Consider the following 144,179-nt stretch of genomic DNA (forward strand, 5'->3'; position numbering starts at 1 on the left):
GCTTGGTCCCATGCTGACATGACATGGATACCACCAAATGTGATGACTCACAAACTCAATGAGGACCCTTTTTTCACACCAGTAAAGCAAAAGAAACGGAAACAAGGTGCTTTCAAGAACCAGGTGATTCAGGATGAAGTCCAAAAATTATTAAAAATCGGATCAATCCGTGAGGTAAAATATCCTACTTGGTTAGCTAATACGGTGGTCGTACCCAAGAAAAATGGTAAGTGGCGTGTTTGTGTAGATTATACCGATTTAAATAAAGCCTGTCCAAAAGATTCCTTTCCCTTACCGCATATAGACCAACTAATTGATGCAACCGCAGGTCATGAACTTTTAAGTTTTTTAGATGCATACTCAGGATATAATCAAATTAAAATGGATCCTGGTGATGAAGAAAAAACTTCTTTCATCACAGACAGGGGGACTTACTGTTATAAAGTAATGCCCTTTGGCCTCAAAAATGCTGGGGCAACCTATCAAAGGTTGGTCACCAAAATGTTCCAAGAACATTTAGGGAAAACAATGGAGGTATATATAGAAGATATGCTCGTCAAAACCCAGCAATCTCACGATCATATTTCTGATCTATCTGTTACTTTTGAAATTTTGCGAAAATTTAATATGAAACTCAACCCAGAAAAATGTGCATTTGGAGTTGCATCAGGTAAGTTTTTGGGTTTTCTTGTTTCTAATCGTGGTATTGAAGTGAATCCTTCTCAGATCAAAGCAATAGAAGAAATCCCGGATATACATACCAATAAAAAGGAAGTACAAAGATTAACGGGAAGAATTGCAGCTTTGGGGAGATTTATTTCCAAATCCTCGGAAAGGTGTTATAAGTTTTTCTCTGCACTTAAAAAGCAAGATCATTTTGAATGGAATGAAGATTGTCAACAAGCCCTTAGAAATTTGAAAGCTTATTTGTCAAAACCACCGTTGTTGGCAAAACCGAAGGTGGGGGAAAAACTTCTCATTTATCTGGCCGTATATGAAGTCGCAGTAAGTGTTGTTTTAGTCCACGAGGACCAAGGTAAACAATCTCCTATTTATTATGTAAGTAAGTCCTTATTGGAAGCTGAGACACGATACCCACAGCTAGAAAAATTAGCATTAGCTTTGATCATGGCATCTAGAAAGTTAAGACCTTATTTTCAATGTCATCCCATTATAGTAGTTACTGCTTTTCCACTTCGAAATATTTTGCATAAACACGAACTTTCAGGAAGATTAGCAAAATGGGCTATAGAACTAAGTGAGTATGAAGTTATTTATCAACCTAGGACCGCTATAAAGTCTCAAGTACTAGCTGATTTCGTGGCTGATTTTAGCCAGGGGATGCATTTAGAAGCAGAAAAAGAATTACTAGTTTTTAATGGTGTGAACCCGGGGACTTGGGTTTTATACACTGACGGGTCATCTAATGTAAAATGGGCAGGCCTAGGAATAGTCCTCGTACCACCTGCGGGTGAGACCATTAGACAGGCTATAAAATGTCATTCTATAACTAACAATGAAGCAGAGTATGAGGCAGTAATTGCAGGTTTAGAATTGGCACGAGAACTCGGCATAACACAGATTATAATCAAGAGTGATTCTCAACTCGTGGTTAATCAGATGCTGGGGACTTATACAGCCAGAGAGTCACGAATGCGAGAATACCTCGCAAAGGTACGGGAGTTAATAAAGCAATTCCAAACTTGGAAAGTAGTGCAGATCCCAAGAGATGAGAATGTAGAGGCAGATGCTTTAGCAAACCTTGCATCCGCAGCAGACATGGCAAACAATACAGATGCTTCAGTCATACATCTATTTCATTCCGTTCTTGAATCTGATAAAAACGAGGTAAATTTTAATCATCTAACATGAGATTGGAGAAATGAAATTGTTGCCTTTTTACAGCACGGAACCGTGCCTAATGATAAAGGAAAGGCTTACGCGCTTCGCAAAAAAGCTGCACGATATTGATTATATCAAAGAAATCTTTATCGAAAGATGTTCGACGGACCACTAGCAAGGTGTCTCGGACCCTCTCAAACCGAATATGTCATGAGAGAAGTACATGAAGGACATTGTGGGAATCACGCAGGATGACGGTCACTGGTATGAACGTTAATTCGCACAGGATATTATTGGCCTAAGATGGAAGAAGAGGCAACCAGTTTCGTGTCCAAATGTGATAAATGTCAAAGGTACGCTAATAATATGCACAGACCAGCTGAGTTACTACATCCTGTTTTAGCCCCATGGCCCTTTATGAAATGGGGAATGGATATCGTAGGTCCACTTCCACAAGCAAAAGGTCAGGTAAAATTTCTACTTGTACTTACAGATTATTTCACTAAATGGGTAGAAGCAGGGACATTTAAACAGGTACGATAAAAAGAAGTTAAAGACTTCATATGGCAAAATATAATATGCCGCTTTGGAGTACCAAAGGAGATCGTGTGTGACAATGGACCACAATTCATTGGAGCACAAGTTACAGAATTTCTTCGAAGTTGGCAGATCAAAAGAATAATGTCTACGCCATATCATCCAGTGGGGAATGGACAAGCAGAATCAACTAACAAAGTTATTATCAATAACTTGAAAAAGTGGTTACAAGATTCAAAAGGTAATTGGCCTGAGGTGTTAATGCACTGGAGAAACACCATTTTCGATGGTTTATGGTACGGAAGCCTTAATTCTAGTTGAAATGGGTGAGCCAAGCACACGATACGATCAGGCAACGGAGGAATCTAATAATGAAGAGATGCGGGTTAGCCTAGATTTACTTGAAGGAAGAAGAGAAGCTGCTTTGATAAGGATGGCAGCACAAAAGCAAGTAATAGAACGATATTGCTATAGGAAAGCACGCCTCAGATTTTTCAAAATTGGGGACTTCGTGCTTAAAAAGGTGTTCCAATCTGCAAAAGCTGCTAACTTAGGAAAGCTAAGTCCAACATGGGAAGGACCATACAAAGTCCGTGGCATTGCGGGAAAAGGAGCATACCAGTTGGAAACAATGGATGGTAAAGTTTTACCCTCACATTGGAATGCTGTCCACTTAAAAAGATATTACTTTTAAGAAAGTACCTACGGTCAGGTATCATCATGTTAAAATTTCTCTCTTGGTTTATTAATATTTTACTAACGATTTTAGATGTTAGGCAAAATATCCTAACTCGTGCCAAATGATGAGTCACAACCTGCAAGGCAAAATGGAGTATTCTTAAATTCCTAGCCCAGGGTTACAATTAATCTGATGGAAATACACACGAGTTAGGCAGTCTTCATCTATAATCGCACCGTCGAGTCCCGTATATCTTTCTGTTTCAGGAAAGGGGCCAAAGTAAAAGAAATAAACATGTGCTCGAGGCTTCATACTTCACCGCTCAAACACTTGAGGGACTACATATTATACACAGATATGTGTAGAGAAACAGATATGAGTATCGAACAAAAATCGGCCACAAAGAAGCAAGTGTTGAGAAAAAGTTACGAAGTCTTCAGCATTCATGAGAACAACAAAGTCATCTCTCAAACTCATAAACAAAGTCACCTCTCAAACCCTTCTTAATATGTAAAGATAGGGTCATGACTATGTACTGAAACAGGTTATGAAGAAAAACCTTGTTTATTTTATGTTATTTACAAATCTGTTACAAGAAAAACAGTTACGAGAAAGTTGTAGATGTATTGTAATACATGTAACAGTCAAACACTTGTTAAAAGTTTATGAATAAAAACTTGCCAAAGTTGTTTCATACAAAACGTGTGTTTTCCTATTTCTTTCATCGTATTATAACACCATTATGAAGTTGAGACGTCTTCTTCATTAAGTGTCGATAAAATAAAAGGGCCCTCTTTTATAAGCCTCATGTTAATAAGTCATGAGAAGAATCATAAAGCATTTTCAAAGGATAAAAATGCTAAACTACTCTATAAGTCCTAAATAAGTAAGGAAAAGGCAAGAATAGAACACATTGAAGTACTAACAAAACTTCTTAATATAATTAAAAAGACTAAGTAGAAACTTAGTCAATAAAAGTTTATACAAGTGCCCCATTATGATAACTGGGGACTTTCACCAAAAAATCCCTTAAAAACTAAGGGATAAAACCATCATCCAATTGAAGGGGTTAGCACATCAGAAGTTGCAATATTAATTTCACTTTCAGCCACAGGCACGGTGGCAACTTCTGAAGAAGCAGCAACAGGAACGGTTTCAGCTGAGCTTGAAATGTTAGGATCAATGAGGGAAGCAAGAGTCACGAAATCTTCAACTTCCACAGACTGAGTCATAGAAGTTTCACCCTCTGAAGCTGGAATTGCAACATTTTCAGTTGAAGCAGGAATTGTAATCCCAATTGCTGCAGTATTCACTTCTTCATTTAAAAGTTCTTCTGTTCCAGGAACTTCAAGTGCAGGAGAAGGAGTATCAGTAGACTGTTGGCTTTTCTCGATGGTATCTACGACTTTGGCCAGTTCATACTGCAAGTCAAAACCTTCTTGAGCAGCTTCCGTCAAAGCATCACGACGAGATTTCAGGAAAGCCCAACTCACCTCTATGTTAAAATTTTCCTCTAGGAGTCCATATTCCTTTTCCCACATAGCAAGATCGTTTTTTAAGATTTGATATTCAGCTAAATGGGAATCAAGGGAAGCTTCAAGAGAAGCATGATAACTCTTCAAGGCATGAATCTCGTCAGAAGAAGTCTGTAAGTCAGCCTGAGCTTGAGTCAAGCTTTGCACTAACTCTCCTGCATATTCTTCCTTCCTAGCCAAAAGTGCCTTCAGCTCCCTAACTTCTTCACTAGCCCTGGATAATTGTTCTGACAAAGAGCATTCCAAAAGCTCTTTGTCTCTTTTCAATTGGCTTGAAGAGGCTTTGACAGTTGCCAGTTCAGAAGTTAAACCACAGTTTTGCTGCTCCAGGAGATTTTTATCTTTTTGCAACTCCTCTATGGTCCCTTAAGCATTCTCGAACTGCTCCTTCCAATTGGTTGCTTCAAGCTGGGCTCCCCTAGCTATTTCTTCGGCCTCGTGGACAGTCTTTTCAGACTCACGAGCTTTTCTTTCCAGTAGGGAAATTCTTTCCATTAATTCCGTGCCAATAAGGTTAGCCTACAGAGATAAGTCATAGAAATGAGAGATTGAAGATAATTAAAAAAAAACTTGTTGGTAAAAAAACCTTCAAAGTAGAATGAACTACGTCATTCATCAGAGTTAAGCATCTATGGCTCTCCATCTTCTTCTTCTCGATATCTCCAATTAGAGGTTCGAGCCAAACATCGGCTCTACCGGTCTTCCTCAAGAGGCTATGATTGGCAGGAACCTCCAAAGTAACACTTCTCATAGTCATATTTCCACTGCTAGGACCTGTCTCTGTATGATGAACAGAGGGAAGAGGAGCAGTGGAAGGAATGGAAGGAAAAGATGTAGAAACCAACACAGGAGCGGAAGCAGGTGCGGTAGAAATAGCCAAGGGAACGGATATAGGAGCGGTAGAAACTGGCAAAAGAACGGAAGTCGTCAAAACTGGTAAAGAAATACTTACGGTTGGCAGAGGAATGGAGGAAATAGGAACAAATGAGGAAAGAGGAGCTTCATCAAAAACAGGGTCGAGCTCTCCACTCCCGAAACCACTGTCAAAAAAATGCTGAATTGACTCATTATTATCTCTTGGTTCGGCGTCCTCGTCAGATTGAATCAAAACAGGCTCGGTGGTGGAGGTTCGAGCAGGAGTGTTTTCAATTTCATCATCAATGATTATTCGTCTCTTGACCCTTGGCCTGGTAATTAGGGAGGTACCCTCCTCTTCTTCTTCAGAACTTTCCTTTGTAGCTTTCCTTTTAGGCAACAAAGCTCGAGCCTTATCCAAATCAAGAGCATCATTCGCAGACATGCGAATGGCCACAGCTACTTCAGCCGTCATTCCTCTAATGCCAAATCCTGATTAAAGGATGGATATACATGATTAAAGTTGAGGAAAAAGTGCTTAACATGTAAAAAAAAAATTATAAAAAGGGGGATACCATGTGTTTTGACCTTCCAGCCATGTAAGGAAGAAATTGATTTCCAAGTTCTCTGCTCCCTAGAAGCAATCTTCAAAAGTGAGTCTACCCAACCACGGAAGTTGGGAATAGGTTCCACATCTCCCATGGTTGCTACAAAAACCAAAAAGGGACGAGGTTAAAAACAACTTTCTTTTGAAATTCTCAAAAGTAGGTACGGTAAATAAAAGGAAACCTACGTTCAAAATTCCACTTCTCAGGGAAGGGAATATTTGTTTCGCCAATCAAGTCCACCGTACGAACAGCAACGTAACGGATATACCATCCACGATCTTTGTCATCCTCAGGATTTACCAAAACTTTTTTGCTCCTTGCAGTTAAGGTAAAAACTCCATGGCGTATTAAGTTAGGATGGTATAGATGAATGAGGTGAGAAAAGGTGAAATTGACATTGGCCTTGGAGGATAAATATCTCAAACAAGCCACTGTTCTCCACACTAATTTACCGATTTGGGCTAAACAAATTGTAAAGAAACGACAAAAATCGAGGATAACTGGGTCAATCGGAGGATTAAAACCTAAAGTGAAGGGGTAAGTGTAAACAGAAGAATACCCACTTCTAAAAGAGGAAATTCTTTGATTTGGGGAAGGAAGTGACATTCGGAGACTATCCTTCTAGTTACAATCTCTTCTTATGGTGGGGATTGTAAGCTCGGTTACTATTGTTGGGTAAGTATCGACTCTTTCTAAATTTTTAATTTGTTTTTGAAGAGACGTTTTGTCACTTTCAAAAGACAAATCGCTGGGAACTATATCATCAACTGAGGGTTCTTGAGAAGAATAAAGAATTTCCCTACTTTTAGAAGAAGGGGCTTTTGGGATAGAACTCCTTGAAGAAGAACCAGAGGAGCCGCCTCGCGTAGATTCTAACCATGTTCGAAGCCTACCTCCTCCGCCTCTTCTGTGTCTAACAGGGGCGTTGGGGAATTGATCTAGAATTGGAACTTTTTTACGGATAGGGTTTGAAGAAGACATTGTTAAGAAGGAAGTATGTGCTGAAGATTTTTGAAGAAGACAAAGGAAGAAGAAGTTATGTGTAAAATGGGAACCGTCAACTTTGGAAGTGTAATGATGAAAAGCCTATAATAAAGGCAGCTATCACTTCGTAAATAGTGAGAATGAAGAAGTCTCGAAAAAGGGTATGAATAGCGGAATCAATTAGATAATGACACATGGACAGAACATTAAATGGAAAAGACTGCTGAGGCGTTAATACTGTCATGAGCATTAATTGTGGCAAAAGTTCCTTTTACATGAAGATCCACTTCCCAATTATTTAATTGATAAAAAAAATGGAAAGTGGGGGGACTGTCTGTATTGGGAAAAAACTGAGTTTATATTAAAGATGATGTGGCATGACACGTGGATTGGTTAAATGGTCAAAGCGCAGCAATTGACTAAAGAGGCACGGATGGAGACAGCCACGGGAAGAATAATTTAAATAGGCACGAGACGACGTATAGATACGAGTCTCGTACCACTTTAAATTATTTACAGCCAACGGATTAGAAGGCGTTGAAGGCAAAGATCTGATGACAGAAAGGAGTCCAAATTCATTATTAAATACTTGATACGTTACAAAATTGGTATTTAATAGGAATGATTGTATAACGGCTTATTAAATGTCATTTATTACTCATGATTATATCATTAAAGCTAAGGCTTCATTCCTTTACCTAGAATTATCTATAAAAGGAAGAAGTATCATCATTTGTAAGGACACGGAATACTATTGAGAATTTATTGAAATACACATCTATTTGTTTTTACCATCGTTCTCAAAAGTATTTTATTTTTGTTTCCTGATTATCAGTAACCCGAATTTCTTTTTAGCTTTGACCAAAGACTCAGATTTTTGGTTGAACAGTCGCAACTCAAAACATTGGTGCATGACATCCCTTATCAATTCTCTTTAAATACAGGGATAACAAATAAGTCTTTCCATTGGTATTTGCTACCACATATAACTTTGTTTGTTCTTTGTGGTGTCTCTCAATTTTCAGCCACTATTTTGCTTACCCATCCTCGTGGGATGAGTATACTTTCTACCTTTTACCATTAAAAATTAAAGTATAAAAGCATCCACAAACAGTATGTACAAGAAGTAAATTTTTAATCATAAGAAAAAATAGTACTTGTTGGTTAAGCCCCAAAAAACTTTCACGTTGACAAGCTTTAAGTTTGACATTTAAGACATACAGAGATATAACTGACAGAATTCAAAGAAAGCAACCCCAGAATGGTAAAAGACATCATATAAGAAGTATAAGTAGATTTAACCAATGAAATTAGAAGCTGGCACAAAAGCAATGTTTACTGATAATAAAATTAAGAAATCTTTAGCTGTATATGTAGAACATCCTTCATTTGTATCACTAAATTCTAATTTAATGAAATGTAAGATTCTACTTTGACGCATTTGCACATTATCATTCTTTAAATTGGAACATATAAATAAATTAAAATATAGATGTTCACAGAGCCATCACTTGCACCTTGTTACTGATAGCTAATTTTTTATTTTACTCTTTAAAGCACACCAGACATATAAAGAACATAAGAAAGACCCTGTAAGTGATGGATAATTTTTTTATTTTCCCTCTTTAAAGCATATCGACCAAAAAAAATAAAATAACATGTTAATTCCTCTGAAATCTTTAGACAGAAAAGGATTAGTTTAATAATATAGCAAAGCTCATATAATATAGGAGTAGTTTGTTCTCCTGTTATAGTGATCTCCATCTTTAAATTAAACCACCTTAATGTATATGTTCCAATGCATCTAAGTTATTAATAAAGGAAATCTATTAAATTATAGGCTCAATACTGCTCAGTGTAAACCATCAAATAAGAAGACCTCATGCTCTGCTCTGCCTTTACCAGCAAACTTTGGACCATCTAACCAATGCAAATTCAATAAAGCTTATGCAGTATACAAAAAAAAAGTTGGTGATATTCCATGAGAAAATTCTAAAACCAGTGAAAAATAATTGCAAAGGAGTCATTCGTTCGGTTATCACATAGTCAGTTGATTAGTAAGAAAGTTATCCAACTAACAATTTCAACAACCTGATTCATCAGTTGATTTGCACTCGTTGCTGGCTCTTAACGGTAGTTGGAAAATGTTTCTTTTGGTCTTCATTAAACTATTTTCTTCCCGCTCAACTGCTTGATCATATATATTTGGACAAATTTTTTGACCTGGAAATATGCTTGAACAATTTAAGCTAAAATATCAATTAAGAGTATGCAAATAGCCCCCCCAAAAAAGGACTGCAGTCAGATATAAATACATCCAGTAACACATATTAGTAAGAACACCAGCAACTCATTAATTTTTGACAATTTGTAAATCCTAATTTTATTGCCCTGATGACCTTATCTTACAACAATATGCAAGGAATCAGTCCAAGAAAATGAACTATGTGCAGTCCCTTTGGCAAGAAAGAGCAGGAAAGACACTATTGAAAAATGATCGTCTAGGCTTCTATTTAATATGAATTCATATACAGGTAGCCTCTGAATAACGCTTTCCCTTTTAATGCCACAATATCCAATTAGTTGATGTGATTTGGGTGATCTATCAGACTGTCACTCCCAGAAATTGCATTTCCCCTACTACATGTTTCAATAACATATAACTTAAATTGTTTAGCTTCTTAAACACAAAACTCATGCTTTAACTTTGCAAGCACACACTAATTATCTACAGAAGCAAAATGTGTCACTCATACCTTGTTGCAAAGTAAATCCTGAAAACCAGAATGTTAAATCAAAGGGGAGAAAAGTGGAACAAAATTCCAATGTCGTCAGTCAAAGTCGGCCATGAAAACTTTGAGTGAGCCATGGTTGCTAACACATCAATTCTGACAGAGCATACCAAAAACTCCCCAATGCCTCCAACTCTACCCGTAGCCATAGAACATCATTTGCACCTTCTTTCACATATCTCCTACTTATCCAAATGTAGTAAATAAAATAATAATAAAGAGTAAAGTATTACCTCCCATCATCAACATCAATATTTCAAGTAACAAATGAAAGCATCAAGACCCTTATCCTGAACTGCTCTGAACTGCTGGTGCATTTGAATCTACTACAGTCTTCCTACAAGATGGCCCTAAAATTTTCCAAAAAATAAAAGTCTATCAACTAACATACCAACATACAGATTGCCACAAAGGAGATTGCAAATGGATTCAAACCTGAACTGAAGTAAACACTTACCGAATTCACGTAGGCACGGGCCCATAGTATTAATAATGACTGCAGATGGCTGCGATGTTACTGTTATTGTCATTTCCTGTTGCAATTTTCTCGCTTCTTTCAACAACTTCTCATCTTTCAACATTGTAAAATTTTTACTTCATTTAAATTTCATATTATAATGTTTCAATTTCCCCCACTTGTGCAAGGACAACTTCCCTGTAAGTTTCTATTTTGCAAAATCAAGTTTAGAGATCAATCTTTGTAAGGCAAGTTTGACTTAAAATTTATGCTTGAGCCATCCATTTATTGACTCGAGATGAAATTTACTCCCTTTCTTAATAAGTTTTTCGGACTTTTATCATCCAACTTTAGAAGAAGACAACTATTTTCGCTTTTTAGATTCACATTTCATGTACAAAGAAGCCGAGTTAAGTTCACATAATTATATTATGCAAGTTACACTTTTCAATGGCTGCTATTTACTTGCAAACAAGGTCAAAGAATTTGAAAATTGATCTAAAAGCTATCACAGCTAAAAAAAAAAAAAAAAAAGACGAGTACGTGCTTAAATCGTGAAATTGCCTGTCCGCACGTCGTTGCCTATAACGCTCCGGCCGGTCGTTTCATGAGTTACCACTATGTTTCCCCCATTATTGCTTCTTATTATCTTGTTCAGCTGTATTATGTGATTTCGGGTTGGTTGGTTCGGGTTCGGAGAGGTTGTGGAAAGGAATGAGACACTTAGTCTCTTTTGAGTAAGCTTGGGTTGGAAAAGTCAACCGGATGTTGACTTATGTGAAAAAAGGGCTCAGATGTAAATTTTGATAGTTCGGATAGCTTCGGGAGGTGATTTGGGACTTAGGAGTGTCACACCTCCTTTTTCTACCTGCACCCCGCAAAGGGCGTAAAGGAGTTTTTCCATTTAAAGGACAATCGGAACAGGATTTAATTATTAATTATTCAAAGTCGCCACTTGGGAGATTAATGGTGTCCCAAGTCACCGGTTGAATCCCGAACCGAGGAAATTTATGACTCTGTTAACAGTCCGCGAACCAGAAATCCGAGTAAGGAATTCTGTTAACCCGGGAGAAAGTATTAGGCATTCCCGGGCTCCGTGGTTCTAGCATGGTCGCTTAACTGTTGTATTGGATTTTTATCTGATTTTAATACTTGTTAGCTTATATGCCTTTTATTCGTAAACTGCTTTTTATCATTATTTATTTTAAAAGAATTGCAACGTCTTGAAAATGCGTTTCGAACCACGTCGCAATCAATGCACCCGTGGTTGTCAACACATTTCGACTTCGTCGAGATTTGGATTTGGGTCGCATCAATGCGCACCCGAGTTTAAGAAGGTATTTTAATTAAAATCGCGCCTAAAGATTCTAACGTAATATTATTTTGGGGAAGACCGTGGAGTTCGCTAAATGGCCATCCCAAATTCTAATAAATTTTAATAACCAATTATTGAGGGCCCCGCAATTTTGCAGTTTCATTTGGCGAGGCTCGTCTCTTTATTTTATTGAAAGGCCAACCTAAGAGCGACTATATTTTCTATTTTTGTTTTTGTTTCTAAAAGAAAAAGGAAAGGTCCTCATTGGTTAACATCAAAGTCCGGGTCTCGAGTTCAAGTCCGGGTCCAAATAAAAGGACACACCTTTTAGCTTGAACCAGCTACCTAACTCAAAACTCAGATTTTATCATTCGGACCTTGAATTATTGTTTTTGAAACGGGCTCAAATTGATAAACCCCATGGGCCAAAGGTTGGCCCAAACGGAAAACATCCACTTAAGTGGAACCACGAGCCTGCTTTTAATCAAGGACTTAGGTTCGAGTCCCCAGCCGGCGTAGATAGCCCATGCCATTGTGATGCTCAGAATAGCATCGAATCCCAAACAACACCTGCAGGGCGTCCCATTTGAATTTAACAGGTAGATTATCAAAGACATTTCCTTCAGGTTGCTCAACATGATCGCAGTAGAGCATTGACCACTCAACCTCCAATTTGATACTAAATTATCTTACTAAATTCATTGAGTAATTGAAAGCACTGAATTTGTTATGTAAAAAAATTGAATTAAGTTTTCTATGACACTACGAATAACAAAAAGTAGACAGTCACAAGTCTGAGTGTATTGAGAAAGTTTAAACTAATACCAATGACTCGAACATTCATACAGTCCAACCACTAGTTCATCTATAATTAACAGAACCTGTATACTGTCCAACTAGGCATAATGAACACACCGAAAGCAAAATCAAATGATATTTAAACAATTATTGACTACTTTTGCTAAAATAATCAAGCATATACTTCTGATGGCAAATGGAAGGCCAGTTCTATTTCAATATCTCAATTTCCAAGCTGGGCCAATACAGTGATCGAGTGTGTACCTAAGAATGGAGTTTCAACAGAGGAAATGAAGGCCAGCAGCGGTAGTGACAACACCAAACCAACAAATATGCAATGCACAACCCCAGCGATGTAAGTTTCAAACCAGAGTAGTTTGAAATCAAACAAAAAATGAAAGAGCAATACTCAAATAAATCTCAAAACCAGACCAAAATCTCTAACAATTAACCAGCAGATGTCTACCAATTTGCAGTCAACATTCGAAATCCAATCTAACTGGATAAAACCATTCAAATCAGTAATGGTAGCTAACAGACTTGGAACTTAAGAATTACTGGAAATAGGCTAGTGGTAGGGAACTGTTTTTGAGTCCAAGAATGGCTGAGAAAGAAGACCCTTCCTCAAGGCACTTGATGCCCTTCTTATAGGTGACACCAGAAGGGGAATCAAATTTTAGGCTTCTCTTTTAGCCCCTCCCTTATTTTCAGTTTGATCCCTTTATTTGTGACTTGCCAAACAAGCAAGTCCCTCTATTATGCCAACATCTGCACTAAAGTACCATTCTAGAAGGCCCTAGGATGCTCTTCTACCCACCAATTACCTATACTACCTTTACCCTTACTTTGAAATTACTATTCCTAAAGAAACTACCCCTTTCTATCCCTAAAATGCCCTTCTACCAGTCTGGAATTTACAGACTAAGGTTAACTGATCCCAATCCCTTTAACCCCAGCTAAAATCTAACTAAAGTTAACTAAAACAAAAGATTTGCTCAGCTACAACCAACCAGGTCCAACTCTAAGGCAGAATATCAAAATTGAATCAAAATACAACTTATCCTACTGCATATTCTAACAATCCATTAATCAAACGAGAGTAATCGTCAACATAACACTAATATCTAAACTCAGAATCATTAAACAACCAGAAAGAGACAAACATGGCAATCAAAACAGTGTATCAGCATGAACTAACGTTAATACTAGCTAATTAAACTAACAACTATTATTATCTATGAACGACATTAAAATGTGATCGATAAACAAACAATCCAACTAACCAAATAAGGGAGTATGAGACTATTAAAAACGACTCAGAGAGTTAAAGAAAACTTACCCACAGAGCTAAATCTCCGACTAGGCACTACCTTTCGAATCTCTCGAGATTTTTGACATGCAACATCTCTAACCATGTGTTCTTACAAGAGAACACATGGTTAAGGATATTACGGTTCGAAATCATAAAGATTTTGGTTTAGGGTTTTGGCCAGAAATTTTAGATCTGAAATTCGAGCCACTTCTCAGAGATTTGAAGGAAGATGGTCATGGATTTGGGTTGAGGGAAGTCTGGGGATTGTGTGGTATGATTTTGGGCTGGTTTGGATAAACTTGCGACCTGGCCGGAAACTTCAATCGAAGATTCGACGAGCTCCGGCAACATTCGAGGGAAACCAATAACGGGAATGGAAAGAGGGATTCATGGGGGATCTATGGTGTTAATTTGGGTTTGAACGGTGTAAGTTGCACTCGCCGCCGGCGAGGATTTTTGGGCGACTGGGATTAGGGTATGCACAGAGAGGTAGGATGAGGAAGGTGAAGGACCGGGGCGGGGGTAAAGTTTGGACAGTTATATAGTGTGGGAGTGGGGCTTCCTGGCCGTTAGATCATGGGACCTCGACGACTTGGATTAATCGACGCCAAACGACGTCGCTTTGAATCTAACGCCTTGGACCGGAGGGTTCTGGGCTGCTTGGGCGTGATTGGGCTGAGGTTTTGCACGAGAGTGGCCCAAAATTGGCCAGCCCTTTGCTTTTCATTTCAATTTTCTTTTTTATTTCATTTTATCTATTTTGTTTTCCACTTTGTAATTTTGTAATTATTTTTCTGATTTTATAGAATTGCAACAATTAAAATAAAGTCCTAATATATTTCAAAACTAAAACTAATTAATGCCTAAAATTGTTTAAAAACTATTTCATGACAAATTCATAATAAAAATCATTAAAATGCAAAAGTGAACTAATTTTTGTGATTTTCATGTTTTGTTCTAAACAAATTAACCCTTAATTGATACTAAAACCTAAATGCACAATGCATATATTTGTATTTTATATAAATTAACATGCGCAAATAAAATGCGACAATTATCAAAAAAAAATGACACCGAAGTGCACAAAAATTGTAAAAGTAAAGAAAAATTATTTTGTTGGAATTTTGTGGGAATTATTCATATATAGGGCAAAAATCACGTGCTCACAGCTACCCCTCTTTGCTCGGAAACACGAAAGGTTTTCGGGCAAAGATAAGTGAGCAAATTCGAGCGATTTTTGCCCATTCAAATATTCCGTTGTGAAGCATTTTTGAAAAGTTTGACCGCATCCTGCTTCAGAGGTTGCCTACATATCCTGGGCTAAACAGGAATCAGGTCAGTGTAGTTCGGGAATGTCTGGTAGCTGGGACTACCGGGAGCTGTGATTTCACTGTGATTGCTGTTGCTGCTGCTTGCTGACTTCCCTTATTACACCGTGTAAAAATAAAAGAAGTTAGACTAAGCTATTGAACTATGAATTACAAAAGTCCTATCTAGATTCTTCAAACTTGCTCTTGTACTTCCTTGTTGCCTTGTTGTCTTGTGTTGCCTTGTTGTCTTGTGTTTTCTCGCTAAAATTCCTTGTTGCTATTTCATCTGGTTAACTGAGATGTTATTCCCTCTCTCCAACTGCTGAACTTGAGTAATCTTGAACTCTAATGTATTCCTCTGTTATCCAGGCGGGCTCTTGACTTTGACTACTTGAAAATTTAACATCTCCATTCTTCAGGCGGGCACCTGACTTTGACTACTTAAAAATTTAACACCTCCATTCTTCAGGCGGGCACCTGACTTTGACTACTTAAAAACTTAACACCTCCATTCTCCAGGCGGGCACCTGATTGCTAAAATTCAAAATACGTGTCTCTGTTCTCCAGGCGGACTCCTGACTTTTAAAATGTAACCTGTATGTCTCCGTTCTTCAGGCGGACTCCTGACTTCCGAAACTTGAACTGTATGTCTCTATTCTCCAAGCGGACTCCTTCTTTCAAATTAGATAAAGAGATTTGATTAAAAAACAAAATTCGAATTGTATCACCTCTGTTCTTCAAGCGGGCTCTTGATTGTATGTCTCTGTTCTCCAGGCGGATTCCTGACTTCTGAATTTTGAATTCTGGACCTCTGTTCTTCAGGCGGGTTCCTGACTTCAAAATAAACAAAGAGATTGATGGGAAGCTAAAAACTTGAATTGTATCACCTCCGTTCTTCAGGCGGGCTTGTGATTGCTTAAAATTTGAATGGTATGTCTCTATTCTCCAGGCGGACTCCTAATTTCTGAATTTGAAATTGAATGTCTCTATTCTCCAGGCGGACTCCTGACTTTTAAAATTTAAACTGTATGTCTCCGTTCTTCAGGCAGACTCCTGATTTCTGAATTTGAAATTGAATGTATTCCTCTATTATCCAGGTGGGCTCCTGACAATTTGCATTTATTCTAATCATGCAAACTTTGAAACCAAATTATATTCCCCTATGCTATTCAGGATTATCTTGTATTTAGTAAAACCGCACTTTGCGGTCAAACCTGATTACTGCTTGTTTTTCCCTCCTGGAGAATTCCTCCTCAACGACTAACTTTTCTGCCCCTGTTTCAATAAAAGAAAATTTTGTCAGTTTACAACGGTGGTTAGTTGATGGCATTCTTACTGAAAAATCCTTCCATTGCCTTGCTTTGTGTTGACTGCCTTCCACGCACTGACCCTGAACCGCTTGACTTTCTGACCAACTTTTAAATTTCCCAACATCTGGCGACCTAAATGTTTTACACCCATGCTGTTATTTCACTTTCTGACCTTTTTGTTTGAGCTTTTGCCTTTCCCACGACATTCCCCAATCATTTCACCGATGAAACTTCTGTTAATTCCCTGTATTCCACTTGACATCAAGTTGTTTTTGACATGCTCTGACCACGTTGTGCTTTACAATTCTGGAAGCTAGTAGTGAGCTTTGAAGTCCTTTCTGCTTGCATTGACCAAAACTAGCACTGAAACATCTCAGCTAGATAAAACCCTCAAAAGAAAATGAAATGCGATGATTTTTTGAGTTAAGGATAAGAAGAATCTAAAACCAGATGACTGTTTTAAAAAGAGAAGGAAAAGAAACTTATCTGAGTGAGACAGCTGGTACCAATGGTCATGACATGCATTTTGGATTAATTGGCCCAATCTGTCCAAATAAACAGCTTTCAATTGCCATACTTTGTTGCCCAGAACTTCCATCAATTGTTTGAATTACCCAGACCTTACCCTTGCTTTCCTGCGGTACCTCGAAACATTTTTCCACCCACAGACCTTTTACCATTTAACCATCTTTCAACTCACTTTCGGCTCAAGGTGCCTGCGAGGGTTTTCAACAATAAGACTCTCTCATTTATTTCTCTCTCAGCTCCCGTCGCCTTACGGTGCCCGAGAGGGTTTTCACCCATAAGACTCTCTCATTTTTATCTTTTGTTCTTCTTGCTTGAACCAAAGTGTTGCCACTGCCACGAATTACCGTTACCTGCTCGACTTGGCATTTCCTAAAAATTGATCAGAAGGTCTTTCTTTGGACCATAATGTAGGCTTTTGGATTGGGTTAGAAAGAAAGGTATAAAAAGGCTCAAATAACTCAAATGGGCTTAAATTACAACTTTTGGAATCCAAATTTTTACAACAATCATAAACTCTACCCCAGTTTCTTGCTTGGGGATTTTTTGATTCCTATTTTGGTATGACTGAACCTCGGAGTAAGGCTGCCTACGTACCCTTTCGGGATCAAGTCGAACGTAGTTCACTGTATCATAATTAACTTTGTTGTTGTGTTTTTCTTTCTTCCTTTTTCTTTCTTTTTCTTTTCTTCTCTTTCTCTTTTCCTTCGCTTTCATTTTTCCTTCCTCTTTTTTCTTCTTCTTTTTTTCTTTTTTTTTTCTTTCTTTTTCTTTATCCTTTGTTTTTCTCTTCTTTCTTTTATGTTCGACACATGTGTTCCCTGATAATGCCATTGATTCCGAAAGAGGGGTATGAAAAATAAGTAAGGCTCAAAAGGGGATGACAAGGGATAAAAGTGTTTGGATAGTAGGACAAAACGCCTTCATCATTTCAATCTTTAAGATATGCCAAAAACAAACAGATACATTCAGAACTAAAGAAATCATACATAATATCTCTTGACCGCATCGGAATTGATGGCCATTTCTATACATTTTCCTTCCATATCTGTCAAATACAATGCTCCGTTAGACAACACTCTGGTTACTACAAATGGTCCCTGCCAGTTTGGGGCAAATTTTCCTTTTGCTTCAGCCCCATGAGGCAAAATCCGCCTAAGTACTAACTGTCCGACTTCGAATTTCCTTGGACGCACTTTCTTGTTGTATGCTCTTGCCATTCTTCGTTGGTACAGTTGGTCATGACACACTGATGCCAATCTCTTCTTGTCAATCAAAGTCAACTGCTCAAGACGGCTTTTCACCCATTCATCATCATCGATCTCAGCCTCCGCAATGATTCGCAGAGACGGGATTTCCACCTCTGCGGGTATTACTGCCTCGGTGCCATATACCAATGAATAAGGAGTCGCCCCCACCGAGGTATGAACGGTGGTGCGATATCCTAACAATGCAAAAAGTAATTTCTCATGCCACTGTCTAGATCCTTCAGCCATCTTCCAGAGTATTTTCTTTATATTCTTATTGGCTGCTTCAACCGCACCATTTGCCTTGGGACGATATGGAGTAGTATGCCTATGGGTAATCTTAAACTGCTCAAATGTCTCCTTCATCAAATTACTATTAAGATTAGCCCCATTATCCGTGACGATTACCTTCGGAATCCCAAATCGACAGATGATATTTGAATGCACGAAGTCGACTACAAATTTCTTAGTCACAGACTTGAACGTCTTAGCTTCCACCCATTTGGTAAAATAGTCTATAGCTACCAGAATAAACCTGTGCCCATTTGACGTTGCTGGATCAATTGGCCCAATAACATCCATGCCCCATGCAACAAAAGGCCATGGTGCGGACATCGTATGTAATTCTGATGGTGGAGAATGAATCAAATCTCCATGCACTTGGCACTGATGACACTTACGCACAAAACTGATACAATCCCGCTCCATCGTGAGCCAATAATAACCTGCTCGGAGAATCTTTTTTGCTAGAACGTACCCACTCATATGCGGTCCACAAACTCCGGAATGTACCTCAGTCATGATAGATGTGGCCTGTCTTGCATCCATGCATCTCAACAACCCGAGGTCTGGAGTTCTTTTGTACAACACTCCTCCACTAAAGAAAAACCCGCTTGCCAATCGCCGAATTGTTCTTTTCTGATCCCTAGTGGCCTGTATCGGATATACTCCCGCCCTAATATACTCTTTGATATCATGGAACCACGGCTCACCGTCAATTTCCTCTTCTATCACATTATAGTAAGCATGATGATCACGGACCTGAATCTGTAATGGATCAACATAAGCCTTATCTGGATGATGCAACATCGACGCCAAAGTAGCCAAAGCGTCGGCAAACTCATTATGAATCCTTGGAATGTGCCTGAATTCTATGGCCTGAAAACATTGACAAAGCTCATGCAGACACTGCCGATACGGTATAAGCTTCAAATCCCGTGTTTCCCATTCTCCTTGAATCTGGTGTACCAGTAGGTCCGAGTCACCCATGACTAAGACTTCCCGTACACCCATATCCACAGCTAATCTCAATCCCAATATACACGCCTCATATTCTGCCATGTTGTTCGTACAGTAGAAACGAAGCCGAGTTGTAACAGGGTAATGCTGACCTGTTTCAGAAATAAGTACCGCTCCTATTCCCACGCCTTTCATATTTGTAGCCCCATCAAAGAAAAGTTTCCATCCTGGCTTCTCAGCTTGTTCCAATTCATCAATGTGCATCACCTCTTCATCAGGGAAATAAGTTTTCCAAGGTTCATAATCTTCATCGACGGGGTTTTCAGCCAAATGATCTGCTAGTGCCTATGATTTCATTGCAGTCCGTGTCACATAGATAATGTCGAACTCTGTAAGCAGGATCTGCCACTTTGCAAGCCTCCCTATGGGCATGGGTTTCTAAAAAATATACTTCAACGGGTCCAAGCGAGATATAAGGTAAGTAGTGTAAGATGACAATAATGTTTCAACTTCTGTGCCACCCAAGTTAGGGCACAACATGTCCTTTCCAGATGAGTATACTTAACCTCGTAAGATGTGAACTTCTTGCTGAGATAGTAGATAGCCTGCTCCTTTCTACCCGTAACATCGTGCTGCCCCAGTACACAGCCGAATGAACTATCCAAAACTGTCAGATATAGAATCAAAGGCCTCCCTGGTTCTGGCGGGACCAACACGGGTGGGTTCGACAAATACCCCTTTATCTTATCAAAAGCCTCTTGACATTCATCAGTACATTTGACCGCGGCATCTTTCTTCAAGAATTTGAAAATTGACTCACAAGTTGCCGTGAGCTGAGCAATGAACCTGCTGATATAGTTCAATCTTCCCAACAAACTCATCACCTCGGTTTTATTTCTTGGAGGTGGCAATTCCTGAATAGCTTTGATCTTCAACGGGTCTAATTCAATACCCTGCCGGCTGACTATAAACCCCAACAACTTCCCAGATGGCACCCCGAAAGCACACTTTGCAGGATTGAGCTTAAGATTGTACCTGCTAACCCTTTGAAAGAACTTTCTCAAATATCTGACATGGTCGGACTGCCGTCTAGACTTCACGATCACATCATCCACGTACACCTCGATTTTCTTATGTATTATATCATGGAATATGGTTGTCATGGCCCTCATATAAGTTGCCCCAGTGTTTTTCAAACCAAACGGCATGACCCGATAACAATACGTTCCCTATGGCGTGATGAAAGCCGTCTTTTCTGCATCTTCCTCGTCCCTTAGAATCTGATGATAACCCGCGTAACAATCCACAAAAGAGCCAATATCATGTTTGGCACAATTGTCAATCACTATATGGATGTTGGGCAGTGGGAAATTATCTTTTGGACTTGCCTTGTTAAGATCTCGATAATCGACACATACCCTGGTCTTGCCATCTTTCTTCGGCACAGGCACGACATTAGCTAACCAAGTGGGGTATCATGTAACCTGAATGACCTTTGCCTCAAACTGCTTGGTAATTTCTTCTTTGATTTTCACACTTATGTCCGTTTTGAACTTTCTCAACTTCTGCTTGACAGGGAGGAGTGCCGGATCAGTGGGTAATTTTATGAACCACCAAATCGGTACTTAGACCTAGCATATCATCATATGACCATGCAAAAACATCTTTGTACTCATGCAATACTTTATTATCTCCTCCTTGAGTTGTGGCTCCAGATGAACACTTACTTTAGTTTCCCACACATTGTCTTGGTCCCCTAGATTAACTGCTTCTGTGTCATTTAGGTTAGGTTTGGGTTTTTCTTCAAAATGACTTAATTCTTTACTAATTTCCTCATAAGCTTCATCGTTGTTACAATCCACCTCATAATCACACTCGATTTCTTGTATTATTACTTCCGAGCTAGATTGGCTTTTAAAACTGGGCCGAAGATTCCTCATGCATGTCATATCATTGATATCAGCATAAAAAGAACTGTACAAATGAAAATAAATGGAAAGAAAATTAGGAACGAAGAAACTTGCATTTCATTGAATGTAAAGATAACAAGGTTTTAACTCATCCAAACGGACGGAACATAACAACTGGATTACAAACCCTAGAATAATCCAGGTGACAAAAGGAAAACAAAACCCACTACCACGACTCCCTCCGAATTGGAAGAGGAGTAGCTTCCCAATTGTTGATGTTAGCATGTAGTCCGATGTACTGTATATCTGCTCCGCTTGACCCTTCCCCGGCCTCAACCATGTTCGCTACAGCAAATAGTCTCTCAAACACCTTATCCAAATTCTCTTCTGCCCCAATCAGTGGACCCGACACCTTTGCCAATGATTGCTTCTTGCTACCCGGCCTGACGAAAGACCTGGACAAGTGTGGAACCGGTTTGGGGAGAACCCAAGCTTTCTTTTTCAATTTACGTACCCTTCTAACATCTGCTGCTGTTGGTTTGAACCCCAATCCGAAGGTGTCCAGATTTTTGGGCAGAGAAACAGGTTGAATAATGCCCTGAAGTTCAGCCCCCAGACCTTTCCCTGGCACGAACCCGTTACTCAGCATTTTTGATACTACCATGACGGTCGCAGCTGCCACCCTGGGACATGGAATGCTTTTACCCTCGGGCACTCTACTCACCGGGACCGTGTCGAAGACCTGATAAACCCATGGTCCCTTATCATCTTCAGTTTCTATAAAGGGCACAATGGCATCATTCATGGCGCATGTGGGATCTTCCCCATATAACACAATTTCTTGTCTGTCCCACTCGAACTTGACCATTTGGTGCAGCATGGAAGGCACGACTTTGGCCGCGTGGATCCATGGTCGACCCAACAAAAGATTGTAGGACATTGCAGCATCCAACACCTGAAATTCCATAGTGAACTCGACCGGGCCAATAGTCAATTCGAGTACAATATCCCCTACTGTGTTTGTTCCTCCTCCGTCGAACCCTCGAACACAAATGCTATTTTTGAGGATTCTATCATCATCAATATTCAACTTGTTCAATGTGGACAACGTACAAATATTAGCACTTGACCCGTTATCAATCAATGCCCGAGTAACCATTGAACCTTCACACTTGACCGTCAAGTAGAGAGCTTTATTGTGTTATGTGCCTTCCACAGGCAATTCATCATCAGAAAATACTACCCTGTTCACTTCAAAGATCTTGTTGGCAATTGTCTCGAGATGGTTCACTGAAATTTTGTCGGGCACATGAGCTTCATTCAATATCTTCATCAAGGCTCGGCAATGCTCGTCAGAATGGATCAATAACGACAACAACGAGATTTGGGCCGGTGTTTTTCTCAATTGTTAAACAATGGAATAATCTTGCACTTTCATCTTTTTCAGAAACTCTTCTGCCTCTTCTTCCGTCACAGCTTATTTGACTAGCACTGGATTGTCTTTAGCGCCCTTAGCCTTTCTCAACTCTTCGGGAGCAAAACAACGCCCCGACCGAGTTAGTCCTTGTGCTTCACAACTCTCTTACTCAATTTCCTTTCCTTTGTATGTCACCACTACCTTGTCATATTTCCACGGTACGGCTTTGCTATCAACTACGGGTAACTGGACTATCGGTTTTATGACAACTGGTTCTACGTATGCCCCTTTCACAACAACCACGGGTGCAGATGATGACCCTGGTACCACTAACTTGACTGGCTCTGGCTTTTTTGCAGCAACAAATGGTCCTTTTCCCATTACCAACACTGGCTTATCTTTTATTGCTTTTAACTGAACCACTGGCCTTGCGCTCACTGTCTTTTCTTTGACCTTGGCTTCCGTAGAACGAATCACCATAACCACCTGCGAGGGTTTTTTAGGATCTGTCCCCTTATGTATCAGTTCGATCATATTGGCTTCATAATGCGCTGGCAACGGATTTTGATTGATGTTTAGGGCCTCTGGAGCCTGTACTTCAATACGACGATTATCAATGAGCTCTTGTATCGTGTTTTTCAACTTCCAACATTTTTCAGTATCATGCCCCGGCATACCTGAGCAATACTCGCAGCTAACAGAATGGTCCGAGTTTTTGGGAAGGGGGTTTGGTGTTTTGGACTCAATTGGGGTCAACATTCCCAACTGTTTCAATCTATGGAAGAGAGAAGTGTAAGATTCTCCCAGCGGAGTAAATGTTTTTCTGTTTGGGGCCTTTTCACTTCTAAAATCTTGGTTTGGGCGGAAGCTGGTTCCTGGTCTGTTTGCCTTGGGAGGTGGATAGATGTTTTGTGGGGGTGGATGCATGTTTTGGGGATTTGGTGCACGCCATTGCGAGTGCACCGGAGGCTGAGTGTAGGTCTGGGCGTGGTGGATAGAAAAGTGTGGTTCTGGTGGTGGATAGTAGTGTTGCGGTAGGCCATATGGGGTATATTGGTAGTTTTGGTGGTGGGGTCTGGGTTGGTTGTAGTAGAGTGGAGGGTTATTGGGCCTGGACCAAGCACTAGCTTCAACCGTAGCAACTTCTTCCTTCTTCTTCTTTCCAAGCACACCACCAGTGCCGCTTTGGATGGCCTGGGTGGTTGCTTTCAACGCCGAGTAGCTCAAGATCTTGTTAGATTTCAATCCTTCTTCAATCATGGCTCCCATCTTTACCACTTCATTAAACGACTTCCCGACAGATGTCACTAGATGACCAAAATAGATAGGTTCCAATGTTTGCAAGAAGTAGTCTACCATCTCACTCTCCCTCATCGGAGGATCAACCATTGCTGTTTGTTCCCTCCAGCGGACACCAAACTCTCTAAAACTTTCCCCAGGCTTCTTTTCCAGTTTCAACAATGACAGACGGTCGGGGACTATCTCAAGATTATATTGAAAATGGCCAATGAATGCCTGTGCCAAATCATCCCATGTATACCATCGGCCGGGGTCCTGTCTCGTGTACCATTCTAGTGCGGATCCGCTCAGCTTTGACCGAAATATGCTATCAACAATTCATCCTTTCCCCGAGCACCTCTCATTTTGCTACAAAAGCCATGCAGATGGGCTACTGGGTCACCGTGCCCCTCATACAAGTCAAACTTTGGCATTTTAAACCCCGCAGGCAACGAACATTAGGGAAAGGGCACAAATCTTTGTATGCGATGCTGACTTGGTTACCTAGAACCATGCATGTTCCTGAAGGATTGCTCCAGGCTTTTGACTTTACGAATCACTTCCTCCTGTTCTGTATTCTTGACCAGTTTCTCAACCTCTCCCGGGATTTCAAAATGGGGAGAATAGGTATATGGCTCCGGTGCTTTGAAAGTGGGTTCGGGAGGGTAATATTGGGTGTCGTGAGCTTGGAGTAGCGGCTCACTGGACGATCTATGTAATGGGGCTGGGGGAGGTGCCACAAAGACTGAAACCATGGGTGGGGGAGGGTTCTATTTGGGGGGTGGAGCTGGGGGAGCGTATGAAGTGGTACCATAGCCCTGGGCGTGATAGGGGAAGGCTGAAGATACGTGGGGAGTGGTGGGATCCTGAGCTTGAGCCAGGTGTGGGATGTAAGATGGATTAGCGGGATATATTGGTGTCGGATGTCCCTGAGACCATGCCCGATGCATTTCAGCCATTTGTGCTTTTAATTTCCTCATCTCTTCTTTCATAGCACCCACATCTGTTAGCTCAACTTCATTTGAAGGGTCCACGATGCTGATTTCCGAATCCTGCCCTATCATTTTTACTTGATCTTTCGACCGGGTGTTGTACGGGTGAGTTGCCAGAATTGCCAATCAACTAACCACCTGCCTGAGCTCACACATTTAGACAGCCACTTTGTTAGCGATTAAGTTTTAACAGATTTACCAACCGCACGTTGGCATGAATGCACTTATACAGTTAATCATTTCTATTATGCGTTTGCTCGATTGCATGCGTCATACCGGCACTTCATTCCTTGTTTCTTTTTACCCTTCTTTCAAATTTCTTCACCTCATCCCTCTCTTGTGCTCTTCTCTTTTCTTTTGTTTCTTTCTCTTTTGTGTTCCCGCTCATTTCTCTTTTGTTTTTCCGCTCTTTTCTTTCTTTCTCTCTTTCTTTGGTTTTTCTTCTTTTCTTCTTTTTTATTCTTTATTTTTTTTTCTTACGATTACGGTGGAATCCTATGGAGATTGCCTACGTATCGTGACCCCTCACGAATTAGACCAAGCGTAGTTCATGAAAATAAATGGAAAAATAAAGGGTGGAAATAAGAATTTTTTTTTGAAATTTTCAATTTTCATTACTAAAACAAACTATTACAAACTCAACACTTTTCGGAATGAAACTAACAGACGCAAATTAAAAGCAAATACAGACTCTAAGACTGCAGACATACTTGACCTGGAAAGATAACGGACATACGAAATACTGACTCAAAATGGTAGAAAATTATAGACACGGACTATGCATACTCTAGTGCTTCAAACTTAGGTGTCCGCGGGGCGTTGTTCGGCCTCGCTGCGGGCCTAGGATCCAAATCCCTTTCAAGCTGCTCTAATTCATTCATGGTTCGCTTCACATAGATCATTACTACCAAGACAAAATTAGTATAGGTCATGTCTTCACAAACCCGGCATCTCCTGAAAATGGAATGAGCAATGGCTCTAATCCTGTCTTTTGTTTGCTTCTTTTCTATAAGCAAGCGTCTTATCTGATCGCTGCACGTCTTTAAAGCTCGAGAGTCCTACAGGTGTTGATCTTGCAACTGCTGTACTTCTACTTCCATTTGGGCCAACAAGTCGTAGAAGTGTCCACTTTCAATTCCAAAATCTCTAGCCTGCCTAACCGCTTTACCCTCAAGGGCAACCACTTTTCTCTTTAAATTGACAACAATTTTCTCATGGTCCCTTTTCAACTGATTCAAGTACTGGAGACGCTCCTCTGTTCTTGTAGCCCACTGCATTTTAAGCTCTACCATGATATTCTCAAATTTTTCTAATTCATCCCGCCATTCCCTGACTTCGTTTTCCAGCTTTTTTATCAATTGCTCATCTGATCGGCTCCTTGGTTGCTTATCGACGGTTATCCTCAATTGCCTGTTTTGGGCCCTAAGTGCCTCGTTTTCTCGAGCCAGTCTGTTCTTTTCACCTTGATCTGTGGCAACATGTACACTGTTCTCGAATTTCAGACTCTCAACTTGCTGCTTCAGTTTACCAATCTCAATTCAATAACCTTCTTCCTTTGCTAACCAGTCCCACTGCTCTTGGGATGACTTGGCGAAATCTTCGAGATGAGTTCTTTTAGCCGGTCTCCCACATGCCATGTCACCTATAAACCAATCATGATACCCTGGGGCAACTTCCCCTTTGACCCTATCTGACACACAAGTGTTCGCCATCAAATGTTGACACTCACTCCAGATTTGGCGAACCTCTTCCTCGGGGTACCGACCGTCAGGACTAATTTCGACCACTTGGGTACTCAGATCTTCATCTCTCGGTACTACTTGATACCTCCCGAGTTGCCTGAGAACCCTATATGGTGCATAGGGCTGGATGCTTTTGAGTCCCATCAACAAAAAATATGACCGGGCTGCTGGCATATATATGACTTCTTCGACAGGCAACCATCCAAGAACCCACTGTATCTGGCTGGCATTGAGGTTCCGAAATAATGATGTCCAGGTCGTGACTCCTTCAGGTAGACTAGCCCCTTTGATTCTTGTGTAAAATTCTCCTATACAAGTTTTCACAACCGAACCATAACTCAATAGCTAAGAGCGAGGGCACAAATGCTCAGTCATCCACATTTGTAACAACAAGTTACATCCCTCAAAAAATTTGCCCCCAGCTTTGCACGCAGTGAGAGCCCGGAAGATGTCAGCCACGATCATAGGTGCTAAAGTGCTTTTCCCCATGGTTTGCAAGGTACTGACGACCCCCGCTACTTTCAAATCAATATTACCATCTTTCCTCCCATTTTTGTCGGTTACTTCAACTGCATAGCTTAAAGTCTGGATTGTTGAACCCACCCACGTGGCCATATCTATCATATATGAAGCGGAAACTGCAGAAACCCTTTGCAAAATCTGGATGATGAACTGTTCGGGGTATTTTCAAGGAATCCAAGAACCGGTGTATGGTAATGACCCTAGGAGCAATCAAGTATTTGAACCTCAATGGAGCTTGATCACTTCCAATATACCCCGCTATTTCTTCCAATGTTGGTGTGATCTCAAAGTCTGAGAAATAAAATACATTATGTGCCGAATCCCAATAGGTGACCAATGCCCTGATAATATCCCCCCGGGGCTGAATGTTTAATAAATCTGGAAGGTCTTTCAAATATTTTTTCACTTCGTCTTGCCCTTCTTTGCCTAAATCATTCCACCATAATTGCAGCTCAAAAGGGATTTTGGTCATTATTGCAAAGGGCTCATTTATCATAGTGCTCATCCTGCACATTTATTAAAGCGTTTGAGCAAAAAAAAAAAGAAAAAAACTTTATTCAAAAAAACTTATCTATAGCTTGACTCCAAAATTACCTATATATTTTCAAATTTTACAAATGTTCCGTTTGGGAACATTTGGCTATTTTTGACAAAACAGCATCACCCAATTTGTTAAAAAAAATTGACATTTTTTGGCTATTTTTGCAAAGGAAGGGTTGGACCCGATGAGGGTTGCCTACGTATCCCACACCCTGTGAGAATCAAACCGGCGTAGTTCAGGTAAATTAACCGAACTATTTTAAAACATGACTCTTTTCCATTTTTATTTTTAGCATAAGCGAATAAAACTATTTTAGAAACAAGACTCTTTTTTTTTCTTTTTCTTTTCAACAAATAAAACAACCTATTTTTCCAAGCTAAAAATAACAGACTCTTTTTTCTTTCCTTTTTCAACAAATAATGAAACAACTTATGTTTTTCAAACTAAAACAAAGACTCCTTTTCTATAAACATTTTCCTTTTTTCATTTTCTCAGAGTTTCGCCAGTAATTGGTCATTGATTTTTATTTCAAAAATAATCAATTAACTCCCTAACTGATATTTCTTTTCTTCTTTTTTTCTTTTCTTCTTTTTTTTCAATTTTCCAACATTCCCGATATTCAGAAACCGGTCAACATGCAGGTTCGAAACAAATATATGTATAGAGCAAGTAGGATGTATCAGGATGGTCTTTTCATTTCAGGTTGCTAGTCCTAGACGGACCCAACCCCTGTGTTGAGTCCCCTAAGTCAAATGCAACATGATGCAAATAAGAGTTCCTACTAGGGATCCGGCATGAAGTCACGTTATTCTATGTTCAAAACCTGGGTCAATGTTCTAGACTGTGTACCCGAGCGGACAACTCGAGTCGAGGAGGGGGCAACTTACCGGGAACCAAAAGGCCATCCGGCTTTGTAACTTGTCTGGCCTCTTTCTTGTTTCAATGTATGACACTAACAGAATAGGGAGTCTCAACCAGTATGCACATCCCCGGAGGTGAAGAGAGAAGGGTGTCGGCACAGTTTATATACAGTTCAGATAATATCAAAGCGGTAACATTTAGCACATTCAGCACAAAACATGTAGGAAAATCAGATACAATTAAATACAACAATTTATCTAAGCTCGAATTCTGAACCCTGAACCAGAGATTCTGGGTTCGGTCCCCAGCAGAGTCGCCAGAGCTGTCACACCTCCTTTTTCTACCTACACCCCGCAAAGGGCGTAAAGGAGTTTTTCCATTTAAAGGACAATCGGAACGGGATTTAATTATTAATTATTCAGAGTCGCCACTTGGGAGATTAATGGTGTCCCAAGTCACCGGTTGAATCCCGAACGGAGGAAATTTATGACTCTGTTAACAGTCCGCGAACCAGAAATCCGAGTAAGGAATTCTGTTAACCTGGGAGAAGGTATTAGGCATTCCCGGGCTCCGTGGTTCTAGCATGGTCGCATAACTGTTGTATTGGATTTTTATCTGATTTTAATACCTGTTAGCTTATATGCCTTTTATTCGTAAACCGCTTTTTATCATTATTTATTTTAGAAGAATTGCAACATCGTGAAAACGTGTTTCGAACCACGTCGCAATCAATGCACCCGTGGTTGTCAACACATTTCGACTTCGTCGAGATTTGGATTTGGGTCGCATCAATGCGCACCCGAGTTTAAGAAGGTATTTTAATTAAAATCGCGCCTAAAGATTCTAACGTAATATTATTTTGGGGAAGACCGTGGAGTTCGCTAAATGGACATCCCAAATTCTAATCAATTTTAATAACCAATTATTGAGGGCCCCGCAATTTTGCAGTTTCATTTAGCGAGGCTCGTCTCTTTATTTTATTGAAAGGTCAACCTAAGAGAGACTATATTTTCTATTTTTGTTTTTGTTTCTAAAAGAAAAAGGAAAGGTCCTAATTGGTTAACATCAAAGTACGGGTCTCGAGTTCAAGTCCGGGTCCAAATAAAAGGACACACCTTTTAGCTTGAACCAGCTACCTAACTCAAAACCCAGATTTTATCATTCGAACCTTAAATTGTTGTTTTTGAAACGGGCTCAAATTGATAAACCCCATGGGCCAAAGGTTGGCCCAAACGGAAAACATCCACTTAAGTGGAACCACGAGCCTGCTTTTAATCAAGGACTTAGGTTCGAGTCCCCAGCCGGCGTAGATAGCCCATGCCATTGTGATGCTCAGAATAGCATCAAATCCCAAATAACACCTGCAGGGCGTCCCATTTGAATTTAACAGGTAGATTATCAAAGACATTTCCTTCAGGTTGCTCAACATGATCGCAGTAGAGCATTGACCACTCAACCTCCAATTTGATACTAAATTATCTTACTAAATTCATTGAGTAATTGAAAGCACTGAATTTGTTATGTAAAAAAAATTGAATTAAGTTTTCTATGACACTACGAATAACAAAAAGGTGATAGTCACAAGTCTGAGTGTATTGAGAAAGTTTAAACTAATACCAATGACTCGAACATTCATACAGTCCAACCACTAGTTAATCTATAATTAACAGAACCTGTATACAGTCCAACTAGGCATAATGAACACACCCAAAGCAAAATCAAATGATATTTAAACAATTATTGACTACTTTTGCTAAAATAATCAAGCATATAGACTTCTAATGGCAAATGGAAGGCTAGTTCTATTTCAATATCTCAATTTCCAAGCTGGCCAATACACTGATCGAGTGTGTACCTAAGAATGGAGTTTCAATAGAGGAAATGAAGGTCAGCAGCGGCAGTGACAATACCAAACCAACAAATATGCAATACACAACCCCAGCAATGTAAGTTTCAAACCAGAGTAGTTTGAAATCAAACAAAAAATGAAAGAGCAATACTCAAATAAATCTCAAAACCAGACCAAAATCTCTAACAATTAACCAGCAGATGTCTACCAATTTGCAGTCAACATTCGAAATCCAATCTAACTGGATAAAACCATTCAAATCAGTAATGGTAGCTAACAGACTTGGAACTTAAGAATTACTGGAAATAGGCTAGTGGTAGGGAACTGTTTTTGAGTCCAAGAATGGCTGAGAAAGAAGACCCTTCCTCAAGGCACTTGATGCCCTTCTTATAGGTGACACCAGAAGGGGAATCAAATTTTAGGCTTCTCTTTTAGCCCCTCCCTTATTTTCAGTTTGATCCCTTTATTTGTGACTTGCCAAACAAGCAAGTCCCTCTATTATGCCAACATCTGCACTAAAGTACCATTCTAGAAGGCCCTAGGATGCTCTTCTACCCACCAATTACCTATACTACCTTTACCCTTACTTTGAAATTACTATTCCTAAAGAAACTACCCCTTTCTATCCCTAAAATGCCCTTCTACTAGTCTGGAATTTACAGACTAAGGTTAACTGATCCCAATCCCTTTAACCCCAGCTAAAATCTAACTAAAGTTAACTAAAACAAAAGATTTGCTCAGCTACAACCAACCAGGTCCAACTCTAAGGCAGAATATCAAAATTGAATCAAAATACAACTTATCCTACTGCATATTCTAACAATCCATTAATCAAACGAGAGTAATCGTCAACATAACACTAATATCTAAACTCAGAATCATTAAACAACCAGAAAGAGACAAACATGGCAATCAAAACAGTGTATCAGCATGAACTAACGTTAATACTAGCTAATTAAACTAACAACTATTATTATCTATGAACGACATTAAAATGTGATCGATAAACAAACAATCCAACTAACCAAATAAGGGAGTATGAGACTATTAAAAACGACTCAGAGAGTTAAAGAAAACTTACCCACAGAGCTAAATCTCCGACTAGGCACTGCCTTTCGAATCTCTCGAGATTTTTGACACGCAACATCCCTAACCATGTGTTCTTACAAGAGAACACATGGTTAAGGATATTACGGTTCGAAATCATAAAGATTTTGGTTTAGGGTTTTGGCCAGAAATTTTAGATCTGAAATTCGAGCCACTTCTCAGAGATTTGAAGGAAAATGGTCATGGATTTGGGTTGAGGAAAGTCTGGGGATTGTGTGGTATGATTTTGGGCTGGTTTGGATAAACTTGCGACCTGGCCGGAAACTTCAATAGAAGATTCGACGAGCTCCGACAACATTCGAGGGAAACCAATAACGGGAATGGAAAGAGGGATTCATGGGGGATCTATGGTGTTAATTTGGGTTTGAACGGTGTAAGTTGCACTCGCCGCCGGCGAGGATTTTTGGGCGACTGGGATTAGGGTATGCACAGAGAGGTAGGATGAGGAAGGTGAAGGACCGGGGCGGGGGTAAAGTTTGGACAGTTATATAGTGTGGGAGTGGGGCTTCCTGGCCGTTAGATCATGGGACCTCGACGACTTGGATTAATCGACACCAAACGACATCGTTTTGAATCTAACGCCTTGGACCGGAGGGTTCTGGGCTGCTTGGGCGTGATTGGGCTGAGGTTTTGCACGAGAGTGGCCCAAAATTTGCCAGCCCTTTGCTTTTCATTTCAATTTCCTTTTTTATTTCATTTTATCTATTTTGTTTTCCACTTTGTAATTTTGTAATTATTTTTCTGATTTTATAGAATTGCAACAATTAAAATAAAATCCTAATATATTTCAAAACTAAAACTAATTAATGCCTAAAATTGTTTAAAAACTATTTCATGACAAATTCATAATAAAAATCATTAAAATGCAAAAGTGAACTAATTTTTGTGATTTTCATGTTTTGTTCTAAATAAATTAACCCTTAATTGATACTAAAACCTAAATGCACAATGCATATATTTGTATTTTATATAAATTAACATGTGCAAATAAAATGCGATAATTATCAAATAAAATGACACTGAAGTGCACAAAAATTGTAAAAGTAAAGAAAAATTATTTTGTTGGAATTTTGTGGGAATTATTCATATATAGGGCAAAAATCACGTGCTCACAAGGAGCGTGATCGGAATGTGTTTTGGAGATCCGGAGTAGATTTAGGATTCAATTGGCAAAATTGGAATTTTGGCGTTTTCCGGTTAATAGGGGAGATTTTGATATAGGGGTCGGAATGGAATTTCGAAAGTTGGAGTAGGTCTGTTGTGTCATTTGTGACGTGTGTGCAAATTTTAGGTCATTCGGACGAGGTTTGGAAGACTTTTTGATCGAAAGCGGAAATTGGAAGTTTTTGGAATTCTTAGGCTTGAATCCGAGGGTGTTTTGGTGATTCGATATTGTTTTGGGTGTTCCGAAGGTTGATATAAGTTTGTATGTTGTTATATGACTTGTTCGTACTTTTGGTTGACGTCCCGGGGGCCTCGGGAGGAATTCGGAAGATTTTCGGAAAGTTTGGCTTGGGAAATGAGCAGCTGAAGTTGCTGCCCCTGTCATAACCGCACCTGGGGATTGGGGGCCCCTCAAGTCATAACTGCACATGCGGATTGGGGATTTGAGGGACCATTTGAGGTCCGATTTCGATGCTTTTGGTATGAATAGACTCGTGGGAGGATACTTTCCAAAATCGGTTCCCAATCCGCAAGTGCGGTTATGACAGGGGCAGCAACTTCAGCTGCTCATTTCCAAAGCCAAACTTTCTGAAAATTTTCTGAATCTGCCCGAGGCCCCCGGGACCTCAACCAAAAGTGCAAACAAGTCATATAACAACATACAAACTTATACCAACCTTCAGAATACCCAAAACAATATCGAATCACCAAAACACCCTCGGATTCAAGCCTAAGGATTCCAAAACTTCCAAATTCCATTTTCGATCAAAAAGTCTATCAAACCTTGTCCGAATGATCTGAAATTTTGCACACACGTCACAAATGACACAACGGACCTACTCCAACTTCCGGAATTCCATTCCGACCTCTATATCAAAATCTTACCTATCAACCGGAAAATGCCAAAATTCCAATTTCGCCAATCCAAGCCTAAATCTACTCCGGACCTCCAAATTACATTTCGATCATGCTCTTAAGTCCCAAATCACCTCCCGAAGCTATCCAATCCATCGGAATTTACATCTGAGCCTTTTTTCACATAAGTCAACATCCGGTTGACTTTTCCAACTTAAGCTTACTCAAAAAAGACTAAGTGTCTCAAACCTTACCCAAAACCTCTCCGAACCCGAGCCAACCAACCTGATAACACATAATACAGCTGACCAAAGGCAATAATAAGTAGAAATGGAGGAAGCGGTGCGGTAAATCATGAAACGACCAGCCAGGTCGTTACATCTTCCCCCTCTTAAACAAACGTTCGTCCTCGAATGAGTCAAAAAACATACTTGAAGCCTCAAATAAGTGAGGATATCTTCTACGCATCTTCTGCTCGATCTCCTAGGTAGCCTCCTCCACGGACCGACCTCCCCACTGCACTTTCACTGAAGTTATATCCTTTGATCTCAACTTCCGAACCTAACGCTCCAAAATAGCCACTGGCTCCACATCATAAGTCAAATTATAATCTAACTGAACCGTGCTGAAATCCAAACATGAGATGGATTGCCAATATACTTTCGGAGCATAGAAACATGAAATACCGGATGCACACTCGACAAGCTGGGTGGAAACGCAAGCTCATAAGCTACCTCCCCAATCCTCCGAAGCATATCAAAAGGCGCAGTGAACCGAGGACAATTTACCCTTCTTCCCAAATATCATAGCACCCTTCATGGGTGAAACCTTCAATAGAACCTTCTCACCAACCATGTAGGACACATCTCGAACTTTCCTGTCAGCATAACTCTTGTCTCGATTGTGCTGTATGAAGCCTCTCCTGGATCACCTTCACCTTGTCTAAAGCATCCTGCACCAAGTATGTACCTAATAGCCTAGCCTCATCGAGCTCAAACCAACCGACCGGGGATCTACACCGTCTTCCATACAAAACCTCATATTGAGCCATATGAATACTCAACTGATAACTGTTGTTATAAGCAAACTCTATGAGCGGTAGAAACTGATCCGATGACCCTCCAAAATCACTGACGCAAGCACGTAACATGTCCTCCAAAATTTGAATAGTGTGCTCGGACTGCCCGTCCATCTGAGGATGAAAAGATGTGCTCAACTAAACCTGAGTACCCAACTCTAGTTGTACAGACCTCCAAAACTATAAAGTAAACTGAGTGCCCCTATCTAAGATGATGGAAACTAGGCCACCATGCAAACGAACAATCTCTCAAATATAGATCTCTACCAACTGCTTTGAAGAATAGGTAGCACACACAGGAATGAAGTGCGCAGACTTGGTCAGCGGATCCACAATCACCCAAATAGCATCAAACTTCTTCATAGTTCGTGGGAGCCCAACTACAAAGTCCATGGTGATTCGCTCCCATTTCCAATCTAGAATATCCATCTGCTGAAGCAAGCCACCCGGTCTCTGATGCTCATATTTCACTTGCTGACAATTAAGAAACCGAGCTACAAATCCCACAATGTCCTTCTTCATTCTCCTCCATCAATAATGATGTCTCAGATCCTGATACATCTTCGCGGCACCCGGATGAATGGAACACCGTGAGCTACGGGCCTCCTTCAGAATCAACTCCCGAAGTCCATCTATATTGGGCAGACATATCCGGCCATGCATTCTCAACACCCCATCATCACCAATAGTCACATCTCTGGCATCATCGTGCTGAACTATGTCCTTAAGGACAAGAAAATGAAAATCATCATACTGGAGCTCTCTGATGTGATCAAATAAGGAAGACCGAGAAATCACACAAGTGTCGTGCCCCCCTTTTCCCCTCTTATGCATCGACAGTTCGGGTTTATGACATTTTAGGACAACTCATTCCTTTTGATAACTGGGTTTGCATTTGAAGATCGCCACCTAATGATTTAAGGTGCATTAGGACACCTATAAGGGTTCACTTCTAAGTTTGTTTGACAACTAGAGATTGGGTAAGGGATCGAAATTATCCTAAGGGGAAGGTGTTAGGCACCCCTTAGGATCCACTAGTGTGGTTCCCAGCCAGACAGTTTCTTGTGAATTTGTGCAATTTAGTAAATAGACAAGTATAGGCTCAAATAATAGGGGATTTAAATTTAAACACATAATAGTTTGAAAGAACAATTAAAGATGAATTTTGAAAAGAAGTTAAAGTTATACAAATACTTGAGAATATATAAAAGAAGGGGGTCCCAGGTTTAAATATAATATGGATCATATCAATGCGATACCCGGTATGATACTCCTCAGAAGAGGGGATACACGTGGTATTAGCGTACCGGTTATCATATCCATATCTACCCTCCCTACCCCATTAAGGTATTAAAGCGCGGATTGGTCTCGATCACTATTATGTGTTATTACCCATCCTATTCCTATCAGTCCTGGAGGAACTTAGGATTACTATTCCTAAAGGGGAGGGGTATTAGGCTGTTAAGTTTTGAAAGGTGAAAAAAGCTAAGGCGACATACAAAACACATAGGACTGCACGTTAGGGGAAACAAGTAAACAAATAAGGGGGCTCATATATACCTCCTTAAGCACATAAATAGCACGACTTAAACCAATCAGGGTCTGAATTTTAAAATACTGGGGCAAGGGGAGTTTTAATCGTTGAGGCAGACCAGTTTATTACATAACTTAGATAAGAAGTCCGAATCAGGCCTGCCTGCTGGTTGTAGCAATTACTACTTAACAAAAACGGATTCCATTTTTACTGTTGTTATCACCTAAGGCTTGCCTAAATGTTTGGGTGAGCTCCTATGAACATGGTATCTACTATTGATCCAGAACGTGACAAAGCAATAACAATTTTAAACAAATGATTTGGATCATATAGGCAGGATATCTAGTATTGCTTATTTTAATTCCTATAGACATGATATCTAGCTTGATCGTAAAATGAAGCAGACAGGATTTACTTCCTATAGGCATGATTTCTATAAAAGGGAACTGATTCTTAACCTTATGGACGTAATGTCCTATTTTAGCCGTTTAGATCCTAAGAACATGATGTCTAAGGGTGGCTATAACATGCAAAATTTTGAAACAAGTCCTATGGGCATGTTTTCTAAATGCTGGATTAAATATGCAGAATTTAACAAGTCCTATAGACAGGTTTTCTAAATGCAAAGTTAAACATGCAGAAAACATATCCTATAGCCATAGCATCTAAGAGTGGTAATAAACATACAGAAATTTAAACAAGTCCTATAGGCATGTCTTCTACCCTTCTACAGCTAAACAAGCATAATTACCCATCCCTTTTCACTAGCCAACCCCAACGTATATTACAACTTATTATAGACCAAATAATGAATTGCATCAGAGAAAGTATAAAGAAGAAGTTACAACCAGAGGAAGCCTGATTCTTGACTTCCTCTCTAAGTTATGGAATAAACTACCTCAAACATCATTGTTTCAAAGCCTTTCTTAGACTTGAGTGTGTCAAAGTTCCCTAAGGGTCTCAAGGGGACCCCGGGGAATGCTCACACCCAAGTTTGCATAACCAGATAGGTATGAGTGCAGTGTGGAAGGGTCAGCCCTTATGTGTCCAAGTTCAGAGAGAGCTCATGGGTCCCAAGGCAAGGCTCACATAAGAGGGGCAGAACCTAAGTCTACGAGTATAGTGGAAGTGCAGAAGCAGAGATTTGTTTAAAATTGGGTTGAGAATAGCAAGGGGCTAAGGGTAGTTTGGAAAATAATAGTAGTAAAGCTAAAATTATACAGCATCAGTAATTGCTCAAAGGGGAAGGGGTTTGGGAATACATTGTAGGTAGCATATGACCCTATGAGGGGTCAAATCTGGACATGCACACCAATAAGTTATGCTGGCATGCCCATAAACCAGCCAGAGGACACAACACAGAGAGAGGATATGAAGCATATGATCCAGGGAGGGTCAAGTTTGGGTCATACACAGCAATGTTTAATGCTGACATGCCCTCAAACCAACTAGGGAATACAAACACATAGGGGATATGGTGGTTTGGGATTAATAAGTCATCATAGGTGATTGACAGAGTTCAAAAATTAGAAAAAAAACGTTAATTCAGAAGGGAAAAGGGTAGATCACAACATGCTTAATAATGGAACTCGATTAAACACAAGCATAAAACAGGCAAGAGTGCAAGAAATAGTAAAGAAACATGTTGTTGTTGATGTTGAAGATTAATTAAAACATACCAGTAAAGAAGCAAAAGTAGAAATAAAGTAAACAAATATTCCACAGTCTAGCCTTGGCTTTCAGCCGGCTAGGTAAGGCAACAACACAAGTAGTAACAAAGAAAAGAGAGAAAGTTTTAATTGAAGTGTGTGTTCTGAACTCAAGTGTTCGTGTCTTGAAAAAAGAGGGGTGCAGGGTATTTATAGTTTTTGAAAACGAGTGAAGGAAAAGTAATAAGATACAAACATGGAAACAATCATAGGTCAGAATCAATTACACAAGTGATTCCCTTTAATTAAGGAATCACTGTTTAACGGTAGTGACATATTCAAAATAAGAAAAGAAAATTAGTTTGCAAGCAGACTGATTATTGCCATAAAAGGAGTAGTAAAGCCATTAAGTAAGCAATCAAGTCTCGGTACAGAGATATGCTTATTTTGGGAAAGAAATCAGCAAGGTAAATATTACAGTAAAAGAATCAATCATCTTTGAACAGGCGAGTAAAATTAGGGTTCATAAAGGAAAAACTTTAGAAATCAATCATAAGATGAAGATCAATCAAGGAAGAAACTCCAGCATATAAACAGACTGACCAAGACATCAGACATGTGTGGCTAAACCTATTGGCAAAAGAAACAGCATACAATAGCAGCAGGAATAAGCATACGGTTCAGTAGATAGTCAAGGCTCACACATATAGCCAAAGCAAAGAAGAGAGTCAAAAGCGAGTAAAGGTCTCACAGTAACAAGTGAGGAAACCTCTTGAAAAAGTTAGGGTTTCAACAATAGTTGAGTTTAAAGGATAGTAAAACTTAGAATCAAATAACCTCATAAAGAAAGGAGCCAGAAACAAAGAACATTAATCGCATCACGTGCATGCTCAACAAATAGTTCCAGGCCAAGAAGACCTAGGGTTTTCAGCAATAATTGAGTTTAAAAGATGGTAAATAGACAAGTCGAGCAAGAGTTCAAACAAACAAGCACACATCTAACAAACATCTTCAGGACTCGATTGAGACCCAAAAGAAATTAGGGTTTTCAGCATGCTAACTTAGATAGAAGAACAACACGAGCAAAACATAGCAGAATCACAAATATGTTAAAATCAGAGAAGAGATTTTGAAATAACTTAAAAGAAAAACCCTAATCGGAAAAGATGATAAGTCATTTTGAAAGCAAAGTTAAAGAAACTTCGAGAAAATGTTTAAAAGTTCAAGGTAATCACAGATCTAAAGCAGATCGGAAAGAAAGTTAAAAAATCTTAAATATTAGGGTTTTTAAAAACCCAGAAAAGGTGAGAAAGGCCCTGAAAGTTACCGATCTAACCAGGAGAGTCAAGGTTCAGACTCGAAAGGCCATGGTTGGCCGGAGAAAAGGTCAAGGATGACCGGAGGAGAGCCATGAACTGGAATCGAACAAGGACTGGACTAGGCTACTTCAAGGTCTGGCCGTGAAACCATAAGAACAACATATAGAAGCCATGGAAGGCTGGTACAGGTCTCAAATGACCCTGGAAGGTCATGGATTAGGCAAATATCAGGGTGGGGTGAGAGGGCGGCGGCTAGGGTTCATAAGAGTTTCAGAGAGAGTTGAGAGAGAAGGGGATTCAAGGGTGGCAGTAGGTGAGAAATGAGATAGGTTTAGGGGTCGTTTGGGGTTTAAAAATGAAAGGGGAATGGTGGCCGTTGATCTAAATGATCAACGGCCAAGATTAAAGGGGTTAGGTGGGAAACCGGGTTGGGTCGTGTAAATTGAGTTAGGGGGTCGGATTTGAGTGGGAATTGGGCCGAAAAAATTGGGTTCAAATTGGGGTCAAATTAGGCTATAATTGAAATGAAATTGGGTTATCATTTAAATAGCCAGTTTTCCCTTTTTAAAATTATAAAAATAGTAAATTAATTTTTGGAAATAAATTAAAAGTACTAAAATATTTTATAAAATATAATTATCAATTTATAAATACTGGACTTAATTTGTTTTATAAATGTAAACACAACTAAATCTTAAAAGAGGCTAATATTGCAATTATATGCAAATTGGCTTTAAAAATATTAAATAAATTTGTAAAAATATGCAAAAATTATCTTAGCTATATTTTGGCATAAATATGAGAATTCAATAAATAAATCACCAAAATGATAATTTTGGGAATTATTATTGGATTTTTTTATGAAGAAAATAGGGAAATAAATTGGTTAAAAAATCTTTAAAAATTAAGAAAAAATAATAAAGCATTTGGACATACTTATATATGCACACATATGCTATTTTGAAGGTATTTACATATTGAAAAATATATAGGAAAAAATTGGGTATCAACAGCTGCCCCTCTTTACCCGGGAAGGATGAAAGAGTTGTCGAGTAAAGATATGATGACCAATTTTGACCGAACAAAATAGTTCGAAGAAGTTAGGCCTCACCCTGGCTTCTGAGCTGCCTACATATCCCTAGTTTTATAGGAATCAGTCATATATAGTTCAGGAACCGTCGACGGAGTATGCCGATGGAGACTCTTCAAGAACGGACGCAAACGGTTTGTGGGAATGGTTAAGGTTTGGTATGACTGCGGGAACTAGAGCGGACTTGATCCTGCCGGGATGGCCATTATTCGCCAGTGTACCTGCAATTATAAACAATACAAGCGTATACTGTGCATGAATTTAAACGTGATGCAAGTTCCCGTCGGACCATGAATGCTATCTTTGGACGGTTAGGATGACGTCCTTAGACCATGATGTCCTGGGCCATGAAGCGTGCAATAAAGGATTCGTAGGCCATGAAATGATGCTCTCGGTCTATGAGGATGGTGCCTCCGAACCATGACTCCTTTGAATAATAATATGCAAAAGATTAAAAAGGGATCCTCGGGCCATGACATGGTGTTCTTGGGCTATGAAAATGGTGCCTCCGAACGATGACACCATTGGATAATATGGCGATCTTTCAGCCCATGAGATGCAGTATGTGGCGATCTTTTATCCCATGAGATATAATATGTGGAGATCTTTCAGCCCATGAAATGTAGTATGTGGCGATCTTTCAGCCCATGAAATGCAGTATCTGGCGATCTTTCGGCCCATGAGATGCAGTATGCGGCGATCTTTTAGCTATGCAAATGCAGTATGCGGCGATATTTCAGCCATGCGGATACAGTATGAGGCGATTTTTCAACCATGCAATGTAGCATGAGGCGATCTTTCAGCCATGCAATGCAGTATGAGGCTATCTTTCAGCCATGCAGATGCAGCGTGAGGCGATCTTTCAGCCTATGCGGATGCAATATCAGGCGATCTTTCAGCCATGCAGATGTAGTATGAGGCGATCATTCAGCCTATGAGATGTAGATGGAGGTAGAGCTTAACCTCAAAAGGCAGAATGGTAGCCTTATGCAATGCAGAAATGCAGATGGAGATAGTGTTTAGTCTCGGAAGGCAGAATAGTATCCTTATGCAATGCAGAAATGCAGATGGAGATAGCTTTTAGTCTCGGAAGGTAGAATGGTAGCCTTATGCAATGCAGAAATGCATATGGAGACAACGTTTAGTCTCGGAAGGCAGAATGACAGCCTTATGCAATGCAAAAATGCAGATGGAGACAACGTTTAGTCTCGGAAGGCAGAATGGTAGCCTTATGCAATAAATAAAATGGCAAGTGGTAATAGAGCTTTCTTAGCTGATAGCAAGTTGTGATATTGTGACTGCTAGGGACATTGTGACACATGAAAAGTCACTAGTGTGTATGATAGAAATGGGGATAAGTGCAATGGTTCTAAGAGTTGTATTCCTGAACAATGTTCGTATCGTGAGTGTATAGTATGTTTGATGATTCTGCAATCCAAATGTCTGCATCCAAATAAAAATCGTGAGTTTTGTAAAGGGGGAAGGTTAGTTTGTATCCCTGCTGGCCCTGTTTGACTTGCTCGGCTTTGATTTGGTGATATTGTATATATCATTGGGGTAGCGTTGCTAAACAAAGCAATTTCAGTAATATGCATAATTTTGTAAAAATATGACATAATAATAATTTTTTTAGATGAATCGATGACTGTGATGCGGTTCGGGACATTGCAACCTCTCTTGCTACGGAATTTTGAGGGTCCTCCTCAAAATTCTGCCCCAGTTTAATGGGTTGATGCTTCTGGCTGTTGCTTGCGACGATTGGCTGAAATTACTCCGGAATTTTTAGGGTCCTCCTCAAAATTCTGCCCCAGTTTCCAATTGCGGGGGAAATGAGAATTTTATTGAATTGTGACCGAACCATAGGGCTGCCTACGTATCTCCTCTTAAATGGGAATCAGGTCAGGCGTAGTTCAAATTACATCATATACGTAAAGCATAACGATTACACATAGTAGCGCTTGACCACATCTGAATTGATCGGTTTTGGCCAGACTTCTCCGTCCATTTCTGTAAGTATGAGGGCTCCTCCTATCAGAACCCAGTGAACCATGTATGGACCCTGCCAGTTGGGAGAGAACTTCCCCTTGGCCTCGTCTTGATGTGGAAAATTTTTCTTTAACACCAGCTGCCCCAGTGTGAATTGTCTTGGTTTGACTTTCTTGTTGAAGGCTCTAGACATTCTGTTCTGATAGAGTTGACCATGTCAAACTGCATTCATTCTCTTTCCGTTTATAAGAGCTAGTTGTTCATAATGACTTTTTACCCATTCTGTGTCGTCGAGCTCGGCTTCTTGTATGATCCTTAGGGAAGGGATTTCTACCTCAGTGGGAATGACAACCTCTTTACCATAAACCAGTATATAGGGGGTTGCCCCGGTTGATGTACGGACTGTGGTGCGATACCTCAATAGAGCAAATGATAACTTCTCGTGCCACTATTTGTACTTCTCTATCATTTTCCTCTGAATCCATGTCTGTTTGTTGTGTTGTCTCATTGCATGTCACAGTCATTGGTTCATCAAGATAAGTAATAGTAATGTTGTATAAGTAAAGTAATGAGATAAAACAATAATGAGTGTTGATTTATAAGAAAAGTCAAAATGCTTTGATAAATTGCATAACTGTTTTGAACATTTGGAGATCTTATTGTAGTAATTGAAAGAATACGAAAAGAAAATCATTTAGTAAATAAAATAGTGCATGATGCTTGTTTAGCCTTGCTACCCCGAGGCTCGTCGGGCTCTGGTTGTCCTGATGGTCCAGTTATTGAGGCGTGCCCCTCTACTTACAGTTTGTATGGAAGGGCCTTCCTCCCTCTCCTCCTCGAGAACAACACAACAGTCTATGTCATTGTCTTCTAGGAACAAGTTCTTCACCGCTGCTAGTGCTTCTTCTTTGTCTGATCCATAAACGATGTCAGCCTGTTGGAAGGTCTGCTCCAAATGCGGTATTGGCTGCTCCAGTGGATAGTAAGGACCGCGCCATAGTGGTGACTAGTTGTTGAATTCTTCCCAGGTGTACTCATATCCCAGACCAAAAGTAGTGCCATGTTTCTTGAGCTTTATGGGCTTAGCGATTCCTTAGAGGTTCTTGCCGAGCCCCTTGCCAGGTTCGTACCCACTCCAATTCAGTATACCCTCGATCTTGTTATCCCACCTTTTGTCTTTGTCAACAACATTTACCCGTTCAATGTGATGGTAAGTCTTTCCACCTAGTTGTCTTCTTCCTTTGATTGCTGGAATGGTCTGGGGACTGTATATAGGGTTGCTACCATCACCGTGAATGATCACTTTCTGGTGATTCCATTCGAACTTTATAGCCTGATGTAGGGTTGATGCTACGACCCCTGCAGCATGAATCCATGGCCGTCCCAACAATAGATTATAGGATGCTGGCACATCTATCAATTGGAAATCAACATCGAACCAGGTTGGCCCCATTTGCAAGCATAGACTAATCTCCCCAATGGTGGACCTTTAGGAACCATCGAAAGCTTTCACATTGATAGCTCCATCTTTTACCTCGTGCATTCCTTTACCCAACTTCTTGAGTGTTACCAGTGGACAAATGTTGAGGCTAGAACCCCCGTCGATCAGGATCCTGGTGATGAAACAGTCCTCGCATTGCACGGTGATGTGCAGTGCCTTGTTGTGCCCTAGCCCCTCGGGCGGCAGCTCATCCTCATGAAAAGTGATCTTATGGCTCTCCAACACCTGTCCTACCATGTTAGCCATTTCTCCTCCAGTGATGTTGCTTGGCACGTATGCTTCACTTAGCACCCTTAGTAGAGCGCTCTTGTGTGCCTCGGAATTTTGTAGCAAAGCAAGAATGGAGATTTGCGCTGATGTCTTGTTTAACTTGTTGATGACCGAGTATTCCTTGGCCTGTATCTTTCTCCAAAGATCATCTGGACCTGTCTCAATGATGGGTGACCGATTGGAGGCCTGCTTGCTTGACTCAGCTCGATGTTCTGGGGTATAGACTCTAACAGTTCTTGTCATACCCTGTGCTGCAACAGTCTCTTCGAACCTAACTTTGCCTTTCCTTCTTGTCTCGGCTGTATAGTCCCATGGTACAGCCTTTGTATAGAATGGTACCATGGTCGACATCACCACTGGGATCGGTGTGGCTATCCTTACTCCAAACGAAGCACGTGCCTTGGGTGGTAAAACCGCAACTTCAAACGGTGCGGGTGCATTTGCCGGAGACATGAATTCGACCTCAATTGTCGCTGGTGTCTTTGCAAATGACGTTGCTTCAAACTCAAGTGTCACAGACATATTTACCTCGGCGTCCCCAGATGGCTGGATCTGGACTATGATTGGATTAAGAGTAACTATTGCTTCTTTGGGTCATCGCCTTCTGCGATCAACCCGATTAATCCCTTGGGATCCCAATCATCCTCTATTTCAATCATGTGGATGCCTCCAACCTTATGATTGGGCAGAGGGTTATTGCGGACAATTGGAGCGGGTTCCTTTGCCACAATAATCTTGTTATCAATTAAAGTCTGGATCTTGTCTTTCAAGGAACGACATTCGTCAATGGTGTGCCCTTTCATGCCGGAGTGGTATTCACAGGATTTGTTTAGGTTAACCCACTAAGAAGGGTTCTCAGGAGTTGCAACAGGGATGGGGGTGACATAACCAACAACTTTGAGTGTCTTGTACAACTTGTGTATAGGTTCAGCAATGGTTATATATTGTTTTGGAGGTCTGCGATCAAAATTTGGTCGAGGTTTAGGGAAGTTTTGACGTGCAAGGGGTGATTGATAGTGGGATGGTTGAGCATTGTAAGTTTGGTAGACATGTGCGGGTTGGGAATATCTGGGTGAAGTAGGCTGATATGTGGGAGGTGGAGGTGATTGATAAGTAGGTGGTGGAGCTTGATAGGAGGGTGATAGTGCTTGGTAGTTTAGAGTTGGTTGATATGTGAGTGGAGGTGTTGGGTAAGTTTGGTATTTGATGGGAGATTTGGTTCTCTGTGCAACCATTACGGCCCCCACATCCCTTTTCTTGGACACACTACAGGACTGTAAGGCCTTATTTGTAGCTTGCAAGCCTCGAAGTTTGTAACCATACCGCTTTTGATGCCCTCTTAAATACTTTCACCCAGCTTGATAATGTCAGAAATTTGTGGCTCTCAATCATCATCGATCGTTCATAATACTGCGGGTCCTGAGCCCGGACAAAGAATTTGTTCATTTGTTCCTCTTCTAAGGCAGGTCTAACCTTAGCAGCTTCGAACCTCCAGCGAGTAGCATACTCACGAAATATTTTTGTGGGCTTCTTATTTAGATTCTGAATATAGAACACGTCCAGCGCATTCTCTGTGTTAAACATACACCTGTCCATAAAGTCAGACGCCATGCCTACCAGTTTGACCACTTCTTTGGATCTTGGCTAATGTACCAAGACAAAGCATCTCCCTTAAAACTCCTCATCAACAGCTTCATGTGGATTCTCTCATCTTTGCTTACTCCAACCAGCTTGCCATAGTACATTCTCAAATGGACCCTTGGATCCCCTGTACCATTAAACATCTCAAACTTAGGAGATTTGTACTCCTCGGGCAGTTCGACATCGGGTTGTATGCAAAGATCTTCATAGTTCAACCCCTCAATTCACTTGCTTCCTTCAACGCCTTGAATCTGGCTAGTCAATTTCTTAAGTTCCTCAGCCAGGTTCCTGATGAGTAAGTCTTTATCATCAGACTCGGGTGTGCTTGATATGGGTTGGGTAGAGTGTGGCATGGTCTCCACGTAGATGGGGGTGTTATGGTGGGTGTGAAAGTGGTCATTTGTGGAGTTTTGGGGTTCTGGGATGAGTAGTGGAGTATTGTTTGGGAGATGGCAGGTGTTGCAATGATGGTGAGGAATGGGATAGTTCCGCGGCTTTGGGATATTCTGCGGAGGTGTGGGGTTTTGAGCATTCGAGAAATTCATATCTGGAGAGGTGAGGGAAAATGACAGGTTTGCCAAGTTCCGAACCTGATCAAGCTCTTCTTGGAATTTCAGCAGTTTTTGTTCAAGTTGAGATGCATTTTCCTTAGGAACCTGAGCACCATGACCATTAGTGGACTCTACCCGTTCAGTTGAATTCTCCTTTCTGACGTTGTTCAAATCTTCCATCTTGCCTTTGTTCTTGTTTTTGACAGGACTAAAAGGAGGAGTGGGTGGAGGGCCCCTGGATCTCGTGGAATAGGATGATGTTGCCAGAGTGTGCGAACTAACCTTTGGGGAGGGGAATAATAAAAACAAAAGCAAAGAATAAAACAAAAGGTAGCCAAGTTAGTGAGGATCATAAAAAGTATTGCGGTATTTAAACACATAGTGCGGGAATTTAAATTGTGTCCTAATTTGGGGACCTCTTTGTGCCCGAGGTAGGCCTAGCGATAAATTTATTTGGAGAACTTAGGATGCGAAATTCCTCATTTTATTGATAAAAAGTAGACGAATCCCAAATTGACACTAAATAAACAGGACATGAAAAATCACTAATGGCCATTGGCCTTATTACATTTTATAAAGCGAAAAGAAAAACTCCTATCTATTTGATCCCAGAAGGACCTTCCTCAGGTTGAATGCTCTCGTTGATCAAATCCTTCAGTTCGCATAGGTTCACCAGTAAAAATGCCTTTGCCAGGTGTTCTACTTCGTTAACCTCGGTGTTCTGGTAGTCGGTGACTCTCTTCCTCACTTTCCTTCCAATTCCAGTAGATTGTACTCCAGATATTCCAACTTTTCATTAGCTTTGGCGGCTCTCTCTTTCCATTCGTTGATTTAGTCATTTGATGGAAGACTCCTTCACTAGTCTAGCAAGAGTGGGGGCGTGCTAATCATACCAAAACTGGGGACCTCGTGCCTCATTTTCTACAAAACAAAAGGGTTATGCCCTTACCCCCACCAGATTCGACTATTTAATATCAACAATTAGCATAAAGCATTTAGTTCTCCAAATAAATGCACAAAATGTGGTGATGTCCTTTTGGGTTCAGGGAAACCCGACGGACTTTGGACAAGGCTATCTTAAAGGATCATTACGTGGACAACATAACTGACCCGGCTAGGTTTGACTTGAGCGGACAACTCAAGGGGGAAGGCACGAAACCGTTGTAAGCACGTGATTTTTGCCCTATATGAGAAATACTCCCAAAAAATACAAAATGAAATGATTTTCCTTGGTGTGCAATTTTGAGTATTTTTGTGATATTTTTGGATAATTATTTGTATTTGTTTGTGTTTGTTTATTTGATAAATTAATAAAAAATACAAAAATATGTCGCATTTTTGCATGTAGGATTTAATTCTATAGTTGTTAGTAATTAAATTTGTTTTACAAAAATTAAAAAATTACAAAAATAAGCATCGTTTGCATTTTTAGCATTTAATGTCCAAATATATAATTTTATGCTAAATTAATACTTAATTGTGCGTTAATTGTTATTGGGAGTTAATTTGCGCTTTTATAACTTAATTTAATTCTTAATAATAGTTTAAGTATTTTTATAATTTAGTTTTAGAGAAATAAAAGAAGAAAAGAAAGCAAAAATATAAAGAAAGTCGGAATTAGGCCTCTTCTTCAATTTCAAGCCACAGGCCCAAATATTGGCCCAATCTTCCCTACGACCCAGTCCATTTCGAACTGGGTCGACCCAGTCCATAACCCAAAAGACTCAAACCCCATTTGTCTTTCATTTTTACAAAACAAAAACAAAAAAAAAAAATAGAAGAGAAAACCTTAAAATTACTAAGTCACCCGCCCCCCTCCATCTTCTTTCTCTCCCAAAACATTCATCCCAAGCTATTCATGGCTGCTATCCATGGCTACCTCCACCTCCAAGCTCCTCATCGACACACACATAGCCGCGTCAACACATTCACACGAGCACATCTTCCCCATCACCCTCCCATCGTGAAACCACCATCAAAAACCCATCGTCCCCCACGAACCCGTCACTGCCTGACGTCCAGTCCCCCCCCCCAGCTGCTGCTTCTTCACCTCCAAACAGACCTCGTCAACCATTTTTGCTGCGTCGATTGCATCCCCGTCGTCGATCGCTGCTCAAACGTCCCTCCACAGTTGCTCCGTCCTCAAACAAACCCAACTCCATCGCTGCTGCCACTGTTTCATCATCTCCAACCAGCCACAGCTGCCTTCTCATCGTCGTCGACCTCCAGCTGCTACTGTCCGTCGACCTCCAGTCCCCCACGCGTGCACAGTTTCTATGCTACTGCTGTCCTCCATAGCCTTCCTCCTCGACGAGCAGCTGCTCAACATCCTTAAACCAAGTAGACCCATCGAGCTGCTTCTACTGTTTCATCTTCTCCGCCTCACGACCCTAAGAACCTAGGTTGCCACTGCTTCATCTCCCAGTTCCTCCGAGCTGCTGCTGCCACTGGTTTCATTTTTAAACGATGCCAAATGACCATCTTCTTTGGTCGTCTGCTCGTGCTCGTCATTGTTGGTTCGACCTTTGTTCGAGGCTCGTCAAGTTCGTTGTTTGTTTGGTCGTTGTTCGTCGTTTCGATCCGGTTAGTAGTTTTTGAATTTTTATTTTTGTCCGTATTTTGTTTTGATATTTTTCGAATCTAAAATCGGCGAATGTTTGTTTTATTCATGTCTATGGTTAGATATTTGATTTTTGGTTTTGTTCATGTTCATGTTGTTTGTTAAATTAATTTTCAGATTTCAAAATAGAAGTTTAATTAGTTGTTTTCATGTTTATTTCATGTTTGTATTATTGTTTAAGTATGTATTTGTTAGTTTGATGTTTGTTAGATTCAAATTGAAATTTAATCAACTATTTCTTCAATTTGTTTCATGTGTTTATGTATTGTTAGAAATTGTTAATATTGTTAAGTTCAAATTTAAGTTCATAATTGTTTCTTCGTCGATCTTGTTATTTGTTTAAAGAATTTAATTGTATTAAAGGAATATATTGTTTTAATCGTTTAATCCGTCATGTTTGTTGTCTTAAAATAGATTCATTCATGTTCATACTTTGTTTGGAGGATCTTGAATCCGAATTTTTGTATAGTTTGATTTCTTGTTTACCATTTATGATTATTGCTTGAATTGTTCTCATAATCTTGTTTAAAGTTTAATATAAACATTGTTTGTTGTAATGTTGTTAGAGTTGATTTTAAGTTCAATATGATTGAATTTAGAAATCTTCATACTTTGTTTGTTGTTGTTGTTGAATCCGAAAATAGGATTGTTTGTTGCTAAAATATTGTTTAATCAAATTTTAGTTGTTCTTTGTTGTTCAATTCGTGTTCATGTGATTTGTTGTTGAAATGTTGTTAAAATCGTGTTCATGTGATATTGTTGTTATGATGTTCATCCATGTTCATATTGTTGTTTGAACATTGTTAGAAATTGATCACATTGTCTATATTTTGGTTAAGTTTGATTAATTGATGTGTTATGGCTGATGGGTAGTTTGGTAAATTTGTAATACGTTCAGGGGTAGTTTGGTAATTTCAGTAAGGTCGGAAGGGGTAGTTTAGGAATTGTACATTTTGAAATTGTTTATTTGAAGCATGGGGGACAAAATGAAATGGGGTGGGTTGTGATATGATTATTTAATATAAAGGGGGACAAGATTTAAATTAAAGGGGAATCTTGCATTATTTTAAATAAAGCATGGGGGACAAAATATAATGGGGTGGTGTGATATATTTATTTAATGTAATGGGGATGAGTGGGAAGATAATGGGTTTGGTAGAGAAAGGGATTGATTTTAATTGATTTATGGGATGGGATATATATATGTGAAGTCTTGAACACAAGGGAGGACAAGAGAAATACACAGACAGGAAAAAAACGGGAGAGAGAAACAAATCTGAAAATAAGAGAGAGAAAAGGGCTGAACATTTAAGAGATAGAAAATTCCGAAAAATATTTAAGCTTTCAAATATAAAAAAAAACTAAAAAAAATATTCTGTTTTCTTTTGTTGTTTGAAATCAGAATTAATTGTTGTTTCATAAAAGCTGGAAGCTTTTTTTTTTTTGGATTACTACTCCACCGGTCTGTTACTGGGTTGTTACTGTTGCTGGGCTATTGTTGTTGTGTTGTACTGATTTTACTGCTGTTGCTGATTCTCATATTCATTTTCTTTGCTTCCAATATCAGGTACACAACTGAAAAGCTGTTTATTGTAATCCGAAATATGAAGCGTGAATACATATGAAGAATGAAAATTTGAAGTTTTAATTTCGTTTTTATTTCTTTGTTCCTTTTGTTGATTGTATTTAAGCTATTTCATGAATTACTAAATAATAACTGGAATAAGAAAATAATATCATAAGTTAGTCTGTAATAAATCAGTTCGGCAAAATAGGTTAATTCACTAGTTATCAAGGCTTCAAGATTATAGGTTGATCATGAACAAGTAGCTAAATTTAGCTAAGACACGAATTTAAATTAAACATCGTAAATTAGGCATTAAGGCATGATTTGAGCTTAAGCAAGATTAAGAGAACGTTTAAGTCTAATAAACTTTCTAATAAGCTTTAGTAATTATGGTTAAATCTAGTTTCAAATGATTGTGAATAATTAATCTCAATAATTTTTTTTTAAAAAAAATAACAATGCTGAGTTTTAATCTAGATATATTTGTTTATTTTGAATATTAGTTGTTGAATTTTTATTTTATTTATAATTTCGAAATTAAGAGTGAAATTCCTTTTTCATCAATATTTGTATTAATCAAGCAATTAGCATGTCATGTCTTCTTAAAATAATAAAAGCTAGTAATAAATTAGGATTTTCTTTCTTTATTTTAGAGACTCATTTTTATAGAAAAATGTAGTCGTTTTAAGATTTGTCCAAATAAATGAGATGAGCCTCGCTTAATGAAATGTATAGATGGCGGGGCCCTCAATAAATGTACATTTAATCGCTTAGAATTAGGGAGGAGCCGTTTTAGCAAATTTCACGGCCCTACCCAAAATAATGATACGCTAGACTCTTTAGGCGCGATTTAATTAATTTTACCTTCTTAAACTCGGATGCGCATTTCATGCGACCCAAATCTAAATCCTAAAACATTGAATAAAAATGTGTTCCGGATTGCGGGTGCATTTCATGTGACGTAATCCAAAGACATGTTTTAAACGATGTTCACAATTTTTTTAAAAATAATAATAATAATATTAAAGTGGTAAAGAGTTAAAATTGGCACATCGGTTCATAATTGTATTAAAATCAGATAAATAAGCCAAATATGACAATTGAGCGACCGTGCTAGAACCACGGAACTCGGGAATGCCTAACACCTTCTCCCGGGTTAACAGAATTCCTTATCCGGATTTCTGGTTCGCGGACTGTAATATGGAGTCATTCTTTTCCTCGATTCGGGATTAAACTGGTGACTTGGGACACCCTAAATCTCCCAAGTGGCGACTCTGAAATAAATAAACAAATCCCGTTTCGACTGTCCTTTAATTGGAAAAAACTCCTTCGCCCTTCGCGGGGTTGGAAAAAGGAGGTGTGACAGCTCTGGCGACTCTGCTGGGGACTAGCCCAGAACCAGTGGTTCAGGGTTAGAAATTCGAGCTCATATAAATTGTTATATTTGGTTTTATCTGATTTTTACATGTTTGAGCCTAATGTGCTAAATGCTGCTTTTTACCGCTTTGATATTACGTGAACTGTGTATAAACTGTGCCGAAACCCATCTCCTCTCTGAGTCTTCTAAATCATGAAGAAGGGCGTACTTCGTACGACTTCTTTTCTGTATAGTGTCAAATCCCAATTTAGAACGAGGTTCGGATAAGTTGCTAAGCCGGTGAAGCTTCTGTATTCCCGGTACGCTACCCCCCCTCGGCTCGAGCTGTCCGCTCGGGTAAGCCAGGTCTAGAACAAACACCCAGGTTCTGAACCTAGTATAACAAAGCCACATGCCGGATCCCTAGTAGGAACGTTTGTTTGCATCACGTGCATCTGACTTTGGAGGCTCAACACAGGGGGTTGGGTCTGTCTAGGATAGGTGCACCAAAAATGAAAATGACCCTCCTGATGCATCTTACTTGTTACTACTTGCGCATTAATTTGATTCGGACTTGTGTGTTGACTAACTTGTGAATATTAGGAATAATATTTTGAAATTGAAAAAAAAGAAATAGCGGTTAGGGAATTGATTGTTTATTTTGAAAAGAAAACAAATGCCCAAATACTGTCAAAACTCTGCCGAAATTTTGAGAAAATGAAAAAAAATGTCTTATTAGTTTGTTTTATTAAAAGCTAAGAAAAGAAAAAAAAGAGTCGTTGTTCTGTTGTGTTTTTCAAAAAAAAAATAGAAAAAATATATAGTTTGTCTTGCCATGAAAATGAAAATGAAAAGAGTCTTATTTTCAAAATGGTTTTTTTTTTATTATTTATTTGCTTATGAAAATGCAAAAAAAAAAAAAAAAAAAGTCTTTCATTATTTGTCGCAAATATATATATAAATCTGAAAAGTTTTTTTATTTCCAAAAAATATATATATCTTTATTTGTTGCAAAGAGTATTTGTTTTGCCAAGAAAATTCAAAGTAAAATTCCAAAAAAAATATATCTTGCAAAAAATAATATAAATATCTTTATTTTCCATTGTTGATAAAACAAAAATAATAAAAATGTTTTTTAAAAAAAAAAATCCGAAAATATTTTGATACTTCTTTCAAAATTGAAAAGAAAGTTCAAAATTCAAAAAATATTTTTTAGAAGCATTTCTTTTATCAAAAGTAAAATTCCAAAAATATTTTTTTTTCTTTAGAATAAGAAAAAAAAACAAATGGAAATTCAAAAAAAAAAAAAAATTCCTTTTACTTTTGAAATTCTCAAAGTTCAAATCAAAAGAAAAGGAATTTTTACAAGTCTTTCTTTCAAAAAGAAATCAATCAAAAAAAATATATATATATACTTCCTTTCTTCTTTTGAAGCAGTTCTTTCACAGTTCCAATTAAAAAAAAATAATATATTAGTTCATTTACTTATTCGCGAGACCCGAACTACGCGGGTTTGATTCTCACCGGATGTGAGATACGTAGGCAACCCTCATCGGGTCCAACCCCACCTTTTGCTAAAAAGCCAAAAACAAATAAATAATAATAAAAGAATAATATGTCAAATTTTAATTTTGTCATAAAGAAGTCGGGTGACGTTGTTTTATCAAGACATAGCCGAATGTTCCCGAGAGGGACGCCGGAAGGCTGACTTTGCATAAACAGCCACTTTTGGGTCATATTTAAGATTTGGTCCAGTTGACCCACACAGCCTTAAAAATCTTCGTCCCTGAGACGTTGAAAGGCCGTGTTTGCAGTATTGAGTTTTCTAATTTGAAAATCGATAAAAAGAGTCATAAATAAGTCAGGTGATGCTGTTTTGTCATAAATAGCCTAATATTCCCGAAAGGGACGCCGGAAGGCTGACTTTGCATAAACAGCCACCTTTTGGGTCATGTTTAGGAGTTTGGTCCAGTTGACCCGCACAGCCTTAAAAATCTTCGTCCCCGAGGCGCTGAAGGGCCGTGTTTGCAACTCCACGTTTTCATTGTAATTTGAAAAAAAAAAGAGTCAGCAGTTAGGTGAATACCGTTCGGATTTTTGGTCAAAATAAGCCGACCCAGCTTCGGCCGCGTCTTAAATCGTTCTTGCCGAAATAGCCTTAGAGTATCTTTCAGTTGTCGAAAGGTTATTTTCGTAAAAGAACGGACAAGTTTGTAAAAGTGTCATAAAATAATCCTCTTCGGCCTCGAATTCATATGGAATTTGGAAGGGGCCACACGTTTGCAAAAATAACCGTTCGGTTGCATTTGTCAAACAGAGAAAGGGGGTTAGCCTTTTGTTTTTGAGTTTGTAAATCTTTTGATTAGAATATGCGATTTGTTTGATTTTCAAGTTTGCAGGTCATCTTCAAACCTTTGAAACCTAGTTTGTTTTTAAATTGAAAAATGTGTATTATTGTTTAGCTTTTATTGGTCCGAACTACGCAAGGTCTTATTCATGCGCGGTCATGATACGTAGGCAATCCCCATAAGATTCGACTGCTTTTAATAAAGAAAGAAAGAAAAAAAAAGAAAAAGAAAATACAAAATAAAATAAAATACAGGGTTTCCCAAAGTGCTTTAAAAGGGGACAAATGAGCAAGCCGGGATGACACATGTTGTTTGAAGCAAAGCATGTAGAAACGGTTAACTGCCTAGGAACATTACATCCTCTATGTGTTGTGATCAAATCTGTTAAAATCTAACGCTAACAAAGCTTGTTGTTGTCTGAAACCAGACAAGTTAGTTGTTAAAGAACTCTGGCAACACACTCCTATCAAACCAGATCCAAAGGACCGGTAGCAACAAGCATGACTACTTCAGAGAATAGTAATGAGGAAGAAAGGCCGATGAGCCAGTTGTTAAAAGAAGCGATGGAAAAGATTGAAAGGATGGGACTAGAGATGAATGCAATGCAGCTAGCCCTAGCCAAAACACAAAAGAGCCCTGAGACACTGGGGCACATGCCGGAATACCCTCACTCCGGCCCTTCAACAAGCCATCCGAATCCCCGTTATCATCAAGAAAGAAGCCCTCATGATTCCCAAGCTCCACCGCCCCATCAACCTCTCCCAATACCATGCCATAAATCCTATTGTATTCATTGAGATCTGTTGATTCCCCCTCAAACCTGACCCTGGAGGATTTCTATAGGCCCTCGGAAGTGGATATATGTTTGGTGGAGGTGGGTATGTATTTTGGGGAGCCAGTGCACGCCATTGTGCGTGTGCTGGAGAGTGGGTATAGGTTTGTGCATGATGAACGGAAAAATGGGGATCTGGCAGTGAGTAATACTGTCGCCACATCAGCCACCCTGCAAAGATCAAACAGCGAGCCATTACTTCAGGCTCCCGATACGCAATACTATCCCCCTGAGCCTACATTCCATGCCCCCGAACCACATGCCTACAATCCACATTTGGAGGCATCGACCGAAATTGAAAAGCCGGTTAAAGCCCCAGAACAAGATGAGGTATTGAGGAAATTCAAAAGCCTGGAGCAGTCCTTCAGGAACCTGCATGGATTGGGCAACCAGGTCAGCATGGCCTACAAAGATCTATGCCCTTTCCCGGATGTCCAACTCCCGGCTGGGTTCAAGATGCCTAAGTTTGATTTATATGAAGGGCACGGTGATCCCATGGCACATTTGTGGGGATTCTGTAGTAAAATGAGAGGGGCAGGCGGTAAAGATGAACTGTTGATAGCCTATTTTGGCCAAAGTCTGAGCGGATCGGCACTAGAATGGTATACCAGGCAAGATTCCAGCAAATGGTACACCTGGGATGATCTGGCACAGGCTTTCGCGGGTCATTTTCAATCTATAGAAATCCTCCAGGGTCAGGTTTCCGGGGGAATCAAGCTTTTAAGAATGAGAGGAAGCAGAAATATACTCCGCTGGGAGAATCCTATACCACCGTGTTCCACAAATTGAGGCAGTTAGGCCTATTGAATCCTATTGAGCCCAAATTACCAAATCCCCTTCCTGAAAATCTTGACCCTTTAGCAAGTTGTGAATATTGTTCGGGGGCTCCCGGACACGATACCGAGAGATGTTGGAAGTTGAAGAATGCCGTGCAAGAGCTCATCAACACAAATAGGATCGAGGTTCAGGTTCCAGAGCCGCCAAACATTAATGACGATCCGTGCCGGTGAAAATAGTTCCAAAAAAAAAAAAAACAACAACAACAATTGGACGGCTACTCCTCTTCCTATCCGAAGGGAGTCTTGGTAGTGGGCTCTGATTTTTCTTTCTTGTTTTGGATTATTGCAGAGTTGTAATCCAGTTTTGTTTTAGTGTGAAACTCTGTTATCCCGTATTTTTGTAAAGCTTCTCTTCTTATTTTGTTTTGAGTTTATTTTTTTTCCTCTTTTCTTTCTAAACAATGCTCTTTATACTGATTCCAATGACATGACATGCATAACGGATCTTCAACTTAGTCTAAAAATCAATCTGGTTTCGAACTGGTTATACAAAAGGTCAATCACGATGACGAATTGGGATACGATGATAATAAAGCCTTCAAAGAGACAAACAGAGAGTTAAGCTAGTTGGAAGAGAAATCCAAGCCCAACTTAAATGACGCATAAGACATCAATTTAGGGGATGCAGACGATATCAGGAAATTTAAAGATGGACAGCAAGTGTTGAAACGGATCCTCCCACATCAGGCCAAAGCAAAAATGGAAAATTTGTCCCGAATTGGCAGTGGCCATCTATTGTGACCAAGATGTTATCCAGTTGCGCTTTATGTCAGAGAGATGTCGAGGGAAGATGCATCGACATTGCTATTAATTGTTGTTTGTTTGTTTATACTTGGCATTCATCGGAGAATGAAATGACGGAGGCAATTTTTTCTTCTATCCAAACATTTTAACCTTTGCTTCCCCTTTTGAGCCTTATCTATTCTTTCATACCCCTCTTTTGGAATCAGTAATGAAAATGAGAAGAAAAAAAAAAGAGAAGAAAGAAAAAAAGAGAAAAAAAAAAGAAAAAAAGAGTTGTGAACTACGTTTGACCTGATTCCTCAAAGAAGGATACGTAGGCGCCTCACGGCTCGGTCATAGTGTAACCAAAAAATAAGAATCCCCAAGCAAGAAACTGGGGCAGAAGTTATGTTTGTAATGTTGGGAAAGAAGTTCGATTCCAAGAGTTGTAATGGTTTTTACCCATCAGAATTATTTTGAACCCTTTTTGATGCCTCTTTTTCTTTTAGCCATAAACAAAAAAAAAACCATGCTGATGTCCAAAAAAGACCTCCCGATCAGAATCCGAGGAAAGCCAAGTTAAGCAAATATAAGCAGAGAAAGTCGGCAACGAATTGATAACCTAAAGAATCCCCAGCAAAGAGTCATATTGGCACCATAAGGCGACGAGAATTGAGAGAAATGAGAGAGTCTCATCAGTGAAAACCCCTCGAAGGGCACTATGAGGCGACAAGGATATAAAGGGGGCTAGCAAGATAAGATCCGCATCCGGCGAAAGTTGGGCTTCTGCACATCCCCAGCAAAGTAAGGCCGTCAAAAAAAAATTGATCGATATGAATAGACTGAGTTGGTTAATCCAGAAGTGCATGACATGATCATTGGGATTGATTGTACCATTCAGATAAGTTCTTTTTTTTTTCTCCAACATTTGTTCAGAAAGACTTTTTCTTTCATCTTTTTAAAGTCATCACTTTTTATTTTTTGGTTTATAGTGTTTTTCTCCAGTATTTTGTTTTTTAGAAGGATTTTGTTTTTCAGAGCTTACTACTAATTGCCAAATGCTGCGAAGCAAAAGGCGAACAGGACATGCCAAAGATAATGCAATGAAACGGAAAAGACATTTGTTGCAAGACCGAATGATGAGTTGGCCTAAATGTCAAGAGGGTATAGTGAAAAAGGGGTCGAGATGCAAGAGCATCCTTGGCCGATCATCGACCAAATTCCAAAAAGGTCGGACAATGTGGACCAAGGAAAGAAGAGGAAAAATCACCTCCAACGGGAATGTGTTCACCAGTAGGGACATGATCCCCAACAGTAATATCATCCCCAATAAATAGTATCATCCCCAGCAAGTTCTGATAGTGTAATGGAACGCCGAAAAAAAAAGAAAAAAAAAGGGAAAGCAACCATGTTTTTTTTCTTTTAAAACTAACAAAATCTTTCTTTGATTTGAAGCAGGGAAAAGAAATGTTACAGATGGCGGAAGAACATGCCATAAAGAAGATCATCAAACCGGGGCAGAAAATTTTCTCATCGCGAAAATTTTCTCAAAAAGACAGGCGCCCACCTGAATAACGAGAGGAATACTTTTTGTCTATGCATTTATATTTCAGGCACCCATCTGTATAACAAGGGAATACATCTCATGTCTTTACCATCAGGCGCCCACCTGTATAATAAGGGAATACATTCCATGCCTTTACCAATAGGAGATACACTTCCTAGGTCTAGTTTTGCCAATAGGAGACGCACTTCCTAAGTTTTACCCATAGGAGACGCATTTCCTCCTAAGTTTAATTTTACCCATAGGAGACGCATTTCCTCCTAAGTTTAATTTTACCTATAGGAGACGCATTTCCTCTTAAGTTTAGTTTTACCAGTCCTAAGTTGTTGTTGAAATCAGGAGCCCGCCTGAAGAGAGGAATGGCGTTTATTTTAAAAGTTGAAGTTGGGAGCCCGCCCGAATAACAGAGGCATACATTTCAGTCTTTACATTTCCAGTATTGAAGTTGGGAGCCCGCCCATATAACAGAGGAATACATTCAGTCTTTTCATTTCAGGTGTTGAAATTGGGAGCCCGCCCATAATAACAGAGGAATACATTCCAGTCTTTATTTTCAAGTGTTGAAGTTGGGAGCCCGCCCATAATAACAGAGGCATATATTTCAGTCTTTATATTTTCAGAGTTGAAGTTGGGAGCCCGCCCAGATAACAGAGGCATACATTCAGTCTTTATTTTCAAGTGTTGAAGTTGGGAGCCCGCCCATAATAACAGAGGCATACATTCAGTCTTTACTTTTCAAGAGTTGAAGTTGGGAGACCGCCCATAATAACAGAGGAATACATTCCAGTCTTTATTTTCAAGTGTTGAAATTGGGAGCCCGCCCATAATAACAAAGGAATACATTCCAGTCTTTATTTTCAAGTGTTGAAGTTGGGAGCCCGCCCATAATAACAGAGGCATATATTTCAGTCTTTATATTTCCAGAGTTGAAGTTGGGAGCCCGCCCAGATAACAGAGGCATACATTCAGTCTTTATTTTCAAGTGTTGAAGTTGGGAGCCCGCCCATAATAACAGAGGCATACATTCAGTCTTTACTTTTCAAGAGTTGAAGTTGGGAGCCCGCCCATAATAACAGAGGAATACATTCAGTCTTTACTTTCAAGCGTTGAAGTTGGGAGCCCGCCCAGATAACAGAGGCATAAATTCAGTCTTTCATTTCAAGTGTTGAAATTGGGAGCCCGCCCATAATAACAGAGGAATACATTCAGTCTTTATTTTCGAGCATTGAAGTTGGGAGCCCGCCCATAATAACAGAGGAATACATTCAGTCTTTACTTTCAAGCATTGAAGTTGGGAGCCCGCCCAGATAACAGAGGCATAAATTCAGTCTTTATCTTCAAGTGTTGAAGTTGGGAGCCCGCCCATAATAACAGAGGCATACATTCAGTCTTTATATTTCAAGCGTTGAAGTTGGGAGCCCGCCCAGATAACAGAGGCATACATTCAGCATTAATTTTCAAGTATTAAAGTTGGGTGCCCGCCCATACAACAGAGGCATAGGTTTCAAGATCAAGTCAGAGGACAATAAAACAGAGGGTTACAGCAGGAATCCCCTACAGGAAACAATAAAAATCCCCAGCACCGGGAAGCAGAAGGTTGCAACAAAAGATCCCAGCACAAATTCAGGCGCATGAGTCAAAAGGAAGAAAAGAGGCGTTTTGAAAGAAGCAGCTGGTGAACATTAAATCATGCCCAGCATAACAAGTCTGATGAAGAAAGCCGTACCCACCAGAGGAACCGCCAAAAAGCTTAATGAAGAAAGCCATGTAGACCGAGCAAAATGATGAAAACTGATATTCAGAAAAGCAAATGGCCAGTATCATTCCAAAATTCAAGGAAGAAAAGCACCGGATGAAACACAAGCCGACAAGAAAGCAAGGCAACAAGAACAAATTTCAATCTAGCCTGGCTTCTTGTTTTATTTTAAAGCACGGTGTAATAAGGAGATCGGTAAGCAGTGATAACAGCATGCAACAGCAGTAACATTGCAGTCCCACGGTAGTCCCAGCTACCAAAACTTCCCGAACTACATTAACCTGATTCCCCTTTAGCCAGGGATATGTAGGAAACCTTTGAAGCAAAGGTTCGGTTAAATCTTTTTCAAAAAATGCTTCACACGGAGTACTCGGACGGGCAAAAATCGCTCGCTTTATCTTTGCACGAAAACCCTTCGTGTCTCCGGGCAAAGAGGGGCAGCTGTAAGCACGTGATTTTTGCCCTATATGAGAAATACTCCCAAAAAATACAAAATGAAATGATTTTCCTTGGTGTGCAATTTTGAGTATTTTTGTGATATTTTTGGATAATTATTTGTATTTGTTTGTGTTTGTTTATTTGATAAATTAATAAAAAATACAAAAATATGTCGCATTTTTGCATGTAGGATTTAATTCTATAGTTGTTAGTAATTAAATTTGTTTTACAAAAATTAAAAAATTACAAAAATAAGCATCGTTTGCATTTTTAGCATTTAATGTCCAAATATACAATTTTATGCTAAATTAATACTTAATTGTGCGTTAATTGTTATTGGGAGTTAATTTGCGCTTTTATAACTTAATTTAATTCTTAATAATAGTTTAAGTATTTTTATAATTTAGTTTTAGAGAAATAAAAGAAGAAAAGAAAGCACAAATATAAAGAAAGTCGGAATTAGGCCTCTTCTTCAATTTCAAGCCACAGGCCCAAATATTGGCCCAATCTTCCCTACGACCCAGTCCATTTCGAACTGGGTCGACCCAGTCCATAACCCAAAAGACTCAAACCCCATTTGTCTTTCATTTTTACAAAACAAAAACAAAAAAAAAATTAGAAGAGAAAACCCTAAAATTACTAAGTCACCCGCCCCCCTCCATCTTCTTTCTCTCCCAAAACATTCATCCCAAGCTATTCATGGCTGCTATCCATGGCTACCTCCACCTCCAAGCTCCTCATCGACACACACATAGCTGCGTCAACACATTCACACGAGCACATCTTCCCCATCACCCTCCCATCGTGAAACCACCATCAAAAACCCATCGTCCCCCACGAACCCGTCACTGCCCGACGTCCAGTCCCCCCCAGCTGCTGCTTCTTCACCTCCAAACAGACCTCGTCAACCATTTTTGCTGCGTCGATTGCATCCCCGTCGTCGATCGCTGCTCAAACGTCCCTCCACAGTTGCTCCGTCCTCAAACAAACCCAACTCCATCGCTGCTGCCACTGTTTCATCATCTCCAACCAGCCACAGCTTCCTTCTCATCGTCGTCGACCTCCAGCTGCTACTATCCGTCGACCTCCAGTCCCCCACGCGTGCACAGTTTCTATGCTACTGCTGTCCGCCATAGCCTTCCTCCTCGACGAGCAGCTGCTCAACATCCTTAAACCAAGTAGACCCATCGAGCTGCTTCTACTGTTTCATCTTCTCCGCCTCACGACCCTAAGAACCTAGGTTGCCACTGCTTCATCTCCCAGTTCCTCCGAGCTGCTGCTGCCACTGGTTTCGTTTTTAAACGATGCCAAATGACCATCTTCTTTGGTCGTCTGCTCGTGCTCGTCATTGTTGGTTCGACCTTTGTTCGAGGCTCGTCTAGTTCGTTGTTTGTTAGGTCGTTGTTCGTCGTTTCGATCCGGTTAGTAGTTTTTGAATTTTTATTTTTGTCCGTATTTTGTTTTGATATTTTTCGAATCTAAAATCGGCGAATGTTTGTTTTATTCATGTCTATGGTTAGATATTTGATTTTTGGTTTTGTTCATGTTCATGTTGTTTGTTAAATTAATTTTCAGATTTCAAAATAGAAGTTTAATTAGTTGTTTTCATGTTTATTTCATGTTTGTATTATTGTTTAAGTATGTATTTGTTAGTTTGATGTTTGTTAGATTCAAATTGAAATTTAATCAACTATTTCTTCAATTTGTTTCATGTGTTTATGTATTGTTAGAAATTGTTAATATTGTTAAGTTCAAATTTAAGTTCATAATTGTTTCTTCGTCGATCTTGTTATTTGTTTAAAGAATTTAGTTGTATTAAAGGAATATATTGTTTTAATTGTTTAATCCGTCATGTTTGTTGTCTTAAAATAGATTCATTCATGTTCATACTTTGTTTGGAGGATCTTGAATCCGAATTTTTGTATAGTTTGATTTCTTGTTTACCATTTATGATTATTGCTTGAATTGTTCTCATAATCTTGTTTAAAGTTTAATATAAACATTGTTTGTTGTAATGTTGTTAGAGTTGATTTTAAGTTCAATATGATTGAATTTAGAAATCTTCATACTTTGTTTGTTGTTGTTGTTGAATCCGAAAATAGGATTGTTTGTTGATAAAATATTGTTTAATCAAATTTTAGTTGTTCTTTGTTGTTCAATTCGTGTTCATGTGATTTGTTGTTGAAATGTTGTTAAAATCGTGTTCATGTGATATTGTTGTTATGATGTTCATCCATGTTCATATTGTTGTTTGAACATTGTTAGAAATTGATCACATTGTCTATATTTTGGTTAAGTTTGATTAATTGATGTGTTATGGCTGATGGGTAGTTTGGTAAATTTGTAATACGTTCAGGGGTAGTTTGGTAATTTCAGTAAGGTCGCAAGGGGTAGTTTAGGAATTGTACATTTTGAAATTGTTTATTTGAAGCATGGGGGACAAAATGAAATGGGGTGGGTTGTGATATGATTATTTAATATAAAGGGGGGACAAGATTTAAATTAAAGGTGAATCTTGCATTATTTTAAATAAAGCATGGAGGACAAAATATAATGGGGTGGTGTGATATATTTATTTAATGTAATGGGGATGAGTGGGAAGATAATGGGTTTGGTAGAGAAAGGGATTGATTTTAATTGATTTATGGGATGGGATATATATATGTGAAGTCTTGAACACAAGGGAGGACAAGAGAAATACACAGACAGGAAAAAAACGGGAGAGAGAAACAAATCTGAAAATAAGAGAGAGAAAAGGGCTGAACATTTAAGAGATAGAAAATTCCGAAAAATATTTAAGCTTTCAAATATTAAAAAAAAAACTAAAAAAAATATTCTGTTTTCTTTTGTTGTTTGAAATCAGAATTAATTGTTGTTTCATAAAAGCTGGAAGCTTTTGTTTTTTTTTTTGGATTACTACTCCACCGGTCTGTTACTGGGTTGTTACTGTTGCTGGGCTATTGTTGCTGTGTTGTACTGATTTTACTGCTGTTGCTGATTCTCATATTCATTTTCTTTGCTTCTAATATCAGGTACACAACTGAAAAGCTGTTTATTGTAATCCGAAATATGAAGCGTGAATACATATGAAGAATGAAAATTTGAAGTTTTAATTTCGTTTTTATTTCTTTGTTCCTTTTGTTGATTGTATTTAAGCTATTTCATGAATTACTAAATAATAACTGGAATAAGAAAATAATATCATAAGTTAGTCTGTAATAAATCAGTTCGGCAAAATAGGTTAATTCACTAGTTATCAAGGCTTCAAGATTATAGGTTGATCATGAACAAGTAGCTAAATTTAGCTAAGACACGAATTTAAATTAAACATCGTAAATTAGGCATTAAGGCATGATTTGAGCTTAAGCAAGATTAAGAGAACGTTTAAGTCTAATAAACTTTCTAATAAGCTTTAGTAATTATGGTTAAATCTAGTTTCAAATGATTGTGAATAATTAATCTCAATAATTTTTTTTAAAAAAAAATAACAATGCTGAGTTTTAATCTAGCTATATTTGTTTATTTTGAATATTAGTTGTTGAATTTTTATTTTATTTATAATTTCGAAATTAAGAGTGAAATTCCTTTTTCATCAATATTTGTATTAATCAAGCAATTAGCATGTCATGTCTTCTTAAAATAATAAAAGCTAGTAATAAATTAGGATTTTCTTTCTTTATTTTAGAGACTCATTTTTATAGAAAAATGTAGTCGTTTTAAGATTTGTCCAAATAAATGAGATGAGTCTCGCTTAATGAAATGTATAGATGGCGGGGCCCTCAATAAATGTACATTTAATCGCTTAGAATTAGGGAGGAGCCGTTTTAGCAAATTTCACGGCCCTACCCAAAATAATGATACGCTAGACTCTTTAGGCGCGATTTAATTAATTTTACCTTCTTAAACTCGGATGCGCATTTCATGCGACCCAAATCTAAATCCTAAAACATTGAATAAAAATGTGTTCCGGATTGCGGGTGTATTTCATGTGACGTAATCCAAAGACATGTTTTAAACGATGTTCACAATTTTTTTTTAAAAACAAATAATAATAATAATAAAGTGGTAAAGAGTTAAAATTGGCACATCGGTTCATAATTGTATTAAAATCAGATAAATAAGCCAAATATGACAATTGAGCGACCGTGCTAGAACCACGGAACTCGGGAATGCCTAACACCTTCTCCCGGGTTAACAGAATTCCTTATCCGGATTTCTGGTTCGCGGACTGTAATATAGAGTCATTCTTTTCCTCGATTCGGGATTAAACTGGTGACTTGGGACACCCTAAATCTCCCAAGTGGCGACTCTGAAATAAATAAACAAATCCCGTTTCGACTGTCCTTTAATTGGAAAAAACTCCTTCGCCCTTCGCGGGGTCGGAAAAAGGAGGTGTGACAACCGTCGACTGCACCGCTGATCGACTGGTTTACCGCAAATATGCCTTTCCGAATTTAGGGGGTGATAATATAGGAAGACCGCAACTACTCATTATAAGCGTTGCTATGGTATTTGTTTGGCACGAGTGGAGTATGTTGTTGAGCATGGTTATGCAATAATTAAAAGCATGTTGGCACGTATTTGCACGTTAAGAAAGTAGTAAATACAACAGTTTCATAATTTAAAGCAGTAAAGAAAGGAACAAAGGAGACGAGTCAGTTTTGCAGTTGAGAAGGAAATTGAATGCTTAAAGGAATTAAACAAGTAATTGCATATAAGGAGGTACAAATTCACAATAACAGTCTGAAATGGTAAAAGCCTAAATATCCCCAGCAGAGACGCCATGGTGTCGCACCCCCTTTTTCCCCTATTATGCATTGGGAGATCGGGTTTATGACATTTTAGGACAACCCATTCCTTTAGGGAACTGGGTTTTTGCATTTGAAGAGTCACCACCTAATGATTTAAGGTGCATTAGGACACCTATAAGGGTTCACTTCTAAGTTCGTTTGACAACCAGAGATTGGGTAAGGGCTCAAAATTATCCTAAGGGGAAGGTGTTAGGCACCCCTCAAGATCCACTAGTATGGTTCCCGGCCAGACAGATTCTTGTGAATCTGTGCAATTTAGAAAATAGACAAGTATAGGCTCAAATAATAGGGGATTTAAATTTAAACACATAAGAGTTTGAAAGAACAATTAAAAGATGAATTTTGAAAAGAAGTTACAGTTCTACAAATACTTGAGGATATATAAAAGAAAGGGGGTCCTAGGTTTAAATATAATATGGATCACATCAATGCGATACCCGGTAGGACACTACTCAAAAAGAGGGGATAAACGTGGTATTAGCGCACCGGTCATTATATCCATATCTACCCTCCCCACCCCATTAAGGTATTAAAGCGCGGATTGGTCTCAACCACTATTGCGTGCTATTATCCGTCCCATTCCTATCAGTCCTGGAGGAACGTAGGACTACTATTCCTAAAGGGGAGGGATATTAGGCTGACTTTGAAGTTTCAAAAAGTGAAAAAAGCTAAGGCGACATACAAAACACATAGCACTGCACGTTAGAGGAAACAAGTAAACAAATAAGGGGGCTCATGTATACCTCCTCAAGCAAAGCACATAAATAGCACGACTTAAACCAATCAGGGCCTGAAATTTAAAATACTGAAGCAAGGGGAGTTTTAATCGTTGAGGCAGTCCAGTTTATTACATAACTCAGATAAGAAGTTTGAGTCAGGCCTTCCTGCTGGTTGTAGCAATTACTACATAACAAAGGCAGATTCCATTTTATTGTTGTTATCACCTAAGGCTTGCCTAAGTGTTTGGGTGAGATCCTATGAACATGGTATCTACTACTGATCCAGAACGTGACAAAGCAATAAAAATTTTAAACGAATGATTTGGATCCTATAGGCATGCTTTCTAACTGCGTCAAAGTAAAGAGTAAGGTTGTTTAAAACTGATTTAGGGTCAAACTGATTTTCAATTGGTTTCAGATCCTATAGGCAGGATATCTAGTATTGCTTATTTTAATTCCTATAGACATGATATCTAGCTTGATCGTAAAATGAAATAGGCAGGATTTACTTCCTATAGGCATGATTTCTATAAAAGGGAACTGATTCTTAACCTTATGGACGTAATGTCTGATTTTAGCCGTTTAGATCCTAAGAACATGATGTCTAAGGGTGGCAATAATATGCAAAATTTTGAAACAAGTCCTATGGGCATGTTTTCTAAATGTTGGATTAGACATACATAATTTAACAAGTCCTATAGACAGGTTTTATAAATACAGCGTTAAACATGCAGAAAACATGTCCTACAGCCATAGCATCTAAGAGTGGTAATAAACATGCAAAAAATTAAACAAGTCCTATAGGCATGTCTTCTACCCTTCTACAGCTAAACATGCATAATTACCCATCCCTTTTCACTAGCCAACCCCAACGTATATTACAACTTATTACAGACCAAATAATGAATTGCATCAGAAAAAGTGTAAAGAAGAATTTACAACCAGAGGAAGCCTGAATCTTGACTTCCTCTCTGAGTTATGTAATAAACCACCTCAAATGCCATTATTTCAAAGCCTTTCTCAGACTTGAGTGTGTCAAAGTTCCCTAAGGGTCTCAGGGGACCCCAGGGAGTGCTCACACCCAAGTTTGCATAACCAGATAGAGATGAGTGCAGTGCGGAAGGGCCAGCTCTTATGTGTCCAAGTTTATAGGGAGCTCATAGGTCCCAAAGGCTCACATAAGAGGGGCAGAACCTAAGTCTAAGAGTATAGTGGAAGTGCAGAAGCAGAGATTTGTTTAAAACTGGGTTGAGAATAGTAAGGGGGTAAGGGTAGTTTGGAAAACAGTAGTAGTACAGCTAAAAGTATACAACATCAGTAATTGCTAAAAGGGGTTGAGGTTTTGGAATACATTGCAGGTAGCATATGACCCTAGGAAGGGTCAAAATCTGGACATGCACAACAATAAGTGAAACTGGCATGCCCATAAACCAGCCAGAGGACACAACACATAGAGAGGATATGAAGTATATGATCCAGAGAGGGTCAGGTTTGGGTCATGCACAGCAATGTCTAATGTTGACATGCCATCAAACCAACCAGGGAATACAAACACATAGGGGATATGGGGGTTTGGGATTCATAAGTCATCATAGGTGACTGACAGAGTTCAAACATTAGAAAAAAAGCGTTAATTCAAAAGGGAAAGGGGCAGATCACAGCATGCTTAATAATGGAACTCGATTAAATACAAGCATGAAACATGCAAGAGTGCAAGAAATAGTACGGAAACATGTTGTTGCTGATGCTGAAGATTAATTAGAACATACTAGTAAAGAAGCAAATGCAGAAAGAAAGTAAGCAAATTTCCCACAGCCTAGCCTTGGCTTTCAGCCGGCTAGGTAAGGCAGCAACACAAGTAGTAACAGAGAAAAGAAAGAGAGTTTTGAGTGAAGTGTGTCTTCTGAACTCAAGTGTTCGTGTCTTGAAAAAAGAAGGGTGCAAGGTATTTATAGTTTTTGAAAACTAGTGAAGGAAAAGTAATAAGATACAAACATGGAAACAATCATAGATTAGAATCGATTACACAAGTAATTCCCTTTAATTAAGGAATCATTGTTTAACGGTAGTGACAGATTCAAAATAAGGAAAGAAAATCAGTTTGTAAGCAGACTGATTGTTGCCATAAAAGGAGTAGTAAAGCCAATAAGTAAGCCATCAAGTCTCGGTACAGAGATATGCTTATTATGGTAAAGAAATCAGCAAGGTAAATATTACAGTTAAAGAATTAATCAGCTTTGAACAGGCAAGTGAAATTAGGGTTCATAAAGGAAAAGTTTTAGAAATCAATCATAAGATGAAGATCAATCAAGGAAGAAACTCCAGCATATAAATAGAGTGACCAAGACTTCAGACATGTGAGGCCAAACCTATTGGCAAAAGAAACAACATACAATAGTAGCAGGAATAAGCATACGGTTCAGTAGATAGTCAGGGCTCACACATATAGCCAAATCAAAGAAGTGAGTCAAAAGCGAGTAAAGGTCTCACATTAACAAGTGAGGAAACCTCTTGAAAAAGTTAGGGTTTCAACAATAGTTGAGTTTAAAGGATTGTAAAACTCAGAATCAAATAACCTCATAAAAAAATAGCCGAAAATAAAGAACTTAATCGCATCACTTGCATGCTCAAACAAACAGTTCTAGGCCAAGAAGACCTAGGGTTTTCAGCAATAATCGAGTTTAAAAGATGGTAAACTGACAAGTCAAGCAAGAGTTTAAACAAACAAGCACACATCTAACAAGCATCTTCAGGACTCGATTGAGACCCAAAAGAAATTAGGGTTTTCAGCATGCTAACTCAAATAGAAGAACAACACGAGCAAAATATAGTAGAATCACAAATATGTTAAAATCAGAGAAGAGATTTTGAAATAACTTAAAAGAAAAACCCTAATCGGAAAAGATGAAGAGTCGTTTTGAAAGCAAAGTTAAAAAAACTTCGAGAAAATGTTTAAAAGTTCAAGGTAATCACAGATATAAAGCGGATCGGAAAGAAAGTTAAAAGATCTTAAAGATTAGGGTTTCGAAAAACCCAGAAAAGGTGGGAAAGGCCCTGAAAGTTATCGATCTAACCAGGAGAGTCAAGGTTCTGACTCGAACGGCCATGGTTGGCCGGAGAAAAGGTCAAGGATGACCGGAGAAGAGCCATGAAGTGCAATCGAACAAGGACTGGACCAGGCTCCTTCAAGGTCTGGCCGTGAAACCACAAGAACAAACACATAGAAGCCATGGAAGTCTGGTACAGGTCTCAAATGACCATGGAAGGCCATAGCTTAGGCAGATATCAAGGTGGGGTGAGAGGGCGGCGGCTAGGGTTCATGAGAGTTTTAGAGAGTGTTGAGAGAGAATGGGATTTAAGGGCAGCGTTAGGTGAGAAATGAGATAGGTTTAGGGGTCGTTTGGGGTTAAAAATGGAAAGGGGGAATGGTGGCCGTTGATCTAAATGATCAACGGCCGGGATTAAAGGGGTTAGGTGGGATAGCGGGTTGGTTCATGTAAATTGGGTTAGGGGGTCGGGTTTGAGTGGGTTGGGCCGGAAAAATTGGGTTCAAATTGGGGTCAAATTAGGCTATAATTGAAATAAAATTGGGCTATCATTTAAATAGCCATTTTCCCCTTTTAAAATTATAAAAATAGTAAAATTAATTTCTAAAAATAAATTGAAAGTACTAAAATGTTTTATAACATATAATTATCAATTTAAAAATACTGGACTTAATTTTTTTATAAATGTAAACGCAACTAAATCTTAAAAGAGGCTAATATTGCAATTATATGCAATTTGGTTTTAAAAATACTAAATAAATTTGTAAAAATATGCAAAAATTATCTAAGCTATATTTTGGCATAAATATGAGAATCCAATAAATGAATCACTAAAATAATAATTTTGGGAATTATTATTGGATTTTTTATGAACAAAATAGGGAAATAAATTGGTTAAAAATCTTTAAAAATTAAGGAAAAATAATAAAGCATTTTGACATACTTATATATGCACACATATGCTATTTTGAAGGTATTTTCATATTGAAAAATATATAGGGAAAAATTGGGTATCAACAACAAGCCAACACCTAACTAGGCTCCGAAATATCTAACCTCATGAACCGATTGGCCAAGGCCTGAACATCAACTGCAAGAGGTCTCTCCCAAACTGGAATATAGGCCAAACTTCCCATACTCACCACCTTCCTACTCAAAGCATCGGCCACCATATTGGCCTTCCCCAGATGGTAAAAAATAGTGATATCATAGTCCTTTAGAACCTCCAACCATATCCGCTGCCTCAAATTGAGATCCTTCTATTTGAACAAGTGTTGGAGGCTACGATGATCAGTAAACACCTCACAATATACACCATACAAATAATGCCTCCAAATTTTCAACGTGTGAACAATGACAGCCAACTCCAAATCATGAACAGGGTAGTTACTCTCATGGGGCTTCAACTGACGAGAAGTATAAACAATAACTCTACCCTCCTACATCAACACACACCCAATACAAACCCTCGAAGCATCACAATACATGGTATATGAACCTGAAGCTGATGGCAAAACTAACATTAGAGTTGTGGTCAAGGTAGTCTTGAGCTTCTGAAAGCTCTCCTCACACTTATCCGACCACCTTAATAAAGCACCCTTCTGAGTCAACTTGGTCAAGGGCGATGCGATAGATGAAAATCCTTACACAAACCGGTGGTAATAACCCGCCAAACCAAGAAAGTTGCGAATCTCTATGGCTGAGGACGGTTTGGGCCAACTCTGAACCACCTCTATCTTCTTCGAATCAACCTGAATACCCTCGCTAGACACCATGTTCCCCAAGAAAGCCACTGAACTGAGCCAAAACTCACATTTGGAGAACTTTGCATAAAGCTTCTCCTCCCTCAATCTCTGCAACACAACTCTCAAATGCTCCGTGTGGTCCCCCTGATCAGGCGATTACACCAGAATATCATCAATGAAAACTATGACAAATAAGTCGAGATAAGGCCAAAACACGTTGTTCATCAAATGCATGAACATTGCTGGGGCATTGGTCAGCCCAAAAAAACACAGGAACTCATAATGACCATATCGGGTCCTGAAAGCTATCTTAAGAATATCCGAGTCCCTGATCTTCAACTGGTGACAACCTGAACGGAGATCAATCTTGGAGAACACTCTCACTCCCTGAAGCTGGTCAAACAAATCATTGATATGAGGCAAAGGATACTTGTTCTTAATTGTTACTTTGTTCAACTGAATGTAATCAATGCACATCCTCATCGTGCCATCCTTATTCTTCACAAATAGAACCGACGCACCCCAAGGCGACACATTAGGCCACATAAACCCCTTATCAAGGAGTTCCTGAAGCTTCTCCTTCAACTCCGCTGGCGCCATACGATATGGTGAAATAGAAATGGGCTGAGTGTCCGGCACCAGATCAATACCAAAATCAATATCCCTGTCTGGTGGCATGCCCGGCAGGTCTGCAGGAAACACATCAGGAAAATCCCTCACAATAAGAACATAATCAATACTAGGAGTCTCTGCACTGACATCCCTCACAAAGGCAAATTGCGAAATACAACCTTTCCCAACCATCCGTTGGGCCTTCAAGAACGAAATCACCCTATTAGGGACAAAATTAGTCGATCCTCGCCACTCGATCCGTGGCACACCCAGCATAGCCAATGTCACTATCTTGGCATGACAGTCCAAAATACCACAATACGGAGATAGCCAATCCATGCCTAATATCACATCAAAGTCCACCATACAAAGCAATAATAGGTCTACTCGGGCCTCCAGACCCCCAATAGTCACCACACACGACCGGTATACACGGTCCACAATAATAGTATCACCCATCGGAGTAGATACATGAACAGATGAAACAAGAGACTCATGGGGCGTATCCAAATAATTAGCAAAATATGATGACACATATGAAAAAGTGGAACCGGGATCAAATAACACAAAAACATCTCTGTGGTAGACTAAGACAATACTTGTAATCACAACATCTGAAGCAACAACATCGGGTCTAGCCGGAAGTGCATAGAAATGGGACTGACCACCACCTGATCGACCTTCTCCTCTAGGGCGGCCCCTAGCTAACTAACCTCCACCCCTAGTTGACCGGGTAGGTGGTAAAGTAACTGGATCTGAAGTCGAGAGCTGACCCCTCTGCTGAGACAGACCGTCAAGAAAATGAGGACACGACCTCCTCATATGCCCAAACTCTCTACACTCATAACAATACCCCGGTGCTGGAGACGGGGACTGAAGGGAACCCCTAGCACCGGGATGACTAGAAGATTCACCTGGCATAGAAGAGCCCTGAACTGATAGAGCACGGGACAAACTCTGGGCTGGAAGGGCACTGAGTGATGAATGGCCCTGATGAGAACTGTGAGAATAATGACCCGATGACGCCCTACAATAACCTGGGCGAGCTGACTAAGCATGCCTGAATGGACGACCTCTGCCGTGCTGAAACTGACCCCTCGAAAGAGCACTACCAAAGCTATCAGATCCCCGAGGCCTCTTGGCCTCCCTCTCCTCTGGCTCCTAGCGACGAACTGACTCAATCTCGTGGGTGACATCAACAACCTCCTCAAAAGTAGCACCTAACACCCTCTCTCTAGTCATGGGAATCCAAAGTTCATATGTGAGGCCATCAACGAACCTCTTGATCCTCTTCGATCTGTGGGAACCAACCAGACCACATGACGAGCTAAATCAGAGAACCGCATCTCATACTGTTTCACAGTCATATCTCCCTGACGCAACTACTCAAACTATCTGCGCAGCTCCTATCTGCGAGACTATGGCACATACTTCTCTAGAAAGAGAACGGAGAACTGCTGTTAAGTAAGGGGCACTGCACCAACAGGCCTACGCCTCTCATAAGTCTCCCACCAAGTAAAGGCAGCTCCAGAAAACTGAAAAGTAGTAAATGCTACACCACTGGTCTCCAGAATACCCGCTGTAAGAAGAATCCTCTGACACTTATCCAAGAAACCCTGGCATCCTCGCCCTTAGTACCACTGAAAGTCGGAGGCTGAAGTCTACCAAACCTCTCCAATCGACGCTGCTCGTCGTCAGGCATAATTGGTACCACATACTCTTGAGCTGGTGCAACCGCCTGGGCTAGAGGTGCCCCCGGTGTCTGAAGTCCCTGCATGACCTGCTCAGGGGTGTGAGCAACGAGGGTCTGAGTACCTCCCCCGGCCTGAGAAGTAGCTGCGATCGTAGTAACTGAGACCGCCTGAGCCTGGCTAGTGCATACTGATAGAATCTGAGCTAAAGCCTCCTGAAGGCCTGGAATCACAATAGGCACGGCCGGTGCGTGAGCTGGTGCTACTGGAGAATCCGCAACTGGGACCTGATCCTGAACTGGGGCGGCTGGTGGATCTGCAGGTGCTACCCTAGCTACTGTGCGGGCTACACCTCTACCCCAACCACGGCCTTGACCGCGTCCTCGACCTCTAGTGGTCCCAACTGGTGGTACTAGTTGTCATCCATCCTAACCGGTAGCACGTGTCCTCACCATCTGTGAGAGAATAGAATAACAGAAGTTTAGTACTCGGGTCAATAGATTCGCATGACAAGAATTTCAAGAATATGGAGTTTTCCTAAAAGGTTCTACAGCCTCTCGAGGATAAATACAGACGTCTCTATACCGATCTGCGAGACTCTACTAAATCGACTCATGACTCGCGAGACCTATGTAACCTAGGCTCTGATACCAACTTGTCACGAACCCAAATACCTCAGTCGTGATGGCGCCTATCACAATGCTAGGCAAGCCAACCCAAACAAGTAACCATAGTGAATTTCGTTTTATAAAACCATTTTCTAAAACTGATTAAATCTCGAATTCTCATATGAAATATACAAATCAACGGAAGTATGTGGAAAACAATACAAATTTACCAACACAGCCTAACAATCCGGTGTCACAAGTCAAGAGCCTCTAAATACATCCCAAATCTGATTAAATAATACAATGTAAGTTTGAATATGATAGAAAATAAAGATAGGAAGGAGGAAAGCAGGGCTGCGGACGCCGTGCAGCTACCTTGCAGTCTCCGGTAAGCTCTGAGAATGCTGGGGACCCTCACTCTACCACTGGGGCACTTGGATCTGCATATAAGGTGCAGGGAGTAACATAAGTATGCCAGCTCAGTAAGTAACTAAAGTAAATAAGGTTTGAGTGCAGTGATGAGCAGTAAAAAATCATATATATATATATATATATATATATATATATATATATATATATATATATATATATAAGGCATTCAAGAGAATATCAAGTCAAACTCAATAGTTTAAAAGCCAGTTACTTTGTAAAAACTTTAGTTTCAATTGAAATACTTTGAAATCATTTACTTAGCAGTTTTCAACAGAGGCTCATTATAAAAGAAGAGTGAAATCAGCAAAAATGTCATAAATGGGCCCCTCGGGCAAGGTATCACACATAAATATAGCATCTCGGGTAAGCCTCTCAATCACTCGTGACTCAGCTCTCATCACACAGTACTCACACTCAGCACTCTGGCTCAATAATATCTCATAATAGTAATAATCATAATAATCATTGCGGCGTGCAGCCCGATCCATAGTTTATAGTCGACTACGCTTACTGGGGGTGTACATACTCTGGAGGGGCTCCTACATCCCAAGGGTGATATCGTTGCGGCGTGCAACCCGATCCAATATATATATAGTTGTGGCATGCAGCCCGGTCCATATAAGTATCACTGCGGCGTGTAGCCTGATCCATAATATATATAATATCGTTGCGGCGTGCAGCCCGATCCATAATATATATTTAATCCTCACTACTAGGTCCTCAACCTCTCTTAGTCATTAACCTCACAGCCACTCGGGCATATTAGTGGAATTCAAGTAACTCAGCCCATGCAGTTTTCACATTTTAAGAAGTAGAGTGATAAAACCAGATTTAAACAATAAACAGGTAAAACATGACTGAGGATAGGCTTTCAAAACAAATAGAGTGAGGAAAATAGTAAAAATGCCCCTAAGGGTCTCAACAGGTCGGCACAAGGCCCAAAACATGGCATACAACCCATAATATAGTATCAATCTCTAAAATACGGGATATCATAAGATTTCAAATCAAATACGTGGCTTAATGGTCACTACGGGATGGACCAAGTCACAGTCCCTACCGGTGCGCGCCTATACGCTCATCACCTAGCATGTGCGCCACCTCATTTATCAAAACAATACGAAATATCGGGGCTTTATACCCTCAGGTCTAGATTTACAATGGTTACTTACCTCAAATCGGATGAAATACTACTCCGTGGCGCCTCGGCCTCAACTTGCGCCGAATCTACCCAAAATTAGAATCATAACATTAGAATATGCTAAGGGAACGAAGCCCATGCGAAAATAATCAAATTATACCAAAAATCCCGAAATTGATCCAAACCCGACCCCTCAGGCCCACATCTCGAAATTCCATAAAAATCACATCAATAGAATCCTTATTCTCCCACGAGTCTATTCATACCAAAAGCATCGAAATCGAACCTCAAATGGCCCATCAAATCCCCACTCAAAGCTTTCCAATATCAAGCCCTAATCCCTCAATTTTCTTCCTTAATTTAAACTAATACCATGATTAAACAATGAAAAATGGTCATAAACACAAGTAATGAAGCTTAGGTAGCTTACCCAACTGATAATCTTCGATTTCCCCTTGAAAATCACTGCCCTCGTCACTTTCCGTCTTCAAAAAATGGAGAGCTTAGCAAAAAATTCGCGAAGGAAACCTTATATACTTTCTGATCCAGGGATGTTGCACCTGCGGTCCCTTTTTTCGCTTCTGCGCTACCGCTTTTGCGGTCAAGCTACCACTTCTGCGATTAAATTCCTGGAACCGCACCTGTGCCTATCTTCCGCATATGCGGTCTCGCAGGTACACTCAAGATTCTGCACCTGCAACTTCTGGTCCTCTAGTCCCTAGCCGCTTTTGTGGCTTACCCAACACTTTTGCGATCACGCACCTGCGGTCCCCAATCCGCAGGTGCAGTTATGACAGGGGCAGCAACTTCAGCTGCTCATTTCCAAAGCCAACCTTTTTGAAAATCTTCTAAATTTCCCCCGAGGCCCCTGGGACCTCAACCAAAAGTATGAACAAGTCATATGACAACCTCAACCAAAAGTATGAACAAGTCATATGACAACATACAAACTTATACCAACCTTCGAACCACCCAAAACATCATCGAATCACCAAAACACCCTCGGATTCAAGCCTAAGGATTCCAAAACTTTCAAATTCCGCTTTCGATCAAAAGTCTATCAAACCTCATCCGAATGACCTGAAATTTTGCACACACATCAAAAATGACACAACGGACCTATTCCAACTTCCGGAATTCTATTCCGACCCCTATATCAAAATCTTGCCTATCAACCAGAAAATGCCAAAATTCCAATTTCGCCAATTCAAGCCTAAATCTACTCCGGACCTCCAAAGCATATTCTGATCATGCTCCTAAGTCCCAAATCACCTCCCAAAGCTATCTGATCCATCAGAATTCACATCTAAGCTCATTTTCATATAAATCAACATCTGATTGACTTTTCCAACTTAAGCTTACTCAAAAAAGACTAAGTATCTCAAACTTTACCCAAAACCTCTCTGAACCCAAGCCAACCAACCTGATAACACATAATATAGCTAAACAAGGCAATAAGAAGCAGAAATGGGAGAAACAGAGCGGTAACTCATGAAACGACCGGCCGGGTCGTTACAGAGGCTATATTTATTAGTGATACCTGGCCCGAGGGGCTTATTTATGACTTTTATTATTTTCACTCTTCTGTTATATTGAGCCTCTATTGAAAAATGTTAGAATAAATGATTTTAAAGTATTTTAGTTAAAACTGAAGTTTTACGAGATAACTGACTATGGTACAGTTGGTTTTGACTTGATATTTCTGTTGAAAACTCTTATATGGTTTTTAATTGCTTGTCACTGCACTCGGACCTTACTCCTTGCACCTTGTGTGCAGATCTAGTGCCCAAGCAGTAGAGTGAGAGCCTCCATCACTCTCAAAGCTTTATCAGAGACTGCAAGGTAGTTGCACGACGTTCGCAGCCTTGCTTTCCTCCTTCCTATCTTAGTATTCTGCTATTTCAAACTTATGATGTATTATTCAGTCAGTTTGAGTTGTATTTAGAGGCTCTTGACTAGTGACACCAGATTGTTGGGTTGTGTTGGTATTCTGTACTTGTTTTTTTTTGCATATTCTGTTTTACTCATCTATTTCATATGACGAATTTCAGACTTATTCGATACTAGAAAATGATTTTTATAAAAGATTTTGTTGTGGTAAATATTTGGTTGGCTTGCCTAGTACTGTGATAGGTGCCATCATGACTGGGGCATTTGGGGTCGTGACATTGCCTTTTTCATTATGTCTAACCTATAGTAATCTTTTTCTGTGATAACTAACTTAGTATTTAAGATAAAACATATGTCAGTCAATTTTCCAATTACTAATTCACATGTAAATGCCTCACAAGGAAAATTATTTTCTATCCTAAAAACAAAGATTCTCAATTCTTACTACAATACATAACCATAAATATTAGGGGTATCAACTTGGCTTGTGCGGCGCTTGGAACCTAATTATTAAATGGAACTTACAGAGGTGTCTTCTCGAAAGAAAAAAGAGACACACATAGGTATTATCTAGAAGCACAACCCAATCAAATTAACAAGAACTAAGATGGTGGAGCTATTACATAGACAAAATAGAAGTAAACAAAGAGAAAATGAAAGTTGAAAGGAAAACCAAAAGGACTCACAGTCGATTTGCAGGAAGGGTCGTAGAGCCAGCTGGGTTCTCAGTAGAACATGCGCTTTTCAGACTTTGGGAAAACTTGCGTTCTTCATGTCTTCGTCATATATGGTGAGAGACAATCGTGAGAAAAAAAGAGTTGGAAACGAACAAAACTAAAATGATCAACCCAATATACACAGCTTTAAGTCCAAAACTCCAACACAAAAGGAAGAAAATGAAGAGGGAACAAAAAGAGATCTGTAGTCTAGTAGGAGGAGTCTTCAACATAGAGCAGGGCGAGATGAGAAATTGAAAAATTGCTTGCCGCTTACAATACGTGTTTGACAAAGAAAAGCATACTGCAACAACCTTAAAGCACATGTCTGATAGAATTCCCCAAATAACCCTAGCAAGACAGCGGAGTAGGAATATTTCCAAAATTACCCCTAAAAGCTGGACGACGAAAAGCTGCTAAACTCCCACTTCTAAATAAGTAGAATATCAATCCTCCCTTATTACACATGTTGCGGCGTGCAACCCGATCCCACCATATCAGTGCCAAATAGTCAATATACATAGTCAAATCAACAGGCTAAATCACAAGGCCTTTACGATAAATAAATACCAAACTAAACCAAGAAAAGGAACCTTGTTCAATATAGAATCCACACAAATAATACTACATAGCGAGACCGAACCAACAATTTACAGTTAGAAGGTAAAAACAAGTTATATTAAGCAAATAGCAGGGATTATGGGAACTATGAAAAGAGCTAACATGGTTAACAAAAGAAAATATTGATTAACACGTAGTAATTAAGCATGGAAAGCATTTAGAGCATGTAACAATTAAGATAATAGGGAAAACAATTAAGGAAAAACGATAAATCAGGGAAAACAAATAATTCGGTGGCGTATAAGCACTCATCACCTTGCATATACGCTGCTCACATGGAATTCACATAACACAAAGTCCGAGGGTTCCCTCAAGTCAAGGTTAGACACAACACTTACCTCGCTCCAAAGGCCACTCAAAGCTCAACCACATCATTGCCTTTCAAACACGCCTCCGAACCAACAATATCTAGCAAATTACAAACCAAACGTTTCAAAATAAGCCTTGGGAATCACCCAAGAATTCAATTTAGGTCATTATTGAAAAAGTCAACAAAAGTCAACACCTGGGCCCGCTTGGTCTAAATCCAAAATTCGGATCAAAACCCGATTATCCATTCACCTCAAGCCCGGATATACAATTGGTATTGGAATCCGACCTCAATTTGAGATATAAATCCCCAAATTTTGAAATCCCGAGTTTTTACCCAAAAATCCCTGGTTCCACCATGAAAACCTTAGATTCTAGGTTGAAATCTTGTAAAATAAAGTGAAAGATTGAAAGAAACTAGTTATGAATCACTTACCTATGATTTGGAGAAGAAGCTATCTTTGAAAAATCGCCTAGAGGGTTTCTAGTTTTGAAAGTTTTGAAAAAATGAGCAAAACTTTTGTCTAAGTCAAGTTTTACCGGCTGCAGATGTCGCAAATGCGACTTGGGCTTCGCAAATGCGAGAAATCCATCACATTTGCGAAGATTCTCACATTTTTGCCATCTTTGCAAATTCGAAAAAAAGTTCATAATGTGAAATAAGCTGGCAGCAAATGCGATCCACTTATCGCAAATGCGAAGACTGCCTCCCCCTGTCCCAGTTCGCAAATGCGAAGCATTGTTCGCAAATGCAAATGTTGGACTTCCCAGCCAATCTTCACAAATGCGAACCCAACAGTGGTCGCAAATGCGATACTTGACCTTGCATTTGTAATGTCTGAGGCCTGCAACAAATATCTGATGCACCAGCAGTGTTCTAAGTCCTATTTTCACTCCATAGCCTATCCGAAACTCACCCGAGCCCTCGGTGCTCCAAACCAAACATGCACACAAGTCTTAAAATATCATACGAACTTGCTCACATGATCAAATTGCCAAAATAACACCTAGAACTATGAACTTAGCACCAAATCACATGAAATTCTCAAGAACACTTTAAAATTCCTATTTTCATAACCGGGCGTCCGAATCACATCAAACCAACTCCGTTACTTACCAAACTTCACGTACAAGTCTTAAATATTATAATGAACATGTACCGATCTCCGGAACCAAAATAGGGACACGATACCAACAAGATCAAATATTAATAATTTTTTAAAAACCATTAAATTTTCAGACTTTCAATTTTCATCAAAAATTCATAACTCGAGCTAGGGACCTCCGAATCCTATTTCGGGCATACGATCAGGTCCTATATTTTGATACAGACCCACCACGACTGTTAAAATACGAATCCAGGTTTGTTTACCAAAAACGTTGAGCGAAGTCAACTCAAATGAAGTTTTTAAGATAAAATCCTTATGTTTATCAACTTTCAACACAAAAGCTTTCCGGAAACATGCCCGGACAGTGCATGCAAATTGAGGAGGGATAAAATGAGGTTTTAAAGCCCTCAAAATACAGAATTTGGTTTTAAATCATAAGATGACCTACTGGGTCATCACAATAATGCAAACCTTAAGGGAGATCTAATATAGCATAATCTATTCAGTCAAAGTTAACAATGGTCGGAGAAGTTATAAAACTATCATTTCCTCTAGTATTTTTATTACGAAGTTTTATCATTCACCTTTATCTTCTGAATATTACATTTTTTACATACATAAATACGTATATTCCCTTCGGAAGTTAAAATTATGTATTTGTTTGCCCTAAAAATTGGATAACAATTAAACTTATAATGTGGTTTTAAGGACACATGATTTCACCTAATACCAATTGATGAATATGAATATTAGTAATGGAAATTAATAAGAAGATAAAGAAAACTAGTGTTACAACGTGATTCAGACCTCGAGCGAGTGTGCCCTCGAACTAATTAGAACCAAAACAGTTTAAGAAATAAGCAAGCTTATGAACAAGAATATAAGCTAAAGAGAAAATATTGTATTGCTTTGATGTGCCAGAATCCAAGTGTCCTACAACTGATTGGGACTCCTCTTTATATAATAGAGAAATTCTAATTATGGTATAACTCTAATTACAGAAGGAAATTCCATGATTACCTAATTAACCATCCTTGATTTGATCCATTTTGAGATTTTCGCCATGATCTTCGACCAGTCCCGGATATCTCGCCTTTCTGTTATTATGCTACCTTTGATCTTTCTCGATGTCTGTCTCATTCGGTCTCAACTACCACTGGTCTCGATCTTGGCATGTACCTCGAATCTTCAAGCTCGGTACCTTGTCCTTGTGCCTCGGTCTGATCTATCATGGGATCGATCTTCGATCCTTCACACCGATCTCGATAAATCGGTAAAATCGGGTGGGCCTGATTTTAATCGTATACACATAGTCCCCTTGTTTTTTGGAATATAATGACAAGAAACAAATTGAATCCTCGATCTTTACCCCGATTTACCATGACATCATCACAGTGACGTACGTGACAGAGGAAACAAAAGCTCGAAAGTTGGCCTTTCCCGAGGAAGACTCAGAGAACCCTAGCTAGTCTGACGGTGGAGAAGATTCTGAGGGTGAAGACACTTCTACTGATAAGGATCGTGCTGCTTAGGCTTCGTGCTTTTCGTAATTTTTTGCTTTTATTTTGAGGTTGATCGACCCTTGTAAAGAATTCTTGATCGGGACCTATAGCCCTTATGAAAAGGTTTTGACGAATATATAAAACTTTTTCCCTTACATGGCTTCCGAATCTATTATCCTTTTGTGCGGGTCAAAGTGCCTTAACATAAAATTGCTTTTGAAGGTCTAGAGTTTGAGATGGTAATGACTGACAACAAGTACTACCCCCGACCGTTCCTGATCGATTGACCCCGAATGACCATTTGAACTTGAGTTTAATAAGCTCTTAGGCTCAACAGTCGATTAACTTGAACTTGAGGTAAGGTAGCCCTTAGGCTTGATGGTCGAGTGAGTACTTGCTCGAACTTGAAATAAAAATAGCCCTTAGGCTTTATGATCGAGTTAGGACATGCTTGAACTCGAGATAAGGTGATCCTTGAGTGAGAGTTTGCTCGAACTCGAGTTAAGATATCCCTTGGGCTTTTATGATCGAGTGAGGACTTGCTCGAACTCAAAGTGAAGTTAGCCCTTAGGCTTTATAGATAGTCCCTGAGTGAGAGTTTGCTCGAACTCGGGTTAAGATAGCCCTTGGGCTTTTATGATCGAGTGAGTATTCGCTCGAACTCAAAGTGAAGTTAGCCCTTAGGCTTTATAGATAGTCCTCGAGTGAGAGTTTGCTCAAACTCGGGTTAAGATAGCCCTTGGGCATTTATGATCGAGTGAGAACTTACTCGAACTCGAAGTGAAGTTAGCTCTTAGGATTTATAGATAGTCCCCGAGTGAGAGTTTGCTCGAAATCGGGTTAAGATAGCCCTTGGGCTTTTATGATTGAGTGAGGACTTGCTCGAACTCGAAGTAAAATTAGCCCTTAGGCCTTTGTATTATGGATTTCGAACGTCTCCGATCCGCATTAATTTGGTCGTAGCCTCTTTAGTTCGGAACTTGCCCTTTGGGCTTACTTTCCATTTCACTTCGAGCTTGCCCGAAGTGTCAGTCCCCGAGTGGGGTGGCCGTGGCCTGTAAAATTAAGGGTCGCATTTAAGGTCTTATGGTCTCAAAATTTTAGTAGTTCGATTTCATTTGTTTTTTGGACGGTATTCCTCAAGTGTGGGGTTAGTAGTTCGAACTTTCATCATGATCGGCCCTTAAGCTTGTTTACATAATAAATCAAGAGTATGAAGTAGGAAAGTTTCCTAAGGCATGAGATATCGGCAAGAAAAAATACTTCTCTCAATAGATGATTATACATGCGTGCATGTTTGATTTTAGGGATCGAGTAACCTATATGGGCACGGTTCATTTGACCGTTTGACCCTTACAACATTTACCTATCGAGACCCCCCTGCCACGAAGTAATTTCCTTGCAACAAAGTAGATATTCAAGGGTAATCCCCCCCCCCATATTCGAGGTTTATTGTGGGGAACCTCAGATACTGTTGAATTTTTCCAAGCACGAACAATGGTTGCCTTGTTAAAAACCTCATCGAAAAAAAGTTATTTGGGACAAAAACCGATTTAAGGGAAAAAGAGTGCAACACGTGCTTTAAGATCCAAAGCTTCATGCCAATCCTTGTCGATAGCCCGTAAGTGTTAGTCGAAAGAAAAGAAAGAATTGGAATGAGGCCGTACCTTCATTCGGATTTTGGATACTTAACGTGATCTTCCTCGGCATCAAGCCTCCATGAATTTTGAACTCGATCATTTCTCCTCTCATTTTGTGCAAAGCTTTTCCCAGACCCGCTGCTTCTACAGTCTTCGTTGTATGGTTGATATCGATCTCTATTCGACCTTAGTTCTCGATCAATGTCCCTTTTGACCCTATCCATGAGCCTGTTTAGATAACTGACCCTAAAAGAGTCCTAGTTGGTCATCCTCGACCATGATCTTTGACTGATATCGATTATGTATGTCGGCCCAAGTGACAGCTAGGTACTCGATCAAACTTTGCTTCAAATGTTGTGAAGCTATGGAACTTCGAGTGTTGAGACCTTGAGTGAAAGCTTGAACAACCCAGTCATCAATGACCTGAGGCAAATCCATTCTCTTCGCTTGGAAACGAGATACGAATTCCCTGAGCATCTCGTTATCTTTATGTCTTACCTTGAAAAGGTCCGACTTCCTCATTGCAACTTTAATGGCTTCGGCGTGTGCCTTTACAAAAGAATCTGCAAGCATAAGAAATGAATTAATAGAATTAGGGGGTAAGTTATGATACCATATTAAGGCACCCTTCGATAGAGTCTCCCCAAACTTCTTCAGCAGTACGGATTCAATCTCATTATCTTCAAGTCATTTACTTTGATGGTGCACGTATACGAGGTGACGTGTTCATTCGAATCGGTTGTCCCGTTATACTTGGGAATCTTGGGCATACGAAAATTCTTGGGGATTGGCTTCGGAGCTGCACTAGGGGGAAGGGTCTTTTGATGAATATAAATTATTCATGTATTTTCATACATATAAATAATGATTTTTATATAAAACGTGAATAAATATATTCAATTCTCCTACATTTTCTAACAAGTTTTGTGGAGGAAAGATGAATTGAGGAAAGAGGACTACAAGCAAAACAAGGAGGAAAAGGAGCAATGCACGTGGTAAAGAAGAGTGAATGTAACTTTGAAGTAACAACATCAAGTTTTGAAGTCACAACATCAAGACAAAGTTACAACATCATCTCACCTTTGCTACATATTTTTATAAATAAGCACTTATATTGTATTGTAAAAAAGAGTCTTACGGGAGAAAACTACTCTTTGGTCTCTCTTTGTCTTTAGTATTTTCTACTAGTTGTCTTTCTTTTAGAAGAATAATATTTCTTCATAAGTTCTTTGTACTAAATTAGTTTTTCCTTACTTCATAATGGAGTAATCTTTTTTTGTTGGGATACTTGATGAAGCTTGATATATATATATATATATTATATACACACACACACACACTATCTCAATTTAATATATCCTTGGCTTAAAACTTTCTTTTTATACTTTGTATTGTGCCGTAATAATTGTTTTAAATAATCATTATTATCATTTTTACATATTTTTATCTCTAAGTTATTTTTATATTGATTTTGTAATTCTCACGAAGCAAATTTAATATATAATGACCAATGAATAAAATAGTAGAGTGAGAATAATTTTTAGCAAACTATTATTCCAAGTTCATAATCTTGCTAGCCTCAGTTTTAATTCTCATGGAGGAATTGTTGTAGGCAAGATTATTGTTTTTTTAGTAAAAATATTCTCACGAAGTTTTTACTACCTCTTAGCACAATTCAAGCAAGAAAAATATTTTGGTCTAATTGTCACTAGTTTTAACTCAATTAATCACATAACCTCACGAAGTGCTATTAATTGACTACTTCTTAGTGAGCTAAATATAATTGTATAGCAATAAGCAATTATTCCCTAGAGAAATACATGTAAAAATTGAGATTTTATTGTAATATATTATTAAGTGAATTCAACGATTCCCAACTCTTTTAAATTATAAATCTTCCAAAAGTTCTTGGTTTTTGTTTAAGTAAGTAACAAGTTTTAAACCTGACTCACTTTTCATCTATTTGATTCTCTCAAATAATGGTTAAAATATTAAAAGTCTGTTGCATAAACGTTCCAATCTCCATGGGACAATATCATAAACTATACTAGAATTTGACAAAGCACGAGCAAGAAAATCCTATACATATTGGCCTCGTCATCTTTGCACGAACGTTTTAGAATCTAGTCCTTCCAATATCGGTGGTGCCCCCGAAATTTGATCAACTCGGGAGTTGTATGCTTCTACCTTTTTATTGTTTTCCTCAATCTTCTTCTCCCCCGTCTTGATCCGTTGTGTGAGCTCCTTCAGTATTTTCATAATGGTAGGGTTAGTCCCCGATTCATTAGCATTCAATCTCTCCGGTAAAGGTTCAGCCCTATGAACAACTTCTAATGGGGGCTCAGGTTTGACCCCACTTGGTGCGCGGTTCTAGTTTTGCAATTGTGCTATAGAAGCTTTCAGAGCCCGTAACATCTCAAATATCAGCTAAAGGATGACTCCACCATCTTCTTCGCCCTGCATATCTCGACCACTTGATCAAACTTTCCTACGTACGCTACCTTCGGGATCAACGCCCAGATTTGCATTTAAGGCGACGTGTGAACTGATATCGACGAGATTTTCAATTGGTACTCCCTCGAGGTCATCCTGTGGCACTTCTACCCCTGGGGCGGCTATATTATAATTTTCCCCGTGAAATCCGAAGCCGTTGTCACCATGTGTGGGTGCTACTTGTGAATTTGAGATATTTTGTAACGACCTGACCGATCGTTTTGCTTGCTAGAACCTTGTTCCCCTAAATAAGACTTCTCATACTTGCCTTAACTGATTTATGACTTATGGGTATGGTTGGTTCAGGATTTGGAAGAGTTTGAGTTGAAATTGGAACACTTGGTTCCTTAAGGTTGGCCTAAAAATCCAAGTTTGATTTCGGCCAATATTTTGAGTAAACGACCTCGCAATCAGGATTTTACAGTTCCAATAGGTTCATATGATACTTTCGGACTTGGGTGTATGTCCGGATCGGGTTTTAGATGACCCGAGAGCGTTTCGGCGCTTAATAGTGAAAGCTAGTTCTTGAAGAACTTTGAAGTTCTTTAAATTTGCTTTGGAGCAAGTTTTGGTGATATCGAGGTATGAATTGAATTTTGAGACTGGGAATAGTTCTGTAATGTCTTTTAAGACTTGCACGCAAAATTTGGTGCCAATCCGAGTAGTCTGAGTATGATTCGATGCATTCGGCGAATTTGGAAAACTTGAAGTTCAAAGGTTGATTCAATTTAGTTTTGGGGTATGATTCTTTGTTTCGTTGTAGTTTTTCGCGTTTAGAGAATTCGATCAAGTCCGTATTATGATTACATACTTGTTAGTGCCTTTGGATGGGGTCCCGAGTAGCTCGGGTGAATTTCGGACCCCTCGGAGCTAAATATATCATACCAGATTTGCCCAGTTCTGGTTCCCTTCTTCGCGAACGCGAGGGAACCATTGCGTTCACACAGAAGGGGTTGGTGCTGGGGAAGAAATGCTCTTCGGGTTTGCAAAATATATTCCGTGTTCATAAAGGTCTGGGTCAGTGACCTTCGCGTGGGCCTGGCCAGCTTTGTTCTTCATGTTTGCGGAGTAACTGTCGCGTTCGCGTAGGTATAGCCAAGCTAGCCTTTGCATTTGTGAGTCCATGGATGCGTTCGCGATGAAGGCCCTTCAGAAGGCCTGAACTAATAGCTTCGCGAATGCGAGGCCCCTGTCGCGTTCGGGATAAGAGGCAGCTGGGCAGTAAGTTTAAAAATCGAGACTTAGGCTTAGTTGGGGCCATTTATTTCATCCTTGGGCGATTTGAGAGATTCCAAAGAGGGGAATTCAACCTAGCAATTGTGAGGTAAGTTATTTCTACTTAATGTGAGTTCAATACTTAGTTTTTGGGTATATTAACACACACAAATTAGAGAAAATCATGGGATTAGAGTAAAACCTAGGGTTTTGATAAAAATACGATTTAACCATGAAATTTGTTATGGAATAGAGTAAAAATCATATATTATCGATCCTTTAGACTATGGGAAACAACTTTCTTCAAACATTTTCGGAATCCGGGCACGTGGGCCCGAGGACGAATTTTAGGAATCTTGTATTTTGGATTGGGGAATCACTCTAATGGTTGGGATATGAACTTTTAAGCCTATATTGATTAGTTTCTATGCTATTTGGATAGTTTTGGAGTGTTTGGCACTAAATTGAGGGTTTGGGCTTAAGCTTTGACCGGAAAGTATGCCGAGAAGCGAGGTAAGTCTCTTTTCTAACCTTGTAAGAGGGAAATTCTCCCCATAGGTGAACTTTATTAATATATGATAAATTGTGGGGGGGCGACGTACGCACGAGGTGATGAAAGTCCGTTCGTAGCTACTATTTCTGTTATTATCCGGGTAGTTCTAGGATCACACTATGCTTTGTGGACACTACTATCTGATTATGTGTGCTAATTGTAAGGAAACAAGTAAGTTGAAGAAAATCTAAAGATTTAAAAGATTTCAAGAGAATTGTCTTAGTTTGTTGAAAAAATGAACCAAAGAAGTGTTGTATTTTAAATGATAAAAATTATGTTTTACCACGTCGCATGAATGATTCGCGAGCGGGGTTGTGTGTTCTTACCGCGTCACAGGTATGATTCGCGAGTGGGGTTGTGTTTTCTTACCGCATTGCATGTATGATTCGCGAGCGAGGTGAATAGATACATCTATGGTTCGGGCCGTTTGACCCTCGGCAGTGCACAGTTTACTTTTATGTTGGATCGGGCCAAACGTCCTCGATGGTAATTGTATGTGATAATGGAACCGGAACTTCTTATAATTCTTGTGATTTATTGTTTAAAAGACCACTTATCTTAAAAGAAGGAAATGACTAGATTTATTAATTGATGAGAAGATTTTCAGTATTACTTCTCATTTGAACTTGTTTCTATCTATGTACATTGTGAATCGAAATATTGAACTTCATATCATCACTTTATTGACCCTAGTAAGTGTCAAGTCGACCCCTCATCACTACTTCTTCGAGGTTATACTAGATACTTACTGGGTACATATTGTTTATGTACTCATACTACGCTTCTGTACTTAATTGTACAGGATCTGAGGCAGGTGCATCTGGCTACCCGACTGGTGCACATTCTTGATAGTTGGTCGAGATTCCACATTGAGTTGCTCCTTTCCGAAGTTATTCAACAGCAAGATGGAGTCACTCTTTTGTTTTTGACTGTGTATTCTATTTCAGGCAGTAGGATAGATGTATTCTTTTGTATATCTACTAGATGCCCATATACTTGTGACACTAGGTCCTGGCACACACATTAGTAGACTATTCTTTTTGTATGTAATCACTTAATTATGACATCATTTGGTAACTTCAATTTTAAATTTGCCTAAACTATTTATTATTATTGAATGTTTTAAATTTAATGTAAGTAAATGTTGGAAATGTTTTGGTAAAATAAATGGAACCTACTAGTTGGTTAAGTTTGGCTTGCCTAACCTAGATGTTGGGCACCATCGCGACCTAGATCAAAAATTGGGTCGTAACAACTTGGTATCAGAGCACTAGGTTCACGTAGGTCTCACAAGTTATCGGCAAACCTAGTAGAGTCTTGTGGATCGGTACGGAGACGTCTATACTTATCTTCAAGAGGCTATAAAGTGTTAGGAAACTACTCTTTATTCATCCTTTATCCTCCAGTTGATGGTATACTAAATTTTCCTTCTTCTATTCTCTCACAGATGGTAAGGACGAGCACGGCAGATGTTCTCAACCCAGGAGGAGCTGCTCCCCCATTGCTAGAGGTTAAGGCAGAGGCCGGGGGAGGGCACAAGCCCGAGGTAGGGGACGAGGGCGTCCCAGAGCTGCCCTAGTTTCACTATCGGCGGATCCAGTAAGGGATCCCATTATTGAGGAGCAGGGTGAGGTGCCCGCCACAGCACTTGCCCAGGCAGATTTCATGACAGCACCAGGCTTCCAAGAGGTCATGGGTCGTATGTTGCCGCTCATGGACTCTATGACCCATGCTGGTTTATTTCCAGTAGACCCAACCACATCTCAGGTAGGAGGGGGAGTACAGACCCCTACTACTCAGGCTCTTAGGCACGCAGTGGCCGTATATCAGACTCTGGGTACTCTACCTACGGGCGATGCTTAGCCAGTTGCAGTAGAGGCACTTGAGCCTAGACCAGCTACGGACGGCAATCCGTAGAAGTTATTGGATAGATGGACCAGGCTACACCCTCCTATCTTCGGAGGCGAGCGTCATGAGGATGTCTAGGATTTTATTGACAGGTGCAGGGACACACTGCACAACATGAGGATATTAGAGTCCCATGGAGTAGATTTCACCACCTTCCAATTAGAGGGTAAGGTCATAGATGGTGGCAGTCGTACCTTCTCGGCGGACTAGCAAGTTCTCCTCCCATGACTTGGGGTCAGTTTACACAGCTTCTTTTGGACAGGTATATTCCACCCTCTCAGAGGGAAGCGTTACGGTGTCAGTTTGAGCAGCTCGAGCAGGGTCAAATGTTTGTGACCGACTATGAGGCGAGGTTCTCTGAGTTGTCTCGCCATGCACTCATGATACTTCCTACGGATGTAGAGAGAGTGCAGAGATTTGTTATGGGGCTATACCGTAGTATTCAAGATAGCATGGCCCGAGAGGTCGAGATGGGGACTAAGTATCAGCTAGTGGTAGAGATTGCTCGGAGGATTGAGGGTTACCGGCAAAAGGGTAGAGAGCAGTTGCAGCAAGATAAGAGGACCCGATTCTTTGGAGAGTTTAGAGGTGCCCCAGCTAGGGGCAGAGGTCACCTTAGGAGGGGTCAGCCCAGCAGGCCCCCATATTCAGCAGCACCACTACCTCCTCGAGATGCTCCAGTGAGGCCTTACTTCAGTGCGATGTCGGGGAGTTCTTACTACCCACCAGCTATTCAGGGTTCCTCCGGCGGGTATTCTGGTCATCAGGGTTCTTCCAGTGCCTACTTTAGTGCTATGCCACAGAGTTCTTACCATCCACCAGCCATACAGGGTTCCTCTAGTGGGTATTCAGGCTATCAGGGTCAGGCATCAGGTCAGCAGTCTATGGTACCGAGAGGTTGTTTCGAGTGTGGAGATATGGGTCACATAAAGAGGACTTGCCCCAGACTTTGGGGCAAGGCAGCACAACAGGTCCATCAACCCATGATTCCAGAACCAACCGCCCAACTACCAAGAGGTGGGGGACAAGCTGGTAGGGGTCGTCCTAGAGGTGAAGGCCAGACAAGGGAAGGTTAGTCAACCATTGGTCAGCCCAGCGGAGGCCAACCAGCCGGCGCTCCATCCAGATTCTAAGCTTTTTCGGCCAAACTAGATGTGGTTGCCTCGGATACCGTGATCACATGTACTATTTCTGTCTGCGGTAGGGATGCTTCAATATTGTTTGATCTATGGTCTACATATTCATATGTGTCATCTCTGTTTGCTCATTTCCTGGATATTCCTTGTGAGTCCTTAGGTACTTCCGTCTATGTGTCCACTCTTGTGGACGATTCTATGGTTGTGGATCGGATCTAATGGTCCTGTGTGGTTACCTTCTGTGGTTACGAGACTAGAGTGGACCTTTTATTACTTGGCATGATCAACTTTGAGGTCATCTTGGGAATGGATTGGTTATCTCTGTACCATGCCATTCTTGATTGTCATGCCAAGACTGTTACTTTAGCAATACCAGAGTTGCCGAGATTGAAATGGAAGGGTTCCTTCGTCAGTTCATCTAGTCGGATCATCTCTTTTCTAAAGGCTCAACATCTGGTCGAGAAGGGTTATTTGGCGTATCTAGCATATGTTCGGGACACCACGTAGAGTCTCTAATGATTGATTCAGTGCCAGTAGTTCGGGAGTTCGCCGATGTGTTTCCTTCTGACCTTCCAGGCATGCCACTAGATCGTGACATTGATTTCTCCATCGATTTGGCTCCAGGTACCCAGCCTATATCTATCCCACATGGCTCCAAAAGAGTTGAAAGAGTTGAAGGAGCAGCTTGAGGAGTTATTAGCAAAGGCTTCACATTTATGAGACCCAGTGTATCACCTTAGGGTGCACCAGTGTTATTTGTGAAGAAGAAGGATGGGACTATGCGGATGTGCATTGATTACTGCTAGTTGAACAAAGTCACCATCAAGAACAAGTACTCGTTGCCTCATATCGATGATTTGTTTAACTAGTTGTAGGGTGCTAGGGTGTTTTCTAATATCGACTTAAAATCAGGGTATCATCAGCTGAAGATTCGGGACTCAGACGTCCCGAAGACTGCCTTCCAATTATGAGTTCTTGGTGATGTCTTTTGGCTTGACTAATGCCCCAGCAACATTTATGGACTTGATGAACAGAGTGTTCATGCCTTATATTGATTCCTTTATTATTGTCTTCATTGACAACATCTTGATATACTCACGTAGCATGGGGGAGAACGAGCAACATTTGAGGGTAGTGCTTCAGACACTGCAAGAGCAGAAGCTATATGCCAAGTTCTCCAAGTGTGAGTTTTGGCTTGAGTCAATAGCATTCTTGGGGCATGTTGTGTCGGGAGAGGGTATTAAGGTGGATCTTAAGAAGATTGAGGCAATTTAGAGTTAGCCATGTCCTACTTTAGTGACTGAGATAAGGAGTTTCCTAGGGTTAACAGGTTATTATCCCCGATTTGTGCAGGGTTTTTCGTCCATTGCAGCACCTTTGACTAGATTGACCCTGAAGGGTGCCCTTTTCCATTGGTCCGATGAGTGTGAGGCGAGCTTTCAGAAGCTCAAGACAGCTTTGACCACAGCACTATTTCTAGTACTACTTTCCGGTTCGGGGATGTATACAGTTTATTTCGACGCTTCGCGTGTTGGCCTGGGATGCGTATTGATGTAGGAGGGGCGAGTTATTGCATATGTTTCGCATCAACTGAAGGTTCATGAAAAGAATTACCCTGTGCATGATTTGGAGTTGGCAGCGATTGTTCATGCTCTTAAGATCTGGAGGCATTACTTGTATGGGGTATCCTATGATGTTTATACGGACCACCATAGTTTACAGCACTTGTTCAAGTAGAGGGATCTTAATTTGAGGCACCGTAAATGGCTTGAGTTGTTGAAGGACTATGACATCACCATTCTTTATCATCTGGGCAAGGCAAATATGGTCACAGATGCCTTAAGCAAGAAAGTAGAGAGTATGGGTAGCTTGGCATTTATTTCGGCAGAGGAGAGACCATTAGATTTGGACATTCAGTCCTTGGCTAACTGACTTTTGAGGTTGGACATTTCAGAGCCCAGTCGGTTCTTTATTGGGACAGATCAAGGCTCAGCAGTTCAATGATTCACATTTGGTAGTTCTCTGAGAGACGGTACTACAAGGTAGTTTCAAGGAGGTTTCTATTGGTGAGGATGGTGTTCTGCGACTCCAGGGTCGCCTATGTGTTCCAAATGTCGATGGCTTGAGGGAGAGGATCCTAGAAGAGGCACACAGTTCACGACATTCCATTCATCTAGGTGCTACGAAGAGGTATTGGTACCTGAAGCAGCATTATTGGTGGCGGCGGATGAAGAAAGACATAGTTGAGTATGTGGCTAGATGCTTGAATTGCCAACAGGTTAAGTATAAGCACTAGAGGCGAGGTGGCCTACTTTAGCAGATGCCTATACCTGAGTGGAAGTGGGAGCGCATTACCATGGACTTCGTAGTTGGGTTGTCGTGGACCTTGCAAAAGTTTGAAGCGGAGTAGGTCATTGTCGACAGGTTGACCAAGTCAGCACACTTTATTCCAGTTGTGACCACTTATACTTCAGAGAGTTTGGCTCAGATCTACATTCGAGAGATAGTTCGGTTGCAAGGTGTGCCTTTTTCCATCATATCAGATAGAGGCCCTCAGTTCACTTCACATTTCTGGAGAGCTATTCAAAGTGAGTTGGGGACCTGTGTGGATCTCAGCATAGCATTCCTTCCTTAGACCGATGGACAGTCGGAGCAGACAATTCAGATTTTGGAGGACATGCTTAGAGCATGTGTGATTGACTTTGGAGGGCAGTGGGATCAGTTTTTGCCTTTGGCTGAGTTTGCTTGCAACAACAGCTATCAGTCCAACATCGAGATGGCTCCATTTGAAGCTTTATATGGTTGGCGATGTCGTTCTCCTATCGGGTGGTTTGAGCCTGGTGAGGTTAAGTTGTATGGTACAGACTTGGTGAAAGATGCCTTGGAAAAGGTAAAGTTGATTCAAGAAAGGCTTCACACAGTACAGTCACGACAGAAGAGTTACGCGGATTAGAAGGTGCGCGTTGTATCATTCATGGTCGACGAGAAAGTTCTCTTGAAAGTCTCGCTGATGAAGGGTATTATGAGATTCAAGAAGAAGGGCAAGTTGAGCCCCAGGTTTATAGGCCCATATGAGGTGTTGAGACGAGTTAAGGAGGTTGCTTATGAGCTCGCTTTACCCCCCAGCTTATCAGGAGTTCATCCAGGTTTCCACATGTCTATGCTTCGGAGGTATCACGCCGACTTGTCTCATGTGTTAGGCTTCAGTACCATTCAGCTAGATGAGAGCCTGGGCTATGAGGAGGAGCCAATTGCCATTGTTGATAGATAGGATCGCCAGTTGATATCCAAGATGATTTTTGCGGTAAAGGTCCAGTGGACTAGCCAACCAGTCGAGGAGGCGACCTGGGAGTCAGAGGAGAACATGCAAAGCAGATATCCACACTTGTTTAGCACTTCAGGTATGAATCTAAACTCGTTCGAGGACGAACGTTTGTTTAAGAGGTGGAAAATGTAACGACCCGACAGGTAGTTTTGCTTTCTAGAACCCTATTCCCCTAAATAAGACTTTCGGTACTTGCTTTAACTGATTTATGACTTTCGAGGATGGTTGGTTCGGGATTTGGAAGAGTTTGGGTTAAAATTGGAACATTTTATTCCTAAAGGTTGGCCTAAAAGGCCAAGTTTGACTTCGGTCAACATTTTAAGTAAACAACCTTGGAATTGGGATTTGACTATTCCAATAGGTTCATATGATGATTTCAGACTTAGACGTATGTCCGAATCGGGTTTTGGATGACCCAGGAGCATTTCGGCGCCAAATAGTGAAAGCTAGTTCTTGAAGAACTTTGAAGTTCTTTAAATTTGGTTTGGAGTGAGTTTTGGTGATATCGAGGTCCGAATTGAATTCCAAAACTGGGTATAGTTCCGTAATGTCATTTAAGACTTGCACGCAAAATTTGATGCCAATCCGAGTAGTCTAAGTATGATTCAACGCATTCGACGAATTTGGAAAACTTGAAGTTCAAAGTTTGATTCAATTTAGTTTTGGGGTATGATTCTTGGTTGCATTGTTGTTTTTTACATTTCGAGAATTTGAGAAAGTCCGTATTATGATTACAGACCTGTTAGTTCCTTTAGACGAGATCCCGAGTGGATCAGGTGAGTTTCGGACCCCTCGGAGCTAAATACATCATACTAGATCTGCCCAGTTCTGGTTTCCTTCTCAGCGAATGCGAAGGAACCATAGCGTTCGCATAGAAGGGGTTGGGCCTGGGGAAGAAATGCTCTTCACGTTCGCGAAAGCTATTCCGCATTCACGAAGGTCAAGGTCAGTGACCTTCGCGTTCGCGTGAGCCGTTTCGCATTCGCGTAGAGTAAAGTAGCTGGGACTGGCCAACTTTGTTCTTCGCGTTCGCGGAGTAACTGTCGTGTTCACGTTGGTATAGCCAAGCTAGCCTTCGCATTCGCGATTCCATGGATGCGTTCGCGATGAAGTCCCTTCTGAAGGCCTGAACCAATAGCCTTCCCGAACGCGAGGCCCCTGTTGCGTTCGCGATAAAGGCGGGCAGCTGGGCAGTAAGTTTAAAAATCGGGACTTAGGCTTAGTTGGGGTCATTTATTTTATCCTTGGGCGATTTGAGAGCTTTCAAAGAGGGGAAGTCAACGTAGCAATTATAAGGTAAGTTGTTTCTACTTAATGTGAGTTTAATACTTGGTTTTTGGGTAGATTAACACACAAAAATTAGTAAAAAACATGATATTAGAGTAAAACCTAGGGTTTTGATAAAAACAAGATTTACCCACGAAATTTGTTATGGAATGGAGTAAAAATCATATATTCTCGATCCTTAGGCTATGGGTAACAATTTTTTTCAAAAATTTCCGGAATCCGGGCATGTGGACCTAATGACGAATTTTAGGAATCTTGTAATGTGGATTGGGAAATCATTCTAATGGTTGGGATGTGAACTTTTAAGCATATATTGATTAGTTTCTATGCTATTTGGATAGTTTTGGAGTGCTTGGCACCAAATTGAGGGTTTGGGCTTAAGCTTGGACCGGAAAGTAGGCCGATCGAGAAGCGAGGTAAGTCTCTTTCCTAACCTTGTAAGAGGAAAATTCTCCTCATAGGTGAACTTGATTAATATGTGATAAATTGTGGGGGAGGGGGGCTACGTACGCACGAAGTTATGAGAGTCCGTACGTAGCTACTATTTCTATTATTTTCTGGGTAGTTCTAGGATCACACTATGCTTTGTGAACACTACTATTTGATTATGTGTGCTAATTGTAAGGAAGTAAGTAAGCTGAAGAAAATCTAAAGATTTAAAAGATTTCAAGAGAATTGTCTTAGTTTGTTGGAAAAAGGAATCAAAGAAGTGTTGTATTTTAAATGATAAAAATTATATTTTACCGCATCGCATGAATGATTCGCGGGCGGGGTTGTGTGTTCTTACCGCATCGCATGTATGATTCGCGAGCGGGGTTGTATTTTCTTACCGCGTCACATGTATGATTCGCGAGCGGGGTGAATAGATGCATCTATGGTTCGGGTCGTTCGATCCTCGGTAGTGCATAATTTACTTTTATGTTGGTTCGGGCCGAACGTCCTCAGTGGTAATTGTGTGTGGTAATGGAATCGAAACCTCTTATAATTCTTATGATTTATTGTTTAAAAGACTACTTGTCTTAAAAGATGGAAATGCCTAGATTTATTAATTGATGAGAAGATTTTGAGTATTACTTCTTATTTGAACTTGTTTCTATCTATGTACATTTTGAATTGATTGATCTTCATATTTTATTGTTAGCTCATAGTAAATGTCGACGTCGACCCCTCATCACTACTTCTTCGAGGTTAGACTAGATACTTACTGGATACATATTGTTTATGTACACATACTACACTTCTGTACTTAATTGTATAGGATCTGAGGCAGGTGCATCCGGCTACCCGACTAGTGCGCATTCTTGATAGTTGGCCGAGATTCCACAGTGAGCTGCTCCTTTCCGATGCTGTTCAACAATATGATGGAGTCTCTCTTTTGTTTTTGACTGTCTATTGTATTTCAGGCAGTAGGATAGATATATTCCCTTTGTATATTCTACTATATGCCCATATAATTGTGACATCAGGTCTTAGCGCACACATTAGTAGACTATTCTTTTGGTATGTAATCACTTAATTATGACATCATTTGGTCACTTCAATTTTAAATTTGCCTAAACTATTTGTTATTATTGAATGTTTTAAATTTAATGTAAGTAAATGTTGGAAATGTTTTGGTAAAATAAATGGAACCCACTAGTTGGTTAAGTTTGGCTTGCCTAACCTCGATGTTGGGCACCATCGCAACCTAGATCGAAAATTGGGTCGTGACATGTTTATCCTGAAATTAAAAACACTTACGAGAACAAACGTAAGGCTGAGTGTTTATTGGAATCAGTATTAAGCAATCACTATTGTCCTTAGCTCCACGGTGGACGCCAAACTATTTACCCTAAAAATTTGATAACAGTTAAACTTATAATGTGATTTTAAGGACATGTGATTTCACCTAATACCAATTGATGAATATGAAGATTAGTAATGGAAATTAACAAGAAGATAAAGCAAACCAGTGTTATAACGCGATTCAGCCCTCGAGCTAGTGTGCCCTCGAACTGATTAGAACCAAAACAGTTTAAGAAATAAGCAAGCTGATGAACAAGAATATAAGCTAAAGAGAAAATATTGTATTGCTTTGATGTGCCAGAATCCAAGTGTCCTACAAATGATTGAGACTCCTCTTTATATAACAGAGGAATACTAATTATAGTATAACCCTAATTACAGAAGGAAATTCCATGATTAGTTAATTAACCATCCTTGATTTGATTCGTTCCGAGATTTTCGCCATGATCTTCGACCAGTCCCGGATATCTCGCTTTTCTGTTATTATGCTACCTTCGATCTTGCTTGACTTCTCTCAATCGGTCTCAACTATCACCCGTCTCGATCTTGGCAGGTACCTCGAATCTTCGAGCTCGGTACCTTGTCCTCGTGCCTCGGTCTGATCTATCACGGGATCGATCTTCGATCCTTCACACCGATCTCGATAAATCGGTCTCGATTTTAACCGTATACAATATTTTTATAGCTTTTTCATATATTTTAAATGTCAACTGAAAAAAGAAAGAGAGAAAAGTTATTAAAAAAAAATTAAGGAATGTAACTTAAATGCATGATAGGAGCATTTACATTTGTATTTCCACTACCTTTCCTTTGCTTTGTTTTTTTATTTATTCAGTATATTTAGATTCTTTTTTATTTGCTGCACTTTTATTTTTCTCTTTCATTTTCCTCTTTTTTTTCTTTCTATGCAATTCTTTGTCTTCTTCCCCTCATCTTGTAATCAGCGGCTTCCTTCTCTCCATTCTTTTTCGATCATCACAGCAAAATCTATTCTCTGCTCCAAAAAAACAAAGAGCAAAGAATATCGAGGAAAGAATACCACCTAAGCTTATCCAATCCTCCTCTAAATGGATTAGGAATGTTTTACTAATACCATTTTGACTAAATGGATTTTGACACATACATATTTTATTATTTGTTTAACTAAATGATTCACCGTCTCGTAAATTTAAATATCAACTGTTGATATTAATGGTTCTAATATGAAGCATGGTATGGTTTGGTTTAAACAAAAAACCAATCGATATATGAATATTAATAAATAACTTATTTTTTTGGACATAGTCAATTTTATTTTAATCTTTTACTTCATTTTACAATAAAAAATTGTCATCACATAAACCCCCACCCCCGCCATCTTTCCTATGCACAACAAAATTCAGGATTAAAAGAAAACAGAACGAGGGCCGTCACTCTACAACAACAACAACAACAATAACAACGACCCAGTATAATCCCACAAGTGGGATCTGGGAAGGGTAATATGTACGCAGACCTTACCCCTACCCCGAAGGGTAGAGAGGTTGTTTCCAGGAGACCCTCGGCTCAAAAAAGCAACAGGAGCCGATATATTAGTATCATAAAAATGCATAATAAAATAACAGCAATATAAGAGATATGAAATACAGAATACAAAATACGAAATAGATGGCTGGTATATTAAAACTAGCAGGTAAAGCCCTGCATCAATAGCCGACCAATGACATTCTTAGTCTAACTCCTAACTGGCTAGTCTCACTCTATTGTGCTGTAGAAATATTCACAACTTTCCCCTAACCTACAACTTTAATGATCGACCTCCATAATTCTCTGTCAAGGGTCATGTCCTCCGTAATCCTAAGTCGCGCCATGTCCTGTCTGATCACCTCTCCCCAATACATCTTAGGTCGTCCTCTACCTCTCCGCTTGCCCACTACAGCCAGTCGCTCACACCTCCTCACCGGTGCATCAGTGCTCCTCCTCTGAATGTGCCCAAATCATCTGAGTCTTACTTCCCGCATTTTGTCCTCCATGGGGGCCACGCCCACCTTCTCTCGAATATCTTCATTCCTAATCTTATCCATCCTTGTATGCCCGCACATCCACCTCAACATCCTCATCTCTGCTACTTTCATCTTCTGTATGTGTGAGTTCTTTACCGGCCAACATTCAGTTCCATATAACATGGCAGGCCTAACCACTGCTTTATAAAACTTAACTTTTAGTAACGGTGGCACTTTCTTGTCACACAAGACTCCCGACACTAACCTCCACTTCATCCACCCCACCCCTATACGGTGTGTGACATCCTCGTCAATCTCCCCGATACCCTGAATAACCGATCCAAGGTACTTGAAGCTACCCCTCTTGGGAATGACTTGAGAGTCAAGCCTCACTTCAACTCCCGCTTCCGTCGGCTCAACCCAGCAAATCTTCAATGTCGAAATCATGGCTTCAGTCCAACCCAGCAAAAATGGAGATTTTACAAGTAATTTGAGAGATTCAATGTCGCAGAAACAAGAGAATAGAGTTACTGGAGTTGAAGAAACCCTAGATCGTATCAATCAGTTGCCAGACGCACTCCTCGTACAAATTCTCTCTCTTTTGCCGACGAGAGATGCCGTCGCATCATCTGTTCTCTCTAGAAGGTGGCGTTATCTCTGGAATTCAATTGATAATTTCCATTTCGTTGTTAGAAATGACGACAAAGCTGAGAACTTCGCATCCTTTGTGGACCACGTTTTAGCTCATTGCACTTGTCCCAAAATCAGAAAAATTCAAACTCGATTTAAATGACATGTCTAATAGGGATTTTGAGTTCATAATCAGCCTGTGGATTAGTTTTGCTGTGGAAAGAAATGTTGAAGATGTTGTTTTTTTGTGTTCCTTTGATGATGAAGAACTTTATTACAAATGGCCGCTTCTATCTATGTGCACTTGTTCGTCATTGATTACATTGGATTGGAGCTGTTGCACGTTTGATAAGGAATCGATAATAGAGTGGAAGTCTCTGAAAAGCCTGAAGTTGCAATACATTTTGTTTGATGACGACGATATTGTGAACTTACTGTCATGTTGTCCTGCTTTGGAAACTATGGAGTTGTCACTATTTGAGGGATTTCGTCGTGTTGAAATTACTTCTTCAAATCTAAAGAGACTAACGTTGGCAAGCCATAAGTGGCCTTGTAGCGGAAATGAGGATTCTTTGGAAATTTTTGCCCCACATCTTCAGCATTTGGATATTTCAGGAGCTCTTGGACATATCAAGTGTAGGCTAGTAAATGTCTCCTCTTTGGTTACTGCCAGCCTAACTTTTGACATTTGCTGTACTGCTGATGACTCCGTAGAAGACGATATTGAGGAAGAAAGTTGTCGTGATTATCATCAAGTTTTCAGAAACCTTGTTCGGGACTATCTTCGAAAGTTGAGTTATGCGATTGAGCTAACAATTGGAAGTTGGCTAGCAGAGGTTTGTTTTTGTTTCAAAAGACCATGTTCTCTTGTTGACTTTTTAGCAAAAAATTGCAGGATGTAAACCTGAGAAAGAGAAGAACCTTTAGAATCTCATACAATTATGAACTCTTTTGTACATGAGAATTTCGGTGAAAAAAGATTTTTTGGTTGAATAATTGAAAGGAAAAGTTTTTAATATACAAAATGACTGTCTTCACCTTTTGTGACCTTTTGTGATCTTCCTATCTACTTTCTGAAATTGGATACTATTTCTTTACTGGCAATAGGTTGCTTTGGAAACTAGCCTCTGTACATTGTTGTTCCTTAAAGTGGTTATTATGGTTGGATTTGTCATAGCACTATCTTTTTGTTGTGGATTACTTTTCCTTTGTTGTTTGCTTCTTTCTCAATCCGTCACTAATTTCATTAGGATTGTTTTTCCAGGTTGTGTTCATGTTGCAACTCGAAGGATTGGCACTTCCACAATTGAGATGCAAGTGTCTAACACTAAAATTGCAGGTATCAAAGCATACTTTGTATGGGATAACTAGCCTTTTGGATGCCTCGCCTCTTTTGGAGACACTCAACATTCACATTGAATATGAGGTCGTGATTTCTCTCTGTTTATGCTCTTCTTTTGACATCCATTAGATTTTTGAATTTAACAATCCCCACCCCCAAACCAAAGACTGAGTTTCTTAAGGAGAATGCAAATATAGCATTAATTATCTCTAAGAATTTTTTGCCACTATAAAGCTATAATTTAAAAGATCAGGGTAGTTGCTTTCTATCTGGTAAACAGGTTCAAGAAAGGAAAAGATTGTTTACCAACTGAACCTCCGTTTGCTTGGTTTGTCTACTGCTTGAGTATTTCATATAGGTATCAGCTATTGTAATCATTTGCTGAGAACTGTTCAAGATTCGTGGGTTTTGAAAATTGCTCTATATCATACACTGCTGTGAAATCATTTCATTTTGTCTTCTGTGGAATAATACCACTAGGCCGTAGATCAGCATTGGATCCTGATTCTATTCTCTGTTCCAGTTTGGTTATGAGCACTGCCAACTTGAGCTAAGCTATTTGGCCGAGGGAGATGATACCAATTTGCTGTGTTGGATTCCAAACATTGTGTTTTCCAGTCTCAAGAATATTAAGATTGTCGACTGCATACAGAGATGTGAGTGGGCCACATGTTCGAAGGGGTGGTCTGAAGGGGACTTTGATAAGCTTATTGAACTTTCAAAGTTTCTATTAAAGAATGCAGTGGTTTTAGAGAAGTTTGTTATCGTAGCAAAGAGAAGAAAATGTCGAAAATGTTCAGAGAGCTGTGCCTCCCAATTTTTAACACGATTGGCTAAGACATTGTTAGACAGCCCAAGATCATCTAAGAATTTTGTGATTACTTACCAAGAGTCTGCTTTGGATGACTAGACTGCAAGCGGTTTAATTTCAGCATACTAAAAATGTCACCTTATATTGTAGCTTTTGATTTACTGCAGATGTAATTTTGAACTTGTGGTATACCAAATATGAGGGACGCTTGGTTTCTCATGAAGCCTTTGTTTGTTTCACTCTAGACATTGCATATGTGCTTGGAATCTTGTAGCAACTTTTGTTTCATTTTAAGCTTCAAGATCAGCAAACCTACAAACCGCATGTTTTCTGATAATTCAACTCATGATAAAAGCTGTATTTTGCATCCTTTATCAATAGCACGAAAATTCCATAACAAGGGGGAATTGAAGGTACTCTTTTTTTTTGGTTGCAAAATAAGAGGTCCCGAGTCAACTATCTCTGCATAAGAGGTGCAGGCTAATTGTTATCAATGAAATAACTTATATAAATAATACAAATAGAAAGGTTCAAATTTTATGTTTTTAATGAAATCTGCTATAGGTTATTCAGATGAGTGAGTAAATTATACTAGCAGTATTTTTTTCTTCATTAATTAGTATATTTACCTCCAGTTTCAATTCTGATTTTTTTATCTCTGTCTTACATTCATCCTACCTTTTCACGAATATGACGAATGATGACTTTCCAATTTCATATCATTCTACCTGTATCTTACTATGCTAGAGTTCTTTACATGGAATTCATTAAAATGTTTTCAATTGCATACACTGTATGCTTATGACGGATTATACATTTCAACTCCAAGCACCCAATATTATTATGGACTTCTAAATCTACAAAGAAAAAGAAAAAAGGCAAATCAAAGAAAATATAGAGGTTAAAATCTGCCAGCCTCAACAGGGGAACATAACCTGGTTAATTGGTTTAAAAGGGGATTGGAGATAAGGATTTGAATCCTTTCTAATTACATACATTGATTCTGAAGCAACTCCTCCTTAACTTGTTGTATAATTTTTTCAATAAGGTTTCCCAAATCTTCATTCCCATGACAATTATTAACATGGTTAAGGGCATCAGTGGCTGAGGAAATAACACTATCATACTGTCTTTCTTGGTATCGCTTGATTGCAGCTGTAAGACTGGACGTCGCAGTCGAGAATTCTTCAATACAATATTCGTCTCCCACATCGCTGGCTTCATTCGATTTCTTATTAGCAAGTGATTCTGCTGACTCGAGCTCGCTTTCTATACATGAGGATCCTTCAGCCATAGAAAATGGAGGATTAATGTATAACAACAGTGCCACAGAAAATAGAATGAAGCTGGTGCCAAACAGAGAAGCCATTCTCTCTCTTATAAGCTCCTCTTGTAAAATTACACTAGTATTATTTTTTTCCTATGAGAAATTCGGCCATTTCTATTGTGTAGTTATAGTTGGTTGTGTTCTACAATGAAGTGAAACGCTCGTAGATTTCACTACTTAAGTACCAATTTAAGGCATAAGTATGCCTATTAATGCATGAATGCATTAATTATATCTACTGTTTTAACTTACGTGTATATAGACGAACTTTTTCTTTTTCGGGATGGAGGTTAGGAGTTGAGACACAAATATAAAAAAAAAAAAATCCATAATTCTTCCTTAAAACTGCCTGCTGATTTGTAGTAGTTTTACTCATACTTCACACTAAAACTAAATATTGATGTTCTTAACCATAGTAGAAATTGAAAAAGAAACCCAAAGTAATTAAAACTCCCGGTGATGAGGTTAAGATATATATATATATCGTGTCATGCATGCATGTTGTGATTAGGAATATATGTTTAAATGTTAAATTTTTTATTCTTTTGCCAAAAGGCGTATTATATGATAGGGGTATACAAACCGAACCGGAAAACTGATACCAAACCGAAAAGTCAAACCAAACCGATTAAAAAACCCGACTAGGTTTGATTTGATTTGGTTTGGTATTGAGTAAAAAAATCCGAACCAAACCGACATATAAATATATAATTTTTATATGTACTTATAAGATTTTATATAGAATTTTCTTTAAAAAATATCTAGAAATATCTGGGATTATCTTGCGGGATATAATATTTAATAGTATATGAAGTGCTCCATATTTATTAACCTTAAATAATGGGTTGTATGATCACTTTTTCATCAAGTATTACTGAAATGCGTTAATCTCTTTGTTCTTCCATATTCATATCATATGTTAAGATCTATTAAATTGTTGTATCTTTTTCGAATGTGAAGTGATTATTATTATTTAGGTATCATATTAATTTTTATGTTTAATTACTAAATTCGGTTAACCTTGAAAGTGTACATCAACAAAACATTATTGTCAGACGACTAAAAAAATAATTATTACTCCTTTTGTTCCAGTTTATATGAACCTATTTCTTTTTTGGTCTCACAAGGAAATATTTACCAATTATTTAAAATATTATCTTATAAGAATATTTTAATAGATAATATATTAATCAATTAATTATATTTTTACTAAACATATATTTATTTATCAAAAATTTAACAAAGTAAGATTGAAATAATATTAAAGTAACAAAAAACCTCCGAAAAATCCGATAAAACCGAACCAATCCAAACCGATATAGTTGGTTTGGTTCGGTTTTGATAAAAAACGAATCAACCCGGTCCATGTACACCCCTATTATACGGTATGCTATATATACACATGAAATCATGTGGAGTTTACTTTCATATATGAAGTATATTCTATGGAAGGATCAAGGATCATATTTGTACTTGAAATTTGTCAAGGCATTTGGATTTATGAATTTAATGTAGTTTATATATTTAGACATCGTTTTAATTTGGGATACGATTATACGAATAACAAACTTCAACCTGTGTCAAGCTTATTTTTCAGTATCACAGTTTCCTTTCTAGCTCATAAAAGAAACTGCGTCCATTTAAGAAGAAATTAAAAACTTTCCAATCTTAACAAGAGAAAATTAATCAACATAATAACCTTTTTCTAATTAACAATTTGAAGCAACTTCTGAACTTGTTGTATAATTTTTTCAATAAGGCTTTTCAAACTTTTTACATCATCTAACTCATTCCTACAAACGCTAGCACTGTCTAAGGCATCACTAGCCAAAGAAATAACACTATCAAACTGTCTCTCTTTGTATTTTTGTATTGCTTCTCCAACCTTATACCATGTATTTGAAAATTTATCTTCACAATATGCATCTTCTGCCATTCCCATTTCTTCTGTTAATTGTAAAGCACTTGATCTTACTGACTCAAGATCGCTTTTAACACACGACGTTTCAGCCATGTCATTAATTATATTGCTTTGGATTTCCGCCTTAATTTGTTGTATTATTTTCTGAATAAGGGTTTTCAAATTTGTTAAATCGTCACGCTCTTTTTTACAGCCGTTAGCACTGTCTAAAGCATCACTAGCCATGAAAATAACGCAGTCGTACTTTCTTTCTTTGTATCGATCGTTTGCATCTACAAGAATACTGAATGCTGTTTGTAATTTATTGTAACAATATTCGTCTACTTCATCTCCCTCCTTGAAATATTCTGCTATGTTTCCAGCATTTGTTTTAGCTGAATCAAGATCGGTATCTATACTTTTTTCATCAGCCATAGAAAATGGAGGAATATTGGATAGGAACATGACTAAGAAAAATATGGATACAGCCATGAAAGTGGTGCCAGAAAGAGAAGCCATTCTCTAATTAAGCTCCTTTAGTTTTATGTTTTTTTTTCGCTTTTTTTTTTCCTATCTAAAATTCAGTCATTTCCATTGTGTATATATATGCTTGGTAGTTTTACAATAAGTGAAACGTTTCATTGTTTTCATCAGAAAAAGAAGTACATGTAAGCTTGCCAATTAATTAATGCATCTCCATTACTTACTCTTTTTTCGGTTACAGAAAAACAATTGTATGCATTAGACCAATTGAAGGCATGCATGTTGGTAATTGTGCTAGAGTGTTAAGTACTCCTTCATCCTTAATCAGAGGTCTCGGGTTCGAGCTTTGGGTATGAAATCACCTTTGTTAGGGAGCACTTTACCCCAATGTGGGACTTTCCACACCAATCCGAATCTAGTCGAACCCATTTGAATACCGGTTACCGGATGAAAAAAAAAACGAAGAACGGGAAGGCTGTGAATCCGTTACTATTTCACTCTAAAGAAGATCCCAGGACCATATGTGTGTGAGTAATTATAGTGTTAAAGTGTGTAGTGATCTCAAATGAAAGGCAGACAGAGAGAAACAGGCGAAGAGAATTAGGAGTTGTGTTGAAGCCAAACTGCCAAAGGTGAGAGAGTAGGAGGTGGATCTTGCGCTCTCTGCAAGATGACTCAGAAGGAAAGTCCCAATAGCATTCCGATTTATATTTATACGTCTTATTCACAGACTGAGTAATAAGTAGCATTCAATGATTGAAATTATACCTTGCGATTTATAAGTCATGTCCATTGCGAGTTATGATCCAATTCGTCAATTGCGATTTGATAAGTCGTTCCAATTTCGGTTTATAAGTCACATTCACTAATTGAGATTTATAAGTCGCACTCACTAATTGCAAGTTACAAGTTGCAGTCGCATTCTCCATTGCCATTTTATAACTTGCATTCTAATTGTATGACCAAAAAATGATTATTTTTGACTAAATTAATTAATCGATATTTAAGAGGTTAATTCTAGTTAAATATAATAATTTTAGGTCTAAGATAAGCGATGTGGGAGATATAGAAATGGATGAGGCCGATTTAATGCACTGTGTATTGAATGCTTCGGATGCAATAACGTGCTAGAAGTGTTAAATATTAAATAGCAATAAATGGAACTCAATATAAATAAAGAGGAAGATTTACCCAATATTGAATGAGGTGGATGATTCCGTCCTCTAACAATGATGAGTAACAAGTAACTATAAGAATATTGAAGACTTTCTCGGATCTAGTGGAAATGACAAGGAATAATCCAAAAAGACGAATCTATTTAGAAAGATGTTCTTTGTATTTCTCTAGAGAGCTTGCTTTTCAAAAGAGTTCTTATCACCTAGAACATTTCATGCCCTTTGTCATATCTCTCATTCCTTTTTATATGAGACATCCCCCAAAGGACCCTAAAAGTACAAATATAGAGAATATTCAACTGAATATTCTCTCTAGGATCCCAATACATAATTAGCCGCTACTACTACTTCATGATACTCGATCTCGGCCATGACTGACTACTTAGCGACGCGTTCTGTCGATCACTGGTCGTCCTCGGCCAAATTGCTCATGATAATTATGAATAACTCCTTATAATCGTCTCTTCGTGTTGAATTTCCTTAGTCGGATTTTGATCCATACAGTTAGTCCATCCACTTATCGAGGTTGTCTTTTGGTTGACCTCAATGAGTGAACTTCGCTAGTCGTAGTTAAGAAATTCAAGTGGGCAGGTCGAATAGTAAAGATCACGGTTGAGATGATGACGTGGCATTTTGTAGGCCACATTTATGGTGATGTTGGTTTAGACTGATGTCACAACGTCATTCGTCATTATTACACATCTTCTCGATGTGTTGCATCGCTTCCCGTGCCCCTGTCATTTCGATATTTGTGTATCGACAGTTGATTTTCTTGGTTAAGGTGTGTGTGTTCTCTATAAATATGGATTGGAAACCCTTGGTATGGTCCTTTGTGTTTCCTGGCATTTGAACCTTCATATTTTCCTCTCTTCTTCTCCTTCATGTATTCTTGCTCCCGTTGCCTCCATTTTTGTACCTTTGTTCTCTTTTCTGACTTGAGCGATTTCTACTACTCCTACCTCTCTGGAGTCTGTATTTTCTGCACTTACAAACAACTAAGAATGGTCAATGCATCTTCTATCTTTGGTGAGGCTTCTAACCCAATCCCACTAGCAGTGAGAATGCCTCCTCTTGATGATGGGGTTGCCATTATTGCCGAGGACGAAAGCTTTCCCACTGTAGAGGAAATAATTCCGCATAATGACAAAGCCAGGTTAGACTTCTCAAAACTGCCCACAAACAAGTCTGAACTTGTGGAATCTGAAATGGACGCGGTCGCCCTTGCTGAGCTTAGGGCCAAGTTCAACATCCCAGCATACATCGACCTAATCCCGGCTGGTCGCGATGCGGTACAGGTTCATCGTCCTGGATATTGTGTGTTCTACGCATATCCGTTATATGTGGGCTATTCTCTTCCTCCATTGGTAGAGGAATTCTGCCGTTATTACGGCGTCTGTCCGGCTTAACTCTCCCCTACATCTATAAACTCTTCCTTACGCGGAACTGGCCAACCGCGGGATCTCTATTCGCCATCTGTTGCACCTCTTCGCGCCAAGTTTCTATAGGGGTACGATATTGCACCTTTGCCATCACGGGAGCAAGGGATTGTGGTGAAAATGGATGATAAGGCCAATCATCAATTTTTGTACAACTTTTTCTATATCAATACCGAGCACATGGTGACAAACCCCAATGGGTTCTATGAAATATGGAACTTTGCCCGTAAGTACTTATGCCGATTGTTTGTTTTATATATATATTGATTTTTAGCGTAATCGTTCCTCTTTTTCCGTGTGTAGTCAAGAAAGATCCCTTCTTTGTTGGTTGCAGACATTCATGACTGGGTAAGTCAAGTCTTGCCCCATACAGTGGGGATTCGCGAATGGTCGGTGTTCCACAAGAAGTTTGGGCGCAAGCCTTTTGCGACCGGTGAGTCGTCTATTTTGAACTTAATGATTCGACTTTCGTGTTTTCTTTTCCTTCTCTTTTCTTTTATAGCGGAGTTGGCTTAACTTCTGCTATTATTGTTAGGTCTAAGAGCTTCGAGAAGGTAAAGGGATCCTACCCCGCCTTTCATCAACCAAGCCCTACGACGAGGTCTTCGTTTGTTATGATTGCAGGCAGGACTGTTCAGACAGTCACTTCTTCTCAGACCCCGACATTGCGTAGACCTAGTTGTCGGTCGGTGGCTTCTATGGTAGTGACTCCATTTCCTTTCGTGTTACACTTGGTAGATGAATCATCACCGAGTGAGGAGGAGTTGGTGCCACTCAAAAGAAGGAGGGTGGAAATCGGCGACGAGACGGCTAGAGCCGAGGAATCTACAAGGGGAGATTCTGAGCCGGTCGAGGCTGCATTGGAGGGTGAAGTGGACTTTCCCACTATGGCTCTGACGCCTATGGAGGTCATGGGAGATGCTCTTTCGATCGAGGTCATTATTGAAGAAGGAGGGTTACCTGAGGCTGTGGGGGTCGTGACGAGGAGCGATCCATCATCCTCAGGGTAGCCTAGCGTTCCTTCGTCAGTCGAGAAGAGAGGGAAGAGTGTGGCTATGGACGGCTATGAGATCGGTTCCGACGTCGACCCTAAGGAGGTGCAAATATTTACTAAAGGGTTTACTTGGGTGGAGGTAAGGACGGAGGGATCCACTCACACCATAGTCGTTCACCAGAAATTTACCATGGTCTTTGCCAAAGGAGAAGTAGGTTTCATGAATGGTTGATCTGAGAAATGGTTATGGCTTACTGCGTGTTGTGTTTATCATTAGCAGTATATGAAAGTGTTGGAATGAGATTTTAGTTGATAAGAGGTTTTCTATCGGTATTCCATTGTTGTGTGCAGCTGTTGTGATTAGAAGTTATCGCTATAAGCGTTTGGGTTATGTGGTATATCATGTAATTGCACCTGAGGTTGCAGGTATGGGTTATTACAGCTTGTTAGGGTTTATTCAGAATATAAATGTGAGATTCTAATCTTATAGATGATTTCAGAGGTGGAAATGTGATTCTAAGGTTTATGGGCTAGGTTGGATTGTGAAATTTCAGTTACATTGTATTGTCGGACCTATATGAGATAGGGTGACGTGGGATCACCCCCGGGTATGTGCATAGTAAGGTTATTCAGTGATTGATTGGCTTTTGAAACAACTCTGGGCACGTTCGAGGACAAACGTATGTTTAAGTGGGGGAGGATGTAACGACCTGACCGGTCATTTTGAGCTTTTGCACTTTGCTCGCCAGTTCTCGGGCATGACTTGCCCCGTGTGATGTATTATGACTTATATAAATCGTTGGTTTTGGTTTTCAGGGTGATCGGAATAAATTTGGAAGAACAGTTCTCAGTTTGAAGCTTGAAATTTGAAAGGCTTGACCAAGATTTAACTTGTTTGTATATGATTCCGGATCAGAATTTTTATGATTTGGTTAACTCCGTTAGGTGATTTGGGACTTAAGAGCGTGTTCGGATTATGTTTTGGAGGTCCGTAGCTTATTTAGGCTTGAAATGCCGAAAGTTGAATTTTTGAAGATCAGGTCCGATAGTGAGATTTTGATCTAAGGGTCGGAATGGAATTCCAAAAGTTGGAGTAGCTCCGTAGCGTTGAATGTGACGTGCTTGCAAAATTTCAGGTCATTCGGACGAGGTTTGATAGACTTTTTGATCGAAAGCATAATTTAAGAGTTTTTGGAGTTCTTAGGCTTGAATCCTATGTTAAATTGATGTTTTGATGTTGTTGTGAGCGTTTCGAAGATTTGAACAAGTTTGAATGATGTCAGGGGATGTGTAGTACATTTGGTTTGAAGTCCCGGGGGCTCGGGTGAGTTTCGGAAAGGTTCTAGGATGTTTTAGGCCTAAAAACATAGTTGTAGCAGGTTCAGAGAGGCTGTAGACTCCGGTGCGGACCACAAAGGATTTTGTGCGGCCGCGGTGGGGGCTTTGCGGCCGCACTCAATTTTGTGCGGTCCGCGGTGAGAAAGGTTTCACTGGTCTTATTTCGGAAGCTCATATCTTTTAATCTAGAAGGAATTTTGGTATGATTCAAAAACGAAAGTTGTAGATCTTTGAATCTAGTTTTCAGAAAGACATTATAATAGACATTTAGATATCTGTAGAAAACGTTTTGACCAAAATATCAAAGCCTGTCGCTGCAGTCAAATCCACCGCGGACAGCACTGGTTTTGTGCGGTCAGCGGTGCTCTAGTGCGGACTGCACTTGATTTTGTGCGGTCAGCAGTGGTGGAATCTGGAAGGTGAACTATAAATACGAGGTTTAGGGTTTTATTTTATATTTTGACCTAGAGAGCTCGGATTTTGGCGATTTTTCAAAGATTTTTCAAGAAATCCATCGGGGTAAGTGATTCTAACTCGGATTTGGCTAGAGTACATAAATCTATCACTGAATTCATCATTTGATTCATAATTTGTGAAGAAAATTTGTGAAATCTTTCAAAAATGTAAAATGATGATTTGAATGACCAAATGATATCGGAATTGGATAATTTTGGTATGGTTAGACTCGTGAGAGTATAAAGATTCTAGTTTTGTGAATTTTGTCGAATTTTAAGACGTGGGCCTGGGGGTCGGGTTTGACCAATTTCGGGAATTTTGTGGTAATTTGATTATTTTCGAGTGGGCTTTATTCCCTTAGCACAGTTTGATGGTTTTGTACTGATTTCGGCTAGATTTGGAGCATCCGGAGGCCGATTCGAGAGGCAAATACATCGCGGGCTAGAGTTCGAACCGGATAGAGGTGAGTAATAATTGTAAATGTTGTCCTGAGGGTATGAAACTCTGGATTTCACATCGTTGTGCTATATTGACGCACATGCTAGATGACGAGCATGGGGCCGTGCACTATTGGGGATAGGGACGTAATCCATCCCGAATGATTGTTTTACCGCGTACTTGACTGAAAATTTTGTGCTATCATCATGTTTTGGGCTGAATGCCATATTTGGGGGGATTTTTACTGCTAATTCCTCACTGTTTTTATTTTAATATCTATACTCAGTCATGCTATATTACATTGTTTTCAAAACTCAGCCATGTTTACTCTATTCTTTTTTTAACCCTTAAACGAGATTTCAAATGATATTTTGGGCTGAGCATCATGTTTTACTATTGCCCGATTGGCTTATGGGATTCTGACTGAGCAAGTCCGAGGGCCTATGTTGTGAGGAAACACTGATTATGACTATGAGACCGAGGGCCTGAGATTGAAATATTGATTATGATTATGAGGCCGAGGGCTTGAGATTTATACGCCACGAGGTGACTTGTTGATATGAGGCCAAGAGCCTATGTGATTATGCCACGAGATGGCTTGATATTGCACTTGGGTCATAAGGGGCTCCTCCCGAAGTCTGTACACCCCCAGTGAGCGCGAGTACCCAGTGTGAGATGTGATATCGCCCGAGGGGCTGTTGTTGTTTCATGTTGTTGCTCGAGGGGCTGTTTTTGATCCATGTTTGCCCGAGGGGCGGTTCTTGATTTATGTTATGCCCAAGGGGCTGATTGCGAGTGATTGTGAGGTAGCCCGAGGGGCTAGTTCTGTTGATATTATGCCCGAGAGGCAGTTTATGATACATGTTTTTTTGCCCGAGAGGCTGTTTTTTACGAAGTAAATGATTTCTTTACTTTTTTTTAAATGTATTGCATTTGCTATAGCATTATGACGTGGTTTACGTGTTTTCTTACTGCTCGGCTTTCATTTATTATTATTACTCTCTGCACCTTGTGTGCAGATTCAGGTGTTTCTGAACCCGGTAGCGGGTATTGGTTGCTCAGAGGCAGAGTTATCGGAGTTTAGCAAGGTAGCTGCATGACGTTCGCAGCACTGCTCTTCTTCCTCTTGATTTTATTAGACTATATTTCGTATATTTTTAGGTTTTCAGTTGTATTTAGACCTTAGTAGATGCTCGTGACTTGTGACACCCCGATGTCGGGCTGTATCTATTTCCGTACTTGTTCTATTTCACTAAATTATACTTGTTGGGAATTTATTCTTATAAATGACTTAAATTGACTTATTAAGATTGTTGAAAATGAATTTGGTAATTGTGTCGGTTGGCCTTGTCTTCACGAGAGACGTCATCACGCCCGGGCCGGTTTTCGGGTCGTGACACTAATTATGACTTTGACTTTTTATTTCTACTCAGGCAGGAACTATTAAATATTCTACTTGGGTTGGAAAACAATTCTAAAATAAACCTCCTTTAATGTAGGTTAATTTACTTTATTGATTTAGAGTAATTTTTTCTTCAATACCAAATATTTAGCAATTTTTTTGTATATAGTATGGATATATATTTAAAAACAACTCTTTTAATTATCTCAAACATATATTTCGAATATTATTTATATTGATTCTAAAACGATATGTCTTAATTATCGGAGTACACGCGCAACGCGCGTACTCTAAGAATAATCTATACTATATTAAAAGCACGAAGGCCCTTAGCAAAATGTCGCTCGCCTTTTTTACCCTTTAAATTAGAGTTCAGACTAGACAAAATAGTCTTTTAAATATTATCCTAATATTTAAAAATATTTATTTAATTATCTCCCTAATATTTAGGAATTGACATTTAATTGTTTCCTTTATATTTAGGAATAATCATTTAATTATTTTCTTAATATTTAGGACTTCGAAATTAATTAAAATTTTAGATATTAAATCACTCCTATTCAAACTATATACAAAACTTCTATAATCGAAGAATTTAAAATAAAGAAAAAATTTAGCTTTATAAATTCTTTCCTTTTAAAATTCATTACTTCTAACACCAAATATTTTAGTAATAACTCTTAGCTAAATATTAAAAACGATTTTACTTAAATATTCTCTTACCAAATATTTGGAAGTTGACCCTAGATGTCGTATCAATTTAAAATCTAAAAACTAAAATAAATTCAATTTAAGGAATTTATTTAATAACAAGACGATACTTTAGAATGGAAAAGAATGATTTTATTAACATAATTTTCTATTATATTTTGATTAAATTAAGTAATAAGATATCTTATTTATTAAATGCAAACTGAGATATATTATTCTTAATTTCTTATGGATTATACAAAGTTCAACTAAGATATTATCATAGTTGAATAGCAGTGAATAATAATATATTTTTAATTATTTTATTACTTTCATATTAAATTAAAATTAAGAAATACAAATTATTAGGAATAATTGGGGTCATTACTTATTTTCCTGAGTAAAATATATGACTAATTGGGGTCATTACTTATTTTCTTAATATTAAGAACTTTTAAATTAATAAAAATTTATTTATTAGATTTTTTTCTCACTTAAACTATGTAGGAAATTATTTATCTATCTATACTATATTAAAAGTACGAAGTCCCTATCGAAATATCTTTTTTACTATTTAAAAATTAATTTTACACTAGACAAAATAGTCATTTCATTATTTTCCTAATTTAGGACTTCAAATCAACTAGAATTTTACTTACGAAGATCCTAACAATTAGGACTTCAAATTGAATTAAATTTTAACTTATTAAATCATTCCTTATTTGATCAGTTTGTTATAAATATTCTTTTGGAGTTTAGTACATTCCATTAAAGCTTTTTTAATTCTTAGCCTATGAGGTATATAATAGTATTTCTTTCTCTCTAACAACAACAACAATAACATCCCAGTATAATCTCACATGTGGGATCTGCGGAGGGTAATATGTACGCAGACCTTATCCTTACCCCAAGGGCAGAGAGGTTGTTTTCAGGAGACCCTCGGCTCAAGAGAGCAACAAGAGACGATATATTAGTACTATCAATAGACTCATAATAAAATAACATAAAATACATAACATAAAATAACAAAATAACAGCAATATAAGAAATATAGGAAATACGAAAAGGATGAAAAGTATACTAATATCCAACAGATAAAGCCCTGCATCAGTAGCTGTTTAGTACATTCCATTAAAGTTTTTTTAATTCTTAGCCTATGAGGTATATAATAGTATTTCTTTCTCTCTAAATTATCAATAATTGATTGCCTAAAATATGAAACATCCATCAACAATGCATGTTCGCCTTTTTCCTGTTAACATTTTAAGAGTTTTGATTATCTCAACTTTAAATTTCTAGAAGACTGAACTAAAATGATGTTAATTTAGAAATAAATTAAGCTACAGTCATACTATGCGAATTTGTAACTACAGTTCATTTTTTAAACTTAAGATAAACTAATGCATTTGGAACTCTTGAAATAACTATATATTTGTCATCCTCCCCCCAATCCCCCCCCAATTTTAATAAATTGACCTCAATAATGTGAACTCTTAAAATTTCAAAGTTGTCAATAGCATAGTGCATTTGGAGTGAGCTTAGGATAGTATTAACTTTTATTTGGTATTGGATGAAAGTGCAAATTAGGGAATTTAGACTTAGATCAATAAGAATCTAGAATTTTTTTTTACACAAGAAGAGGTTCATTTGGCTTGTCTATAATTTTGATTAACTTTGAATGAACAGTTATTTTTTTTTTTTTTTGTATAATGACATTATGAACGTAGAGTTTACAAAGAGTTGTTAGATGAAATAACAATCTACCATATTTGTATCTTATATAATAAAATATTTATAATTATAAATACTATAGAACTAATTACATTAAATTCTTTCAGAAATGTTGAATTCAACTATATATTGCATCAATGTAATAATATTTATTTTTATCATTTAAACATATATTGCATTTAATTTAACCTCCATCGCTATTTTTCTATAATTCATATATATTTTATATTGATTAACGTGATGCACACGTGCAATGCACGTACACTAAAACTAGTACTATATTAAAAGCACGAAGGTCCTTAGCGAAATATCGTTCGCTTTTTTTACCCTTTAAAAGTATAGTTCACATTGAACAAAATAGTCATTTGATTATTATTTTTTCATATTTAGAAATAGTCATTTAATTATTTTCCTAATATTTAGGACTTTAAATTCAACTAATATTTTTGTGTATTAAAGTTTTCCTTATTTGAACCATGTAATATAAGATATTTCTAAATGAAATATAATAAAAATTGAACGGTTAATTCTTTCCAAATATTTTAATCAAATCTTTTTAGCTCTTCAATTCCTTTAACGTTTTTGGTATTCTTTATTTTCCAGAAAGGAGAAAAGATTCTTCAAAGTGGTCTTTTCCATGAGTAATTATTGGCGTGACTTTAGAATTTCAATAGGTAGAACACAATTTCAATTTGATAGATATTACTATTTTATTATTAGTATATATTGACTAAAACACAAAGTGACAAAGAGGCAAATATTTTAGGTCAAATTGCGAGCAATTTTACTCCTTGTAGGTTTAGAAAATACATTAACTTCCACAAGGATTTATAAATATAATAAAAATATTCTATGCATCGACATAACAAAATTCTTTACGTAAATATATATGCTCAATCAACATAACAAAATCCTTTTTGTTTGTAACTCAAGTTGGTTTTCACAAGGATTATAAATATAATAAAATTATGCTACTCTATTTTTATTGAATTTGTACTCAGTATTTGATACTTGTATTAGAAACTTACATACATTTATCATTATTCTCTATTTTATAACTTAGATACATTTTTTAATAATATATGAGGTATTTTAAAATTTTAAACATATTAATATAGGGTACACGCGCGACGCGCGTACCTTAAGATTAGTTTCTTAAATAATTTAAATATATTCTTTGTTTGAGTATCCATCCAATTACGGCTCAATCGTTATACTTTGACATAGATATACCCAAAATATATATCCTCAGGTAAAAAAGAACACGAGTCATATGTATAATCTTACTTAAGCTCCTATAATAAGGGGTTCTGAGGATTATGTACTTGCCTCAGAAGAATAACCTTGAACAATTAGATTAATTTTGATTGAAATTTGTCGGCCTCATTACTTTTATCCAAAATAAGACAATAATTGATGAATAACATTCTCGTGAAATATATTAACTGTTATTATCTGTTCGTGAAAATACAATTACAGTTAAAAAATAAAATAAATAAAAAATATTTTAAAGCTGAGGCGGGGATATCTCGCTCTTTTTAATGAGATTCAAGCCCACTACAGCAAAGTCTTCACTGGTCCAGCAGTAATCTTCTTGACTTGTCTCTCCCAGGATACAATAACCCGATCACGTCGTATCACTCGAACAAACTCTAGACAAGTTGTTGAGTCCAAAGCTCCACCAAGATGAACACCTTCCTTCAACAAAAGTAAAAACTCTCTTTTTTTTCATAACTTTAATATCACTTTATTGAAATACTCTCAATTATTTTTCACATACCACATTATGGAAGAAAGACTCATATTTATAGGTGTTGAAATTCTTCCTTGTATTAAATTGGAAGAAAGTGGGGTAGTAAGTTATGAAATTATGGAGAACATGGGAGAAGAGTTACAAAAGAGTGATGGCCATTTTCTACATCATGAAGCAGTGGGAGTTATTGGAGTTAAGGACATTTTCTATATTATGGAGTAGTGTGAGTTATAACATATTTTATTTTAATATTAAAATGCTAAAATACTAACATTCCTCCACACATTTTAATATTAAAATATATAAGAGCGTTTACCAGTTGAAAAGAGACTATTATGCATAATGAAGGCATGCTCTGCATTGAACCTCCACTTAGCAAAACATCGATCTTTACTCTAGAGTCAGTAGTGGTCTCAGACTTGAACTATGACTGCTTTAGGGAAATAAATTATCACTGCTTACACATAATAATCAAGGTGTTGACATGAGCTTTATTAGCCATCACATTACGGCCTTGTGCTATCCCGATTTTCATGAGTGTTTTTTAGAACAAGCCCAATTCTCATAGGAATCGGCCTATTTCCACACTCACATAGGTGAAATCTGTCAAGGGTGCTCCTGTAACTCTAACACCCCACTCATACGAGCTACAGATTTTCATTAAGAGTTAATAAACTCAACCTCGCAAATCATTACAGGATAAATGCACTCACACCATAGGGATGGAACAATAAAAATAGTGCATTTCAAACCAAGCCATGATATGATTCGTTCTTCCTATTGAACCTGGTTATAAGATCTCTAGTCCCCAAGTTAGGTTTCCTCATCTATGACTTATGAGCTTGAGTGCTTCAATCCCATCCCCCTCGATATGCTCCAGACTCTTTCTCTTGCTAAGGCCTTAATCAATGGATCTGCAAGATTATCACAAGATTTAACATAATCAACATTACTGGTAACACCTTATCAAATATGATCTCATAGTACTATATTTTTCTCCTTATAGGTCTGGATTTACCTTTGTAATAACGGTTTTGTACTCTACCAATTGCAGTAGTGCTATCACAATGAATCAAAATAAGAGGAATTGGTTTTTCAAAATAAAGAATTTTAAATAATAAATCTCTCAACCAATTCGCTTCCTCACTAGTTTAAGCTAAAGCAATTAGCTCAGCCTCCACGGTAGAGTTAGCAATTATTGTTTGCTTTTTTGATTTCCAACAAATAGCACCACCTCCCAAAGTAAAAATATAACTTGTAGTAGAACAAGAATCACGAGATAAAGTGTTCCAATCTGCATCAGAAAAGCCTTCGAGTACAACAAGATATTTTTTATAAAATAAGCCATAGATTTTTGTACCAAGTAAATACCTCATAACTCTTGTTATGGAATGACAATGTTCACTACCTGGCTTACTTGTAAACATGTTAAGTACTCTTACTGCGTATGCAATATCAAGCCGAGTACAATCAGTCACAAATCTCAAGCTTCCGATTAAGCTAGCATATTCCTTTTTGATTTATCACATCATTGTCACTTTGTACAGGAAATAAGTGAACACTTGAATCAAAAGGGGTTACAACATGCTTGCAATCAATAAAATTATATTTTTTCAAAATTTTCTCAACATAATGTGACTGATCAAGGAAAATTCCATCATATGTTCTAGTAATTTTCATTCCAAGAATGAAATTTGCCTCACCCAAATCTTTCATGTCAAAATGGCTACTAAGCATGCTTTTAGTTTCTCCAATAACATTCATGTTAGAGCCAAATATTAACAAATCATCAATATAGAGGCAAATAATTACATGTGAATTATTCCAAGATTTATGATAGATGCACTTACCACACTCATCTGATTTAAAACCATTTTCAATCATGCAGTACTCAAACTTTTCATGTCATTGCTTAGGTGCCCGTTTCAAGCCATATAGGGATTTAGTAAGTTTACCCACTTTACTTTCTTGGCTTGCTTCTATAAAACCCTCAGTTTTTACATCCATTTGATGAATATGTAAATTAAAAATTGCAGCAACAACAATTAAAAGTCTAATGGATGTAATTCTAGTTACCGGAAAAAAAGTGTCAAAAAATTTTAGGCCTTCTAGTTGCTTAAAACCTTTAGCAACTAACCTAACTTTATACTTATCAATAGATCCATCCGATTTTAATTTTTTTCTTAGGACCCATTTGCACCTAATTGTTTTACAACCTGGTGATAAATCAACCAACTTTCAAGTTTTATTAGAATTAGTGACTCCATTTCATCATTTACAACCTCTTTTCAGAAAATAACATCAAGTGATAATAAAGCTTCTTGCAAAAGTAAGATGATCATTTTCAATATTAAAAACCTAAAAATCAAGACCAAAATCTTTTTCTATTCTAGCTCTTTTACTCCTTCTTAACTCAAAAACATCATTTTCTTTATTTTGCAAAATAGAAGTAGAAGAACTAAGCATAGACAAAAAATTATCTTTATCTCTTTGACCCTCACTATTTTTAGACTCAAATGAAAATTTATTTTCATGAAAAATAGCATCACCTGATTCTATAATTATATTCTCTTCAAGATTTAAAAATCTATAAGTTGTACTATTAGAAGCATAACCAAGAAAAGCACAAGTGGTAACTCTTTTACCCAATTTCATAATTTTAGGATCTGTTAGTCTAACATAGGCTAAACAACACAACTCTCAAATAACCCAAATTTGGCTTGTGATTTTTTCACAACTCAAATGGCGTCAAGTTTGTTTTCTTATGAGGCACCCTATTTAACACATAACATGTCGTCAAAATAGCTTCATCCTACAAATTTAAAGGTTCATTTGACTCAATAAGTATGACATTAGTTAACTCTACCAAAGTTCTATTTTTTCTTTCAACCACACCATTTGATGCAAGAGAATAAGGTGGAGTAGTTTCATGAATAATTACCAATGATCTAACAAAAGAATTAAATTCATTAGACTCATATTCACGGCATGTATCACTTCTAATTCTTTTTATTTTCCTGCTGAATTGATTTTCAACCTCATGGAGATAATTTTTAAAATTTTCAAACGCATCACTTTTATTTTTCATCAAGTAAACTTATGTGTACTTAGAGAAATTATCAATAAAAGTGATAAAATATCTATTTCCTCCACGAGTTAAAATTCCTCCAAGTTCACAATATCAGTGTGAACTAATTCTAATAATTCAGTTTTTCTTTCAACTTGAAAAATGAGTCCTTTTAGTTATTTTAGCTTTACTACAAGCCTCACATTTGTCAAAATTCTTTTTAATCATTGGGATTAATCCTAAACTACTCAGGATTCCCACATAACGATTATTAATATGACACAAACGAGCATGCCAAAAATTAGTAGAAGAAAGCATATAAACAAAACTAGAAGAAATTTTATTCATCTCAACATTCAACTTGAACATCTCATCACATGCATACCCCTTACCCACAAAAATACTCTTTTTCACTATTACATATTGATCATTCTCAATAATTTGTTTGAAGCCTGCCTTGTTAAGAAGAAAACTAGATATCAAATTTTTTCTCATTGAAGGAGTATAAAGTACGTCTTTCAACGTTAATACTCTTCTTGGAGTAAACTTCAACTCAACCTCTCCCTTTCCAAGTACCTGGGTTGTGTGAGAATCACCAAGCATGATGGTTTGGGCTCCTCAAATGGACTATTTTAAACTAATCTCTAGTGGCTCTTCGGTAACGTTTGCTCCAGAATCTGCCCACCATCCATCAATATTTTTTACCATGTTAATGTCTGTTATCACCGCCACAAGTGGCTCTTCGGTAACATTTGCCTGTGGTGTGGGACCACATTTCCGAAATTTGCAAAATCGAGCAATATGCCCACTCTTTCCACAGACAAAGCATGGTTTCGCAATTTGAACTTGTTGATTCTATGCTTGCTTGTTTGCACCATTATTCTTCTTGGGAGGTCTACCATAATTTTTCTTAAAAGTATTCTCCTTCGGCTTCAAAAAAGTATTTTTGTGAGTTTCAGGAGTAATATTATTTGAAGTAATTAAATTTACCTTTGTAGTGACGGGTTGTGGAGTGTTCTCTTCCGATTGCATAAGTGTATCTTGGCCTCTTGCCTCTTCTTCCATGCTAATCCACATTATCAATGCTCAAGTGAAGTTTCCTTTTGTTTATGGCGCATAGATTTTTGAAATTCCTTCCAAGAAGGTGGTAGTTTATCTATTATGTCACAAACAATAAGGTTGTCTTCAATTTTAATATCCTCGGACCTGAGCTCTCCAACGATCATTATGAAGTCTTGAGCTTGGTCTACTACAGATTTATTGTCCACCATTTGAAAACGAAAAAATCTGCTAGCAGCATATTTTTTCGCACCTGCCTCCTCAGTGTCTGTCACGACCCCAACCCCGGTCGTGATGGCGCCCAACACACTGCTAGGCAAGCCTAACCAATTAACAACCTCAACCCATTTCTTATATAGTTCATTATTAGCTAACACAATTAAATTTTCAAAACATCATATTAACAATCTGAAACCCGAGTTAAATAGGCGGAGTTTCAAATGATAAAACTACTACTACAAAACCCATATAGATTCGGTGTCACAAGTCTGAGCCTCTAATACCAGTTTATCACCCTAATACATATCAATCTAGGGAATGCAGATAAAACGAAAGGATAGAAGGGAGAGATCCGGGCTGCGGACGCCGTGCAACTACCTCGATACTCCTGGATATGAACTGATCGACTGAAAATCCTCACTCAGCCTCTAGAACACCTGAATATGCACGCAAGGTGTAAGGAGTAATGTGAGTACTCCGACCCAGTGAGTAATAAGCATAAATAATGACTGAGAATAAGAAATCATGGAAAACACAGAGTAATCTATAATGCGGCAGTATAAACAGGTTATATGGAAGCAATAAACCAATGGAAACGAAATATGGAAATGCTACAACAAATAAGCAGTTAAGTGACATACATATAAAGAAAACCAACACATAGAACGATACCCTATAGTACCCGTCGCGGCGTGCAACCCGATCCATATATTTATCGTCGACGGCGCTCACTGGGGGTGTGCAGACTCCGGGAGGGGCCCCTTACGGCCCAAGCGCAATATCAAGCCATCTCGTGGCATCAAATCTAGGCCCTCAGCCTCATATCAATATCAGTATAACACTGCTGCGGCGCGCAGCCCGATCCCATAGTATCCTCACATCTGGCCCTTGGCCGTACTCAGTCCAGAAATCATATAAGCCCCTCGGGCATTGGTAAAAAAGTAGTTCTCAGCCCCAAACATCATTTAGAAATATCATTTAAGTTTCAAAACCGAGTAAAAAAGTGGCTGAGTTGTAAAACAGTGGAAAACGGTACGACTGAGTTCAAGTAGTAAGTCAAAACAGTGAGGAAATAGTGATAAAACTCCCCGGAGGGTTCAAATAATTGGCACGAAGCCCAAATATGGCAGTCAGTTCAAACATTGATGAGAACAAATAAGTTTCAACCAAAATACGCGGTAAAAGCATCACTCGGGACGGATCAAGTCACAATCCCTAATAGTAAACGACCCCACACTCATCATCAAGCGCGTGTCTCACCTCAATATAGCACTACGATGTGCAAATCCGGGGTTTCAAACCCTCACGACATCATTTTCATTCATTACTCACCTCGAACCGGCTAATTCTCTAGCTCGCGATGCCTTTGCCCCTCGAATTGGCCTCCACGCGCATCGAATCTATCCAAAATCAGAACGAATACGTCACAATATGCTAAGGGAACAAAGCCCAAGCAAAAACATTAGAAAAATATCAAAAATCCCAAAATTAGCAAAACCCGAGCCCCGGGCCCACGTCTCGAAATCGGGTAAAATTTACATTTTCAGAATCTTCATACCCTCATGAGTCTAACCATACCAAAATTATCCAATTTCGATACTATTTGGTCCTCAAATCATCATTGTGAGCACGTAATTTTTGATTCACGGAAACTACTCCAAAAGAAATCGAAAATAAAGCAAGTTACCTTCGGGTACAATTTTGAGAATTTGGGTGACATTTTGATAATTTTTCTGTCCATAGATGATCACCTTACTATAGTTGAAAACACAAAAATACATGGGGGCATGCATTTAGGAATTAAAGGCACATTTAGGAAATAATTAACCATAATTTGGTTAAAAGAAAATCACAAAAATATGCATGTGTGTTTCTTGTCATTGCGTGATTTTATTTAATGATAAATTGTGTGTTAATTATTATGGGTGTCAAATAATATGTATGTAATTTTATTGTTGATTCTACAATTTATTTAGGATTTTTGTTCAATTTTGGTAATCCTAAATGGGTAAAATATCAAGGAAACCTGGTTTGGGCCAGGTGGAACCAAACTTTCAGGCCCAAACCAACCACATTGATCCAGTCCAAACCCAGGCTGCCCAGGCACGGCCCCAAACGACGCCGTATCAGCGTCCCCATCTTGAGCCGTTGATTTGATTCAAATGAACGGTCCCGATCAGGTCGCTCATTAAACCTCAACGACGCTGTTTCAGGCATGTTGATCTGAGCCGTCCAACTCCATTGATCCAACGGATCCAGGCCCTCCCCTAGACCCGTTGACCTAACCCGATCCATTCCCACACCCGGTCTCACCCACCACTACGCCCAAACAACGTCGTCCCCCTCCTGTGAATAGATCTTGGCCATCGATCTCACCCGATCCAACGGCCAGGATCTAAACCCCTAAGTCGTATATAAACCTAACCCTTTTACCCTGCCCCCTATCCAAGCACCCCACCCGGTTCCTTCGTCTCTCTCAGAAAAGATCCCAAACACCCCCCAAACCCTAGCAGCCGCCCTGGCTCCCTTTCAACTTAAACCCGGCAGCAAGGACGCTGGTGATCACCATAGCTACACCACTGGACCTACAAGCCACCCTGAACACAAATCCCTAGTCACTTAACTTCGAATCACCTCCAGGGTGCTCGAATCTTCGATCAAAGATTCGAGCCAAAACCCTAAGTCACCTGATGAGTCCCAAATTCACCCCAGTCACTCCCCTGACATCCCTCATACCCTAATCAACTTTGGTTTCATTCGAATCTAGGTAGAACTATTCGAACCACAAATCTAAGCTCAAGAACCCTAAAAATCGAATCCATGGAGGTCCGTCCAAATCAATAGCAGGTTGGGGTTTAATAGACCTTAATCGAGGTGTTCTCAGTTGAGAACACTTCGATTAAAGTCCGTTCGACCTCAAAAAGGGTCGAGTCCAGTTCGAGCATGGGTCATTTTGTTTTTAAGTTTCAGAGGTAAATTTCCCTTTCTTTCCTTGTGTTTGTGTGCTATTTGTGTTTGTTTACATGCTAGTTTAATTTGTTTGATTTTTCTGTCATTTTTCCTTTAATTCTGTTCCATCCTCATAAGACCTTTTATTTGGTCGATTGTTATTTTATTTGTGTTTGAATACGTTTTGTGATATACATGCTCGAGTTAATTAATGTCGTCAGTCATATAGATTCCCTATGTCGTGCAAAATGGTTGAAGGCAGTTAATGCCCCGTTCATGTCATTTGTTTGATCGACTGATTATTCTACGTCATGATTAGTATAGTCGATTAGATAAACATCGTCGATTAGCTTTATAGGATTGAATGTTCAAATATTTTGAGTCATATAGCTTCATAGGATGGATCGAATCATTGTCGTTCATTGGATGTTTGACATTGTTTGAAAATGGTTTGTAACTGCAATGCAAATAATTAGAACTCAGTCTAGGGCAGCTTTGAATTTAAACTTTTAGAAGTTCAAAATGTCCTACTGTTGCAGTAGGATAATACAGTAATAATCAGGGTTTAACAGGGGTAATTTGGGGGTCTGAAAAGAGCAGAAATGACTAGTTTAAGTGAGCTGACGATAGGGTACTGAAATAGGATTTAAACTAATGTAATAGTGGGGAACCAAACCTGGTAGCATGGGGGTGATTAAATATTAAAGGCTGCCCATACCTTTGGGCAGAAAACACATGCTAGGGGGCTGTCAAGAGGATGGGCATTGGGGAGTTTTGATTAGTTTAAAGGAGTTATGGGCAGAGTTGAAGGCAAAAGGAATCAAGGCAGCCTGGGGGCCTGCCATTTCTGCCTATAAATAGGTTTATTTAGAACAAAAAAGGGGGCTGGTCTTCGAATTTTGAGAGGTCAGTTTAGTATTGAGAGCATAGGCTGGAAGATTATTAAGTGTCCAGAGAAAAAAAAAAGAGCAAAAACGAGGCTGGTTTTTCCACCTTGGAGAGGTCAGTTTAGTTTTGAGATCATAGGCTGGTTTTTCTAATCGTAAGAGACCAGAGAGAGATTGAAAGAAGAGAAATCTGCTTTACTTTTACTGTTTGAAATCAGTATTCACACTGTTACTGTTGCATTGAGAGTTGTGGAAATTTGTTGAAAGTCTGTTGGTCCCTCTTCTGTTGCAAACTCAAGTTTGATCATATTGTGGTGGTTTATATTGCTGTTGGGGTATTTGGGTTGTATTCTGGGATTTTCTGGTGCATTTGGTGTTGCTGCGTGGCATTTTCTGAAGCTATTATTGGGTTTTAATCTACTGTTGGGCTATTTTTGGCTGCTGCTGTGTTGCTGAATTTGCTGTTATGCCATTGCTGCTTGCTGCTGATATTTTTTTCTTCTTCTGGCTCTTGTTGTCTAAATCCAGGTACACATACTAAGCTGATGTAATTCCATGTTGAAGTTGACATTTGAAGCATGAATATACACATGAAGAAGTTGAAGTTATAAACTGAATTTAGTTTTCTTTACTGATTGTACTAAAGCCATTTTATGTATCACTGATATGTAGACTCCTGCCAAGGAGCTGTATAACTGGACAGTTTTCACATACGCAGTCATTTAGTTTATGAGCTCCCTATGTAGGCCCTTAGTTAAAAGAAGGATAGGATGCTAAAGAGCACCCTGCTTATCTCAGTTTGTTTGTAAAGATGCATGTCAAACTAGAATTAGGCCAATATACTTCTAATTGTCATGACAGTCTAATTTCAGTACGCAAATGGTTTGAATTAGGATTAAAACTAGATCTTAAGTTCTTTCATGCCAACAGATCACTTACTTTAAAATTTGCTACAAACTGTTAAATGAAATAGTGCCAGTTTATCTTTCAGCTTTGCAAATTCACGAATAGGTGTAGAAACAGTTAATTAGGCCCACATCGGAATGAAGGTGGCCCAGGTCCAGTGTAATACCATATGCATTGGACCCAGGCCCATGATTTGGCAAACGGATGACCTATATGCGTCCTCGCATTCGGATTTTATAAATTTTGTTCGGAGATAGACTATAACAATTTCAAGTATGTAATAGGATTAGGATCATTTTTCCTCTTTCATTTTAGAGACGAAAAATAGAAGAATGTAGTCGCTTTAGGATATCCTTTTAAAATAAAAATGAGACGAGCCTCGCCAAATAAAACGCACAAGCTGCGGGGCCCTCGTTAAATGTATATATTAAAATACTTAGTTTTCGGGACGGACCGTTTAGCAAATTTCACGGCCTTCCCAAAATAATAACGCGATAGTCTCTTTAGGTGCGTGTTTAATAGTTTACTTTCTTAAGCTTGGGTGTGCATTTCATGCGACCTAAATCCAAATCCCAAAACATCAAATAAAATGTGTTCCGGATTGTGGGTGCATTTCATGCGACGCAGTCCAAAGACGTGTTTTAAGCGATGTTCATATTCTTTTGAAAATAATAATAATAAAGTGGTAAAAAGTTAAAATTGGCACACCGGTTCATAATTGTATTAAAATCAGATAAATAAGCCGAATATGACAGTTGAGCGACCGTGCTAGAACCACGGAACTCGGGAATTCCTAACACCTTCTCCCGGGTTAACAGAATTCCTTATCCGGATTTCTGGTTCGCAGACTGTAATATGGAGTCATTCTTTTCCTCGATTCGGGATTAAATTGGTGACTTGGGACACCCTAAATCTCCCAAGTGGCGACTCTGAAATAAGCAAATAAATCCCGTTTCGATTGTCCTTTAATTGGAAAAAACTCCTTGTACCCTCGCGGGGCGGAAAAAGGAGGTGTGGCAGCTCTGGCGACTCTGCTGGGGATCTATTTTGCTGACCCAGAACCACTGGTTCAGGGTTAGAAATTCGAGCTTATATAAATTGTTATATTTGGTTTCATCTGATTTTGTTACATGTTTTTGGCTCAATGTGCTAATTGGGTGCCTTTTACCGCTTTGATATTACGTGAACTGTATATAAACTGTGTCGAAACCCATCTCTTCTCTGAGTCTTCTGAATCATGAAGAAGGGTGTACTTCGTACGACTTCTTTTCTGTATAATGTCAAATCCCAATTTAGAACGAGGTTCGGACAAGTTGTTAAGCCGGTGAAGCTTCTATATTCCCGGTACGCTACCCCCACCTCGGCTCGAGCTGTCTGCTCGGGTAAGCCAGGTCTAGAACAAACTCCCAGGTTCTGAACCTAGTATAACAAAGCCACATGTCAGATACCTAGTAGGAACGCTTATCTGCATCATGTGCATTTTTGACTTAGGGGACTCAACACAGGGGTTGGGTCCGTCTAGGAATAGCAACTTGAAACAGAAAAGACCAGCCTGATGCATCTTACTCAACGCTGTGCATTTACTTGTTTTGAATTTGCATGACGACCGGCTCCGAATGCATAAAAAGAAAATAAAAAAGAAAATAAAAAAGAAAAATAAAAGAAAAAAGAAAAAAAAAGAAATTTTTTAGCAGTGTATAGGGTTAATCTTCTGTTTAAAAAGAAAATAACAATGTCCCAATAGCGTCGAAACTCTGACAAAATTTTGAAAAAAATATTTTACTTTTAATATAGTTTGTTTTATTCAAAAAAAAAAAAGAAGAGAGTCTATCCTTTTTAGTTTGTCTGGTCTGCAGAAATGGAAAAGGAAAAGATAATTTGTGTTGTTATGAGGAAAGTGTCTTGATTTTTGTTTTAGCTTATTTGCCAACAAAAGCAAAAATAGTTTTTTTATATAGTTGTTTAAATTGGGCGAACTACGCCGGTTTGATTCTCACCGGGTGTGAGATACATAGGCAACCCTCATCGGGTCCAACCTCCCCTTTTTGCTAAAGAAAAAAAAACCAAAACATGTTAAATTTTAATTTCATCAGATCAAGTCAGGCTGTTTTGCCATGTATCGCCGAGTATTCCCGAAAGGGACGCCGGAAGGTTGAATTTGCACAAACGGCCATTTTTTTTGTTTTTTGATTTTTAGACCGGTATACTCACGCAGCTTTAAAATCTTCGCCCCTGAAGTGCTGAAAGGCCGTATTTGAAAAACCGAGTCCTTCATCTTCAAAATCCAAAAAAAATCAAATATAGATAGTTCTGTTTTGAGTCTAATAAGAGTTTTTCTTTAATTACCCTAATAAATGTGCAGGATGAGCACGAAGCAAAATGAATCGTTCTCGGCCTTTAGCGAGGTCCCTCTACAACTCCACATGTGGTGGAATGATCTGGAAGCCGATAGTAAAGAGATAGTGGGAAGAGTGTTGGGAGGTTTTGTCAATTTGCTGAGTATTAAGCCAGGGACAGATATTCTTGAAGCTCTAATACCGTTTTGGGACCCAACCCGCAATGTATTCCGTTTTGTTGACTTTGAACTTTCACCTACACTAGAGGAAGTCGCCGGATATGCGGGGTTGAATGGGAGGCTAAGAGGGCAGTATTTACTTTCACCAAGGCCAGTATCTCCGCACGCGTTTTTGGATTTTCTAAGCATTAGTCGGAAGGTACAAAATGATGATTTGTCGAGAGGATGTTGTGCTCTCCAATTCTTGTATCAACGGTACGGAACTCCTCAGGGTTTTGAAGAACCAAACCTCGGATTAACTCATGGTGGGAACAGAAACAAATGGGAAGCAAGACATACTTTGGCTTTTATCACAGCATTCCTGGGAATCGTGGTCTGTCCCCGCAAATATAAGAAAGTAGAGATAGGCCTTGTAGGGATGGCCGATGTTGCAATCAAAAGAACCGACAGTACTGTGGTGCCTTTGATTTTGTCTGAAATCTACCGAGCTTTAACTATATGTCGAGAAGGAGGCAAGTTCTTCTAGGGGTGCAACCTGTTACTTCAGCTATGGATGCAAGAACACCTCCATCACCGAGCAGGATACATGAACCACGGGTTGACTGAGAGAAATTGTATCAGCGGCTTTGAGAAACGCATGACAGGCGTCAGATTTCCTGAAGGTATCGAAGCATGGTTTACACGATTAAGGTCAACAATAGCCGACCAAATTGAATGGGCATTCGGTTGGCTGACTGATACTGAGGTGATATACATGGCAGCTGAAGAATGTCATGTTCTTTTAATGGGACTTCGCAGCATCCAACCATATGCTCCTCATCGGGTATTGCGCCAGCTAGGCAGGTTTCAAGTAATTCCTACTGATGAAGATCTAAGCAAGCACACCATTGAGCTGAGCCCGGGAGTCGTATTTCCCGAAGGAAAGATTAGAAAGCTGTGGCACGAATGTAGATTCTTGGAACCCAAGACCATGGTTCGAGAACTGGCTAAAGGTGAGGTAGACCCAAAGTACGATGCTTGGTTCGAAAGAAGGTTCCAGATTTGTTAGAGACCTGCTAAAAGAGCCCACGTCCAACAATTCATGGATGATTCGCAGGAGTAGTGGGGCTGGTTAAGGAGGGAGTAAGGCTACCGAGCTGAAATCGGGACGCTAAAGCGACAAATCGAAAGGCTTACATTTGAGAACAATGTGCAAGTCGCCTCTGAGCAGGGTGAAAAGAACAAATTAGCCAAAGAGAACCAGACACTGAAAGCCTGCATTTGCCAAGTCAGTAAGAGTAATAGCGATCGACAAAAATGTCGCTCCGCCGAAAGATTGATAGCAAATTTGAGAAATCAGGTCAGCAAAAGCTGGGAAGAATTAGAGAGATCGGAAGCTTGCATAGCAAGAATGAGGGTCAGATGGGAAAAAGGGTATAATGGCTCGGAGGCAGCGTCTGCAACAAGTCATAAGGGATTATGAAATGAATCGGGATATTAAGGAAAACGAACTCCACTCTTCAAGAGCGGATCTTCAAACAAGCACGAGATGCCCAAGTCGACAGAAGACGCTGTTACGATGCAATGACCAGAATGGAAAGACAAATGGAGATGTTCCAGGATCGACTTGCCGACAATGCTCAAGCACTGGGATTAAAAAACCGGCGAATAGAGCAATTGTTCGTTGAAAGGGACAACATTCGAGGAAGGATTGATGAGATTGGGCACTACATCTACATGAGATGCCTAGCATGTGAGCAAATACCTCGGAAAACCCTCCTTGTTTCCATCATGGGCTGCGTCCACCGGATCATGAATGAGTTGAAGAGCTTGCAGAGAGACCTTACACCAAGGGCCGTGGAAAGGCCGAATGATGCCTCGCGGGCCCCTAAGTTGGAATGTTAATCTTTTGTTCGAGTCTTGTTTAATTGGCTTTGTTGTCTTCCCATATGTTGTTTTCTTTTCTTTTAATCAAGTCGGGTTAAGAACTTTGGAATCTGTACTATTGTTGTTCCTTGTTTGAAGTAATTTGTAATAGCAAATTTGGCGACGAATTAATTGATTCCAAAAGAATTAGTGTGTGTCTTTACTTTGTGGCAGAACTACGCCCGGTCTGATTCACGCGGGGACGTGATACGTAGGCAATCCACATAAGATTCGACCGCCATTAAAAAGAAAGAAGAAGAAAGAAAAAGAAGAAGAAAATATAAAAATAGAATAAAATACAGGGATTCCCAAAGTACTTTAAAGGGACAAATAAGCAAGCTGGGATGACGCATGTTGTTTGAAGCAAAGCATGTTAGAAACGGTTAACTGCCTAGGAGCATTGCATCCCCAATGTGCTATTATCAAATCTGTTAAAATCTAACGCTAACAAGTTTGTTGTTTTCCACAAATATCAGACAGTTAGTTGTTAAAGCATTCTGGCAATACACCCTTACCAAACCAGATCCAAAGGACCGGTAACAACGAGCATGACTACTTCAGAAAATAGTACCGAGGAAGAAAGGCCGTTGAGCCAGCTGTTAAAAGAAGCAATGGAGAAGATAGAAAGGATGGGACTAGAGATGAATGCAATGCAGTTAGCTCTAGCCAAAGCACAAAAGAGCCCTGAGCCACTGGGGCACATGCCGGAATACCCTCACTCCGGCCCTTTAACAAGCCTCCCAAATCATCGTTATCATCAGGAGAGAAGCCCCCATGATTCCCAAGCTCCACCACCCCATCAACCTCTCCCAACACCAAATGTTCCCACTTTTATGGGACCCACCTCAGCCACCCTGCAAAGATCAACCAGCGAGCCGTTGTTTCAGGCTCACGATACGCAATACTATCCCCCTGAGCCCACATTCCATGCACCAGAACCCCATACCTACAATCCGCACTTGGAGGTACCGGCAGAGATTGAAAAGCCGGTTAAGGTCCCAGAACAAGATGAGGTAATGAGGAAGTTCAAAAGCCTGGAGCAGTCCTTCAGGAACCTGCACGGATTGGGCAACCAGGTCAGCGTGGCCTACAAGGATCTATGCCCTTTCCCGGACGTCCAACTCCCGGCTGGGTTCAAGATGCCTAAGTTTGACTTGTACGAGGGGCACGGTAATCCCATGGCACAGTTGCGGGGCTTTTGTAGCAAAATGAGAGGGGCAGGCGGCAAAGATGAGCTACTGATAGCTTATTTGGGCCAAAGTTTGAGTGGATCGGCACTGGAATGGTATACCAGGCAGGATTCCAGCAGATGGTACACTTGGGATGATCTGGCGTAGGCTTTCGCAGGTCACTTTCAATACAATCTCGAGATAGTCCCTGACCGTCTCACATTGCTGAGGACCGGAAAGAAGCCTGGGGAAAGTTTTCGTGAGTTTAGTTTCCGCTGGAGAGAACAAGCGGCCAGAGTTGATCCTCCTATGAGAGAGGAAGAAATGGTGGACTACTTCTTGCAAACACTAGATCCAACTTACTTTGGTCACTTGGTGACGACGGTTGGGAAATCCTTCAATGAAGTAGTAAAGATAGGGGTCATGATAGAGGAGGGTCTGAGGTCTGACAAAATCCTGAATTACTCAGCGCTCAAGGCAACGACCCAGGCTATTCAGAGCGACACGGGAGGTGCCCTGGGAAGGAGGAAGAAAGAAGAAATTGCCACGATTGAGGCAAGCAGTTGGTCCAGGTCCGGCAAACCACACTACAACCAACCCAGACCTCACAGGCCAAACTACCCATACAACCCACCACAACACTACTATCCACCTCAAGAACCACACTTCTCCGTACACCAAGCCCAAACATACACTCAGCCTCCGGTTCGCCCGCAATGGCGCGCGCCGGCTCCCCAGAACACATATGCACCACCACAAAACACCTATCCTCCACCAAGGGCATATAGAAACCCTCCAGGGGTAGGCTTTCGGGGAAATCAAGCTGCTAGGAAAGACAGGCTACAGGGACATAGAGCTTTTACTGAGTTGGGAGAAACCTACACCGCCTTGTTCCACAACTCGAGGGCCAAATCCTCCACCCCAAAATTTGGACCGATCAATAAGTTGTGAGTACTGCTCAGGGATGTTGGGGCATGATACCGAAAAGTGTTGGAAGTTAAGGCATGCAATACAAGATCTTATTGATGCCAATAAGATCGAAGTCCAGACGCCGGAGGAGCCCAACATCAACCAAAACCCATTGCCAGTACACCACGAAGCTCACATGATCGAGCTGGTATACGAGGGAGGGGAGCCAAAGAAGCCATCATAGACAGTGATGACAATTCAAACCGCTCCGAAATGAGGGTCGACCAGTGGAGGACCGGGGGTACAGTTGCAGGGGGAAGGTATCAAACCAGTGGTGATATTAGGAAAGAGTTCATCCACCGTAACAAAGAAACCAGAGCCAGCCAAATTGGTAAAATCAGGGACACCGCCCACACCTGTGGTTGTCGTAAAAGGGGTCTACAGAGGGCTGGTCACCATAAAGCCGGTAGTCCAATTGCCGATGACTGATAGCAAGGCCGTGCCCTGGAAGTATGAAAAGGTAGTGGTAATGCACAAGGGAAAGCAAGTGGAGGAGGATAGTTGTGAGGCGCAGGGATTGACTCGATCGGGACGGTGTTTCGCTCCAGTGGAGTTGAGAAGACCCAACCCAGTCGCAACAAAGAAACCTGTGTCAGAAGAAGAAGCTGCGGAATTCTTGAGGAAGATGAAAGTGCAGGACTACTCCGTGGTCGAACAGTTGAAGAAAACCCCAGCCCAGATCTCGCTGCTATCATTACTAATCCATTCGGATGAAAATCGTCGGGCCCTGATGAAGATACTGAATGAAGCTCATGTGCCCAACGAGATTTCTGTAAATCACCTGGAAACGATTGCCAACAAAATTTTCGAGGTGAACAGGGTAACATTCTCAGATGATGATCTGCCAGTGGAGGGCACAGAGCATAATAAAGCTCTCTACCTAACTGTCAAATGTGAAGATTCGGTAGTTACTCGGGCATTGGTGGATAACGGTTCAAGTGCCAATATTTGTCCATTATCCACCCTGAACCAGTTAAAGATCGACAACGGAAGAATCCACAAGAATAGCATTTGCGTCCGAGGATTTAACGGAAATGGAACAACCACCGTGGGAGATATTGTACTCAAATTGACCATTGGTCCAGTCCAGTTTACCATGGAGTTCCAGGTATTAGATGTCGCGGTATCTTATAACCTTCTGTTGGGACGACCATGGATCCACGCAGCTAAAGCAGTGCCTTCTACCTTGCATCAAATGGTCAAGTTCGAGTGGGATAGACAAGAGGTCGTACTGCACGGCAAGGACACTGCGTGCACCATGGGTGGCGCCATTGTGCCCTTCATAGAGACCAATGATGACAAGGGTCCCTGGGTTTACCAGGTTTTCAATGCAATATCGGCAAACAAGGTTTCTAAGGGTGAGATCATTCATCACCCTAGGGTAGCCTCGGCAACGGTCATGATGGTTTCGAAAATGCTGGGTAATGGGTTTGTGCCCGGAAAAGGCCTGGGAGTTGAGCTTCAGGGGATTGTTCAACCTGTCTCCTTGCCCAAGAATTTGGAGACCTTTGGATTGGGGTTCAAACCAACTGCGGCAGACGTAAAGCGAGCGCGGAAAATGAAGAAGAAAGTTTGGTTTCTTCCCAAACCTGTTCCACGTCTCTCAAGATCTTTTGTTAGAGCAAGTGACAAGGGGTCACCAGTCCCAAAGATTCTCGGACCATTGATTGGGATGGATGGGGACTTGAATCAGAGTTTCGAGAGGCTATTCGTTGATATCAATATGGTAGAAGTCGGAGAGAGTTCCAGCGGAGCGGACATACAGTTTGTGGGGCCTGAGGCCAAAACCAACAATTGGACGGTTACTCCTCTTCCTATCCGGGGGGAGTCCTGGTAGTGGGCTTTGATTTTTGCTTTTTTGATTCGGATTATTCCAGGGTGTAATCCAATTTTTATTTTTTGTTGTAATAGTGTGAACCCTGTTATCCCGCAATTTCAATAAAATTCTTTTCTTTTGTCTCGTTTTAATTTTGTTTTGTTCTTTTTCTTTCTGAACAATTCTCTTTTTACTGGTTCTAATGACATGGCATGCAGAGCGGATCTTCGACCTAGTCTAATAAATCAATCCGACTCCAACTTAAGGATACAAGAGGTCAAGTGTGACGATGAGTCTGAATATGACGGGGATGAAGCCTTCGAAGAAATAAATCGAGAACTGTGCCAATTTGAAGAGAAACCCAAGCCTAATCTGAATGACACGGAGGCTGTGAATCTAGGAGACGCGGATAATGTCACAGAAACCAAAATCAGCATCCACATTGAGCCAAACGTCAGGGAAGAATTGATCAAAACCCTCGTGGAATTCAAAGATGTTTTTGCATGGTCATATGATGATATGCCGGGATTAAGCACCAATCTAGTGGTTCACAAATTGCCCACTGACCCGGCATACCCTCCGGTCAAGCAAAAGCTAAGGAAATTTAAAACAGAGATGAGTGTAAAGATCAAAGAAGAGGTGATTAAGCAGCTGCAGGCGAAGGTCATTCGGGTCACTCGATATCCCGAGTGGTTGGCCAATGTGGTACCAGTGCCGAAGAAGGACGGGAAAATCAGGGTGTGCGTTGACTACCGCAATCTCAACAAAGCAAGTCCTAAGGATAAATTTCCGTTGCCCAACATCCATATCCTGATCGATAATTGCGCTGGGCTCGAGATCGGATCCTTTGTGGACTGCTATGCAGGATATCATCAGATCTTAATGGACGAAGAAGATGCGGAAAAGACAGCTTTCATTACACCATGGGGAACTTACTGCTACCGAGTCATGCCATTCGGACTGAAGAATGCTGGGGCAACGTACATGCGAGCAATGACTACTGTGTTTCACGACATGATATACAAAGAAATTGAGGTGTACGTAGATGATGTGATCATAAAGCCTCGGCGACAGGGAGACCATGTAGCAGACCTAAGGAGATTTTTTCAAAGACTCTGAAGGTATGATATCAAGCTCAACCCGGCCAAATGCGCCTTTGGGGTTCCATCAGGAAAGCTATTAGGATTCATCGTCAGTCGATGGGGTATTGAATTAGATCCATCCAAGATCAAATCCATCCAAGACTTACCACCGCCAAAGAACAAAACAGAGGTGATGAGTCTATTGGGGAGACTCAATTACATCAGCAGGTTCATCGCTCAACTCACGACGACTTGTGAACCCATATTTCGGCTGCTGAAGAAAGACGCTGCGGTAGACTGGACGGCAGAGTGTCAAGAGGCTTTCGTCTAGATTAAAAAGTATCTGTCCAATCCACCTGTGTTGGTTCCACCTGAGCCAGGGAGGCCATTAATTCTTTATCTGACGGTCTTGGAGAATTCGTTTGGTTGCGTACTGGGGCAACACGATATCACAGGAAGGAAGGAGCAGACCATTTATTATCTTAGCAAGAAGTTCACAGTGTGTGAGGTCAAGTACACTCAACTCGAGAGGACATGTTGCGCCCTAACTTGGGTGGCTCAAAAGTTGAAGCACTACTTGTCCTCGTATACTACTTATCTCATCTCCCGTTTGGACCCATTAAAGTACATTTTCCAGAAACCCATGCCTACAGGGAGGTTAGCAAAATGGCAAATCTTGCTCACAGAGTTTGATATCGTCTACGTAACAAGGACGGCCATGAAAGCCCAAGCGTTGGCCGATCACTTGGCTGAGAATCCCGTTGATGAAGAATACGAGCTATTGAGGACATATTTCCCAGACAAGGAAGTAATGTACACAGGTGAGCTGGAATTACCCGAGGAACCAAGCTGGAAGCTTTTCTTTGATGGAGCCGCAAACGCGAAAGGGGTTGAAATAGGAGCAGTACTCATTTCTGAAACAGGACGTCACTATCCTGTTACAGCTCAACTACGCTTCTATTGAACCAATAATATGGCCGAGTACGAAGCCTGCATTTTGGGTCTGCGATTAGCTGCGGACATGGATGTCCAGGACGTTATGGTCTTGGGAGACTCGGACCTCTTGGTACATCAGATTCAGGGTGAGTGGGAAACACGATATTTGATACTCATACCATATCGACAATGCTTGCACGATCTGAGCATAATGAGGTTGCTGACGCATTGGCCACCTTAGCATCAATGTTGCACCATCCCGACAAAATGTATGTTGACCCGTTACACATTCAGGTTCGTGATCAGCATGCTTATTGCAACGCGGTAGAAGAGGAAGTAGATGGCGAGCCTTGGTTTCATGATATAAAGGAGTACCTCAAAATGGGGATATATCCGGAACAGGCCACGGAGACCAAAAAAGAGCCCTTCGGCGTTTGTCGAATGGTTTCTTCCTCAGTGGAGGAGTGTTGTACAGAAGAACCCCGGACTTGGGATTGTTAAGATGTATAAACGCCGGTCAAGCCACGACGGTTATGGCAGAGGAGCATGCGGGAGTTTGCTGGCCACATATGAGTGGATACGTATTGGCAAAGAAGATTCTTCGGGCAGGGTACTATTGGCTCACTATGGAACATAACTGTATCACTTTCGTGAGGAAATGCCATCAGTGTCAGATACATGGAGATCTGATTCATTCTCCACCAACAGAGTTACATACGATGTCAGCGCCCTAGCCATTTGTCGCATGGGGCATGGATGTCATTGGGCCTATCGAGCCGGTAGCGTCCAACGGCCATAGGTTCATTCTGGTGACCATCGACTACTTCACCAAATGGGTTGAGGCTAAAACCTTCAAGTCGGTAACTAAAAAGGCAGTGGTGGATTTTGTTCACTCCCATATCATCTGCAGATTTGGGGTCCCAAAAGTGATCATCACGGATAATGGTGCAAATCTTAACAGCAACCTGATGAGTGAGGTATGCCAACAATTCAAGATTACACACCGCAATTCCACCTCATATCGTCCCAAGGCGAATGGAGCGGTCGAAGCAGCCAATAAGAACATCAAGAAGATACTGCGGAAGATGGTGGAAGGATCTAGACAATGGCACAAGAAATTACCCTTTGCTTTGTTGGGTTATCGCACTACAGTCTGGACTTCCATAGGTGCAACTCCTTATTTGTTGGTATACGGAACCGAGGCAGTAATACCAGCGGAGGTCGAAATTTCGTCCCTCCGGATTGTCGTTGAAGCCGAGATTGATGATGATGAATGGGTCAAAGCTCGACTGGAACAGTTGAGCTTGATAGACGAAAAAATATTGGCAGCAGTGTGTCATGGTCAGCTGTATCAGAAAAGAATGGCAAGAGCATACAATAAGAAGGTGCTCCCCAGAAAATTTGAAGTAGGGTAGCAAGTATTGAAACGGATCCTCCCGCATCAGGTCGAAGCAAAAGGCAAGTTCGCCCAAAATTGGCAAGGGCCTTACATCGTGACCAGAGTGTTGTCCCATGGTGCTTTGTGTCTAACAGATATCGAGGGAAGGTGTGTCGACATGGCTATCAATTTTGATGCAGTCAAAAGATATTATGCGTGATTTCTTTGATTATGGTAGTTATTAGTTTGGTCGTGTGTATTTGGTACTTATTGGATGATGAAATGACGGAGGCAATTCTTTCTTCTATCCAAACACTTTTAACCTTTGCTTCCCCCTTTTTGAGCCTTAAGATATTTTTCTATACCCCTCTTTTGGAATCACTAATATGAAAAAAAAAATAAAAGAAAAATGAAAAAAGAGAGATAAAAATCACAAGAAAAACAAAAGCGGTAGGAACTACGTTTGACCTGATTGCTCAAGGAGGATACGTAGGTGCCTCACGGCTCAGTCATAGTGTGCATAATGCGCATAGCTCAACATAGTGTAAAAAATAAAATTCCCCAAGCAAGAGAACTGGGGCAGGAGTTCTGTTTTTGAATCTCCGAAAAGGGTTTGATTCCAAGAGTTGTAATATTTCACCCATCAAAGTTACGTTTTTTTTTTGACACACAAAACCAACATTGATATCCCAAAAGACCTCCCGATCAATATCCGAGAAGTGCCGAGTTAGGTCAATGGGAGCCGAGAATAATACGCTGATCCCCAGCAAAGAAGGGGATCATAAACGAGAAATGAAGTGATAGCCAGAAAGAATCTCCGAAAGAAAGAGTCATGTCGACAGCACCCCAATTTCCCGTTGAAGGGCAAAATGAGAGAGTCTTATCGGTGAAAACCTTTGCAGGCACCATAAGGCGACGAAAGATGAGAGAGATAAAATGAGAGAGTCTTATCGGTGAAAACCTTCACAGGCACCGTAAGGCGCCGGGAGCTGAGAGAAAAAGAGAGAGTCTTATTAGTGAAAACCCCTCGAAGGGCACTGTAAGGCGACAAGACAGATTGGCAAAAGGATCCGCATTTGCGAAAAGGTGGACACCTATTTATCCCCAGCAAGTAAGGCCATCAGGCAGGTTGATTGATACAAATAGACTGGGTCGGGAATCCATGGTGCACGACATGATCACAAGGACCAGTCATACCATCCAGATGAGTTCTTTCCTTTTTCTTCTTTCCCCCTAGCGTTTGTTCAGAAAGATTTTTCTCCTTTTTCTATCTTTTTCATTTCTTTCCAGAAATTTGTTTTGAAAAGGATTTTTCAGAGTTTACTACCAGGGGCCAAAGTGGTACAAAGCAAAATGCGAATGGGACAGGCCAAAGCTGAGGCAATAAGACAAAAGGCGTTTGTTGCAAAACCAAAGGACAAATTGTTTAGGAAGTTAAGGGTGACGTGAAGAAAAACGGAACACGACGGTTGAGGGACTTATGGACCAAGTTCCAAGAAGATCCCCCCGCAGAACGTCGATAAATCACGGACCAAGGTCCGATGTGGTCTGACACCACAGGCAGGGAGAATTAATCCGCTGCAAGATAACCCTAACAGTCATATCCCCGATAAGGTTATCCCAAGGTGACAACATTCTATGCCTTGCAGTTCTGGGAGGAAATAAACTTTTAGAAGAGTGGTTTTGGGATTGAAGAGGACTCCCACAGCTTGTTCTGAAACGAGAAAGCAGGGAAGGGATAAATGGAAAACCATCCCCAGCAGGCATGTCACCCCCAGCAAGCAACTTTATCCCCCAACCAGTTTTTGGGAGCGCAGAGCAAGGAAAAGGGAAAGGAACAATAATACCCCAGTAGGAGCGACACGATCACTCACCATGTTAAAACTAACAAGATTCTCTTTGATTTTCTACAGGAAAATAAAGGCCGATGATGGCGGAAAAACACACCATAAGAAAGGTCACCAAAACCGGGGCAGAAAATTTTCTGCCGTTGTTCAAAATTTTCTCGGAGGAACGAGGAAACAAATTCATATACAATACATTTCTGTCTTTTCATTTCTGTTCTAGGTCGCCCACCAGTATAATGTGGGAATACATTTTTGTTCTAGGTCGCCCACCAGTATAATGCGGGAATACATTTCTGTCTTTTCATTTCTGTTCTAGGTCGCCCACCAGTATAATGCGGGAATACATTTCTGTCTTTTCATTTCTGTTCTAGGTCGCCCACCAGTATAATGCGGGAATACATTTTTGTTCTAGGTCGCCCACCAGTATAATGCGGGAATACATTTCTGTCTTTTCATTTCTGTTCTAGGTCGCCCACCAGTATAATGCGGGCATACATTTCATATTTTTGCATTCACGCGCCCACCTGTATAACGAGAGGAATACTTTTGAGTCTTATACTGCAAATCTTGATCACCCACCAGTATAATGCGGGAATACATTCATGTTCTAGGTCGCCCACCAGTATAATGCGGGAATACATTCATGTTTCTAGGTCGCCCACCAGTATAATGCGGGAATACATTCATGTCCTAGGTCGCCCACCAGTATAATGCGGGAATACATTTCTGTCTTTTCATTTCTGTTCGAGGTCGCCCACCAGTATAATGCGGGAATACATTCATGTTCTAGGTCGCCCACCAGTATAATGCGAGAATACATTTCTGTCTTTCCATTTATGTTCTAGGTCGCCCACCAGTATGATGCGGGCATACATTTCATGTTTTTGCATTCAGACGCCCACCTGTATAACGAGAGGAATAATTCTCAGTCTTATACTGCAGATCTCGAAATAAGTAACTCACCGGAAGGTAGAAGGTTACAACAAGAATCCCCAGCAGGAAACAATAAAAATCCCCAACACCGGAAAGCGGAAGGTTACAACAAGAGGTCCCAGCACAAAATCAAGCGCATGAGTCAAAAGGAAGAAAAGACGCGGCTTGTGAACATCGAATTATGCCCGGCATAACAAATCTGATGAAGAAAGTCGTGTCCCCAGAGGAACCGCCGAAAAGCTTAATGAAGGAAGCCATATCCCCAGCAGACCGAACAAAATGATGAAAACTGGTATTCAGAAAGGCAAAAGGCCAGTATCATCCCCAAATTCATGGAAGAAAAGCACCGGAGGAGGCACGAGCCGACAAGAAAGCAAGGCAACAAGAACAAGTTAAAGATAGACGAGATCTTATGATCCGTAGTGTAACCTAGCTTCTTGTTTTCTTTTAAGCACGGTGTAACAAGGAGATCGGTAAGCAGTGGTAATAGCATGCAACATCAGCAACATTGCAGTCTCACGGTAGTCCCAGCTACCAAAATTTCCCGAACTACATTAACCTGATTCCCTTTTAGCCAGTGATATGTAGGAAACCTTGGAGGCAAGGGTTTGGTTAAATATTTTTCCAAAAATGCTTCACACGGAGTACTCCAACGGGCAAAAATCGCTCGTACCCGCTCATTTTATCTTTGCACAAAAACTCTCTGTAATTTCGGACAAAGAGGGGCAGCTGTGAGCACGTGATTTTTGATTCACGGAAACTACTCCAAAAGAAATCGAAAATAAAACAAGTTACCTTCGGGTACAATTTTGAGAATTTGGGTGACATTTTGATAATTGTTCTGTCCATAGATGATCACCTTACTATAGTTGAAAACACAAAAATACATGGGGGCATGCATTTAGGAATTAATGGCACATTTAGGAAATAATTAACCATAATTTGGTTAAAAGAAAATCACAAAAATATGCATGTGTGTTTCTTGTCATTGCGTGATTTTATTTAATGATAAATTGTGTGTTAATTATTATGGGTATCAAATAATATGTATGTAATTTTATTGTTGATTCTACAATTTATTTAGGATTTTTGTTTAATTTTGGTAATCCTAAATGGGTATAATATCAAGGAAACCTGGTTTGGGCCAGGTGGAACCAAACTTTCAGGACCAAACCAACCACATTGATCCAGTCCAAACCCAGGCTACCCAGGCACGACCCTAAACGGCGTCGTATCAGCGTCCCCGTCTTGAGCCGTTGATTTGATTCAAATGAACGGTCCCGATCAGGCCGCTCATTAAACCTCAACGACGCCGTTTCAGGCATGTTGATTTGAGCTGTCCAACTCCATTGATCCAACTGATCCAGGCCCTCCCCTAGACCCGTTGACCTGACCCGATCCATTCCCATACCCGGTCTCACCCACCACTACGCCCAAACGACGTCGTCCCCCTCCTGTGAATAGATCTTGGCCATCGATCTCACCCGATCCAACGGCCAGGATCTAAACCCCTAAGTCGTATATAAACCTAACCCTTTTACCCCGCCCCCTATCCAAGCACCCCACCCTGTTCCTTCGTCTCTCTCAGAAAAGATCCCAAACACCCCCGAAACCCTAGCAGCCGCCCTGGCTCCCTTTCAACGTAAACCCGGCGGCAAGGAATCCGGTGATCACCATAGCTACACCACTGGACCTACAAGCCACCCTGAACACAAATCCCTGGTCACTTAACTTCGAATCACCTCCAGGGTGCTCGAATCTTCAATCAAAGATTCGAGCCAAAACCCTAAGTCACCTGATGAGTCCCAAATTCACCCCAGTCACTCCCCTGACATCCCTCATACCCTAATCAACTTTGGTTTTGTTCGAATCTAGGTAGAACTCTTCGAACCACAAATCTAAGCTCAAGAACCCTAAAAATCGAATCCATGGGGGTCCGTCCAAATCAATAGCAGGTTGGGGTCTAATAGACCTTAATCGAGGTGTTCTCAGTCGAGAACACTTCGATTAAAGTCCGTTCGACCTCAAAAAGGGTCGAGTCCAGTTCGAGCATGGGTCATTTTGTTTTTAAGTTTCAGATATAAATTTCCCTTTCTTTCCTTCTGTTTGTGTGCTATTTGTGTTTGTTTACATGCTAGTTTAATTTGTTTGATTTTTCTGTCATTTTTCCTTTAATTCTGTTCCGTCCTCATAAGACCTTTTATTTGGTCGATTGTTATTTTATTTGTGTTTGAATACGTTTTGTGATATACATGCTCGAGTTAATTAATGTCGTCAGTCATATAGATTCCCTATGTCGTGCAAAATGGTTGAAGGCAGTTAATGCCCCGTTCATGTCATTTGTTTGATCGACTGATTATTCTACGTAATGATTAGTATAGTTGATTAGATAAACGTCATCGATTAGCTTTATAGCATTGAATGTTCAAATATTCTAAGTCATATAGCTTCATAGGATGGATCGAATCATTGCCGTTCATTGGATGTTTGACATTGTTTGAAAATGGTTTGTAACTGCAATGCAAATAATTAGAACTCAGTCTAGGGCAGCTTTGAATTTGAACTTTCAGAAGTTCAAAATGTCCTACTGTTGCAGTAGGATAATACAGTAATAATCAGGGTTTAACAGGGGTAATTTGGGGGTTTGAAAAGAGTAGAAATGACTAGTTTAAGTGAGTTGACGATAGGGTACTGAAACAGGATTTAAACTAATGTAATAGTGGGGAACCAAACTTGGTAGCATGGGGGTGATTAAATATTAAAGGCTGCCCATACCTTTGGGCAGAAAACACATGCTAGCGGGCTGTCAAGAGGATGGGCATTGGGGAGTTTTGATTAGTTTAAAGGAGTTATGGGCAGAGTTGAAGGCAAAAGGAATCAAGGCAGCCTGGGGGCCTGCCATTTCTGCCTATAAATAGGTTTATTTAGAACAAAAAAGGGGGCTGGTCTTCGAATTTTGAGAGGTCAGTTTAGTATTGAGAGCAAAGGGATGGAAGATTATTAAGTGTCCAGAGAAAAAAAAAGAGCAAAAACGAGGCTGGTTTTTCCACCTTGGAGAGGTCAGTTTAGTTTTGAGAGCATAGGCTGGTTTTTCTTATCGTAAGAGACCAGAGAGAGATTGAAAGAAGAGAAATCTACTTTACTTTTACTATTTGAAATCAGTATTCACATTGTTACTGTTGCATTGAGAGTTGTGGAAATTTGCTGAAAGTCTGTTGGTCCCTCTTCTGTTGCAAACTCAAGTTTGATCATATTGTGGTGGTTTATATTGCTGTTGGGGTATTTGGGTTGTATTCTAGGATTTTCTGGTGCATTTGGTGTTGCTGCGTGGCATTTTCTGAAGCTATTATTGTGTTTTAATCTACTGTTGGGCTATTTTTGGCTGCTGCTATGTTGCTGAATTTGCTGTTGTGCCATTGCTGCTTGCTGCTGATATTCTTTTCTTCTTCTGGCTCTTGTTGTCTAAATCCAGGTACATATACTAAGCTGATGTAATTCCATGTTGAAGTTGACATTTGAAGCATGAATATACACATGAAGAAGTTGAAGTTATAAACTGAATTTAGTTTTCTTTACTGATTGTACTAAAGCCATTTTATGTATCATTGATATGTAGACTCCTGCCAAGGAGCTGTATAACTGGACAGTTTTAACATACGCAGTCATTTAGTTTATGAGCTCCCTATGTAGGCCCTTAGTTAAAAGAAGGATAGGATGCTAAAGAGCACCCTGCTTATCTCAGTTTGTTTGTAAAGATGCATGTCAAACTAGAATTAGGCCAATATACTTCTAATTGTCATGACAGTCTAATTTCAGTACGCAAATGGTTTGAATTAGGATTAAAACTAGATCTTTAAGTTTTTTCATGCCAACAGATCGCTTACTTTAAAATTTGCTACAAACTGTTAAATGAAATAGTGCCAGTTTATCTTTCAGCTTTGCAAATTCACGAATAGGTGTAGAAACAGTTAATTAGGCCCACATCGGAATGAAGGTGGCCCAGGTCCAGTGTAATACCATATGCATTGGACCCAGGCCCATGATTTGGCAAACGGATGACCTATATGCGTCCTCGCATTCGGATTTTATAAATTTTGTTCGGAGATAGACTAT

The 144,179-nt window shown here is 39.5% G+C and overlaps 1 protein-coding gene across 1 annotated transcript; it reads left to right on the plus strand.

Annotated features, from left to right (window-relative positions):
* The first annotated feature begins 99,317 nt into the window (after positions 1-99,317).
* On the plus strand, positions 99,318-101,529 carry LOC107789838 (F-box protein At5g03100-like). Its single transcript, XM_075250114.1, has 3 exons — positions 99,318-99,989; positions 100,418-100,492; positions 101,019-101,529. The coding sequence occupies exons 1-3, from the start codon at positions 99,318-99,320 to the stop codon at positions 101,403-101,405; spliced, it is 1,134 nt and encodes a 377-aa protein (XP_075106215.1). The 3' UTR covers positions 101,406-101,529.
* Positions 101,530-144,179: the final 42,650 nt, after the last annotated feature.

Source organism: Nicotiana tabacum, chromosome 3 (genome assembly GCF_000715075.1).
Source record: "Nicotiana tabacum cultivar K326 chromosome 3, ASM71507v2, whole genome shotgun sequence".
NCBI classification, from domain to species: domain Eukaryota; kingdom Viridiplantae; phylum Streptophyta; class Magnoliopsida; order Solanales; family Solanaceae; genus Nicotiana; species Nicotiana tabacum.

Excerpts from the sequence above, each read along its gene's own strand:
- LOC107789838 (XM_075250114.1), top strand. The coding sequence starts at position 99,318 with ATGTCTAATAGGGATTTTGAGTTCATAATCAGCCTGTGGATTAGTTTT. Across the intron at positions 99,990-100,417 it reads TTGGAAGTTGGCTAGCAGAG|GTTGTGTTCATGTTGCAACT; the intron begins GTTTGTTTTTGT and ends TTGTTTTTCCAG. Across the intron at positions 100,493-101,018 it reads GTCTAACACTAAAATTGCAG|TTTGGTTATGAGCACTGCCA; the intron begins GTATCAAAGCAT and ends TCTCTGTTCCAG.